This window comes from Hippoglossus hippoglossus, chromosome 13 (assembly GCF_009819705.1).
Source record: "Hippoglossus hippoglossus isolate fHipHip1 chromosome 13, fHipHip1.pri, whole genome shotgun sequence".
NCBI classification, from domain to species: Eukaryota; Metazoa; Chordata; class Actinopteri; order Pleuronectiformes; family Pleuronectidae; genus Hippoglossus; species Hippoglossus hippoglossus.
This window is the reverse complement of record NC_047163.1, coordinates 26,337,474-26,481,652: the sequence shown is the minus strand read 5'-3', so window position 1 is coordinate 26,481,652 and position 144,179 is coordinate 26,337,474. Positions and strand designations below refer to the sequence as shown.

Genomic DNA, 144,179 nt, shown 5'->3' with positions numbered 1-144,179 from the left:
TTGATATTTGACAATTTATATAACTGTGCTTGAATCTGGCTCACGTTGTGTTTTTGTGTTTGTCTGATTTGAATATGCACAGCAGGATGACTCATCTGGCTGCTGACGCTTCGTGAGGAGGAAACAGCAGAAACAATCAGACCACTGTGGCTGTTTATGAAAATCCAAATGAAATTGGCCGGACCTTTAGCACGTATGGAAATTCAAAACGGGGAGCCAATGACAGGGGGGAGGGGCTTTGAACAGATCTGACTGAGATTTGTAGCATTACACAGATATTTGCACTTAATGCAGTGGGCTACTACAGTAAATAGAACAAATAGATGATTTGTATGATTCAATTAATGTTTGAACAAACCTCAATATAACCTATAAACATATTTCATTAAATACATATATAAAATAAGAAATATAAATATTCTGTCATTTTAGATAATCCTTATCCCATTGATATTTGTTGAAGTGTTATTTTTTCTGGTAAATTTGGTTTTAATTAGTTATCTGATGCTATAAAAACTAGTTGAAATGTCACGATTGGCAGCTGAGACTGACTTACGATTGGTCGACTGGACTTCGCTACTGCGGCTCCCCTGATCGCCACTGTGTAAACTCTGGTTCCCAGTGTGCATGATGGTAGCATTCATATCCAGGATATTTTGGCTTCAGTTCTAGATTAGTGTGAGGAAGTGAAGATGTGTCCTCCATCTTTATGTACCATCTATGTTCCTGACCTTTCCCCCCACACTGGAGTAACACATTTAGCTACTTTTGTTGTGTTACATATTACTGTTCATTACCAAGTAATAGCCTAGATACAGATGTGCATACCTCATTTTAATTTGGGCAACTCTATTGTACACTCTTGTGCTGGAACTGGATTTCATTTGAATGTAACTGTCTGTGGTGATTCATTTGCAGCCATTTTGCTGATTGTTGACTCTGTAGTTTTTTTCACATGTAGAAAATATTGTCAGCGACAGAGCTTCCTGGTCAGATGCTGTATCTCTGACTCAGATACAGGTCAGAGGCTGTCGCGGGTGCTCCTCATGATTACAGTTTAAATTATGTGATGAGAATGCAGCAGTGAATTGTTACCCAGCATCAATATGTAAATTCAGTGTTTGTTTTGTGAGCCAGCTCCTGTTGGCTAAAGCAACCACAGAGAAGAATGTCTTTATGTTGTGTGCAGACGACAGAGCAGCTATGAGACTGTCTCTTCCCTTTGATGCAAACCTTACAAGCCAGCCTGGCTAATACATACAACCTTGTTACAATAAATAATCTATAGTTGTGCCTTTTGCACTGCATGTGTTTGTTTGCAGCAGCAGCAGCATGTTTTTTTTTTTAAATTACTTTGGCATTTTTGCTGCTGGAGCCAACAGGAGCTAACTGGCTAAATTTGTTCTCAGTTGTTGAGCTAGCCACCTGGAGAGGGTGTGAACGGGGACATATCTGATATTATGAAATAAAAAGACACATCCTTAATATAAAACTGCCACTAAAACAGATTCAAAAAGATCAAATCAGATGCAAAAGGCAGAATTTTTTGCATATTTTTAATGATTTCACAAAGTATTTGATAATTACACATTTATTTATGTCTTATTGAACATTTTGTGTCTCCATATCAGATTGTACCATCTTATGACTGCATACTAAATAATGTACATTTATCTAAACCTTTATACAACAAAATGTCTCATGGTTTCTAAAAGACAAAATGTTGTTGTTCACCTCTTATTCACTATCTGCTTCATCGGTGATGTCACAACACATACAGCAACATGGCGTTATCACAGTAATGGTACAATGGAGCATGAGCTTCCTTCTCTGACATCTTTCTCATCTCTCTCTTCCCTCTTGCTTTTCTTGCCTAAGGCAGCTAATGAGATCCAGAAAAAGAGACGAGTAAAAATAAAAACAGATGAAGAGAAGTTTTCTGAAGAGATTTTTTTTAAGAGCGAGCACATTTTTCTCTTATTCCCCCAGTTAAGCATCTTAAAGCATCAGCATCTATTCTCATATTACTGCTGCCAAGTTACACCATTAGGGTCCCTGACTTTTGTTTGAGCAATATTAAACAGCCTGCCACACTCGGTTGCTTACGAAATACAGAATGTTGCGTGTTGCCTCGTGTTGCTGTTTCATGGTCCTGAGCTTTGATGTTGCTGTTTTTGAATCCGCCTCCATCTTAAAGTCACAGAGCAGCTGTTGTGTTGTGGGCACATTAGAGAATATTTGATGTTTACTTCCTTCTGAAAGACAAAAATAAACCTGCCCCTCCCTGCTCTGCTACCTCCCCCCCCCCCCCCCCCCCCCCCCCAGCATCTCGAAGAAACAGCCTCTTTCTGCTGTGACACATCAGCAAACAGCAGGGATACTTGTAATGGAGCAGGGGGTCTCAACAGGAGGTTTCTGAAATATATTGTATTGCTGTTTAACATTCATACAGAAGAAGAAGAGACAGAGAGGATACGCCCTGGTAACGCAGGGAATGCGGACTGTTGTGCAGGGATGAAGCCAAAGCTCCAGTTTGAGCTCCCTGGTTTCATGGTCTATTTGCGGTGGATTCACCCTCAGGTCCGGGGCCACAGTGGATACCAATTAGACAGATACCAGGGGAACCCACCATATACCTACTGACACTGGAAAAACATCTGTGGACCCGGGGCATACGTTGATGAAACTGTGACAGAAATAGATTCTGCGAAGGATCTGAAGTTGCACTTCTATATTCTATAATTCAACATTTTATGAAAGCTTAGAAGAGAATTCATGGGAAATGAAACTTTTTGTCTACTAAATAAATGCATCATCAAATGGATTTTCAGTTAGTTTAGAATAGCCACTTCTCCCCATTGCAATATTTATTTATCATATTTATATTACCACCTACTACATATTTATTTATTTACCATATTTATCCCACTCCCTGCTTATCCCCCCGCCCTCACTGCCCTGCAAAGTTGATATGATTAATATTATTTGTCACTACTTACTACGTACTGTCAGTACTTATCTGTCAGTCATTTTACTACTAATGTATGCACCCTTATTACCTCGACTTCTGTTTTGCTAATTATTTATTTATTTTATACTATTTTTATATTTATATATTTCCTTATAAAATATGTATAACAGGCAGAATTTGATTTGAGGATGATATATCACTTCGGTCTTCACCGGTCTGGACTAGAACGTTTGAGAAAATAACAATTGTTTTCTCTTTTTTTTTTTCTTTTGCACATTTGGGTTACTTCCTGTTTTCCCTTTGTTGGCCTTATGTCTCCTTTCAGATCTCTGTCTGCATTCCCGCTCCCTGCTGATCGAATGTCCCACCCTCATTAGTTTCCCCTGCTTGACTCAGAGTGCAGACACAGTCAGAGATGTGGTGAATAGATTAAAGGGTTTTATAGTAACAGGTTAGCATTGATAAGCAGAACCAGGCGGGTAAAGGGGGACAACTTGGCTTGAAGATGGCGGGGCAACATGGAGTAATATCCATTTAGCTGTTTGAGCATTTGTCCAAACAGTGATTGTTGATTGGCAGATCGTTGCTGTTGCTAGTGTATCTGTCCGTCGGAGATTTTTCCACCACTTCAATTTTTTTCATTTTTACTTTTTTGTCATTGCATAGAATGTTCATGACATTCAATCTGATGTCACACAGTTTTCCTTTCACGTGAATTTGTCTTGAGGTATTCAGTACAAACACTTGAGCAAAGCATCTAAACCTTCCTATGGTGGAAAGCCATGAAACAGCTGCACTGTTGGAACCGCTTCCCAAAAAGAACAACAACCAAGACTTCAATCTCATTTTCACCCCGGCTGTATTCTTGGATTCTACCTTCCAATTTCAGCTTTTTTGCACTTTGTAACCTGCACCCACAACAGCTTTCCTTTTTCATTCCACTTGCCTTAAATTTGCCTTGGATCTGGCATTTGTTGCTTCTGGCTATTGATTCTCCTCTTGAGCTCCCACTGCACAGATAAAAACTAACTTGATGTACTGATGCAATAAAGTGCAGGAATCTCCTTTTGCTGATGTTGTCCCCTCCAGCTCACCTGCCAAAAGTACTCAGCGTGCAAATATTTGTTAACATGCTTATCTTTTAAAACCAATCTTGGTTGACAGCAGACACACACAGACAATTTCTTAAATAAAGATATAATGAAAACTGAGCTAAAGCTAATTATCATGCAAAAACATATGTAAAAGTATCAACTCTGTTAAAACTTGTAGAGCTCAAACTCTATCTGTTAGAGATTTGTGATAACAAAGATCTGCAAAGATGAGAACACAGACCACATCAGCCTCAGCTTACACACTCTCTTACAAGCAAAGCACATCTGGATGTGTTGTCTCATGAAAGCCAGACATATCTCTCATGTGGCGCAGTCCTTTGACTCTCCCTAGGGCCCCCTCTAGAAATGCTAATAAGCAGTCTTTATGATGTTATGGGCAATTTAAATTATAAATAAAATATAGCCTGAGATAGAATTAGAAATGATAGTTTTTACATATAATTGTGAGCACACTTAATGAATTATGACTACTTTATTTTTTTATTATCTATTCCCTTTCTGGTTTTACATTTTTAGTTATAGGACATCCCCAAAATAATAGAAATGTTTGATACAATACGTCCTTGATTTCAGACAGAAGTAGAACAAATAGTCCGGCCTCTTGTTTCTTGTCGTTGACCATTGATTTGTGGGGCTGAAATGAGCCTCAGCCAGCGAGTTCATCTAACATGAGCTACATGAGCTGTTTGAAAAGGCCTCTCTGACAGAATATTAAATGTTTTCAGCTGAGTCATTTTAAAATGAGGATACTGGGAAGTGAGAACACTTTGAGAATAAGTGAGAATACTGGAATGGATGACCCAAATATGGCTAAATATGGCTTCATGACTACATACACATCATATTAAAAGGCTAAAGCTGGGAAATGATAGAGAACATGGACATGAAGAAGCTGAATTGTTCTTGCATTGCAGTGTACAGCTAGTTGGTCTGAGTAATATAATGTGAATAAGAATTCAACTGACTTTAACTCTAATCACATCTAATAAAAGATTCATGGAAAACGTGACACTCGTTATAATTCTGATATGAACTCAGTATCAACTTGTATTTGGTCTTTTTGATTTTAATGTCTCTGTGCCGGTGACAGCCAGTGGCCAGAGGCACTATATTTTCAGATTGTCCATCCGTACGCTTCTTGTGAACATGATATCTTAAGAACGCCTTGAGGGAATCCCTTTACATTTGGTTCGAATATTCAATTTAACTCAAAGTTGAACTTATTAGATTTTGGTGTCTGGTGGACAAAGGTCAAGATCATAGTGACCTTATGTTACTGGGAATGGGATATATCAGGACTGCCCATAGGGAATATTATTACATCTGGCACATTTCGTTTGGACTCATGAATTGACCTGATAAGAATATGGTGATCAAAGGTCAAACTTCACTGTGACCTCCCAAAGTACATTTTCTAAACGCGATATCCCCAGGAAATCCTTGTCTGTCCGTCTGTCCCATTCTTGTGAGCGTGATGTCTCAAGAACGTGAGAAAATGCTTTTAAATTTGGTACGAACATTCACTTGGACTCAAGGAATACCTGATTTGATCATTAGCCTTTGGTAGCCAATCGTCAAAGGTCAGGATGGCCTCAAAAACACTCCGCTTGAATGTGATATCTCAGAACCGCCTTGGACTCAAAGATGAATAGATTATATTTCAGTGGTGGTCAAAGGTCACAGCTACCTAATATGAATCAGGGGGAAAAAATGGCGACTATTGCTTTGGTTGGTACATTGTCCTGCATTGTCTTCGGCTCGGGAAATAAAAAAGCTTCCCTCAGAGCAACTGCATTTACCTGACAAAGGTCGAACGCCGCCTCCAGTAAACATAGAGACTGCTGCTAATCCTGCAGCCGACAGGTGGGCTTTCCCACATGCAAGACTCAAATCTTTTGCCAATATTTTTCCCTTCAGGTGTTGCTTTTTACTCCCCCAACCTCAACCTCCAGAGGTACATCAAGTGGGCGACAAATCTATCTGACATCTTACAGCTGCCACAGAAATGTCAGGTGTTTGAGTTTGAGTTCTCTGGGAGTGACAGTTAATATCCGTGTCTGTGACCCCAGGATAATGGATGGAGTGTGGGACTGCTCTCGCCCCCACTGAGCTCCAGCAAACTATCACTGAAAGTCAGGAGCTTCCCAGAAAACCACAATATCTCCAATAATATTCAATAGTTTGACATCAATATATATTTAGGGGGTGAACATAATAACATGACTCTATATACATGTATGTAAACAATATCCCACAACAAATACCTTCATGGGTAACTGTGTGTTTAATGAATCAGAGAGGACGTAGTGGTCGTTGTTTCAGTTCAGTCAGGAAACTGTCATGTGAGGGTTTATTTGAATGTTTAGATCGAAGCATGACATCAGATTTTTTATCCAAGGGTTGCATCACAGCCTTGCTTTGCTTTTATACGTATTCCATATTAAAAACTACTATGGGATTTTACCTGATATAAAAGGGTAAGAATCACCTCACCTGTTGAGGATGAATATGTACCTGCAATACTATACTATAGCCCACATATGATTTATTTAAAATATATACATAAGACAACTGTATGAACTCCACGTATCCTAAAACCGTAAAAGCCTGAATATTTGAATAGGCAGTCCTCTGCAGCTTTCATTTCAACTGAGGTTTACCAGTGTTACAGTCGTCCCTCTCGATTTGGCTTCAACCAACAAGCTGCCACAGCATGTTACGTTCACATCTGTCACGCTGCCTGTTCAGAGGTCTCAGTCTAAACGTTGCACTCAGGCTGCATCCACCTGACACTTTGATTAGTGGTCACATGTTGAGGCTGATCAGAAGCTGATAGAATGCTACATGTTACACTTGTGTAGAAACTCTGATTGCACTTGATATGCTCTAAAGTTTACAGTAGATAACCTAAAATTATAATCATAATTATCTGTTTAATACCAGTGTTGGGACATGTTTTCTTTTTACACTTCATATGATCTAAAATATACAGCAAAGACAATAACCAGTCCAATATTGTTTTTTTTGGGGGGGGGGTTCCCATTTTGTAAAGCTACCTAAAATATATCAAGGGTGGAATATCATTTATTTAATTAAATATTGATTAAATACACATGAAGTTTATATAAAGTTATATAAAAAAGAGTTCCATGTTATAGCACTGTATGTATAGGGAATTTCAGTGTTTTTATACATGTAAATATCCTTCTTTGAACATTAAATAGCCAAAACAACACACAATTAATCATAAAGTTAAACCTCTAAACTTTATTTTAAATTTAGAAAATTTAAGTATTTTTGCAAGTTACTTTGTGTTATTCTATAGGTTTTGCCCCCTCTCGATATTTTCAGTCTCAGTTATGCTTTTTAAATCTTCTATATATTACCACCAAGCTACTTCATTTGGAAGTGATTGACATGCAAACAGGAGTCTGGCTTTTCAACTTCTCCTTCCAACACTCGCAGATGATCAATTCAGGAAACAGACAGACCCATTTCAATTACCCATAAAGCCATGAGTCATTCTGACCAAAGACTGTGCAGATGATTTCACCGATTCGTCCCGGCTTTCAGGGTGGGAATATGATTGATTGAAATCCAATTTCACATTTAGTCTTTGTGGATCATATTTCAAAGCTTTTCCTTTACGCAGACCTGCACCCTCTCCATGATGGTGAGCAATGACGAATCGCTCCTTTAATTGCTGGTTAAACTCGGCCTGAGTCTAGCGGTTGCTAAGTGCCCAGAGAGAGACAGGAAGCAGCATCAGGACTGCAGCTGTCTGCTGCATGATTCTTCCAGCGGGTTACGGGAGGGAGGGGGAGAGCACAAGGGAGGGAGGGGCATGTGGAAGTGCAGCCAGGATGACTCATAGGTCAGGTCTGCTTGAGAGAATGAGAAAGTGTATGTGTGTGAACCTTTGTGTGAAAGCACATTTCATCATTTGCACATCATGCAAAGATGTGCCTGTGTGTACATTTCTTTAAAGGGAGATCAGAAGTATTCAGGTCCCTCCATCCTCCACTCTGTGTCTGCACTCTTTGATTCATTACTACAGTTTTACAACCCTGATTATAAAAATACATCAAAGTGATGGTTCACTTCATTTACTTTCTCATCTCAAGCAGGAGGAGTCGGCATCACTGTTGTGCTCGAGGATATATCAGCAAAACATGATGCTATTTAGAGGAGACCTTTTGCTTATAAAACAGTCTCTGTGCTATTACTGACTGCCCCGGTTCCCCTGCATTAAAGCGGCACACTGCATTTTACAAGAGTCCTGTAGTAAACGTTAGGACAGGGGCAAATCTGATTTGGTTCCAGGGCTCTGTGTGCAACAGTGAGTGATTTATTCCTTTAATTCAACAGCCCTTTTATTTTCTCTGAACAAATCAATCTTTTTACACAAACAATGAGTACAATGACTATGTTTAATGTTAAAGGTGTCATTTGCAGTGATGGGTGATCACCCGTCTTTGCAGTGTCGGTCAGATCTATGGATTGTTTCAACATCCCTTATCTTGTTTACTGTTCTGTTTTGATTCAGTGCCTGCTCTGCTACTGTGTGAAAGTCAGTTCACACACTTGCCGTTTGCAGGAAACGATTTCACAGTGACGATTCCAGAGACTTTCACAGAAACTCGTGAGATTCAATCGGGTAGCATTGAGTCAAAAAGTACATCTAAGAGAGAGAATGGAACAGGATGTCTGACTGGTCCGTCAGATAGTGGGATGCATTTGCAGCTTGACGTAGCCGGGAGGACTTGAACAGTGACAGACACACAGACGGACAGACACACACTCAGATCAACAGGCTGCAATTCTGGAAGAAAACAAGGAATATAACCACATCAGTGACTTCTTATAAAAAGTTGACCACTCTGAGATTGCAACTTTGATGTGAAACAGACACATACTGAACATCAAAGAAATGAATGTCTCATCAATACATGTTACTGACGTGACCTCTTCCCTGGAGTCCCTATGCCTTATCGTCCGCAGATCCATCGTGGATAATGATGGTGGATCGCGAGATCGTGATCATCATGGCGGATCCTGTATCTAGCTGGCTGATTGTGATAATAATGGCGGATCCTGTTGGCATCTGATAGTGGTGGTGGACCACGATCGAGGTGACAGCTGATGGTGGATCCTGATGGCGGCAGTGGATCATGACTGTGGACTATAGTGGCATCCGATCGTGATGGTGGGTCATGATCGTGGTGGCTGCTGACCGTGGACTATGATTACAACAAGACTGCTTGATATCTAATATTTCTACTCAGATACTCTACCATTACTGATAATAATCCATCAATTCATTTACTTTCCATTATGCTACAAACTGTTTATTCTAATCAATGCTGTAAATACTCTTATTTTTCTGATGATCTCCATTACACGGGGCATCTGTTGCACCTCTGTCCGTCCTGGGAGAGGGATCCCTCACATGTGGCTCTCTCTGAGGTTTCTATCTTCTTTTCCCCCTGTTAAAATGTTTTTTTTTGTAGTTTTTCCTTACTCTTGTTGAGGGTTAAGGGCAGAGGATGTGACACTTTGTTAAAGCCCTATGAGGCAAATTGTGATTTGTGAATATGGGCTATACAAATAAAATTTGATTGATTGATAAACACACTAATACAGCACGCTGTTATAAGCTTTCAATGGATTACTGTCTTCTCTCTTTTTGTTCCTCTAATCTTTCTCCTCAGGATATTTGAACAATCATGAAATCCTTCAGCCAACAAACCCCCCCCTGGCAGACCAACACATCAGTTATTTCCTGGTTGTGAGATTCTCCACACATTGCATTCTCTCTTCCTTGTCACACGTCAGACGGCTGCAGGGCACACACAGTTGAAATCCTCAGTCGTTAACGCTCTTTATTAGCTGCTTTCAACGTTTAATCTCACGTCTCCCTCACACCAAACAACACCACTGACAGAACTCAGAGGCTTTCGTGCAGGGAGTTCATATCGGAGGTGTGTAAACGGAGGTTTATTGTGAATTCATTTTGCCCTCTTGGCAAAAGAGAATGAGAATTTCGGTGCCATGTTGTGTTGATGAGGCCCACACAAAGCATTTGATTACTGCGAGAGAGAAATGACTGCAATTATCTAAGTCACCGGTGAGAGAGGGAGAGAAACTGTGAGGGGAAAAGTGCAAGAGGTTAATGTGTGTTTGTGTTTGCCTTCTGTGTAAATACTTGATTTTGTTACCTCTTGAAGACAAGTTTTCCAGCATAAATATTGACCCTGTCAGTACCAGTCAGCGTTGCCAGATGGGAAATGTTGAAGTATCATACCAGAAACTTAAAATTATCGTATTTTGAGGTATATGTATGCAACCAGAGTAGGTATGAGATCCTCAATACTAATGTTTCGAGGGTGTATTGAGATTCTGAAGTGATTTATTGTACAGAAACAATCCTTTTCAAGGCACAAGGCTCTAATTTGGAAACATGAGACAGGGAGGACTTGTGTTAAGCTCACGAGATACGAGTCACAGCTTCATGAAGTCACCACGCGACGGCCACGTTCATCATCACAACATGATTTGTTGGAAAGACGTCACGTGAGAAGAGATTCGTAGATGGGGACCATAGCCCTCCCTCTCCCCCTCTTAGAGTTAAAATGTGAATTGTGGTTTGGTTAAGGTTAGGGTTAGGCATGAGTTTGTCATGGTTAAGGTTCAGCAAATAGTAATTATGGTTAAGGTCAGAGTAAGTCACCTGGAAATAAATGTAAGTCAATATGTTCTCTGAATTCATGGGGATGTGTGTGTGCATGTGTGTGTGTGCCAGCCAATGACGGAACATTCATCCATCTCCGTGGATACCAACTTTCCACCTAAGTGAAGTGGAATTATTTGATGATGATGAGATCCTGGAGATGATATATGATGATACATCCGCAGCTGTGTGTGTGTGTGTGTGTGTGTGTGTGTGTGTGTGTGTGTGTGTGTGTGTGTGTGTGTGTGTGTGTGTGTCTGTGTGTGTGTGTGTGTGTGTGTGTGTGTGTGTGTGTGTGTGTGTGTGTGTGTGTGTGTTATAAGCTATCCTTATTAGGAATTTGCATTGACTTACACCAAAACTAGCCAAAATAAAAATAAAAAACACTAATCTTAAAACATGTTCTCACTAAATAAATGATTTTCATCATGGGGACTAACGGTTTGTCACGATAAGGAAGAAATGTCAATGTCTGTTCTTACAACATAATATTCATTACAGTGATTTATAATTTTTCATAAAATCTGAATATTCACAACCATGTTCCTGAACTTATCAACATATATAATGAGACATTTAGGACAGAAACCATTACATATTGTAATATAATTAAAAACATTAACAGTCACTGCTTTCTGTCCTTCCACTTCAACTGCGTTTACCACTTGATTGTCAAAATGAAATCTCACCTATTGATTTCCCTTAACTCTTAAATGTTTCTACTGTTGACTATCCTGTGAGTGAGGAGATGAAAAGAGGACATTGTCCGTTCTCATTACGGAAGAAGACACAATGAACACAGCAGCACAGTCTCATTCACACCCTGAATGACAGCTAACAGAAGGACCAAGGTCCACCAATGCCCTCGGATGGTCTGTGCACATTTTCAATCCAGATTTTGGCAACATGGCTAATGTAATTTTTATATAAACTCTGCTTTTAACTTTGCTTTAGTCTGAGGGGAGATGTTTTATGATCACAGTCTCCGTGCACTTATATATGTATATGAGCTACAGGGGTTCAGATGTTTAATTAACTACAATACAGAGGCTATAATTTTGCCTTATCTCCATCTGATCTGATAGTAGGTCATCTCCATTAAAAGTCCACATTACAGTGCTTTTCCATCCCTATAATATAGTTCACAGAGTTGACTATAGTCGCTGACTTTCTCTGTGCATGTGAGTGGGGTTTATCTGAGCTGAATGCCGCCCTCAGCTGAGAATCCGAGGATACGTGGGTTTCCTGAGATGTACTTTCAGGGTGCAACAGTTGTATGGGGCGCTGTCACGGCTTCAGTCCGCTCACTGCCCGGACACAGTGATTCTCCATCCAAAATCTCTTTTCAGAGCCAAAGAGTCGCCCACAGAAGACTTCAAAGATGGGTTGAAAGGATCACTAAAAGATTTATTTTTCCTGACTGTCCTTGTGGTATACTACCACGTGGATAGTGTCACTTCTGAGACTACAACACAATAGAGATGAATAGACAGAAGTTGCTATAGAAAATAACTAATAAATAAAAGAGACTATTTCTTCTTCTGAAGTTATAAAAAGAAGAAAACACTTGCATAGCATGCAGTCTTACATATTCAACTTGTACATTGTTGCATTTTTAAGTATCATACGTTTTAAGTTTTACGTCGCTTTCACACCTGCTTAGTTTGATCCAGACCTAAACTTTAGTTTATCCTAAACCAAAATAACAGGTGTGAAGGTTTTCTTGGACTAATGTCCCAAACAATGGACCAAAATTCAGTGCGACCAAAGGAGGTTGTCTCAGTTATTATGTTTGAACGATAAGGACCTTCATTTTGTCGGTAGTAATACCAGAGTGATATTACAGGGGCAACAAAATTAACATGGCGAAGGGGTTGATTTATTTTATCTATTCAAGTGGAAAGATCTACTCTTTTCCACAGCATTAAATTCAAAAAAGTTATCAAATACAATATCTGAATTGACAACATGCTGACTGACGCACGCCCGTCTACAAGACATGGGAGACTTTGTCCATTACACCACAGGATCTTCAGATCATGACGTCTGTGAGTCCTTCTAAAGGGCAAAATATGTTGTCATCTCATCTGGAGAATTTAAAGCCCCATCCAGAGTGGAGCAGTTCTCCACTGCATGACAGAGTTGCACTGGAACATGTAGTTAAAAAAAGAGAGTGAAAGGATATTATCAGAGATTTCAGCTGCTTAGAACAATGGTCAGAAGCTTTCTTTAACCACAGCAGTGCCACATCAGAAGATTCCCAGCCGTGTGGTTGTGGGAGGCAGCAGATCACTGTAGACTCGAGGACTTGTTGCTCCTCCTCTGATTCTCTTTTTGCTTTTCCACTTTAATTAAGCTCCTCTCAGGAGACAGGGAGGTATCGAGCAAAGCTGTGTTTCCATGCAAGTCGTGTTGTGTTCGCCTCCGAAGCACAAACACCACACACAACATTGCTGGGCCTGATACATGTTTCTGTCCATATGGATGAAGCCAGCCATTTGGAGAATTGGCTGGAGACTGAGACTGACGTAGCAGCCCACACAAACAGCTGCATGTGGGTTCGACTCATACAGATGTTTGATTACCCTTCATTATATTTGATTCTTCATTGAAATTCTGCTTTTTCAACAATCGTGTTTTTGTGCTATAATATTGTGACTGCTGATGTTGAACCTGGTCCCCTCCTCTCCTGAACTTCTCTGGCCTTCCCTTTTTTGGTTCCATGTCTGGTTTTGCCTCTTTACTATCGTCCACAATTTGTTGGGCATCACGGCTGGCAGGAGTTAGAGGGTCGGTGGCCTGATCCCAGATCCTCCAGTCCGCATTTGTAAGTGTCCAAGATAGTGAACTGAACCCTGATGGCTTGGTCAACAGTGTGTGAATGGTGTGATATAAGCACTGCTTATAAAAGCACTGCATAAATGGCTAGGTGAATGTGACTTGTACTGTCAAGCACTGTGTAAGTACAGTCCATTCACGATTTGTAGCTATATGATCTCACATCGGTTCACACATCCTTCCATAGATTCCTCAAGCTGGAAAACTGGGATCACAACATTTAGTTATGTATGAAAGGTCACATGACTTAAAACTAGATTAAAAACTAGGTCTTTGCAAGAATTGTGATGCCCATATATATATATATATATATATATATATATATATATAAAAACACATCTAACACATCTGACTACAGTAAGATTAAATACATGCAACAAAGTCTCATTTCTCATGCAGATATGAAAAAGAATGAATAGTGGGGATGATTGTTTCGAACCAACACCTAGAAAGCTGCAAACTTCCAAATCACAAGTAATGAGTTTAGTCTTCTGTAGAATTCTTCTCAAGTTGAGGTGACGATGCTTCTGCAAGACTAACAACATACAGAAAGAACAAAACTTTAATTAAGTTTAATGAATATGTGTTTGAATGATTCCTCCACCCGCCTTTGTTCATTAGTATAAATAACTGCTCTGCACATCAACAGCCTGTCAGCACTCAGCCACCATACTTACTGTTGTTATGCAGTTATAACATCAGCAGCTCACTGTTAAAGGCTGCGTGCTGCCTGCCTACTGCTAATGAGGCAGTAGATACTCTCACTTAAAATGTGTGCTGATGAGAAAAACACAGAGTTTATTGAAGTATGGCCTAAACTCACTTTTTAAGAGTCCCCTCTGTAGGATAGATTGTGTGTTTTAAATTTCAATAATAAAGAGGAAATTCTCCAAGACATGAGTGTGATTTTCCTCGGTGAGTCAATCACCTCTTCTTGTGAGAAAAACACCTCTGTGACTCTTAAATAAATGTCTCATTTACAATTGGGAGGTGTGGAGTTTAAAAAAAGGCATTACTGAAACATATCAAAATGTAAGATCCAGCGTTTTTAAAGACTAACAGTCAGGATGCATTTGCCTGCGCAGTTCCAACTTCAGATTGTCTCTTTAATGTCTGCGGTGGTAATTGATTCGTAGAGTTATGTGGTTCATAATTGTATGGTTTCATTATTTATGTTTTTTTTACTATTTTTATCATAATTTATTTTATTCTATTCAGTTTTATTAAACTTTAGTGTTGATCATTCATTTTATTTTATATCTTATTATGTATTGCTTTATTTACCTTTTACTGAAAATGTATTTAATGTAGTACTTTGTAATTTGTTATTGTGGTTTTTGGTGCTTAATTTTATCTTTAAATCAGACATATTTTATCTTTTTTATTTGAATGTGTTTTATTATCTCAACTTCCTTTCAGAGTCTCTAAATCCAAATGTTTAACTAATTTCTAATTATTTCTAACATCCTATGTTTTGTCAATCACCTGTAAAGAACTTTGAAGAGCATTTAATTAGTTTGAGAGGTGCTGTATGAATAAAGTTTGATTGATATAATAAGTAGACAAGACAAAGGCAGACACAAAGGATGCAAACAAAATCCATATCAAGCTTTTCTCTTTGAATTTGCAAATGTTAATGTAAATTTTAGTACCTCCATCAAAAGTGCATTTTAAGGCTTGAAAGAAAACGGTAGCTGCATGGTACGCTACCACATTCTCAACTAAAGCTTTGGATAACAGATCATTTGGACAAAACAAGACTCAACTCAAGTTCTGCTTACTTTTTTTCACACCTTCTTCAAAGATATAATTATCATTTTCTTAAGCTCCTGATGAAGTCCTGACAACAGCTGAAGTCTTCACAGCTGCAGAAAGTTCACATCAACAGACTAATCTCCATGACAACTGAGCAGATGATGAACATATGACACTGTTGCCAACCTTGGAAAAAACTATTATGGTAATACCTTGAGTTTTTAAAATGTTTTACCCAAGAACGTACTTTTATTTTTAGTATTTTCAGTATTTTCTTTTAAAAGTTTGACTTTTGGCAAAGATAAGATATATTTGCTCCTGCATGGCCCAAGTGTTTTGGGCACATTCAACTTTATTCAATTAAGCCACAAAGGAGGCTCCTGAATTTAACCACCTGATAATAAGTAATAATATTCCTTTGCCAAACAGGTTTGCAGTGGTATAACATTTTCAAGCTCATATAAATGCTAATCACTCCTGAAATAATACGATTATTTTGTGTGTCACTCATTATCTAGTTTTATTAAATTGTCATCCCATGCAAATTGAAATTCTAGCTTATAATTAGTTAGACCACATGACAGTTAATACGCAATTACCATATTTGTGCTGCAGACTTAAATACAGACGAGGTGTGATTTAGAAAGTGATGGACGGAGCTGTCGCAGCATTGCAGAGGTATCAGAGGAATTTAATCCCTCCACAGGGGACACATTTCTCACATGTATCAGCTGTCGGCCCCAGTACCACAGTGACGCACTTACACATGTGACACACTATACCAGCAGCCACATGCACGGCCTGATCTCCGTTCAGCCACGCAGACGGCAGACCAGAATAAGGATGAACTGTTTTTGTCCTACTTGAAGCGGTCTTGCATTGGCATACGGTTGTCACGGTAACAAGCCTCCAGAGGACAGCTCCTTGAGTGTGTAATTAACCAGTGTGGCTCAATATGCCGCTCATTAGACAGGTATGTTTAACAGACAGCAGAATTTACCATGAAAAGCAAAAGACAAAACATGTGGCCCTCGTTGGTCCGGTGAGCTTTTTCTTCAGCTCGACCGTAAACTCCTAACTGTGCTCATTAGTGGTGATCCAAGCAAATCTGGCAGGAAGGAGCGAATGCCTGCCACTGACTTATTGAAGCTTCACACGTGGCCCCTACAAAGCTGGGACCAAGTATTTTCAAACCTGGGTCCGACTTGCTATGTGTGTCTTGATGTCACATGTGTGGTCATGTCCACACACCCTCAATATTTAGTCCGACTCTTTAATAAAAGGAACGGCTCATGCAGCAGGTGTCGTTATATTTCAAGGGAGACGTGACATGGTGTAAGTGCATCTCCATTTTTAAGCCTAAACAATTCTGACATTACACGGAATAGTTCATCATTGTACTTATAATCCTTTTTGCTAGGAGTTAGATTAATGCGGGAAACCGTAACCTCTCAAAATATAGTATGTTCATAACATTAGTAATCAGTGATAATCAAAAATGCTGCTTCAAAACAAGCTGGCAACCATGTTTGAAACTTGTCCCTGTAAAGCTGATATGGCAGCAAAAAAAAAAATCCTTTTTAACATTCCCAGTAGATACAGAACAGCATTATAATCAACAAACTTTATTCTCATATTTTCTCTACTTTAATCTCTGTTTTGGCCTCCACCAACTCCTTGGAAAAATGTCTAGATCCTCTGCTGATAAATGTTCCATTAAATGTTCACCAGGCAGTGTTGGACAGGTAGTGCATTGTGGACAAGGTTGATGAGAAGAGTTAGACTGAACCAAAACAGAAAAACAAAACGATGAGCTGAAAAACACTAAAATGCTCCATAGAGTGAATGGGATTTGAAGGTAGAGTGATAATTCTCTGAGGAGTGTCACTACATGCAAAACCTTTAAAAAACAATCTTCTTATATACAGTGTAGTCTTGATCATTTATTTAAAAATTATTGAGAGTTGGAAAAACCTTACATCCAATTTTTTATGCTCACAGACTAAATGATATGGAAATTTAAATAAAACAATATTAAGCAGAACCCACGTAAAGCAGATAAACTCTAAATTCACAGTGACAGTTTCTACTGAACCTCTTGCAGTATTATTCAGTATTTTGGCCACTGACTCATAGTGGTGATCCCTCCAGACCAGCAGTGCAGATTTAAATTAGCCTTTGGCTTATGTTTCCATAGTAACAATCATTAGTAAAAGATTGACCCTTGGCTGCTGGTTCTGTGCAGAAAAGAAAGGCTACCCACACTGTGAAAGATGCACATTTAATTTGTGGACAGGCAAACATTCAAGCCTATCTGCATTTGCTTTTGTTGGTGTTGACACGTGTGCGCGTGCATTTTTTTTACAAGGGACTGTTAACAGAAGCTGACAGAATGACAGTTTATTTAAGGAGCTCGAGGTCAGCACGCAATCCAATAATAGTTGTGCTACAGGCTCAAAAGGAAAAGCTGGACACCTCTCGTTCTTGAGACGAAAACTCATCTGCCAAGTTTAAGTGTTTTAGCAGCTGGGGACTCCTGCAGGTTGTGTGAGATGGTTGATCTGATCTGCTCAGGAACATTATACCAACACAAAGTAATGAGAAACTTTCGGAGATTCTTCACTGTCTCTGAAATGACGACGCTCAAAGCTGCCTTGACAACACCAGAGAAAGTTTAGGTTCATGTAATAAGCTCAACAACAGCGCCTGATACATTTCCATCATGGTGGTACCTCTGCTTACCAGTGCACATCTACAGTGTGTTCCACATCCAAGTCAATGGAGAAGATTGAATCAAAAATGCAAGACCATGACCATGACTACGATGAGACAGCTGCTATAGATAAGATTTCCAAAAATAGCAAAAGAGAATTAAAATTATATGAAACTATGAATTTAAAGCACAATACCATTCATGTAACTGTGCTCCAACATTATCATGGAATCAATTGGCTGTCAGTATTCTTGAGTCTGTCAGTCAGGCTGACTGTGATTTAACAGAATAAAGTCCTGCTAGGAGCCTGAGTGACGCAGGCCTGCTACATTGCCGTAATTGTTTTGACTTTGTTTTATAATGTGCTCGATCACCATGACCCAGAAAAGGTCTGGTAATTCATCGCGGCCAATGCAGGCCTGCATATCAACTGGAAATCAATCACTTTGATTAGATAGACTGATTCAGACACCCAGCTTCACGCTGTGAAGGCTGTTGGAGAATGTTTAGTGACATGTATGTTTTTTTCTAGGTTAATCTTGATACAGTTGTTTTTTATTAGAAGCTGCGAGGATATACAAAGCAATACTTCAATGTTTCATGAAACACGTCTCAAACAAATTTAGCTTCAAGGACATTACGTAAAGTAAGAGTATTTCCCTATGAAAGACATTAATTCAGAAAACACAAATATTAGGGGGAAAGCCTTTAAAGCTGCATTAGTTGATTGTTTTGGCCACTAGGGGGCAGTAAAACGACCTGTAAACACAATAATGACATATTATTACCTTATTATAAGTTGTTCATTACATGACTCGACAGTCAACTCTCCCTGACTGCCAACATTACTGCAACAACCCGTTCCTGTAGATACATGCTGCACAACATCAGGAGAATACGTCCCCTTCTCACTCAGAAGGCGGTGCAGGTTCTGGTCCAGGCTCTGGTCATCTCTCGCCTAGACTACTGCAACTCCCTCCTGGCAGGTCTACCTGCTAGTGCCATCCGACCTCTGCAGCTCATCCAGAATGCAGCAGCTCGACTGGTCTTTAACCTAAATTCACTCACACTACTCCACTCCTCTGCTCCCTTCACTGGTTACCAGTGGCTGCCCGCATCCGTTTCAAAACATTAGTACTTGCGTACCGTGCTGCGAACAGATCGGGTCCAGTCTACATCCAGGACATGGTCAAACGTTACACCCCAGCCTGTTCACTCCGCTCTGCATCTGCCAATCGGCTTGTTGCTCCCTCACTGCGAGCTAACCACTCAACAAAATCACCACTGTTTGCTGTCCTAGCTCCTAAATGGTGGAACGAGCTCCCCAATGACATCAGGACAGCAGAAAGTTTACACATCTTCCGCCGCAAACTAAAAACAAATTAAAAATTAAAATCTTTAGTTTAAACCAAAAATTTAGTAGCACTTAAATGGCACTTACTTATAGCACGTTGTAGTTTGGCTTTCTTGAAGAAAATTGTACTTTCTTGACTTTTGTTGTTCTGGGTTTGTACCCTCATGGTTGAATGCACTTATTGTAAGTCGCTTTGGATAAAAGCCTTTTTTGGTCTAGACCCTCTGACTTTCTAGTTTAGTCTGAATCAAAGCCACAAAGCCAGAGTCAGGTGTGCATTTTCCGTGGATTCCAACATAGCGCATTTGATCTGTTCGTGCAGCCTCAAGGCAGCAGTATTTATTTTCAACCACCTGGGGGCAGCCTGATAACATCGACACAGAAGAAGATTTGCATTATATAGAATAATGTTTCTGTTGACCTGACAACTGTAAATGCTATATTTAGTCTCCCTTTAGCTCAGTTTTCATCTCCACTAACTGCTTAGAAAGAAGTCTGGGTCCTTAGTGGCTAACTTTGGCTCTGCTTGGTTCTGTGCAGAGAGTGTACAGAGGGCTTATACGAGATGCTGGAGTGGGGTTTGATGAGTCAGAAAACCAACACACTGAGCTCAAAGGGCCTTCGTAGAATTCAGAACTGCAAACTTGACTCATAATTCCCTGTGTGTTCATCATTGTGTGTGACCACTTTCACACTGATCAATGGTAATGTGAAAACATTTCTCCAAATATTTTTCACCTGAATATTATTGATAATGATATTTTTATAGAATCTGATGGAAAATATTCCCATTGACAACCAGTGCAGTGTTTATGGATTAATTCTTGTTATGAAAATAAGTTTAATGAGGAGACAGCAGAGAAAGAAAGCAGTGGTAAGAATGGACCAGGAAGAGAGATAGATTTTAGAAATGACTCATCTCCAGGCTCATTAATGGAGCGTGTGTGTGTGTTCTTGTACTTATACCTTTGTGAGGACCATTTTATTTTTGGAAAAGGAGGACATTTTGGCCAGTCCTCAAAGGGCTGTTTGAGAGTTAAGACTTGTTAAGGTTAAAATTAGGTTTGGGTTAGGGTAAGGGTCAGGCATTTAGTTTGGATGGTTAAGGTTAGGGTAAGGGGTTAGGGAATGTATTATGCCAATGAGTTTTCTCACCAAGACAGAAGTGTGTGCCTGTGTGTGAGAGAGGCCTGAGGCAGGACACTGGCCTTACTATTGACTCCCACAGGAGGACACTAATGACAAACATCCTGCTTCATGGTGCAGTAGATGCTCTATGCATCACATCTGCTTCTTATTCTCACCCTGCTTACTCTTACTCACTCTTTCTCCTGAGAAAAACTCTGCATCTCAACCAAACACACGCATGCACACACATTGGTTATTAAAAAAATAAAAAGGACAAGCTTGCAGATATGTATCCTGCTCGTTGCTACAGACACAGCAGTGCACCCCCCTCGACTTCCTGGCTGATAATAAACGAATGGTTTGCTGTATGAGTGCGTGAGTGTTTTTGCTGAACATTAATTATTCAGTGGGGTGTTTATGTTGTAAAGGAAGTAAGATTTAGAATGCTTCAACAAGTCTGCATCTGTGTCAAGCCACCCAGAAGATAGACGCACAGTAACACTAAAAACACAGCCTTTAGTTCCCTAAGCCCTCCACTGAAAGTGTTTAACCTTGTGAACACGTCCAAATGTGTTTTTATGTGAAAATCTGTCATGAATGAAATACGTAGTCAACTTAATTCATTCATTCACCTTGGAACTGCAGTGAGCCCATGACAATATCATACCCCTTTTCCATCAGGATGGTTCAGGGGCCGCTTTGGAGCCAGTCCCTCATCTTGAAGCAGTTCTTTGTGTTTTGACGGCCAAAATGATAGCTCTCGGCCAGAAATACTGGTTTGACTCTGGCACTTGGTCTAGAAGAAATAACTGCTTTACGCCAGGTTTGCTAAGTTCGCAACGTCCGAGCTAACTTAGCCAACAGAGTTAATATATTCTGCAAGTTGAATTAGCTAAATTTGCTCAGTTAGCAACGTCAGAGCTAACTTAGCAAACTTAAGTAATGTATTCTGCAAGTTAAATTAGCTACGTTAGCAACATTACAGTGAACATAGCCATCGTATTCTGCAATCTAAATTAGCTAACGTGAGAGCTAACTTAGCAAACGGAGCTAATGTATTCTGCAAGTTAAATTAGCTAAGTTTGCTAAGTTAGCTACTTTAAAGCTGGTGATTGGGACCAATCTGAAATATACACAATATTAAATGTTGTATAACATAGTCAAGATGACGACTCATACTAGAAAGCAATATATTAAATACTTTAACATTCTGATACATTGACCTGTAGGTAATTGTACAATTCACCCATCTTATTCTCTGTCTTTGAAGCTGCTTGTAGCTTCAAACATTTGCCTGAATTATTCTTTCATTACCTGCTGCTATTACAGGAGCTGTAGCATAACAGAAAACAAGCAGAGGTGTTGCTGATCAGCAGGCAACCAAGACCCTTCATTCACCTATGGGAGCTGTTACCCTGTCAATGCATGCACAATGCGTCATGCAATCTATGTTTGTGTTCCCTCGGGCCATTATCGCTGCCTGTGTTGTGTGGCGAGCTGTCATTGCAGTGACTTGTTTAGCCGAGAGCCTGCAGGCTGCTGATGTTTGAGTGTGAATGTGTGTGTGTGTGTGTGTGTGTGTGTGTGTGGCTTTCCCTCGTTTCCCCCCTCAGTCTTCAGACATGAGAAGAGGAAGCTTCACTGAATCATTGCTGTTGTCTGCTATGTCAAATACGAACATGATCATGTGTTATGTTGGGTCTGATGGGTCTTGAAATCAAGTCTACGATCGACCAGGGGGTCTTTTGTATGGCCTTAAATCCCTGCACCAAAAAACATATTACTGGTAAGGGATAAAAACCTGATTTGTCACCAAAGGTTTAGGTGTTTCAAGTTTTAAACATTATACGGGAAACTGGGACATAGCCTGCTGTCTGCAAGAAAAACTGAGTTAGAGACCCAAAGGTTTAGCTGAGGATATGCACACAAAAGAGGAGCTATGGTGCATTAGTGGCACTGATCTAGTTATAATCTTCCATTAATTTAATGTTGCCTATGTCTAAAAGCAACATGATGATAATAGACTTACCGATTTCATCTCTTTCATCTTCCTCGTGTGGAAGAAGCAGAGCCTGTAACCATTACAACACTGCCCCCCAAAGCTGGTTTATCATAGTACAGCAAAAAAATAGAGAAACTACAGCTTGTCTTAATTCAAAAGCATCTTTTTTTTTATATCTGAAAACACTACAAATATTCCATCTTAAATTAAACCATACAGAGTGACAAATACAAACCATATGTACAGTGCATTTCTTCCATCAAGTAAACCTACATCATCGACTGTGTATGAACTGCTTGTTCGTTATGAAGCCACAACAAACAAACACTTTAGTTCAATCTTTCAAGTGGGTTCCAGGTACATTTCAATACTCGAGACCACGTTGGCAAGAGCGAGTCAAGTTCAGCCCAAACAGCCAAAAAAACAAAAAAGCAACAGTCTCCCACTCAGTCCCCTGCAGGGTGAGTCATCCGACCAAACCAGTGAGGTGCTTCTCCTCAGTGTGGCGTCAGGAGGGTGGAGGGGCTCCAGCAGGGAGGGGTCCCCACCAAAATGAGGCATAGTCTTATTGTGCAATAATAACATGTTTGATATGACTGGATATAGTTAAGGTTGATTCTAAAAGATCATTAATTATTCTGTACAGTTTATTTTTTAGATTCATATTTAGCACTCTTATTATTGTAGATTTGTAATGATGTCGTTTTTTGAGTACACGTCATTTGACTGTTTTGACTTTGTGATGAAGCATTTAGCATTTTTTTCTCTCCTCACCTATTTAACATGTGTGATGACCTGAGCTGCTGCACCCGACCACCCATGCAGGGATAAATAAAGTACTGACTGAAGTGAATTATTACTTTCACTATGTATTGAGTGAGATATGAGTTATACATTATCCCAACATAAAGCATATAAAAAAGACCAGTGTAGTTGTTAGTTGTTTAAGATTTAAAACACTTCTCACTGGCCACCCTTGTGTGACTTTGTCCAGGCCTGAGGCCAGATCATGATGTTATTGATCAAAGTTTTTATTGCAGAATAGATGATTTCTGGTTGGGTTGTTTTGGGGGAAGACGCCTCACAGCCTCCTGATCTTCTCTCCAGCTGATTTTTCTCCTCTTGTTTGGATGGACCACGCGCCGTCTCTCAGGGAGTTCAGCCTGAGTCGTCCCCTCTTTTGTCCGAGCCTCCCTTCGTTTTCTCCTCTGGTTCCTCCGCTGTGCCGCTGTCCGACTCCTCCTCTATGGCGAAGCGCGTGTCCGCGGAGGAGCACAGGGAGCTGACGCTACTCTGCTCCGTGAACAGCGCGCACGCCAGCGGAGAGGGCAGCGCGTCCTCGCACTGCAGGTGTCCGAAGTGGTTGCCGTGGTTACTGCAGAAGGGCAGGGACACGTGCACGGAGCGCAGTCCCGACGCGGCGGGGACGGGGAAGGTGAGGCTGTGCTTCTTCGGCAGCGCGCCCCACTCCCGCTGCTCCTCCTCGTGCACGAGGCGCGTGAAGATGTTGATCCTCCTCTTCTCGCGCCGCTTGGAGCGGAAGTACCCGAGCATGATGCCGCAGAGGAAGACCCCGTAGAAACACATGACGATCAGGATGTACAGGTACGCGTTCCCGCCGCTCTTGTCCGCCTGGGAGATGGCGCTGCTCTGCGTCTGCAGGGGGGGCGCTGTGGAGTTTTCTGGATGGTCCATTTTGTTAGGTGCAAACTTCGTGGATGGTTTTAAAGTTGCGCTGAAAAAGATACAGAGGCACATCCATTAGTATGAGGACTTTGGTTCACTTTTACGCACGCTTTACGCACAAGGACATAATTCCAATTTTGTGTGTTTTTCGTTATTTACAAAGTGCTGAAATATCATAAAAACACACGTGTACAGTCACTATACATCAGCAGCTGTGACATCACGTACGTTAGACTTTTCAGCCTTCATTTGTAGATGATGATGACATTTATCCACTGGCGGCAAAATGAGAAAAACGCACAAATATTGATAAACAGTGTTGATCAGTCCACCAGAAAATTGTATTCAACACACACACACACACACACACGCACACGCACACGCGCACACACACACACACACACACACACACACACACACACACACAGAGTTCAGGACTTGTTGGTAATTTTAAAATTCAATTTAGGAAGGAGAGAATAAAGTTAGAAAAAAGAAAAATTACTCAAATAAACAACTTCGTATTTTTAACATATACGATTATATTATTTATATAATTTTCGTATCTTATGTCGTAATTTAGTGTTTTTGTACTCTTCATATTAAAGGGAAATACTTCCCAGTGGTTTAAAAAAGTTACTAAAAGTCTTCCCAAAACACATGAGTCTATACAAGCTAAATCCAATAGTCTATAAACAACAGTAATGTTGTGATGTGTCAACTCACCAAAGTGAGGAGCAAGTCTCTGGTTCAGCTTCTTTCTTCTTGCAGCTCTTCTGGAGTTTGGCAGCACTAACAAATGGATCAAGTTATTTATACAGAGACCCTGGATCGTCATCACGAGTCACGTGACGGGGACTGATTGTAAGATGAGTCCTGTAGCTGTGGAAGCCCCGAAGGAACTCATGTTAAAAAATGAAATCATATAAAGAAACATCACTGACACCTCTGGGGGATTCTTAATAAAAAAACAACTAATTACATAGGTATGTTTAACAGTAACTTTTTAAAGAAGTATTACATAATTTCTAGAGTCCAACAGAAAAATGTTTTGTGGGGATGCGATGGAGAAATACATTTGACAAAGAAAAACAATTTAGAATCTGATCATAGAAAGTGATTTAAAATGTTTTAGGATGCTTGTGCACACATAGGACCAGTCTCCATCAAGCCTCTGCATGTCATTTAATATCTTCTCTCCTCATCTCATCACACAGGATTTTTCAATTTCCTTGCAAATTAACCTAAAACCTATGAATCAAATCATGATGGACAGACTACAATCAAGAAAAAACCGATTTATTTTCTGACAACCACTGCACACAACACCAGTGTGATGCAGAGAGAGAGGCAGGTTTACCATAATTCCAAGAGGAAAACTGCATCTGTACCAGTAAATATTCTGACCATTTACTGTAGGTCTGCAGAACAGCCAGAGCCTTTACAGAAGGATAGTGCCAACACAACAATGCACACATAAGTTAATGTATTCATGCATAATGCAAAAGTATAAAGTAAAAATACTTGTTCCCCTGTTACTGAAATGTTTTAATACAAAATTAGACTCAATGTGTTGGCAGCATTTTACTGTTGGGTCTGCTTGATTTATGTATTACTTTATGTACATTATGATAGTTCAGGGTAGAGTGGTGGTAGAGTGACTGATGGGAGAGGAAATAAAAAAAATTCTACTACACAAACCTGTGTTTTTCTGCAATCTTTGCTTTTGTTGTGTATTTTGTGTGATAAAGATGGAAGGATAATTTTTGTGATAACAACTCAGACATGACAAGTGGCTCCAGCCAGGCACTAACAAACAGGCTGGGCACTAGTCTTTAATCATTTGCTGTATAAGTATAGTGGAGTTTAAAATTACAATATCTCCCTCTGAAATGTAGTCAAGCTGAATATATAATGTTTAATGAGTATTTCAAGTACTTAAACCGGCAATAACTGATTTTTCACACACAGTGGAAACAGTCCAGTCGGCAGGGTGAACAGCAAACAGATGCTAACACATATAGCAGCTATGGAGCAACATTATCCTTCTGTTAATATCAATTCTTTGTGTTTATTATGAAATTTATAAATATATTAAATTTTGCTTCAAACGAAGGTTAAGTTACAGAAAGGCAACAGAATCGGGGACTGCAGCGCTGCGATTTTGACGGTCTTAATGTGTGAGTCAAGAAGCGGACCAGGGCACCACTCCTTAATTTAGTTGTTTCTGGCCACGTGGTGATAGTCAAATATTCCATATATCTGTCACTATACCAAATGCTCCACTTTGTTCACCAGCTAGTCACCGTTTTTTACTTATTTTCCACTGCAGCAAAATTATGTGTTAAAGCGCAGATTATGGAAACAAAGGTTTTTAAAACAGTGATGCTTCACACTCTTAGTGAGCGTGTATGGCAGCTAGCAGCTAGTTAGCATAGCCATGCAGTGTGCAACCTATGGATTGTATAAAAATAAGATGTAGCCGTGGTGGCTCTGGTTTAACAGCACCGTGGTGAGCAGCTGACACACCAACGTGGGTTCACAGTGTTTGTGTTTTCTAAAAGACGTCACCGTGTGGAGAAGAGGTGAAAATTAGAATGTCGACCTGGGTGTCATGTTTACATCACTGGAGCCGTGGGACTTTATTAATGTTGTGATGGTCTGGTGTGATTAGGAGGAACTCGCATGCACAAGCATGAGCACGCTCCTGGACCAACAACTCACACAGGAGGCCAGTAAACCACTATATTCTTATAGAGAAAATATAGTGGGGGTTCAGTGTCTTATTGCTTTACATTACGTAATTAAATTAGGCTATTGATTCAATTAAAGTGTTGATTTTTTTTTTTTTTTCACCATATGAATAGCACTTTCATATAATATCATCTCCAAATGACTGATTTAATTCAATAGTCTGACTGAACTGCACCCTTTCCACCAGACAGCCGAGGACAAGTATTATTCACACCTCAAAACTGTAATGAGTGGTGAGCATCAGTGGTTAAATTGAATTAGGTTCCAATCAGTCATTGTTATTGAATCAGTGAAGGCTGATTTCACTCTTAAGCTGGTGATCAGACATGAATGAATGTCATCATCGGTCTGCCTTCACATCTGAATACTAAATGTGATCAACACTTTGTGTTTCACTCATTTGACTCAGTGACTGTGGCAGAAATATAAAACAATGAAATACTCGTGCGTGTAGACCAAACACAATCTTTATTTACTTCATTTGAGTATTTTACAAAAGCAAAATTACAAATAAATAGTTGGATGCACTTATGTTACAAGGCAGGTTCTCGATACAGAGAGCGAGTGAAACTTCAAAATGGTCCACGGTCATGAAGTTAAAATAAAGGAGGGACTTGTGTTTCCTCTGCTGATCGCTGCTCAATATACTACACATGTAGCATATGTACAGCTAAAGAAAAACTTCAAATTAAAAGTCAGTAAGGAATTAGAAAAGCGTAACACAGAATCAAAAGAAAAGGCAACAGTACATTATGAGGGATGACTTAAAGGTCCAGTGTGTAAGATTTAGGTGAAAAGGATTTATTGGCAGAAAATGAATATAAATAATCCTAGTGAGGTTCTCACTAGTGTGTGTTCACCTAAATTGTAGGTATTGTTGTTTTCTTTACCCTTGAATGGGCCCTGTGTATTTAATTACTTTATATTTACATCTGGAGCGGGCCTTCTCTATGGAGGCCGCCATGTTTTTTTTTTGTACAGTAGTCCAAAATGGACAAACTTAACACATGAAGGCTGCCACAGGTTCTCCTTCGTGTTTGGAAGGGGAGGGTGAGGTGAGGGGTATTCAGCTGCAACATGCACCTCCACCACTAGATGTCACTAAATTCTACATACTGAACCTTTAAATAGCTAACAAAGCTTTAAACCGGTGATGACAGTTCTGCAAAACAAATGTTAGCATTACACACATCGACATGTAAAAGTGTGATCATTTCCCAGCTGATGCACCCATGTTCACTGAGAAAGTTTTTACACCGTATCTGTAATCAACTGCCTCACTTGGGACAGAAATGATACATTTTCATATTGCACTATGATTTATCAAAGATGACAATGATTACACAATAATTTCATCTGTGTATTCTTGTGCACACAAACCTGTGCAGCTCATAGAAAAGTATACTCTTTCATTGTAGGAAAACTCCGTAGACTAAACAACTTCTTTGTTTCTTTTCTTTTGAAAATCAGCCCATAAGGTGCAATTTTGTAATTTTCCTAAAAAAGGAGCAACAGCTACATTGATAATAATGAAAAATAAAAACTGCAGTGTTTTACCAACTTGCTCTCATTGCACTCAAATGACTTTTGTGCTTTTGGTATCAAGATGTGCTGATGTTAGAGACGTCCCACGAGTGTGGGAGTCAAAGTCTGGCTGCGGGTGGCAGACAAAATAAACCACAGAAAACAAAATGTGTTTAAAAATAAAAAAAATAATGAAAAAAATAATAATAATCAAGAGTTAACCGTCTCCTAACCTGCAGGAAAGACTAAAAGAAAGAGTGGAGAAGGTTTATGAAAAAAAGGAAACATTTTGAGACCAATCGAGTGTCATGGACGAGCACAAAGTGACAACGTAACAGTCCTGCCTGACCGACCTGAGGTTCTGCTGCGGCTCTCAGGAAGGAGTTCAACAGACGACATCAGCTCACACATGATCTGTTTCATAACTGACATCTGGAACAATAAGATCTCCACACAGAGGTCACACACCTGGATTTAAAATAAGGGGAAAAGCAGCAGCGGACAGGGATTCTTTTTCTTTTTCAGCCTGCTTTTAAGTTGCAAATTCAAATAAGTGCACAGTAAAGGGGGAAACTGCAACCTCCAACCCTTATCCTTCTTTCTTTAGATCTAAAGAACATTAAGATTTAGCACGGATTAAGGTCACTGTGGCTCTTTTACTGGTGGAGTAGGGAGCAGAGGGGAGAAGTGAGAGAGCAGTGGAAGTTTTTCTCAGTCAAGTGTTGGTCTATGCTTTGAGAATCAACAACGATGTGCCATCATTTCCCACCATACATTCTCTCAATGTCATCCTGGTAGTGTGTTTTCAGCTCCTTGCGTTTGAGTTTGAATGCGTCAGTTACTAATCCAGTCTCAGGAGTCCAAGGTTCTGGACTCAGACAGATCTTGCGAGGAATCTCAAAGCGCTCGAGCTGGGCTGCAACAGGAGAAAATGGAACATCAATACAAATGGAGATGAAATATTGGACGGTTCTAAGAACTTCAAGTTGTCGTTTCAGCTTGTATCTCAACCTCTGATCAAGTCTTTGAGCCCTACTTACCAGTGAGAGCAGCCTCAGTGATGACCTTGAGGACCAGCTCCTCCATGGCCTTGCTGTTGCACAGCTCCTCCCGAGATCCTCGGATACCATACTGGTCAGCCAGAGCCAGCAAGTGCTTCTGATTGGGCACCACAAAGCCAATCACATATGTCTCATCACTGCAGAGCGGGAAGGGGAGAGGGGACGAGATGTCAAACACAGTCTTTATAAAGACACAATGGTCTCCAGCAAGTGAAAGTTAAGCCGAATTTGGTGATTGAGCACAAACACATGTGCAAATACATGTGATACAGAGAAGGAACCGTCAATCCTTCACCAAGTGAGACACTAACCCTTATAAAGGAAAAGCAAACACATGCCTGAACAGTGAGAACAACTCACAACCTCTACATTTTTTAAAAACAGTATGTGTTGCACTATGACACTGAACCAAATAAACATTTCAGGCTGAACAAATATGTTGAGATTCTGAGTCAGAAAGTTCAAGCACCTTTGGTTTTCAGGGTGAACTGCTTACTGAGGTACCAAGTAGGGTAGAGGGCAGCATCAGTTTGAAAACCAGTTATAATGTTAACATCTTACTATCATGCACGGTATCTCTGTCTGTGTGCATGTAAAGTATGTATTCACCTTTCTCCATCTACCTCAACTTGGCAGATGCTGAGAGCCAACGGAAATGCAGTGGTCCAATTGGACACAATATAGAGCAATTTGGTGTGAAAGCTCTGCACATTAAAAAGGTTTTATCACAACTGATATATCACGATTATCAACATGGGGAATGTGCTTCTGGTGGTAGTCACTTAATAGATATTTCTGCACGGCTGCTGATTCGGATATGAAAATTCACGGTTAAATCTGTCGGCTTTGTCCCAAAGGCAAAGATTTTATATTTGAAATAATAGGCAGGATAAAGTGATAAAGATAATGGCTGATGTTTTTTTGGCCATTAGAGGACAGAGGAAAACCAAGTTGATATAATGTATTAGAAAACAGTTAGCTGGATACTGACTGTTAAAGTTTTTAGCTTAACTCTTAGGCTTTAGTGAACATGCTGAATGCATTTACACTTCAAAAAAACATTTGCAAAGCAGATTTGTAAGTTTTTTTATATTTACAGCAGCCTGTCTTTCCTGACTTTGTTGGAGTGAAATATAATGGAGGGAATCAACCTTTACTGTTATGAGAAATGGTTCGTTCTTGTCACAGGACTGTGTTTAGGTTTTTGTTTTGAACTGTTTCAATGTCAGTTATTCTCTGCTCTACGTGCAGCCCTGTAGCTCATACGATGTCTGTCAAATGAAATAATTTTCTGACAAACATTTCAAGGCTGATTCATGGTCCTACATAACATCTGACACTTCACTAGAAGCCCTGCAGCTTGGTAAAACTGATTATACAGCAGTAGCCTTGGCACTAAGCTAGTCCCGGTTTTGTTGTGAATGGCCACAGGCTGTTGATTGATGAAAGTAGTGAGAGTAAATTCAAAAATTCTGAAGTGTCCTTGGGCAAAGATACTGAACACCAAGTTGCTCTCTGATGGCTGTGCTAACAGTGTATGAATGGCAGGTGATAGTTCTATGTATAGATGCGCTGTATGAATGTGTGGGGGATGTGACTACTGTAAAGCGCTTTGAGTGGTTGATAAGACCAGATAAGTGCGATACGAATACAGGCCATTTACCATTTAAAACATTTTGCCTGCTTCTTCCAACAGTCCAGAGACATGCAGGTTAGATTAATTGACGACTCGAAAAAGCCAGTATCTGTGGAAGGTTGTGTGTCTCTGTATGTCAGCCTTGTTATTCACTGACGGCTTGTGCAGGGTGTATCCTGCCTCTCGCCCAATGACAGCTGGGATTTGATCCCTGCGACCCTCAAAGGATGTGCAGTAAAGCTAATGAATGAATGAGCACAACAACTTGCTAAAAGAGGCTAAAATGCTTAGCAGCGCTGCAGTTGAGTTGGATGATAATTCTGTGCGAGTTTGTCACAAGTGTCTCTTTCCAAACCACTTGTAGTTGTTTTTGTTCTGACTGTAAGAATATGATTGAGAGCAGTTATAACATTCAGTACATAATGAGAAGAGGCTAAACTACAGCTACTTACAGTGGGTTTTCTTTTTTCATCCAGGTGAACACAAACGAGCATGAGCAGCATAGTTATTAAAAATGTCCAACACTTTCTTACAGCTGGATTTCAGGATGTGGATAATAAAATAAAATAAAATAAATATTATGATTTATTTATAATCTGTGCACTAACACTGACACACCTGTTGGCATAGGCACAGATGTTGTCGACCAGAGGACAGTTCTTCAACATGGCCTCCACCTTCCCCAAGGAGACGTACTCTCCTGCCTGCAGCTTCACCAAGTCTTTTTTACGATCTGGAAACACAACAGAGACACCTACTTGTAACAACATGTGTATGTACAAGTGCACGCATACAAGTGTGGATATGTGTGTCTATCTTTGAAAGAAGGAAGAAAGCTGGGGAATTGGGGGGTGGGGGGGGGGCGGGGGAGTTGAGCGTTGTGGCTGAACTGAAGTAAAACAGCAGTGTGGAGTAATTCTGGGAAGTAAAGTAAAAGGTTTCCTGCCAGACTGATGGATGGAAACAGAGAGGTTGTCTGGATGAAATCCAGGAATGTGAGGCCCAATGTTGAAAAATGTGACATCAAAATTTCCTCAAATTGATTATCTGCGCCCATCAAACCATGTGTTCATAATCCACACAACCACGTATCTAACAATTTATCCATTGGACTTTCCTCACCTATTATCTTGAGGCACCCATCTTTGTGAAACTCTCCGATGTCTCCTGTGCAGAACCACCGCTGACCGCTCTCGTCTACAAAGAAGTCCTGGTTTTTATCCTCGCTCTTGTAGTATCCCATGGTTACGTTTGGTCCACCGATCAGAATCTCTCCTCGAGGATGTGGCTTGTCTGTACTATGGTAACAACCTGAAAGCAGGGGGTTAACGTCACGTGGATGCAATGCAAATAAAATAAAACTCTGCAAAATAATATATATGTTTGTAGATAAAAACGTGACAGCGTGTTTACTCTAAATTCTGTTTCTACTCTGCAAGCAATAAACTCAGCTTGATAAGCATCCAGATTTAACAGAGTGTAATAAAAATGAGTTATGATCTCAAAGATGGAAGTTGTGCAGGAGTGGAGAGAAAAGTGGTATGTTTTCCTTACAAGGTTATGAAGAGGCTACATGATCACTCCTGAAATACTCATGGTCTAACTGACCTGGCCAATGTGGAAACGAATGGTTTAAGTGTTTGCATGAAAATGACAAATAAGAAAGAAAAGCAACAAGGACTGAATATGTTTCTGTTTGACACTCTGTATTTCATCATATTTCTGTGTGTGTGAGTGTGATGAAGTGTGTGTAGCTGGGAGGGGCCCAGTGCCACTCACCCTCCACCCAGTCTTTGAGCTTTATCTCACAGCAAACCAGCGGCCCTCCCACTCTCCCAGTGCTGTAATCCCACACTGAAACAGACAACACACACACCCACACAGGATCAGGGAGCACGCTAGCATCAAGGCATGACATCCATTACCATAGCAACATGACCTCACTTGTTCCCTCGCCATGGAAACCCCATCCCAAAGGAGTATCCACAAAACAGTGTTTTCCTGCCTCATCTGACTGCAGTGGAGAGCAGGGCAGCAGGCCACTCTGTTGGTTTAGTCTGCCTGGGAAACGCTGGGAGGATTTCTCAAATGTGTCGGTAATGAAAGCCAGTGGATCAGCTGCATAGTTCAAAACAGATGACTGGGACAGCTATGCTCAGCAGTGATACTGTATGAGCGGCATTTTTTATGCACACTGTCAAAAGATAATAAAAATGATTTCCCTGTTTCAGAGAAACTTGACGGAACACCTGCATTTTGTGAGGGTGACCTTCTAGTGTTATTTTGCATAACAACAAGGGCATTTTCACAACAGGCTAAAAACCTGATGCTAACTGGATCCTCAGTGTACAATGACTTGTTGTCCGTGTTGATTTTTCCAAACTGCATCCTTCTTTCAAAACAGTTCGCCTACTCCCCTCTCTGTTTACTACAACCCACACACAATCTATATTCTCGTTATTTCCCTCCCTTCCATTTTCCCCTGCTGTAAAATACCCTCCTCCATGTCCTACAGTTTTTATCTCTGCTCACAGGATGTGTAAACAGCATTATTTTCCACTTAAATCCTCATAAAATCCATCCAGTAATAGCTGAAATGTGGTGGACCGACTAACTTAAATTCTAACACTGATTTTATCTTGAACAAGGACATAAACACGGGACATCAACACAATTGGCCTTTTTTAAATTACAAAACTCCAGCACATGTGAACTCACTTTACATCCTCTGGGCCTCGTCTACTGGCATTTTTTTTATCTTTTTCTCGAGGAAAAGCTAAATCAGTCACATTGTCTTGTCGTCCAGTGAGTTTCAATAAAAACTTTGACCTTTTCACTTTACTATCGAAACAAAAAGGTCAACTCAAAGAAACAGAGTTCTGTGTGAAATTTAATGAGATATTTAATATAGTTTCTCGAAGCCGTCTACAATTCAGAGAACCAAAGTTATGTTCTGAAATAAGCAGTATTCTGACAATGTGTACTGATATCTTGAGTAACAGGAAGTACAGCAGTGTTTAAACCTTGGATTTGATAGATAGACATTATATTATTTATTTGTGTTTTGCTGGATTATTATTGTTGATTATTGTTGCCTATTGATTTGATTACTGAAAGTCAATTGGTGTTAGTTGTACTACTATATGCATATATATATATTTCTGCTTACGTTCGCTGATGGTTCCAGCGCCGCATGTCTCCGTCAGGCCATATCCCTGACCCACTGGGCAGCACAGACACACATTCATGAAGCGCTGTGTGGCTGCGGAGAGCGGCGCTCCTCCTGATAGCAACACCCGCGTCTGACCTCCCAGCAGAGAGCGAACTTTCCTGAACACGAACCTGGATGGACAAATTGATAGACGAGGGAGGATGATATGTGCATTTGAAGAATAAAAAAAACTGATCTTTGACTGGTTTAAGAACCTCTATGACTTTTACAAACTCTCGAAAGGCTCTCTCTGCACCTGTATCATCTCTCTACGTACTTGTCACATAGAGGTGTGCTGTATCCTTCACTGAGCTTCTCCAGCTTGTAGTTGTACGCCAGAATGAAGAGTGTTCGCTGGATACAGTTCATCTCCTCGACCTTGGTCATCACACTTTTATAGATGCGATCCATGATCTCCTGGACTCGGGAAGGGGGACAGGGACGGAGGTGAGATACAGAGAAAGATACACGTGAAGAGATACGTATGTACTGAGATGAGAATGAATAAAAATAGAAAACTATAAAAAAAAAAAAAAAACACAAAAGGCAAGACTAATGCAGAGGAAGATAAGATGAGAAAGAGGGATGAAGAGATTAATTGTAAATGCAAAAAAAAAAGAAAAAGTGACAGTCTGACAACATATGATAATAAATTTGGTCAGTGATGTTTTGGATCTGTCGAGTGAAGAGTTTGAGAGATAAAAGGTCCTGCAGGGACATCGCCATTGTGACACTTTTGAATGTCTTTGAACCCAAACAATTTTTACTGTGGGGATATTAAAGATTTGTAAGGGTAACTACAGGAAACTGAGATTTCTGTTAGTCTGTAGTCCCAGCTCTGAAAGGAATTTCGATTCCATTTTTTAACGTCTTGTGTGCCTGATATAAATATTTAAAAGGGATCAGAGTTCATAAAGAACAGAATGTTTCAAGAACAGAACAAGCACATCGTAAAATCACGAGTCCAACATGTCCATACAACCAGTCCAGAGGAACAAATTAGTACAATGTGAAGCACATGCATTGGGTTGCATAACAGTGTAACATCCCCCAATGGATTAATCACAACAAGTGACATACAAAACCAGAGGAAAGCTAAAGGAATCCACAAAAGTGAAACTCTGGGTCGGTTAAATAAATAATAATAAACAAAACAAAACATGCAAAAACAGAAGAGAAGTCTCTAATCAGTAAAAAAAAAGCCACCATATATCTCTAGTTCAGTAGTTCTCAAACTTTTGCACTTCAAAGACCCCTTAACTGACTCAAACTGGACCCCATTTGACAAGTTTTTTTTATTTTTTCCATGTTTTATTACAGGAAGTGTATGAAATTCAGGAGCAAAATTGTCAAACATTCTGTCAGTGTGTTAAGTTTGGATGAAGATATAGTGAAAATAAATGATCCCCCTTTTTGCCCTGGACCCCACCAGCTCTTGAAAATGGCAAAAATTGCCAACTGTTTAAACATTAAGCAAAAAATCTACCAAAACAGCCACATTAGCATTCAAGTCTAACTCTGTTTTGGCATCAAACTTAAAGAAATATTGAACTCTTTTGTAGTGAAATGATAGAAACCACTTAACTGGCTCTGGTTAATGCTGGACGTGCAATACAGTGGGTTCATCTGAGCTTTGTTGCTTTACATGTAGGCTGGTGAATGTGAGTGACAGTCAACTAAAAGAGACTAAAAGTTGGCCAACATCTATGTATGATGGGCAGGGGATAATATGAAGGGACCTTATAAAAGTGTTAACATAGTGTTTGCAGGTTTGAGTGAGAATTTGGCTCAGCTTTCCAAGTCAGAGATACACTTGATGAAATGGGCTGAGCTGGTGATAGGAAGAGGATGGTGCTGCAGACCAGGACTGTCAATCAAAGCAGTTGGTATTATTTTGTACCCTCTCAGGTTTCCTTCTGCCAAAGGAACATAAGTGAAGACAACTGAAACCCGCATGTCGAGAACACTTCATCTTCCAAAGCAGAGTTGGACTCGGTTTAATGAACAAGGCACAAAGAACTAAAACCAATAAAAACCAGCTGGTCCCTGAGGGTGTGGGTGTGTGTGTGTGTAACTAATGCAGTGAGAGAGGAAGTCGAAACAGGATTCATGCACCAGCCAGTTGTCATATCACAGCAAACAATTTGTATGTGTGTTAGTGTGCGTGTGTACTGTGTGTCGTGGGGATAACCACATGGGGCTTTCTCACGTTCTGTTTACAGCTGTGAATGGTTCCAGACACTGGGGGCCTCTGACCTTTACAATATGACCACTGGGAGATGGTGGAGACTGGCTGATGTACACTCTTTCTAACTTGGGCAATGGAATTATAATGTCATTTAAAATGTCTTTATTGTAATAGTTGAAATTTCTCCATTTTCTTTCTCTTTGATTCAAAGGAGGAAATATTGTCAAGAGAGACTTTTCAGGATCTCACATTTATATGAGGCTTGAGTTTGAAAAAGTTACACATGATATATATGTGATAAAGCTTGAGTATAGTTACGATTATAGCTTTATTCAGAAAGCCCATTATGATGGAACTAAATGCTTAATGTAGTTCCATACCAGCTACTGTAAATTAGCAGCATGCAAAAAGTAGAACTACTTCTTATTATTGTAATTACTCATTGGCGTATGGTAAAATAAAGTGATATGAAGTGTAGAAAGGTTGTTTAATTGCAGCCAGCTAACTAAATAGCAATAGCTGACTATCTACTGTACATCACATTAAAAGGTACATGGTATATGGTGAACTTTTAGCAAACAGTTAAATAATGAATTACACATACTGCACATGCATTTTAGGCTGAATTAACTTTTTAAAGGATGACTTATTTGTATGATAATATTAATTATAGCAGCTGTAATCGTTTTTATTTTTGAGGGAAATCCATCCAAATATGTTGATGGCTGCTTGGAAACCCTACGAGATGAAATTCTTGGAAACATGCTGACGACAGATTTTCACTTTCAGCACTACATGCCCCGCTTTTTGTTTCCTTAAACTGTAAACTCCCTCTAAAACTAATAAAGCATTTAAGCAGAGTGTAACACCCGCTCTGCTCTTTCACTGACAAAATAAATACTCGCTATGTTAGGTTTTGAGTAAAGCCCTTTCTGGCGTCATTACTGCTGAAGTTGATTAATCTCTAAAATATACCTTAAAAATAAGCAGGACTGGCCAACCTCAAATGTGCCACTTAAGCCCCTGGGTGTTTAACAATTGTAAGAGATAAAAACACCATTGGGAGCTGGAAGGAGTCAGTCCAGAGACAGATGTCGTACTCAACAGCTGGACTATGAACTAAGAGAATACATCTATCCTGCTCTCAATCGGGGCCAAACTCATGCTGCCAGCTATTTTTGAAAAAACAAACTGAAGAAAGAGTGACTCAAGCAGGGATAACGCAAATGCGAACAGCTTCTCAGACATCACTGACATACCGGAACAGCTGCCATCAGAGTGGGCTGCAGGACGCTGGTGTCTCCCTTGCTTCCTTTCTTGATCTTTGTTGACTTTGTGTGGGAAAAAAAAAACAATATCACAATAATGGTATCACAAGCCAAATTTGTAGCTTTGCATCTAAACTAGACATGCACTTTCCACTGGTTCTTGCTCATCATTGTATTACGAGCAATAAAAGGAATGCATTGATTTAGAAAACATGATTTTATTTGCTGGTGTTCCCCAAGAAGACAGGCAGCATTTACAAAGTGTGTAGGATTTGGAATGGTACAGTGAGTGGTAAAGTGCCAAATATATTGCAGTCATTCTATGGTTAGATCTACAATCCACCAAACAGAGTATATGTACACTTTATGGATATTTAATGCCATAAGGAAGTTTTTATATTTAAATTTTTTACAATACAACATGCAGTGAGAACTACAGTGTTAAAGTATACATACAGTGCTGGGTATCATTTGACCTTTTTCAGCACTGGGGCCAATGCAATACTTTTAGTACCAATACCAAAATATAACATGTTTTTGTAGTTTTCTACAAAACACTTTTTTCCATTAATATAAACAAAATAAGCTACATCTCTCAATCATATCAGCATTTAGTCCCGTCTTAAAGTAATGGTTTAATACTTTGGGAAATATGCTTGATAAATGTTATGTCTCTATAATATATATGTAGCTGGAGCTAATTAGATTAGCTTGGCATAGAGACATAAACAGGGGTGACAGCTAGCATGACACCAGCCTTACCTCTAACACTCACAAACTGTCATGTTATATGTAGATACTTGTACTGGCCAAGAAAAAATCTGGTACTGTATAATAAGCAATGTAAAAAAGGCATGTTGACATTTTTATACCTTAGTTTTTTGCAGGGTTTCAGCAAAATAAATGCTCATTCCTGAGCTTTAGAGATACTAATAGGTGGATTTCTTTACTTTTGGACAGAGACAGGCTAACCGTTTCCAGGCTTTATGCTAAATTAAGCTAACAAGTTGCTGGCTTCAGCTACATACAGTATTAACTGTACAGTATAGACTGTATATAAATATGGACGACATGTCTCCATTTCTTTTCATTGCACACAAACTAAACGGAAATACCCAGAATACAGGTGCTGCCATCTTGCTTTTGACATCATTTGGAGCCAGAGTCTGCGCAGTAGTGAGCATGAAGTGGAGCTGAAGTAGCGAGGTCCTGCTGATATTTTTGCCCGACCAATCATGAGTCAGTCTCTCAAAGTTTTTATAGCATTAATTTTGTAATTAACCAAACTTTCCAGAAAAATGAGAACTCGAATATGCATCAGTGACAGAAACCATCTATGAGAAAAATGTATTTGACGTGTACTTTTTTTACAAATTTGGTCCATGTCCTTTCAACTAACATGGAGGTGAAGTTTATAATGATCTATACTACAGCCAGACACCAGGGGGCAATCAGGGTGATTTGGTTCAAGTCGTCCATCTTTATATACAGTCTATTGTGAACAGACCAAAATAAGCAAAGTTATGGTTTGACACAGCTTTACTTCATCTCTGCATCCCCAAATCTACAAACACAATGTAGTTGATTCACCAAAAGTAATGAGACAAGAAGAAGAAAAGGGTTCATGAATGTATTGTGTACTTTAAATTTAACATGATGTGAACAGTGCTGCTGTAGTGTTACTTTACCTGGTCGGCAAGAGTCTGAGGTGAGGAGTAGCCGATCCTACAGCCATGAGAAATACATACGAGCTCTGCGCTGAGCTCCAGAACATGGGCAAGAGGCAGGTAGCCAATGTAGGTGTCTTCCTCACTGTAAACAGCATAACAGCCATTAAAGTAGCCTGTGCCATCTAACTCAAGCGTTAACTCCATGTGTGTTGATCAAGCTGAATAAATGTAGTTCATACATATACGATCTGCTGTATAATCAGTTTTATACTAACTTTTCTGAGCTTGGGAATCATAAATCTTTAGAAAATAAATTCTGTGCATCAGAGAGATCATCTTTAAAAAAAACAGATCCATATTTTTCTTTTGCTTGGACTTAACTATGATCTACTGGCCACATGTTTATGTTAACACAAGTACTTCTGGATCCTCCAAATATGAGAGACACACATTTCATATAAGATGTTTGAAATTCAAGGCACACGTGCTGAGGAGGTTTACACAACCGTATTACTTAATACACACAGGAAAGCCATTATTTTTAATAAGACGTCTGATTGTGATGATAACATCCACAGCCCCTCCGAACTCCATACTTCTGACAGGATGGGAGGCAGTCCCATCCTCCCAGTCTTTTCCTGCACTCTGACTCAGCTCCCTCTCCTCTCACCCCTTCCTCATTCCCCAGTGACAAGGGTCGTTTTTTTAATTTTTATGTAAATACTTCTGCTGTATGATGGCGCTGAACTGGCTGACTACTACTTGTGCACGTGCTCAGTGGACACGGAAGCCCTGAACAAGAAGTAAGCAAAGAAGAGCATTTGGCATTTTGTCCTTAAACAAACTCCTATCACACAATCTCAAAGCCAACAGCATACATCCAGTGACAGTTGAGATTAGCCAAAGGGGAGAGACAGCAGATAAGAGGAAGTTAATGTCGTCATTGTGCTGATATAATGCAATTTACACAGCTTGTCTGTTCTTGAGATACTGAGGAGACTGTCAGGGATACCCTGCTCAAAAGACATAAAAATGCACTTGTGTATAATTATGGTAATAACAGCACCACTAGCAATCACTACCTCCAAACAGCACACCCCCCATTCAAAGCTTCTGGGACACAATTATTCGCTAAACGAAAACATACCTCCTTCACGTCTGTATGCTAAATTTAAAGCTATACAGCCAACATAAAGTCAGCCATAGCTAAACTGTAACTAAAACCAAAGTGTAAACTGGACAAGTTGTGATTCAAAGTTTAAGTCAGGAACAATCTGATCAAAGAATAAGTACACGAGGTTAGAAACAAGATGCTGTTACCTTTGACAAGGAAGTTGTGTTTTCGTCTGCGTTTGTTTGTTAGCAGGATTACGCAAAAACTCCTTCACCGATTTCCATGAAACATTTATTTTCACTTTCTTTTATATTGTGGGATAATCTGTTTTCAACATTTTCGTTGATGCAAGTGTGTGCAATTTGGATGCAGATCCAAATAAAAATCTCTATGTAGTTTTTTAATTTTGGTTTAATTGGGGACTGTTGGGCCTTGGCGGAGTATGCGCTGTAGTGGGTGCCATTACCTCCACCAAGGAGGTTAAGTTTTCATCTTCATTCGTCTGGTAGTTAGCTGGATTGCACAAATTGGACCTTTGCAGAGGTCTTCTATTGCTATTCTAGTTGGAAATGTGCTTCATGCAAACAGTCTCACTATAAAAGTAGGAATAAGTAGTCAAACGTTCTTCGTACACATAACATGACATAAAGTGTGACACACAACATGCTTCATGGTCCCTACCACAGATTAGGTATGACTTCTGCCATCCCTGTGATCCCAGCGATAATGTTGCTATGGGAGATCATGACGCCCTTCGGTCTGCCCGTGGATCCGCTGGTGTACATGATGACTGCAATGTCTGAAGGCAGCGGCTGCTTACGCTCACGTGCGGCTGTGATGTGAAAAAAGAGACAACACACAGGACATGTGAGCTGAATATGACAGAACTGCTTTTAACATGACTGTGATTTTTGTAATCTGTTGTTTTTATATATAAACTGACTGCACTATCACCAACATACAGGTTCCTTATAAGAACTTTGCATTAACTTCATTGTGAACAACCTAAACAAAACCTTATCCCTAACATTGACCAGGACCAATTCATACCTAACCCTAACATTAACCAAACAATTTACATCTTACCCCTAACCTTAACCTCAGAAATGACATTTTGCCTAAAACAGTTTATACCATGTATCCATGCTTATACACTGGTTATACATACATAGAATTTAATAAAATATAGGAGCAACAGGACGGCATGGTGGTGGTCTTTCTTTGCATGTCTGTGTGGGTTTTCTCTAGGTACTGCAGCTTCCTCCACAGTCCAAAGACATGCAGATTAGGGTTAAGTTAATTGGAGACTCTAAATTGACCGTAAGTGTGAATGTAGACGGTTGTTTGTCTCTGTATGTCAGAGTGGACCCCACCTGTCGCTCAATGTCAGCTGGGATTGGACTTTTCAAGAACTACACACAGAAAACTGAATATTTGGGACCACTGTAATCGGTAATCCAGGCCTGGTTGTCAGCTTAGTTTGTCTGTGTGTGTTTGTTTTCTATGGACTTCCCACATGATTCCCATGTGATTTTGTCACATTGTGCCAAAATCATCTCTTATATTGTATCCCTGTTTGTTTTTAAAAACCCTAATGCGAGACTAAAAGGCAGTTAGTCCAAGTTCAGACATACTTTAGCAATGTGAGAAAAAATACAGCCCTCTCATTCATTTGAATTGAACCAGTTCCATTCAATTGCAGATGGTTGAAAAATTGCTGAACACTTGACATGAAGTAGCTTCATGAGTAAGAGTGTAGGAAGTTCAAACGCCAACACTCCAGCATCAAAGTGGGTGTGAAAGTTTAACCATAACCTGCTGTGTCACTGCAATTACTCCATTCAAATAATTGAGAGGGCTGTGTTTTTTTACACAGGTAAAGTCAATTTTAACATGGGCTACAGTATATGAGAATAATAAGGCTACATCGTTTCGTTAGAAAACACATCAACTCTAGTACGGATACAAGGAGTCTGCACTACTCCGGAGTTTTAAAGCTGCTAAAACATGGAAGTTCAATGCTGGACCCGTTTTAGTTTTAAAAACTCTGGTGCAGCGTTTTAGTCTGTACAGGCAGAAACAGAGATGTTTAGAAACCATGATGGAGAGATTCACAGCCGCTTGCTGATTGGAGCTTTTCAGTCACTACGTAGCCTTCACTGATTAGTCAGGCTCCTATCACATGACCGCATTCTGAAAGAAACGACCGCCATTTGCCTCGGCTACCAGTGTAGAACGGAGCATGGACGATTGTTGCCGAGCCTGTCATCTTTGCTAACAGCTGTTATTAAACTCTGCATTTTACAATGAGAGGATAAAGTTGGTCTTATCACCAACTGTGAGCAGCACTGTGGTGGGTTACATTGTTCCCAGAATTCCTGTGGCTGTTATAGCATGAAGTATCTAATGACCAAGTCAGGTTTTGTGAAAAAAAAAAAAGCACAACTAGGAGACACTTGAAACAATATACAGTAACTATAGATCAGAGAGCACAGAGCAATGAGTCCCCTGTCCTCTGATGTAGGACTCCTACTGTCTGAATAAATAAGTAAAGTTCCAAACAGTTTAAAGGAGGAAACAAAACCAGTTGGTGGTTTGCTAGTCTAGCAGCAGTGTACCCCTCATGTGGGGGGGATGAGTCTTCTCTTGTTTTTCCACTCGGTTTAGCATCGTGTGGAGCAAAAGCAGAACTAAGACGTCTGAGCACAGCAGGCCACCAAACAGAGGATGAAGGGAGCCATGAAGAAGAGGACAGGACTGTAAATGACATTAGAGTCACAAGGGGAGGGCCTCACTTCTTTCTCTTTCCTCTTCCTCGGATACTAGGCGTGTAGGAGTGTGTTCTTTGAGAGCTGATGTCATGTGAAGTTAACAGTATTATGTGTAAACATGACCCTCCCCTATATCCCCCTGCTCCATCCTCCCTTCCTAGACCTACTTCCTTCCCTCTTTATCTGCACATGAAACTGCCAACTTCTCTTGTTTTGGGTCAGTCGGTTCAAGGGGCGAGGATAATAAAAGACAAGAGGGGGATCCATCCAATGCACTGAGTGAATAAGCATCGTATTAACCTTAATCTAACACAGATGTTAGTGCTTCCACATTCACATGACCTAATGGCACTGATACCAATCTGCCCCAACCTCCGACCCTGAGAGGAACCAAACCATGACCATCCCATTTAGAGTGGGGCTAGATGCTCTGAGTGGAGCAGATTGGACATGGAGGGTATTGTGCATTTTATGGCTAAGGCAAGTTTATTTTCAGACCTGAAGGCTTTTCAGATTTGACCTCTGACTAGGCAAAAGGTGAATAAATGAATTAATCAAATTTCCTGTATTTGCAGTAATAAATGTGTTATAAACCAATTATGATTTCATTATACGCTCTTATTTCACATAAAACCAAAATGTCACCTCATCTCCTAACCCAACCTACAATGCCCGTATCAGTTTAGTATTCTCATGGATGAGCTTTCCAATCCTACGCCACTCCTGATCAAAGGGAAGTGGTTTTGCACTTGCAGCTCACAGTGCCCCCCTGCTTGAAGCCACAATGGATAAGCTCAGAGTATCTCTGTGAGCCTTCTGGAGGGGTGATCCATGGTGGCTTTTATCCTGCTGCTTCCTTCATTTACCCTCAATCAGAAGAGCCTGGCAGCTCAGGGCTGTCAGTCAGAATAGAAACAACGAATTGTGGCTAAGGTTTCAAAAGTTGTAGCTATCATTACACCTAGAAATAAACATAACCCCACTTCATGCTCCAAGCAGAAATTTATTATGAGGCTGATGCAGCTAGCAGAAAATAAGCATCTTCATTATAAAACAAATGCAATTTGAACAAACCTATTCATGATTATAATAGAGCATGAAAGGGGCAAAAGGTCAGATACAAGTTGTCTCCATGTCTGAAATAAAAACCTTTGGGTATGTAGATTACATGCTAAAACCTTTATGCTGTAGTCATAAAAGGGATTTTCCTAACTGCTGCTTTAACTATGAAACACATGGATGAAGCATAAAACAGTCAGGAGGGGTTTGAAGGTCAGACTGGTACATTTTTTAAACGAGTGTTTCTCTCAGGTTTCTGAGTGAGTTTCATTTTTTGCTGCTTTGGCTTCGAACCTTTCAATGAAAATGGTTACGAGGAACTTGTCTAGAAGCAATATCTTAAAGGTCATAATTAACTTGGGATCATTTTTCATTTGCCTCACATCAATTCAATAGTTTTTTCCTGTAGAGAAATACCTATATTGTTTCTCTATATTGTTTAAGAATAGAAAATACAATAGCAATAAACACAGGATGCTATGCCAATACAGATTGTAGCTTTAATCTATCATCATGCACAGCACAATCACAATAATTTAAATAACTTGTACAAATCAGAGCCAATAGTGCGATATCCTGACTCTTTGTCCCTAGTATGATAATCTGGATTCTGCACGGCACACAAACAGTCCACCTTAAATTTAACAACAACCTGCCTATCTCGTCAGACTTTGGTGATCTCAATATTCTCAACCTAACTGCTCTTAATCCATCAACCACCACATTATTCTCATCCTTTTTAAATCCTACCTCAAAACTACTGTCTTCAAAATAAAAGCCACAGTTCATCAGCATCTACAACTGCCCCTCCCTCACCACTCCACTGTCCCAAGGTGTCCCCCAGGGCTCAATAGCGGGTCCTCTACTGTTCAGTCTCTACATGCTAACCCTCTGGTAACACCTTCTCTCGTCATGGTTTCCGTTTCCATAACTATATCAATGATGTCCAGTTTATCAACCAAATCCAATGTAACAGGAACTCTGCTCCCTAAATTGAATTATATCGAGGACGCAAGCCAACATCCCTGATAAACATCACTAGGGTTATTTTCCAAGACTTTAGAAAGTGCCTCCAGAGCCACAGAAAACATCATACAACCATTTTGTATTCATTGCTCATGAGAATTTAAATGAAGTTAATATTTATATAATTGGTGAAATGTCTCTCCATATTATAAACACATTTTAAATGTAAGTATCTTCAATATTCCTTCACTTTAAGTCAAATAACTTAGTTTGACCTTCTGGAATTTATGATGGAAAAACCATATCATTTAGGACGTTATGAGACACTGAACGCAATTCAATTGTTTTAGGCGGGTTAGAAGCAACAATGTGTTGGTGAAGTTTCAAAACAATACCAAAGTATAGTAGTAGCTCTACAGGTATGAACTACACTATCCATAAAAACAAGTAAAATTAAGCTGGTTTTTTTTGTGACCAAATAAAAGTAAAACACAAAAACAAACTTACCATTCTCAGGCCTGGCCCCCAGCTCCTGAACGGCAGCCATGTTGTGGACAGTGATGCCACGTGGATAGCCGGGCCATGAGGTTGGTGCGTCATCCACCACAATGATATGCTGCAGCCTTGGAACTTCAATTAGGATATCCTGACACACACAAACGCACACATAAATGTGAGCACAAAGACGAGGAGCTTAAAAGCAAAAAAGTGTTGTGTGTACATTAGGATGAAAACCAGGTTCCATCTTTGACAGGTAACCAGAAATCCCATGTGCATCATCTTCATCAGTATTTGGTCTAGAGGCCGGGGTGTGTAAGAGTGAACAGAGGAGCTGTGTTTATGCAACTTTGATAAAAGGGAAGATGAAATGCCAGAGCACCATTTGTCTTCAGCGATTGAACTTGTCTAAAACAGGCCTTAACACACAGCAAGACCGCTTTGCTTTATTTATTTATCTCTGTGGACTCACACTGCTCCTCTCCTCCTCACTAACCAGTACTGGACTAATGTTTTGGATTCTTTCAGATGATAATAGTGGCCTGGAAGATGTTTTAATATTATTTTTCTATAGAGGACGTGTGTCAAAGTCTGGAACTACTGGCAGACTTTTGACCGTGATGTACTGGAAGGTAAAACATCCATAACTTAGTTTACTTTTATTATTTGCAGGGTAGTGTGGTGTATTGACCTTTATAGACCGAGGTCAAAGGAAATACTGTATCTCTCAAAATGTAACCTTCTGTAGAGCTGTGGTTTAAGTTGTATTGGACTTCTTATATCAGATTTGGACCATTTGTAAACCTGATATACAGCTGACTGAGCTGTTTAATACGGGGCTACAAAGACCAATAAATACCATTCATCACTGCTTGATACTATTGGTCTTATTTGCCTGTTACCACAAAACAGCTGAAGTGTCCGTGCACAGTAGCTCATAATAAATCCGTGGGAGGACTGGGAAATGCCAAAGGTTTCAGCAGATGACCCAGAGTAGCTGCTCCCTCTGTGAAGGCCACAGACTCAAGTGGAGTGTTTCTCTATACAGTAAGTAGTGATCCTCACTTACTATCCACACATACGCATCTACACACATGTCCCATTTCTGCTCAGTCTAGAGGGTGATGACTACTAAGCAGGCATCCTGTAGATGACTCAACACACTAAAAGGAATATTATACATCATATATAATTACATGTCCTATAATAACATTTCCTGTTATTACATTTTCAGCACAACATAAACATGATTGTGTTCTCACCTTGAGTCGAGTTTCCAGGAGCTCCCTGCTGGTGATGATGTGTGTGACCTCAGTCTCATTCAAGCCATGAGCGATGGCTGGACCTCCCAGTGTGGAGTAAAGGGTGGCCACTGCAACACACACATAAAAATACTATTATCAAAATATAAAGACAGAACGTGGCAGCTCCTGTTGTTTGGAATGTACAGGGGGTATGTACCTAGAAGATAACCCTTAGAAAGACTGGACAAATGACAGTGATTTAATGATACAGAATTTAAGATGTTCTCGTCTATGATTGCTCTGTTGAAGGAGGTAATAGATTACTCATTCAATCATTTTAATCAAATCAGGCAGATGAAACTTTTTTGATATTATTATGATTCTGCTGTGATATTTCAATTAAAGTATTTCAACTGGAGCTTCGTTCAGTAACTCAAACTTTGTAAATTAAAATAAACACTTTGACTTTAAGGCTTGAAGATGCAGACTGGGAGAGAGTAATACAGTGCTGTATCCCTGCGGTAAATAGACCCTAGCTAAAATGTTTTTATTTTTGATGTTTGAGTGTTGACTGGATTTTGAAACTGTTCTTTGTTGTGGTGAAGTGTTGAAAACCTTTAGCTACCATGTGCAGGAGCTGCTGAGATATATATATATCTATATAGAGAGAGAGAGTCATCATATAGACAGTTACAGATGTGTAAAGATGAATGTACATGCAATCTGTATACATTGCTCAGCATTTCTGGTTTTGCTCCCACAATGATGACATCATCAGGCACCTCCAGAGGCCTTAGCTCAGCCTCCAAGCCAATGAGACACAAGCTCTCACTGCCATAATCACTCTATTGGGGATATAAACAGTACTGGTGTGGTCCGTCAGACATGTAATTGCACATGTCTGACGGACCACTTTTATTTGCACTTATAAATAAGTAGTTAGAGCTATTAAGTTTGTGTTTTCATTCTTTTTTTAATCAGCTATTGACCAGTCAGTGTCTTTCACATCTGATGTGATGGATTGATTACACTGTATATCATTAACTCATTTAATTGCAGATTATTTAACAACATCTAACAGTGATAATTAGCATGACATTCCAAAACTACAGGCATTAATCTATTGTTAATAAGAGCTTCCGCTCTTCTCATTTCAGGCTTCCCACAAGATTCTGAAACCTGGCTCTAGTGATTTGCGGCAGCTGAGCAACATGAGTATTTGTGGGGTCCAACACTGTTGATGAGTAATGAGGTTTGTCTCTTCATCAGCGCTCTAGCTCATCCCTATGGTTCTGGATGAGGTTGAGGTCAGGGTTTAGTGCAGATCATTCAAGTGCTTTCCAGGATCTGGCTGAGTGCTCAGAGCAGTGTGGAGTATAGGGGCATAGAGCCATTGCAGATGACCAGGGGGGGAATTAGGGAGTGAAACTAAGCTGAATAAATATGATTCATATGGGAAACAAACAAACAAGACTGTTCTGATGCTATCATGTTGACCTTTACTTTACTAAAAATCATTATTGATGACTGACAGTTTTTTTTTTGCCTCTGAATGGGCGCCATGAGAACCAATGGAGGCACATGTCATTTTGTCATGTTGAAACAGGAAACAGCCTTCCACAAATTGTTTTACAAGACTTGCAATGCACGGGATAAGAGCATTTTGTAGTTTGTATGTAATAAATGTTAAAACAGCTCATAAATCTAAAAAAGAGAAGCATACACGGTGTAGATTCCCTTTGTTCAGCTGGTGATTGTAGTGATTGCAGTATGAGGACTCACATCCTGCACATGACGATGACTGACTGAGCCTTGACGTACAAACAAAGACATTAATTAATGAGCGTTGAGCTGAATCAGGCAGATACTCATGCGTGTGTGTGTGTGTGCGTGCGTGAGCACCAGAAGTAAACTCAAACTATGAAGGGACAGGAAGAGAAATGGGTGAGAGTGGAAGAGAAGGACAGAAAGGTGACACAGGGGAAACAACAGTAGAGACACGGTGGGAGAGAAAGAAATAGAGGGAAATGGGAAAATCTGAAGAGCACATGGCTCTAACCCTGTGTCGCTGCACTGCATCTGACTCAGGAGTTTATGGGACAGGGCTTAGTGACATCTCCTTTTTGCGTCATGGAGCTCAAATACTTCCTGCTCTGCTACTGTGTGAGTGTGTGTGAACGAGGGCCGTGACACCTCCAGTCGTGAGATCTAAACACAGATTGGGTTCAAGCTTTAAACACACACGCACACACACACACACACACACACACACACGTCCATATTTTAATACAGAAAACTGAGCAAATATCCAGGCTCCATTCTGTCAAACCAAAAGATTTGTGTGAACTTCAGCCTTGCGTCATTCTGCATTTTTCAGTCAATCAAATAGGATCTTTAAAAGGGTCCCAGGAGGAAACTTTGCTTGACTACAGGGAGGAATGTGTAACCCCATCAACTGACAGGCTGACATGACAACAGCCTTATTTTAGAGAATGTAAGCTGCTGGTTATTAAACTCATATGTTGCAGAAAACTCATGATGACACATCATGAGCACAGTTTCCCTTTTGACAGTGAGCCAGTATACAGTGAATATACAATCTCTGCACACTAACGCAGAAACACACACGCACACACACACCAAGTGTTCGAGTTCACTGGGGGCCCTTGGCTGACTCCTTGAAGCCTCTGTCAACATCAGATGCTCACGTAGACTCTCTCACCCCTCTTCTGACGCCATCACCCCTCACTGCTCTCCCTCTCTTTCCTCCCCTCTGTCTTTTCCTCCATCACTCCTTTCAACCTTTAGCTCCTCTCACCCCCCCCCATGTGTTATCTGCCGCCCTGGGCTTTCCACTGTCCCACTGTTTGCGTCTGCATGAGAGAGAGAGAGAGAGAGAGAGAGAGAGAGAGAGAGAGAGAGAGAGCTGCTTTATAAGGATGCTTCATAGGGTTGTGCTTACGTATTTCCAAAGCATGACAGTTTAATGGAGCATAAACTGAAGCACGCTGAGAAAATGAGGGGTTCTTCAAGGACAATCAAAAAGATTTAATGAACATAAAGTACTTTTGTGGATGCTCATAAAGAAAGTACGTATCAAAGAGCAAGACAGCATGGACTCCCAGAGCTGCTGCTCACATTAACATCACAAACATTTAAAAAAATTGATTTTTAAACTACTTTTGCCGAGTAGGTTATGTTTTCATCTGTGTTTGTTTGCTTGTTTTTCAGCATGATTACATGAAGCGTGTGAAATCTGGAGCAGATACAAATAAAAATCCAGATCTATTTAATTTAAATGTAGATTCATGAGGGTACTGTTGGGCCTTGGAGGAGATATGTGTTCTATGATGTTCTAATGTATTAGTAATTATGCTGTTTAACTGTCACAATTCTAACTAGAAGCTCACTCGGAGTGCACATATGTCCGTCAAGGCTAACGCCCTGTCTTGCAACTTTAAAGAAAAAAAAATCCAGGATCCGCCCCCTTAATCAAATCCCCTCCAAAAGTTTATGGGTTCATCTCTGGCCCAGACACCACCCCTCTACATAGTGGAAAATCGGTTCAGTCATTTCTGTGTAATCCTGATGCAGACAGAAGAACAGACAGACAGCAATGGAAACATAAACCTTCAGTAACTCCTGTGCTAATGTTAAGTTGAGTCATATGGATGTTTTCACCTGAGGAAACCAAAAACTATTTGGGGGGCTGATGAGTTCATTACATTGGATTCATTACAGCCAATGTAAGTGACTTCACTGTATAAAATAAAAATGTACTGTGCATATCAGTGCTTCCATCACAAGAAAATAAAACGGATGTAAAAACAGAGTGATTGAGGAGAAATGGGACACTTATATAACCACGAGGCAGAAGGGACAAAGTGACCTTCTTCTGTCTCAGCTGGGTCCGGCATGTTACAAGCTGTCCCCACGCACACAATAACACGCACGCACGCACCCACGCACGCACACACAAAATAAATATGCCTAATTCAGACACATTTGGAAGATGCTCAGTAAGAAACAATAAACCGAAGAAAACAAAAGCAAGTCAGTATAACTGAAAGTACGGGTTAAGGTCAAAGTGCAGATGTACTTATTTTCTGTTACCTCATGATACCCATGCACACTAAAATACATCTTCTGCATGCATTTGCCACTGTCTCATCTCCTGCAGGGTCATCTGCACAGACTACTGAGAACGTTTGTGCATTAAATCCAACTAGAAACAAAGCAGAACGAAAATGTTTCAAGTTCAAATATCTCAAGACTAAACAGATGTTCCAGAACAAAGGTTGTGTTTTTCAGAATGTGTGTATATATGTGTGCAGTGAAGCAGATGTGGCCTTTTTTCCATTATTTCATCACATGAAGGTTTTCTTCTGGCTGGATGGGAAATGTCTGAAACCAGATTTGGTTGATGAACCATGTGATAGGAAAAACTTTCATTTCGTTTTTAATCAATTAGTTGATTAATTGTCTAGTGGATCGACAGAAAATGTATCACTAACTACTCTGATAACAATTTTGTTGTGAAATATAATTGAATGTGTGGAAACGCTCCTTTTCTCTGTTTTATTTTATTATAAATAAATCTCAGAAGAAGGTTTTTCAATACAATTAGTCAATCAATCAATCAATCAATCAATCAATAATGAAAATCGGAAAATTCAAACAATAATGAAAATAATTGCTAGTTGCAACCTTAATTTAATTATAGTCAGTAGTGTTTGGGTCTGTGGGACCTATTTTCAATGTTTAATAAAAGGAAAATTATTAATTGATTAGTGATTTTCTCAAACTCAGACTCATTGGCCTTGGCTCATTTTCTGGGAAGAACATAAGATAGAACATATTTTCAATGACCGCACACTGTACACCCCCCTACACATTTACTGTATATTACATATGTGGTGTGAGTCCACTGGACCCAAGTGTTGAAATTGTAGGTGCTATGTACCTTCACTCTGTCTGGGCCTGCTGTTTGAGCTTGTGTGCGCGTGTGTTTGTTTTTGTGTTAGTGTCAGGGTTAGTGTATATGGTTTTTTTTTTGTGTGTGTGTTAGTGTGTGTGTGTCTTTGTGCACCTGCTAATCCGGCACAAGGTTGCACCATTGTTACGTTTCAAGCACCTACACCTCTGTGCTCCCACATTCCCACACATTTTACCCACATTATTAGCAAAGAGCACTGTCTCTTAGGCTCAGATGACAGATTTGAAGCAAGCGGTCGCCTAAAAGAGACAAATCTGTGCCAAAATCACAGCAAAATGATTGTATACACAGTTTAATGGAGAAAACAAACACCCACACACAAAGTGGTCAACACTTCAACAAATCAACAGGGACACAACAGATGTAGATGGTAAAATGATGGCAAAGTAACACAGCTTAATTTCATACTCACAGAACTCCTGGACTTACATGGGAAGTTGTACATGAAGCAGGCCTCGGCAGCGATGAGCCACTCTGCTCGCGTCTCGCAGAAGATGGCGATGTTGCTTTTCGGCCGCTGACCCAGCGATGCCAGGCCGCTGCCCAGCTGGGACGCTGCTGTGAGGGCCTCGTGGTAGGAGCGCCAGGTGTACTCACCAAGAACCACCTGCAGGGGGGGAGAGTGAGAGGTAGGAGTACAGTAGAATTATTTTTTGTGTTGGAGCAAAAATGAACTGTGGGATTAAAAAAATACAAGTAGATATAAGCAGCAAGGAAAGACACATGCTACAGTCAGTACAATTAAAAGCTCAATACCCAGTATTTCACTATTAGTGAAACAGAAAGGACATTTGAGGACTTCCCTTAAATTCTACTATTGTGAGTTGGTGGGTACTTTTGACCACAGGAGTTCAGTTCACTGTATTAAATCACCACAGTCACATGTTGGGCCTGTTTCATATAAAAAAAGTCACGGGAAAGTGAGCCACAGTTCACTGTTCTAAACAGAGCTACTTCCTCTTCTGAAGATAAACACAGGCCTCTGGAAATACTCTTCACTGTGCACTCACACACTGATGACACTGAACGGCCACAGACGTGTCAGAGCTCGCTGTACACGTAATAGTGAGGTTACACTGACTCCTAATGGTAAACAAATGGAAGTGCACACAGGCACAGAAATGCACACAGTAACGATGACTGTACAGAGCTGAAACAGCTAAGACGTGTTCTCTTGCAGCAATCAGAGTTTCAACAGTGGGATTAAATGATTAGAGGAACTAGGCTGTTGAGATTAGCAGAGTGAACGTTGGCTAACTCCCGATTGCACAGGCACCATGAGTATTAGCAAATACACAAAAACATTCCCCACAAAGTGTTTTACTTTCTCAACAAAACAGACTGAATTTCACTCTCTCTCTCCTTCAGACTTTGCTCTCTCCCCTTGTCCCCTCTCAACATTTGTAAGGTCAATGGAATCCAGGGCGTAGGAAAAGACTAACAAACTGTCAGCAGAAGCATTAACAATGACTAACAATTTCACTGGAGGTTAGGAAGTCTAGACAGCAGGTGATACAAATTTGAGGGATGAGATATTGCAGGGGTAAAAAAATTGAATATCTTTTAGTTTGTTACCATTGGGCTGAGAGCTGCAGACAGGTCAGATTTCATTGAATATTGACTGTACACTACTATTGACATACAGTCTTGATTTTGGTCTTTTGATTGGATTTGTTTGAACTAATAAATATATACTATTGTCACTATTCCTTTAAGTCCTTTAAGACCCATCAAGCCACATGGGAAGAGTTCTATGCTTAATATGAAGTTACCTGTTTCACTCTTTATGCTAAGCTAAGCTAATTGGCTGCATGGCTGTAGCTTTATATTACATGAACCTATGTGAGAGTGGTGTCAATTTCACCACTCTTTGATCTGACGTTCAATATGAAAACAAGTGTATTTCCTATTCCTTTAAAACACTCCTAATGTTGTGTTTAACTAAAAAAAATTCTCTACACTATATTTTTTATTTATGTCCTTGCTGTTTGCTATTATGCTGACAACTATAGAAAAATATAGCTTTTTTTACCTTCTTGAACAGCTTCCCATTGCTCTGTTCCTCGTCCTCCTCACTGATCACCACCCTCGCCCCGAGACAGTCTCTGTGGGGGAACCTCGTGGCTGCGAACTCAAACATCTTATCCAGGGTGTCCACTCCCGGGTGCAGCGACGTCGCCAGTGTCTTGGTGGCACTCAGCGCCCTGTAGGGTCCCTCGGGACATCCCAGCACAGAGAGGGCCTTCGCTCTCTTGGCTCGCTCCTCCTCTGAGCCGCAGAACCCTGCCTCTGGCACCGAGACCCAGCTGACGAGGCAGCATGGCAGGAAGGTGATGAAGGTGTAGATCCACACCATAAGGTGGAAGAGGAGCAGCAGCAAGGGGTTCAGTTCCTCCTTCAGTTTCATCTCGGTGAAGCTGCGATGACTTGGGAGAGCAGTGGGAAGAGAGTGAGGTCGAGGATGAGCTGTGAGAAAACTCCTGCTGTTGCAGTCAGTCCTTCTTTTCTTCTGCTCCCTTCACTTTCTTCTTTCTTTTGGAGATGTACACTGTTGTTATAAAACGCCCAAAGGACCAGCCCTGGAAAATAAATGGCGTTAATCTGGCATTAGAGTAGCAACTGATATTTTATTTCTTTTTTCTGTTAAACTAGTTTCAAAATGAGATTATTCCCATGCTTACAATGATCCAGAGCTTTTGCAGCCTTGTCGCCAAAAGAAAATCAACTCATAGAGAAACTGAAACACACCAACGAGTCACATGTGCTCCAGCACCTCACGAAAAGCAGAACAGAGGTTTTGTTCCTGGCAAACACAAAATAGGCTCTGGGCTTCAAATGTTCCCAGTGCATGAAGAAGTGGTCAACGTGAAAAGATTTTGCAAAGGACAGAAAAATACGGGGGGAACAGAGACAAGGAAACAAAGAAAAAATGAGATTGAGAGAGATAACGGGGGAGAAATTTAAAAAGAAGAAATGTAACTACCAGACGTAAACGACACTGAGAGTGTAAGAGGGTGTGAAAGTGGTTTCTGAATGAGCACGTGAGAGTGTGTGAGACAGGCTACAAGCCACTAGTCAGAAGAAGATAGCCAAAGCAGATAAGTACAAAGGAAAGAACAAGCTGTAGCTCAAGTAGTGGGTCACACTGTACCCATTAAACCCCATGATGTAAGATTTACAGAGTGTGTAATAAGTTTGACTGTCACACATTTAACTAAACTGAGTAAAAAGCATGTGCATCACATGTGTGTGTTTTTTTAAAAGTCATATAACATCCTAGTTTCGATGGTCAACCCCACTGTATCTCTGGACGCACACAGACACACATTCACTACGAACGAGTGGGTTGGTGATGGAGGCTGTAGGTGCTGGCAGAGAGTGGGAGCTGTCCAGAGTCCTGAACTGACATCACTTCTAAGGTCGTCTCATCATCCTGATCAACAGGTTACCTAATACCACAATTGACATTGTCATTATACTGGTGTGTTGTCAATATGGCTTTGGGAAACTTTAGTAAACTACTGTCCATCCATTCATACTGTTCAGGCTTTGAGGGTCATAGGGGGATCTGGAGCCTATACACCAGCTGACAATGGGCGAGAGGTGAGGTACACCCTGGACCGGCCGCCCGGCGTATCACAGGACCAACATACAGAGACAAACAACCATTCACTCTCACACTTACAGTAAATTTAAGTCTCCAATTAACCTAACCCTAATCTGCATGTCTTCTACTGTCACCCATGTGACTATGCTATAATTTTCCACGGCCTAACCTGATCTTGAGAGTTCACTTTTAAAGTTGAACTAGTGAAGTTTGACAAAACTTTATCAACTCAAGGTTCATTAACAAGCTTTTTCCACCTATCTCCGCAAAAAGTTGACGAAGACCACGCCATGTGCTTTAAAGGTCCGACAAAACATACTTAGTAGACCATGAATTAAGAGTATTCTCATATATATATGTGTAAATCTATGCCTACGTGTAAATCTATGCCTACCTCTGGGCCAATCTGATAAAAATAAAATAATACATAATAAATAAATAAATAGTTAATCTGACTGCACATTCATCTGACTGCACATTCATACCAACTTTCTGTAATTGACAGTTTCCAATGTCTGGTGTTGTGCAGTAATTGTGTGCACATAAGTGACTAATACTTCCTGTGCTATCGCAATTTGACACCAGCATTAACGTCTGGTTAATTACTTCACTGGTTGTTGTTACAGCTATTCTCAGTTCTGAATTGGAGTATAAAGTGTACACTGTATTAAAATGATTTGCTTTGGATTATAATTTCTTTCTATTTTTATTTCGACAAATAAGTTTAAGTAGCAACTAAACCAAATCCTCTCCCTCATTGAAAAACCCTGAAACAATCCTCTCACAAAATGCTGCTCATATATAACCTCAGATCTGAGATAAGCTCAGCAGTGAAGAAAAGTAACAGTATAAAACACACATTAACTGAGTAGACTATGATATTTAGACAATTAATTTATTGAAAGTTGTTAAAATTTGATGCTTTGCCAGAACTAAAAAGTCAAATAAATCAAATAAATATTCTTTCAAAGCTGGTTTCTGTCATTTTAGGTATAGCTCTTATCACACTGATGTTTGTTCAAGTGTTCATTTTTACAGTACCTTTGGTTTTGATTAGTTATTTGATGTCCTAAAAACGAGTTGAAATGCCATTGACAGCTGTCAAGCGTGTGTCTGTCAGCAGGACCTCGCCACCGTGGCTCCATCCCCCAAATATTAAACTGTGCGGACTCTGGCTCCAAATACCCAAGATGGCAGCATTCTTCTATGGAGTATTTTGGCTTCACTTCCTGAGAGGAAGTGGAGACGTGTCGTCCATCTTTATTTAAAGTGTATGGTACCAACCCATTAGAGAAGCTTGAAAGTAATTATGATCATTAATGATTTAGTTATGCATCTTTTGGCTATGATTACTGAGCAAAACTGCAAAAGCGCATCTCTTAAGATTGAGAGAGCTGGACTCACCACTGAAAGACTACTTTAAGGACCCTGTAATGAGGTCCTTGAGGTGCCATTTGAACCCAAAGTGTCAGAAATAAGCCTTATGCATGTTAATATTCCTATTGTTCATCAAACGTCTTTGCAATTTAGCAAGAAAAAAAAAAAAAGAGCATGTAAACACATACACATTCTGTCAAAAGGCCCCTAAACGATCTATTTTCGCAGCAGTAATTTATTATTTAGAGGAGAAAGAGGCTCAGCTTGCTCCCCTGAAGCACCACATCCTTCCCCTTGTCAAAATTGTCCACTGAACCCACCGCCCTCCAAAATACACTCATCCGTCAAGTGTCCCTTTGAGACTCATAAATAAATGAAGGACTTAACCAGCAGACTACCATCTGTTCCCTGTGGGATGTTGACTCCATTCTTTACAGCGCCATTGTTCTACCTGGTTTCTCGTTACTCACCAAGGAAGCCTTGCGTCATCACAGGACACTACAGCTTATCAAAAAACATACACAAAGGTGGAACTGATAATGCACCTCGTCACATTATATCATCCAGTGTTTGCTGGTTACCTTGACTGTCTCTTGTACACCCACATTTTTTTAGCAGACATCAAGGTCGATGAAATAGAGGCCACAAAGGATCAGTGGGTTCAACCGGAGTAAAAAAAACCTCTCAGACTAGAGGATAAGAATTCACAGAGCAGGACGATGGCAGACTGTAACTTCTTCCACTGTGGTTTTATGAAGATGACTTAGGTCAGCTGTAAAATTATATAAATATATCTAGTAGGCTGCATGCAAGGCTGGAACAGCTTTAATTAAAGAAAATACACCTACAATTTAATTTCCATCATCTTTTGCCAAGCACAAAACAAGCATCTGACCTTTAAAGGGGACATCGCATGCCCATTTTACCACAAGTTGATATGGTTCCTTGGGGTCTTAATGAAATGTCTGTAACATACTTTGGTCAAAATACCACAAGGATCATTTAAAACAGCACCCTTTTTACCCTGTCTAAAACAGCCCTCCACAGAGTGACCTGTTTTGAGTGCCTGTTCCTTTAAATGCTAATGAGCCAGCTCCCCCCTCCCCCCCATGATTTTAAACGATATAAATTACATATTTTATATGATATACATTATCAAATATGCATCCCATACTTTGTATTCCCCTTCTGTTGTCCTGGAGTTTTAATTTTCCCAATCACATAATTAAATGTCCCCCTCTGCCCATCCACTACAAGCACACAAGCAGACAGACAGAGAGAGAAAGAGAGGGGTGGGGGGGCTATGAAGACCATCATTTACCCCCGAACCCCGACATTCAACGGGTACAACAACAAGCGGAGAAAGCAGAATCGCGGGCTGACCTTATATATACAGTCTATGGGGCTGACCAGCGGAGAAATGCACGTCCCGTGTGAACAGCCAGGCGGCTGCGTGCTGGAGAACGGTGCTGCGCGGCGCGGCGCTTCCGCATCCAGTGTAAACCCGGCGTAACGAGTGTGGGGGGGCGGGGGGGATGAGGTGGGGGGTGGGCCAAGGCCATGTAGGGAGACTTCCAATGTATTGTTACGACACAATACACAGGAAGCTCATTCCAGTCACTCAAGCATGACGTTTCTGACTTAGAGGAACCATAACAAAACACGCAAGTGTTTTTTTCCAGAGTTTTGGGGTTGGTAGACATGCCAGATACCCACATTAACGTGTAGAAGCACTAACAAAGTGGAATTTTCATGATATGTCCCCTTTAAGTAAAAAAAAATGAAAATAAGTTTTCTTGACAAACTCGCTCATTGTATAAACCATCCTTTACTTGTAAACAGCCACATCCCTTAAACTCCATTCCCAGTGGCTGACGTTTGTGTCTTGAAATGACAAAACCATATGTTTAAGTACAATGACATTAAGATGAATGGAAACTTATAAACTGATTATTTTCATTATTAATGATTTTTGTGTATAAAATGACAGAAAATAACTAAGTATACCCATCACAATGTGCCAATACGTAAACTGATGTCTTCAGATCGTCTGCTTGGTTTGACCAGCGATCACAAAGCAAAAGATACTAAAGAGATATTGCTTAAATGTGCTTTTTGAGCTGTAAACTAAAATATATGACTCTTCTTTCATGAAATGTATTAAAGTTAGTTTTCGTATCACATTTATTACCAAATTTATAAAATAATCTACATTTATGGGTTGAATATGGCTCAGTACGCCACCCAGTGTTTCAACCATCTTGAACCTTTCAGGGGCCAATGCTTAAGTAGAGTGAACCGTTTGGAAGTTCTCTACAAAATGACATTTATATACTGTATATTTGAAACAGTTAACACCCCCTAATCACCAAACCACCTCATCGTCTACCATTCAAAGACGTCCCCATCCTCTGCTGTCCCTCACACACACACACACACACACACACACACACACACACACACACACACACACACACACACACACACACACACACACACACACACACACACACACACACACACACACACACACACACACACACACACACACACACACACACACACACACACACACACACACACACACACACACACACACACACTGTTTGAACCGCTCACTGAGACAGCCATCTCTGCCGGTGGTTCGCTGGGCTCTGGACCACCTCACTCCTCATACACAGTTTAGCCACAGCTGTTTCGGCACCAGCCGCCTGTGCTGGTGGTTCAAACGGCTCGGGGTGACCATGGCCTTAAACAACAGGAAACTCTGGAGGTGACGAGCTGTCTACTTTATATGACTAATCTGATGAAGCACTGTGTTCAAAAGGCATTTTTTGAAATTATATGGGGAAGCACATCAGCCTAAAGTGAAATTACACTTTATAATTATGACTCTATGATTTAAACCAGAGAAAAGCAACATAAGCCATGTTTCAACTCCAGGAACTTTTCCCCAGAACAAGGAACCTTTGCAGGAATTAAAATAGTGAAGGACCAGGATCTAAAATAAAATTTCTCAATATTCGGGGGGAAGTACCTCTGAGAAGTTCAGGAACTTTGGAGGTGGGTCTTGAAGAGACCCATTACTGAATTGGTTGGGGCATTTTTATACACTCAATATTTGTTTTAATCTAGAGCAATGAATCAATTGTTTAAGAGAGCAACACCAGGCCCTACTCAGTATTTTTGCTGAGGACGACATTATAATCTCATAATCTCACTTTTGAGAAGCTAGAACAAGAGAATTATTGCTTTTTGAACAATTGATTGTATATAAAATAAATAATTCAATTTTATTTTTATAGCGCCAAATCATATTACACACTAACTCTAGGCACGTTAGGTCGAGACCTTAAAAGTTATACAGAAAACCAACAGTTCCCGCAATGAGCAGCACTTTGGCGACTGTGGAGAGAAAAAAACTCCCTCATTAACTGGAAGAAACCTCTAGAACCAGACTCCATGTGGGCAGCCATCTGCCTCGACCAGTATAATGATGAACTAAGTGTTATGAAAGCTACTGTGCCGTGCCAGGTACTAGTGGTCAGATTACACAGGGGCAGATAAGGAGATGTAGCCACAGAAGGGAGGGACCCTCAACTAGAAAAGTTAGAATAATGGGAATGTCTGCTGAACACCTTTTTGTATGCATGAGTGCAGGCAAAGATCCTAACCTGCATCTGTGTGAGTAGCATATCATTCAAAAATCTATATGCATGACTTACTGTGCTGATCAGCCATTAACCAACCATGACAAGCAGGCTGGGGCTCTCTGAAAGGTCAAACCACACAAAACATGATTAACAAGGGCCAACACCTTCCGGTCCCAGCAAAAGGTCGAGACCCTAATTTGCACCACAGCAGCACACAGGCGAGCCCCGACTTTAATCTCTTCACTTAAAGAACAAGAAGCATTTAGCCGCAATGTGCAAACTGGTAGTGGCTTAATGGGTGGCTTTATGCAATGAGTAGGCGCTTTGCAGGCAGCCTCCACCCACTGGATTAAATGGAGTAATATTGTGGCATGGTCTACGTAGCAGTGGGGTGAGCAGGCTCATGTGTGTGTGTGCGTGTGTCTGTGTGCATGAGGGAATCATTGCTTCCTCAAGAGATTGTGTCAATGGGGTCTTTTGTGAGTCAACGTCATTGTGCTTTCACCCACTCGGCTAAGCAGGCGGGCTGAAGTCTTGCAGAAGCTTCAACGTGGCCATTGTGGTGAAACGACGCACCAACACACCACAGGGTCAGATTGTGTGTGTGTATGTGTGTGTGTGTGTTTGTGTGAGTGAAAGGAGGTGCATGTGATGCGTTTGTACGTAGGGGTAGGGCGTGTGGGTGCAGAACAATTTTGCACACATGAAGTGCATTTGCCCGTTTTAAATAATGACATAATCAAACGCTTGCGAAACAACTAATAAAAGTTTTAATTGTGATTTCACTGAGCGCAAAAGCACAAAACACAATTGGTCGGATTATGTGGCTCAGACTGCAGCTTTTCTCTGCTTCTGTGTGTGTGTGTGCATGGTGATGCCGGTCCCCAAACTAATCCTCTCTCTACTGTATGCCTCTGAAATTGATCTAAAATTGTTCCTAGAGTAGCTTACAATCTTTCAACTGCATCTGATTAACTGTGATTGTCTTCATCACAGGTGGAATGAGAAAAGGTTGACATTTTCAAACAGATTGGGATATTAAAAAATGATTGACCTCAGATTTGTTTTTATAACACCGTAATAATGCAGACTTGTGCGCCTCGCTCCGACGTCTGAGACATGTGGCTTCCAGGGAGGAGGAGGAGTGCTTGTGTGTTTTCTGAGCACATCGTACAATCCCTGCATGGTGTGACCTGATAACCACTGCCACAGGCCAGCTCACTTCAGCTGAGTAAACAGAGGCCAACAGCCAGAGGTTCGAAATGTGGGCGAGGATTACTGTGAGGTGACACAGATTGTCACTTGTGGCCTTTGATTCAAATGCATGCTGCAAAGATTTTCACCTAATTTTTCATTGTATAAATGTGTATAGGCAAGAAATGAGAAAAGGTTTATAATATATTAACTTAATGAATCAATCAATGAGTATTCGTCATTGTCAGTGTTACAAGTATCATTGGTATTGCTCCTTAGTAAATCTCAGGAGTAAGAGAACAAAGAATGAGTTAAATGAATTAAGGATTTAAATGGTCTCAGCAGTGAGCCACAGATGTTCTCACTACAACATCCCAGTCAGTCTGACTGATGTCAAACCAGCAGTAATGTCAATACAAGTTCCGGTACTGAATTTCAAAATAAAACAGTTAAAATTCACATTTTAAAATGTTTTCATCATTGCAACCATACTGTCATTGATACTAACAACAAAACACTGAGTAAGGAACTGATCATCAAATGTGATTACAACACTTCGTCTAAAACACATCAGGTTTTATCAGCAGCTGTTAAATGTGACTTTTAACACGATGTCACTAGAACAGGTGACAGATTCAAAACAGGCCCATTTACCTGAAGGCAATTTAACATGAATTTATTTTGTACGCACATATTTACCGGAAGAGTCTTGCTGCACTTTGGTTGAGTTAACTACATTATCAAGTTACTGTATCGCGCCAGATTCGGATTCATCCAGAAAAAAAGTCAACCATTTCAATTTTTGTATAGAATTCCCCCCCGGTACCTCCACTGCGGTCTCCACTGTCCACCCCGGGCAGCTTGACGTGAGCGCAGCATCCGCGCACATCTGGGCGGCAGAACCCAAACACGCGTCGGTAAAACGGCACCGGAGCGAAGTGAAAACTCACCGGTGGAAGGTCCCCGGCTCCCGGCTCTGTGTCTGTGTGTCAGCGGGTGATCCAGCTCTCAGCTGCGGGGGGGACGACAGCCACAGCCCGGTGTGTGGCAGCTCTGTGTGCGGCGGCGGCGGCAGCAGCGTCTCTCCGGCATTAATACAACAACAAGCTCTTAATTTGTCGCCGGTGCCGCGTTTCCTCCGCTGCCCGAGTCCGGAAGTGATTGAGCAGAGTGTGTGTGTGTGTGTGTGGGGGGGGGGGGGGTTGTCATTCCCCGCGTTATGATTGGACTCGCGGAGGTGGCGCGTGCAAGGGGCCGGGCCCAAACAATGAGAGCAGGGCAAGAGGTGACTGTGGGTTACTGACGGTCAGACACACACACGCACACACACACACACACACACACGCACACACACACGCATTCAGGATGTCTGATTATTGGCCAAGCAGAGTTCAAATTTCACAATCACAGCTGGATTTATTTGAACATTTCTGCAGTGCAATGATGGGGATTATTGATGAGAAGAAGAAGAAGAAGAAGAAGAAGAAGAAGAAGAAGAAGAAGAAGAAGAAGAAGAAGAAGATTTAGATTTATTGTCATTCCAAAACATGAGGTACATGAGACGGAACGAAACTAAGTACTGAGGTCCCGGTATGAGTATGAGGCCGGCTGCAGTTGGGAATTTTTTTTTTATGTGGCATCAAGACCTGCAGCCTCCTGCCAGAGGGAAGTGACTGTGTCCAGGTTGGGTTGGGTCGGCCACAATCTTACCTGCACGCCTCAGAGTCCTGGAAGCATACAAGTCCTGGAGTGAAGGCAAGTTGCAGTCTATCACCTTCTCGGCACAGTGAAACACTGTGGTCTGTTCTTGTCCTTGGCAGTGGCAGCATCACACCATACAGTGATGGAGGAGGTGAGGATTGGCTCAATGATTGTGGTGTAGAAGTTTACCATCATAGTCTTTGTCAGGTTGACCTTCTTCAGCTGCCGCAGGAAGTACATCCTCTGCTGGGCTTTTTTTTCCACTTCAGGTCCTTGGGGATGATGTTACCCAGGAAGCGTAATGACTCCACAGTGTCCACTGGGGAGTCACACAAGTTAATCTGGGTGGGTGGGGCTTGACTCTTCCTGAACTCTACAGTCAGCTCCTTCAATGAATTGGGAGCATTGAACTTCAAGTTGATGTCCCTGCACCAGGTCACTAGATGGTCAACCTTTCTCACGGGATGCTCTTGGTCTTCAGGCTAACAGCTCTTATAATAATTCAAACAAATTATGAATAAGTACTTGGATTAATAGTTTGTTTTCAGGTGCACATGCACAGTTGACCCTCCTGACTACAGATGTCCATCTTTATCAGTAACTTCCACATTCATTTCAGGACATCAACTCACTCACTGCAAATTCTGGGCACAAAATATTGATGATGTGTGATGATGATGATGTTAATCAGTTTTGTATCAATGTTTAAAGTATTTGTACAAAAGATAATAATAGTAGGATTTGTGAGTAAGTATATTGTATATCTAAGCAATCTAGTTGTAGTCCGAAACCATGTTTCGCTGCCTCCAAGATCCACCATCACGATCCACAATGTGGCTGCAGCCACTATCCTGGATTTGAAACGATAAAGCAAAAGGACTCAGGGGAAGAAGTCAAGTCAATAACACTTATTGATAAGACATTAATGTGATTAAGAGGAAGAGGAGGAAAGAGAAGTTCTGTTTGTCTTGTGTCCCTCGTCAATCTAGACCCAGAACTAAGGGCAGGTCCAAGACAATCCTGAACCTGCTCTAACTATAAGCTTCATCTAAAAGGAAGGTTTGAAGTGGACTCTTAAACATAGGGAAGGTGTCTGCCTCCTGAACTGAAAGTGGGAGATGCTTATCTGATATACTAATATGTGTCATGCCCTGTGAATATAAAGTGTTTTTTATGTCGACTTTTAAAGAAAGCACTGAGCTGTGAAAGTGTGTGTAGCTCAGTGTGATGACTCACTCTGCAGTGTCATACAGTGGAATGGTGAAGTATTACAGAAAGACAGGCAGAGCCGGTTCACTGACAAAGTAAGTATTGGAAACACCACTGCAGGATCAACATCAGAAAATTAAATTGGATGCATTTATATTTGTATGAATGCTGATTAATGTTCATTGTCCCTTTTTATATAAAGAATTAAAATTCAAGGTCTAATCTACAATATCAGCAATGACACCTGAATTGAACTGAACACATAAAGTGATATGATGTCCTATAATGACACCTGTGGTTTTCAAAGTTTCAAGACATTCTGATGCCTACTTTTTCTATCACTTTCTTTATTTCTGGAGCCTATTAATTGTTTTTAAAAGTTATTTTTAAAAGTTATGCTATTTGTGTGCTCATCAAATTAACTTAAATTAAATGTTAAAATGAATATTGCATTTACACCTAATTTGAGATCGAATTTATGATATTATTCGCAAAATTAATGACACTGTATCCACAAATGTTTGTTACTGCTTTTCAGTCAGGCACCGCCCAGACAGCTGCTCCCGGCTGGCGGGGTCCTTTTCCACTGGTCTGTGGAGGATTAGCTGCCAACATGCCGACTGTCGGAGTGAAAAGGGATCTCCTCTTCAAAGCTTTGGGCAGAACATACAGTTAGTCATATTTTATACATTTTCAAACTGTGGACAAACTGTCTGTATATTTATTAAATGTCCAAGTGGCTCTTAAAGACAGAGGAAGTCAGAGGAATGGCTGGACTCGTTGCCTGGTAGTTAGCACCGCAGCAGCTAACTCAAACTAGCTGGATCTGGATTTACTGTGTCTGCACTGAATGAAATATATAGTTTAATGGGAATTCACCCCAATTATTAATTTAGACATTCGTACAATTTGTGAGGAGAATGAAATAGTGACTGTAGACTCTCTACAAACGGTAGTGACGTGTGTTAATGGGATGAGAACGTGATTGCATCATTTCCTTGGCTCCTGTCATTTAAATGTGAGCTGAGCAGCTACGGGAAAATAAAAGTAACTCTGAGTATGTAACGTTATATACCTGTTTTTATTAATGGCTGTTTCCTTTTGTTTTAGCTGATGAGGAGTTTGACGAGCTGTGTTTTGAGTTTGGACTGGAGCTGGATGAAATTGTGAGTAAATGACTTCAAGTGGTTTCCTGATACAAATAAGTGGAAACTTTTGACCTTGCTCATGGTGTACGTTTTATTTTTCTCTGTGTAACTATTTAATTAAGTGAGTAAGAGTCTGAATACGACACAAACATAATTTCATCATGTCACATAATCTTCAAGAAAACACATTTTAATGATGTAGCCCTATTTGAGGAGCTCAACCATGAATTAAATATTCACATACAGTTGTGTTCACAGGTAATACTCACAAACATGCATGGACACACGCACACACACACACACACACACGACAAGGTAACTTTAAAAGATGGTTTCCTTACAGTTTATGAATGCTGGATGGATTTGCAGTTCCTCCTTTGCTGCAGAGTTCTTACATTGTTGCTGTAATGATATTTCAGACCTCAGAGAAGGAGATATTAATCCGAGAGCAGGGTGACTCCAAGGCTTCTGGAGCTTCTGACATCATCCTGTACAAGATCGATGTGCCCGCTAACCGCTATGACCTGCTGTGTCTGGAGGGGCTGGTCCGTGGTCTGCAGGTCTTCAAGAACAAGTCAGTAGATTTCTGCTTGTTATTTTGGGTTATGCCTCCTTAAATATATATAAATGATGGAAGATGGGTATTATTTAGATAACAATTTAGGAGTATCGTTTGATTACCACAAAACATTTTCTTCCACGGTTGAAGTCTTATTTTAGCTGTGTTGCCTGTGTATTTATTCTCCATTGTCTTTGTGTGGTGTATGTAGAGTCACTGTTAAAAGATTGATTTTGTGTCACAGGCTGGAGGCACCTCGCTACAGACGTGTCAGCCCAGTCAGCGGCGAGCGTCAGAAGCTGATCATCACTAAGGAGGTGGGTGGAATGATTCAAAATGTTAAGTAACAGTTTGTGGCCTAAAGTTAAGATTGGTTAAGGTTACAAATCAAATACACTAGTGTTTTACTATGGTGGTCAATTAGTTTGTTCTTCTATTTCTGAGCAGACAGCAGAAGTGAGACCCCATGCTGTGGCAGCAGTGTTGAGGAACATCACCTTCACCCAGCAACGCTATGACAGCTTCATTGAGCTGCAGGACAAACTCCATCAAAACATCTGCAGGTCAGACCACATGAACGTTACATTACGTTTGAAAACGAATCACTGTTTACTACGTTTACACCTGGCATCCACATGATTGGTGTTTTCAAGCTCCAAATAACGGTGAACTTTGGAAATGCTATGGATCCAGTTTTAGTTTGAAAGCTCAAAACAATTACACAGCTGATTGGTTCTTATTCGTTTCTGTTGACTGAATCCATTCATTTGTTTTAAATAGGTCAATTCTTGTTGTTATTCATTTAGAACTGGAAGATGCACAGCTTCATACTGTAGAGTCCTGGCATTTAGTTAAATACACAAAGCTACTTTTGTTCGTTGTCATACCAGAAATCTGACTTGACAGCTCCACAGCAAAATTTACAGTCCTTAGTTTCTATTTATATAGTTTGCTCAGTGCTAAACTATGACCCACGTAAGAATAAGTATCGCTGTCCCATTTCCCTTATTATATAGTCAGTTTGTCACAGGTTTCTTTTTTACGGCTATCCACTCCAAACAAAGCTCATTCTCCTTAAACAGTCTATGTGAATACTATTATAGACACGCTTTCAGACATGCACTGAAGTCCTGAAAATCTCCTTAAATCCTCTGCAGGGGCTGTAGGGGAGAACGCAAATATCATAGCGAGAGGCTTTGGACTTTCTCCAGAGTTTCCTCTGCTAGCCTCCAAGTAAAATGTCTGGATAATGTTCAAATAAGCCCTTGTGAGAAAACAGCAGTAGGATTCCCTGCTAGCGAGTGGGCGTGTTGATAAAGTTTCTAACACGCGACGGATGCAAAACTGAAAAAAAACTAAAAGAATATAAATATCGCAGGATGAAAAAGTGGTGCCATACACGAAGACAAAGCTGATGAAGATGTCAGGAGAACTTATGGGGATAAGACCTGATGCTGCTGTGGATGTGCTGTAAACAAAAAATGTTACCTTGTATCCAAATAAGTGTTGATGCAGGTTTATTGTATATTCGTTAATGTTAGCTCTTTGTATTTTTCACTTCATTCTTACACATTTCTAACACATAAATCTCAAGAGTTATTGCGGTACACTGATATCACAATGTACATAAATTCAATGTATTCAGCCAATAATTCTATCAATAATGTTTTGTGAAGGAAGAGGAGCCTGGTGGCGATCGGGACTCATGACCTGGACACCATCTCTGGTCCTTTCACATACACAGCCAAACCCCCTGGAGACATCTGCTTCAAACCTCTGAACCAGACCAAAGAGTTCACGGCCACTCAGCTCATGAGCCTCTACAAGGTACACAGCTAGTTCACTGGACATTGGTCAGATGAGCATCTTTTCTTTCTTTTTGTTGCTAACACTGTGTTGTTCTCCTGGTGCATACAGACAGACAGCCACTTGAGGCATTACCTTCACATTGTTGAAGACAAGCCTGCGTACCCTGTCATCTACGACAGCAACGGCACCGTCCTCTCCATGCCTCCCATCATCAATGGTGAGTGTTCTCATTTCTGCTCCTGTTACCACAATGTATTACAGACAGTGTGCTTGGAATCACAACATTCAAAGTCTAGGTTAAATGCCGCTTTATGTGATTCTGAGAAGCAAATAAACAACGAACAAATTATTAAATTTTTTTGACACAGAGTTAAATATATAGAATATATAGAGAGCCAACATTTGAGAAAGCGATAAAATAAAAATAATCAAATGCTTTCTGTCATTAATTTTCCAGGAGACCATTCAAAAATCAGCCTCAAGACAAAGAACGTCTTCATCGAGTGCACAGCCACAGATGTGACCAAGGTAAAACTGAGGGGAAAACAGCAACAAAAACAAGTTTTGTCACTGATGTGACAAGAACCTGACATTAATCTGACCTTGCTCTCCAGGCCAAGATTGTCTTGGACATGATGGTGACCATGTTCAGCGAGTATTGTTCACAGCCTTTCACGTAAGTCACTCCTCTGTCTCAAATACAAGCATCTCTGACAAAAACTGGGATTCATTGTCTGTACTTTAAAGGTGCAAGATGACACAATCTTGACTTTTAAATCTGCTGAGGGTAGAAAATTATAATGTGCTGGGGTTTGAAAAGTCCAAGCTTTTACATTTGAGGCCGCTCTCTACACAGTGATGTCACAGAACAGTTTCTTTATAGCTGTTGAATGCAACTGCTGGACCTCATTTACAGGCTTTGTTTTTCACTCCATTATTTTACTCTTTTTTTAAAAAAAAACTTTTATCTCCTTCTCTTTCAGGGTGGAGGAGGCTGAGGTGGTCTACCCAGATGGCAAGACCTGCATATACCCAGTACTGTATTCACTTCAATCATATTGATTGTATCCTGTCTTTTAAAACATTGACTGAAATACTTCTCTTGTCTTCTGACGCTCTTCTACTGTTTCCTTGTCTGTACTTCAGGAGCTGGCGTACAGGACGGAGAAGTTGTCCAGCGAGTTCATCAACCGCAAAGTTGGCATCAAGTGAGTTATGTGGATGTACTAAGTATAATACTTGAGATACTAGATATACTAGTTTGGAAAGTACCTGCTGGTAAATGTTTAAGATGCTTTTCAGTTTTATTTTTGTAAATTTCTGCATTTCTGAGCAAAGTCTGTGACTTACTGGTGTTAACAGGCACTGCCTAACAAGACCTGGTAGAGGAGCCTTAACTTTGTAAAGTTGATGAAGCTCAGTATTAAATAGGCCTCTGCAGTACCAATACTAAATACAACTTAAACAAAATCCACAGTGTTCAGTCAACAGACAGTGAGACAGTGTTAATAAAAATTGTAACACAGTGATTCCCATTAATCACATAGACTGTTGTCCTGAATGCGTCTGATACAGATCTGTCTGTGGCTCACAGCAGACCAGCTGCACTGAGCTGAATTCATCTCTGTATTTACATAAAACTTAGCGATGCAGCAGGTTGTTTCTGTGCTTTAGAACAAAATGAAAAGTACATTGAGTGTCTTTGCTTCACTGCTTTGTGTTTAGCGATCCCTCTCTTCATTCAGTCTATAGGTGTCTCTACCACTGCTGCTCTCTCTCTCTCCTCTTTGTCAGGGAAGTGACAGTCGTTAAAAGTGTGTGAACATTTCACGTTAAAATCTCAAAGAAAACCTGTGTAAAGCTGATTTAACATGAAACGGCAGCACAACATCACTGTGGCAGGGTGTTTTTAACTTTCCTCCAGTAAACCGAGAGAAGAAGCAGACGCCTCCCAACATGTTTTCATTCCACCGTGGTGATGTGGTGCTCTTCATTGTGAAATCAGATTTACACAGTTTGCAGCTAACGGTCTTCTTGAAGACTTGTTCTCACACTTTTGACGACTTGTCTCCACTGTATCATTAGCGGCGTTAGTCTCCGCCATTTTTCAAACGTTTACTCCTGAGTGGAGAAGGCATTGTCACGTGAGCGACACAAGGCACGGGATTGGCTGGTTTACTGCCCCCCCCTCAGGAGACCCTGCCACAGTGTGTGCCATGTAACAGGCAGTTAGTCAGTGCCAAATACCTGCCAAAGTAATCCTGAATAATCTTAATGCTACCAGTTGAGTCAGAGCGTCCCCAATCTCGAATTGGAGTTTCAGGGGTAAACAGCGTTACAGTCAAATCCAATACAGAGGCTCCTCCTCTGGAGCCGCGTTCACGTTCCCTGCACACACTGCACATAAGCTCCAGCCCAAGGGTGCGCGGGGTGCACGGTAGCATTGCTTCTTCCAGTAGCAGACATTAAGGCTAAAAACATGGTGTAAGTATGCTGTTTCGAGTCAAATATGAATGTCGGGGCTTCAGGATACTTGAGGAGCAGTATGGAGGCACTTTATTTTTACGTTTGAAGACATGGTCACCTGTGACTTCAATTGTATTGGATTTGGCTGCAACTGTGTTTAACCCTGAAATCCCTGAATTCCTTTAACACTGTGCCCTTGCCACAATTTATTTATTTCCTGTAATTAGAAAACATTCACTTATTGTACACTTCATAAAATTCTAGTTTGAAACAGCTATCTGCTCATTGGCTGCTTGCTGTGTTTGTGTCCTCAGTAACACAATAAATCTTACTTCTTAAGAATACTGTTAATTTGTTCTCCTCCTGACAGTGAATCAACTGAGAAAATCGCCCAGCTGCTGACCAGGATGTGCCTCCGCTCCCATGCTACAGGTGTTGGTGATGAGATGGAGGTCGAGATCCCACCAACACGCTCAGATGTCATCCATGCTTGTGATATCATGGAAGACGCTGCCATCGCCTACGGTTTCAACAACATCACCTACACCACACCACGCACCTACACCATAGCCAACCAGGTACCTGGGTTTTCTTCTGCATGTTTGCTGTGTGTCTCATGAAATATGTTGTGTGTGCTTATGTGTTTTTCTTCATATTGTTCATAGTTCCCACTGAATAAACTGACAGAACTGTTGAGACAGGACCTGGCAGCTGCTGGATTCACAGAGGCCCTCAACTTTGCCCTGGTAAGAGAGAGACACAAATACTCAGACATACAAACACTGTTTTTTTTTCCTAGAAAAATGTTCCATGGAATGTGTCACCTCTCTCTTCCTCTAGTGTTCTCAAGAAGATATAGCAGACAAGCTTGGTAAGAAGATTTCAGAAACCAAGGCTGTGCAAATCTCAAACCCCAAGACAACAGATTTCCAGGTAAAGAAGAAAACATTGATTCTGTGAATAAAACTAGACGGCTTGAGAGGGTAGAGGAAGTAAAGTGGTACATTTACCCCTAGAGTGTTTGGAAATCCCCCTTTTAATCTTACTTCAGTTGAGGTTCAGTTGACATTTGGGTCAGTTAATCTATTTCTTTTTAGGAGTATTTGTGTCAAGATTAATTTTGATCTAAAAGGTTGAATTAGATTTTTCTTCAGACAAGGTTAAAGGTCATAAGCAAAATATTCTCTTTGCTTCTCGAGGATAAATAATTTATTGTTCCTGTTGCACTTACAGGACTAGTGTTGCATTACATGCTGTATGCTCAGTGGACACCATAATGTAGCTCTGTGACATCTGAAAAGTCAGCTTGCTGATGATAACATTTTACAGAAGTAAAACTAATCTTTAGCCAAAGCTCAAACTAGCGAACTAGTTTTCACTTCAGTGTTCACCGGAACACATATGAGCACAGAATCGAGAAAATAAAAAACTCTCAATAATAAATGGTTTGATGTGTAAAAATAAGAAAAGTTGGGGTAAGAAAGCTAGAAACTCACGGAGGAATGCTTTGAAAAATTATACCAGCCAGAGACATTGATCAATGCTTCTGTGCTCAGAAATTGTAGTGTTATTGTTCCAGAAGGGGGCACTCTTCTCCTCTCTAACAGACTATACTAATTTTTTCAACTGAACCTTGGTATTTCTCCACCAGGTGGCGCGCACCACCCTGCTTCCAGGGCTTCTGAAAACCATAGCTGCCAACAGGAAGATGCCCCTTCCCCTCAAACTGTTTGAGATATCTGATGTGGTGATGAAGGATGAGAGCAAAGGTATGTGTTCATATTTATTCGACCTGTGTATGTGTGTGAGAGGCTGTGTACAGACTCTGGCTGCAAATTTCCTTGGGGAAAAAAGGTAAATTGAGAATCTATCAGTGTGTGAAGTGGTGGAAGAAGTCATTTTGTCTTCCACAACACGTACACACTGTCTAACACAACAATAAAACACATTTTTAAACCCAAAGCTGATATATGATGGTCAATATTCATCATTGCAGTTGCAGTGCAAAAATATTCAAGTATCCATTTTTTTAGATTTACACACGAGGAGGGTTAAACTCTCTGATGGAATAGTTTGTTTTATGATTCAATTTTAATGTCAGGAACCTGAACAAGTTTCTTATTATAGTATTTAGTATTTTAGAAAAGACTTATTATAGACAACCTATTTTTCTCCAAATATAAAACAAAAAAACTAATATCATTTGTGTTCATATCAGAAGTTGAATGACACTTGGCGACAGATGTATTTTTTAATAAAAACCCAGTATTGACTTGATGTATCAAGTCATTGATTTATTCCTGTTTTTAATGTTCCTCACTCTCCCTCCCCCTCATCCTGCCAACCAGATGTTGGAGCGAGAAACAGCCGGCGTCTCTGTGCTGTTTACTACAATAAGAGCCCGGGCTTCGAGGTGATCCACGGCCTGCTAGACCGAACCATGCAACTGCTGGAGGTGAAGCCTGCCCGCGACAAGGGCTACCACATCCAGGCTGCAGACGGTAAGAGTGCTGGGTAGACGGGGAGGGGGATGGAAACTAACAATCAGGACTATAGCAATGTACTTAAGCGCTAGCTTTGGTGGTGAGTATCTTAAGACTGGATTTAATCCCGGGGACAGATTTTAGCCCCTGGGATATAGAAGATGTTTATGGACAAGCTGGTGAAAAAAATAAATCTGGGTCACACAAGGTTAAAAGGCAGGTTTTACTTAGATTATGTAAATCCAGTCCATGACGAGCAGTAACGGCATTGTTTTTTTTCCAGGACGTTGTGTTCCATGTTTAATTGAGGCAGCAGTTTCCATTTTTATTCCACTTAGAATGAACCCAAATCATGGGTGGGCAGTTAAGATTGGTTCTACACTCAAGACAGTCGAAGAATTTTATATACAAGAGCAGCTGCCTGCGCTGTGTAAAACTAAAACTTGTCCAGATATTCCAATCAAACGTGCTTGTCGTCGTTGATTATATTTTCAATTAATCAAAAGAAGCTTGACACATTTGTTGTTTGACTGACAGAAAGGCAATTTGGTTTCATCTTTCTGATGATGTGAGATTAGTGATCAGAAGGTTCGATTTGATCCGCAGACTGTCTGTGTGCTTTTTGACTTGGGTCGCAGAGATCTGGCCAAAAATTATATTGAAATAAAATATTAATATCAGTTGATGTCTATAATTATCACGATAAACGTCACATTATTTCCTTTAACTTTAAAGACTCGTTATTGCTCCTGAGTTAAGATTGTGGTTTTAGATGCTTCCTTATTGGTAGTGTTTCCCACCGGATTGATTCAGTATGTGGTGATAATACGGGTGTATCACTCAGCACCTGAGCGACGACAGGCACACAGACTAAAGAGTGAAGAGAAGTTCTCGCGTGTGGGTTTGCTCTTTTACGCAAAGAGCTGCAGCTAAAACTATTAGATCTAAATGTCTGCGTGGACGGCAAAAACATTATGGAGAATAGCATTAAAAGTAATCAACAGAGTAAAACACTCACTTGGAGATCTCTGTAAGTGTTTGGTTTATTATGAAACTTTGGAATATTAGGATATGATTGGCAGCCACAGTTTAGATAATTAATAGGAAACACTTTTTAACGGCAAAACATTTTACTAATCTGATCAATTATGTGGTGTACCTCCTCAGTGTACTTGTACAATACATGTACATTACAGCCCTAATTTGGCTCCTGTTTTCCTAAAGAGACTCTCATACATCATCTGAGTTTTAGATAACTCACCTTCCTCTTTCAGTTTTTCTCTCCATCCTTTCTACCTCACCACCCATGTCTTGTTCTCTTCTCCCACTTGGCTTGCATGCTTCAAGGTCACACTGCAGGATGTCTGCTCGGGCTCTGCTGGCCTGTTCAGACTGCAAATCAATGGGCTCAAGTATCAGTGAATGAGAGTGGAGAGGGGGGGGGATGAAGTCAGACAGAAGAACAGAGGAAGGGATGTGCAGACTAGAGAGTCCAAAAAAAAGAGGTGGGGGGGGTCAGGTGAGAGACAGAGAGATGGCTAGAGGCATAAGCAAGTCTGCGATGTGGGGGGGTGCAGGGGCATCACATCACCCACTGCAGCGCTGAGCAGCAAGACAGAATGGCACATACAACACCCACCCACGGGTGCTTAGACTGTCCATCTGACAGGCACACACACACTTACAAGGGAGCTGAAATGGACATGCTCTCAATGTGCGCTCTAATGCACAATGCACTGGACACACACACACACACACACACACACACACACACACACACACACACACACACACACACACACACACACACACTCACCAACTCAGTTCATTTCCTCTCCTGTTTTCCCCTCCACACTGTATGCACCATTAGCCTATCTCCCCCACATATGTCAGCATGTCCTTAACCCCATTACAAGGTCATGACCCAATCTAAGAGCTCACCTGACACACACACCCTCAGGATGTGTCCATATGACTAACTCACCATCACAGACAGGGTGAGTGGCTGAGGGAATACATGTCAGCTGAGTTTCCTCCACTCAGCAGGGGCAAGGATGAAATAACGAGTTAGACGTTCAGAAGTGGAGGAAAAAAGCCACTTAAGAGACATATGCCTGTGTTTCACTTAACAACTGTGTCCAATGCAGTGCCCGGGTCCATACATCCTTTGTTAGGTTGTTCTATGAATAATAGAAGGTTAGTACCAATGTTCAGGGTTTGAGGTTTCGATTTGCTATGTTCATTTAAACCTGCAACAACTGACTTTGCCACTTGGGGGCAGTTTAAAGAAGTTGTGAACAGTTGTTTTAGGTATATATGTATTGTATATATGCTAAGTATATATATTGAACTTGTTAGCAAACCATTGCAGATTTACAATGTTAAACTGAAAAGCATCATTATTAATTTAAGGTTGTGTTTCTGCACACCTGTCCTGTTTACCTGTTTACGCTGTGTCTGTCTACAGTGTTTTGTCGAGCAGGTAGTGTACAGTTGGCTTTTAAAGCTTTTTTGCTACAAACGCCTGACTGCAGTGGCTTAAAATGGTACAATGCTATCTCCACCCCTTTGTCTGGAGCCATGCTAAGATTTAATGGGTCCATGTCCAATCCTTCAATAGTTTAGTGGAAATCCATTCTGTAGTTTTTGTGTAATCCTGCTAACATCCAACAAGTGGAAGCTCCCACAAATGTTTTAATTACCTCCCAGGGAACATGTTGGGTACAGCTGGGAAACCTTCAACTGGTGTGGACATTTCTTGTCTCCTGGTTGTCTTTGCTTCTGTGCAGCACCTTGTGCTGATCAAGTTTGGATGTGTGTGCTTTCGTTTACCTTCAAAACAAATAAACACACAAACCAACCAATAAACAGACGGGGGGGGGAGGAACAAAACCTCTTTGGCAAAAATTGCTGTAAATCTGATGGGAGCAGCAAGTTTCAGGGGATATTGACCCGTTTAATGAAATCTTCACTTTGTCATTTACTTGTTATTTTAAACAAATTTAAAACAATTGCCTTCAGAGATGAATTTCTTTTGAATTTGTAGAACTTTCTTTTAAGTACGTAAAAATTACATTTTGAGTCAACAGTGTAAGAAGCACGAGCAGTTATGAGTTTAAGTGAATGGAATCAAAGAACAGTTCATTATTACCCAAACTGACACTGGGGAATCATTAGCAGTGTTTTGGTTTACCTCCAGATGAAGTGGTTTTGATAGGCCGACTAAACTGTTGTTCAATGACAGGTCTGTTGATATTTAACTTTTTTTCTTATTGTCAAGAAATGAAAAGATCAAAACCAGGTATTGTCTGTGTCAAAGCCTGATACAGCTTATTCCAAAAACTATTGAAAACACAATAGTCCCATTAAGTGCACCATTTATTCCTGTTTGAGTCGAACAGGAATAAACTGGAAAAGCACTTGGAGAGCAACACTCGTGCTGCATGCAGTCTTAAATATTCAATATGTGCTATGATATTAAAATTTATCAGAAGTTTCTACTTTTATTCACAGGTGAATTTTATTATTGTACAATGTACGACAACATTATTGAATATTATAACTTACTGTATATAAGAGTGATGCAGGCCAGTAAAATAATAATTAATTGATAATGCCACTGTAACATGAGACCTGATAAGCAGAATATATTTATATTGTGGGCATATGTTTTGTGCAGCTAGTGATATCAATGATGCACAGGAACATGTGCAAATATTTATTAGCAGAATCAATACCTGAAATACAGATGAATTTAAGTGTGTATGTTTGTGTATGTGCTTTCAGTGTATTTCCTATGCATTAGCATTAAGCTAGAACTTTGACCTTGATCTTTGATGGATACAAAAAAAAAAAAAGAATCATGCAGCTCATGACCCCACTCCCGAGCAACTCGCCAAGCTTAATCCAAATTGTATTAAAATGATGAAGACAGACAGATGTCACCAATCACAGTACACCCACGTGCTACTGTGTAGTGTGGGTGTAATATATGTGTTATGTATAATATAATAACGATTATATTATATTATACATAACGCTATATATTGTTGAGGTGATGTAAAAAAGATAATGGACATATCTTCACAAGATATGAATGGACAGATGAGCTGACACATTATTACACAATACTGTATATATTACACAGAATTGGCCACTTTATCACTATATTCCATTTACATGTAATGAGATCAGATTCATTCGAACCGGCACCAAATTTCACCTGTTCATAAATATTAGAACTTAACATATGCCCTGTTTCTTTATTTTTTTTTTCAAAAAGTCTTGGAATTATTTCTGAAACATGCAATATTAAAGAGTTTAAAAATAAGTTCTTTCTTGACACATAACAATCCTTCCACCAAGTTTGATAGTAATCCATCCTGAAGTTTTGTGTGATGCTGCTAACTAAGAGACAATGAAAACATAGCCTCCTTGGCAGATGTAAAACAGACAGTATTTCTGATAGATTATAGTGTGTGTATATATATATAAATACTCTCTCATATCAGCTTTTCAAACGATAGTAAACTTAATATCTTAAGTTCTGTATTGTTGCTTGAACAAATCTAGAGAGTTTATGACATCACTTTAGGCTTTGATGGTCATCCTGAAAAACTACAGAATAATTTGTAGATGAAATGGAGTGAAACGGAATTTAGAAGTACCTCTATTTCAGTATTAAAACCCATCCCAATCATCCTATAGAGCCACTTCCTGTGTGTTCAGCAGTCTCTTACACAGAGTGAGGCATTATTTAGAATTCTCTGTACAGTGGTCAGCAAAAATGATTTCATTATCAACCAATTATATTGGTTATCTGATGTAACTGTCCATCTCTGCCTTCCGCTGAAAACTCAGCTGAAAGTTGGAGGAGAGTGGGCGGAAACTGGCCTGGCTCAAGTGTACGATTTTCATTGACTGATTGGTTATTTAAGAGGGCTATTTATAGTGTTGCCATGGCATCCCGCTCATGGTACAAGTAGATGACGTGTGAACCGACGCAAGTACATTTCACTGATTTAATACACTGAACAGACACACAACAGGCAACTGAAGTGAATGTTAGTTTCCTCCTCTCTCTCGCACACACACACACACACACACACACACACACACACACACACACACAGGGAGAGAGAAAAAGCTCAGTCCATGTGTTTTGTAAGCCTTCATCCATAGTGATGAGTGAACATCTAAGCAGTGGGCTCTGGAAGCCATTAGCAAGGCAGCGTGGGAAGAAGCAGTGCACGATGGGAGAAAGCCACGTCCCTGCGTGTGGGGCTGTTGTCATGCCAACCCTTGTATCTTGTTCAGTCTCTGACAAGTCCGTCTTTCTGTCTGTTTGCATGTCTGCATGTTTGGACAAAGTGAGCGAACGCCTCTCACACGGGCAAGAGTGGGTTCATCTCAGTATCGATGGAGGCTTTTTATTCCATCTGGATTTAAGTGACCTTTGGTCCTGACAAACTTACACACACACAGGACCATCAGATGTTAATCAGGAGGAGAAATGTGTACTTTAGTGTGTGTGGAGGTAACTGAGAGAGAAAATCCAATTATGGTCAAATGGCCTCTGTTGGCAGTTTCCTCAGAGTAATGACCTGTGACATTTTCACATAAACAGTCTATGTTTTACTGTTCTGTCAATTGTTGATATTAAAAAATACTTATCAGCCTCATAACCACTCCATCAAATTGTATTCTTACTTCTGGAAGATAGCTTTAGCTTTTCTGTGGGAAAGACTATGGATACCTCCTCTCTACCTGTAGTTTGTGAGATAATGTGGCGTTTCAGGGTTCTTCTCTACTAGGTTACTTCACCTTATCTTCTGTTATGAGGAAGCGCAAGAAATTCTGGGACTCTGACAATCCTTTAAATCTTTCATATTTGAATTTAACTCATTATTGTCTTTTAAAGTTTTATATTGAAACTACTCCAGAAATTGCTGTTAGGATTATACCATATTGTTTTGTTGTCTACAGCTGAAAGCGATTTAAATACAGAGGTCCAAAAACATGTGACCAGGAGAGTACATACACTGCAATGCAATCAATGTACTACTTTAAATTGGATTAAACCATGTAGAAAACAAAGCTGGATATATGTGAAATGGTGTCTTCCCAGATTTCTATAGGAATAATTTCTCCTCTATCCTGTTTTCTTTTAGATTCCACTTTTTTCCCCGGTCGCTGTGCAGAGATCTTTGTCCATGGAAAGAGTGTCGGCCGCCTCGGAGTTCTCCACCCAGACGTCATCAACCGCTTCGAGCTGACCATGCCCTGCTCTGCCCTGGAGATGGACGTCGAGCCCTTCCTGTGATTTCACCTTCCTTAACTTAAGCCCTTAATCCCTAAATGCATGTAAATGTATATTCTCAGAAAGCAATGAGATCAATTGGGAGAATATAAGAGGCTTGAAAGTTGTTTAACAGATATCACGTGTTTGGTTTGTTTGCCTGCAGTGTGATATGGTCTCTAAACTAAAGGGCCCATGTGTGGAGCCATTGTGTTTTTTGATATGTCAGTAACACGGCTGTTTCTACTAAAGTCAGAAGAATTAAAAATTAACAAGACTCCTTTGTGTTTGTGATGTGAATGGTGTGCATCTGTGTTTGGGCCTGTACATGCATGCTTGCTCTTAATTTAGTTTACTTGTGCCTTGGGGGTTAGTGCATGATAATTAAACCCAGTGACTCATTACCTGTTGCCTTGGTTCTTCCAGTGGCCACACTGCTGAAACCCTCCTCACACACGACGTCCCCATGCAGGAAGTCATCGAGCACAAGTTCCCCACGCAAAATGAATCCCGGCAGGCACCGGCTTCCTGCCCAACATCTACAAAAACTGTGTTTGGTGACATGAGCACACCAGCTGGTCTTAAAGCTCTTGATGATTTTCTAGCAGACAAAAGCTACATGGAAGGCTTTTCAGCATCTCAAGCCGACGTGGCGATGTTTGATGCCATCCCTTCTGCTCCCTCAACGACCCTCTGCCACCTCCTGCGCTGGTACAAGCACATCCAGTCCTTCCGGAGAGAAAGAGATAGCCTCCCGTCAGCAAAGTGTCAGTTTGTCCTCCCAGCTTCAGCCTCGACAAACGCCCCTAGTGATGAAGATGACGACGATATTGACCTATTTGGCTCGGACGACGAGGCAGACAGCGCAGAGGCGTCGAGAATCAAGGAGCAGCGTCTCGCAGAGTACGCTGCCAAGAAGTCCAAGAAGCCAGCTCTAGTCGCCAAGTCCTCCATCCTGCTTGACGTCAAGCCCTGGGACGACGAGACGGACATGGCCAAGCTGGAGGAGTGCGTCCGCAGCGTCAGCATGGACGGACTGCTTTGGGGGCAGTCCAAGCTTGTCCCGGTGGGCTACGGCATCAAGAAGCTCCAGATAGGATGCGTAGTGGAGGATGACAAAGTGGGTACAGATCTGCTGGAGGAAGCCATTACCGCTTTTGAGGACTATGTTCAGTCTATGGACGTGGCTGCTTTCAATAAGATCTGAATCATGCACAGAGTAAATTCACTGAGTGGAACCATCTGAGGTTTTCTGGTCGTAGCTTGAGACATAGGTGATGCTGTATCGAACACAATGTTCAGTGGCTATCTTTGTAACCGGTAAATAACCAAAGCTCAGGTCCTGCATTTAAAGAAAACTATTGATCCTTGGTACAAAAGATTCTTGCCTCAAACATCAAATAAAACCATTCTAATGAATGATTTTTTTTTTTTGTCTTTTATGTTGTGCTGTTTTTTTTCTATGAGGTAAAAAGTTCAGATACCTACATATCCATTTTATCTGTAGCTGCTTTAGTGTCAACTCAAAGGCAGATTTCGGAGCCAGTAAATTCCCATATGAAAGAGAGCAGTGCGGCTAATAAGCAGTCTTGTAAATGAGGTCTGACAGGTGCTTCAGCATTCCTTCAGACTACTGTTGTAAAGGCAGGTTAACTCTTTCATTCCGGTCCAGCCAGTCCTGAACAGTAACCAGGCCAACATGGTGTAACAGATGACATGTTCCAACATGCCAAGCCATATGCTTTAAAGCAAAAAGACTGATAGTAGCCATTGAAGTGAAGTCGCAGAGTTTCAGGTGAACTGGTTTCGATCTGCCCGGTATGAGCTTCAGAGGCTTGTGAAACACATGACAGTCAACCTGGCTATGGAATTTATTTTACATGTTTATGCACTGAAATAGACAACACCGCAGTTAAAAGCTCTACGAGCCTCGACTACAATTCAAACACTGAGAATCCAGTCGTAAAAATGTTATTGCTCCATGAGAAAAACTTTATTTGCTTTCAGCTCAGTTACAGGTCAGTCACAGGCACAACGTTGTGAATCATTCCCAGCGAGAACTGTTTCTGAAATTGTTACCATGTAAACAAAAGATCATCTGATACACATTGAAATAAATATGAGGTACATTTTTGTCATTGCAAATTCAGAACATTATCAGTCTCCTGTAAGCAGGTCAAAACAGCCCCAGCAGAATGAAGAGTCTATTGACCAATATACAATGAACAAGTCCAACAACCGTATATGTAGCAAACTTATACGGCACTTCAATTTCTCTCCTCCTCCTGGCACTTTCATCACTTCTTGGCACTCTGTACCATGAATATAACACCCGCAGACTCAGTGCTTTCACTATCTGTCGTGTTCCCACTAGTGCCACAATTCCTACCAGGCAGCGGGCTACGCTTACTGTCAGTGCATGAGCTGTCAGTGTGGGTAGAGGTACAGGTAAATCACCTTGGGGCTCAAAAGTCTGCCCGAGCTGCTCATTCACCCAGTATCCCACTGAGGATCCAGCCGCGACCCCTAGGATGGTGGTGGTATCTCCGCGCGTGGTGCTGTAGTGGTCCAGCTCTGGGTATGTGTAGCTGAGAAAGAGGGGCAGTGCCAACGCCACGATGGGGGAGATGCAGCTGGTGAGTTGAAAGTGGTCGAAGGTTTCCCAGAAAGGATAGGTGAATAACATGAGGACGGCAGAGATTAAAGCGCCACAGATCACATCCTGAAAGCAGAATAAAGACAATAGTTCACATTTTGTGCATTTGTTTTCTTATTGGATAAGAAAATCGATACCAGTCTCATGTCTGTTCATTAAATAAGTCTTAGATAAAGTAGAAACTGGGAGAAACTGTGGAGTGTCAGGAGAAACAAACCCTGTTAGCAGCGCCTTTAGAGCTCACTCATTAACAGATTAAGTCTCTTTTGTTTAATTTGTAAAAGAAAAGAAGGTGTAAGAAATGACAGGTTGTAATTTTCAGGAGGTGCAGCAGTGACCTCACCATGTCGTCAGCTGCTTTCACACATGCACTGGACTCAGATATTTTCTTGCAATTTTTCGTACATGACAAAGCAAATGTCCGAGTCAGTTGCTTTGAACATTTTCTGGAAATGTTCCTGTCAGCCCCCTCGTCAAGTGTCTGGAAAATGTCCAAGTGGGCCTATGTGAGAACACAGCAGGAACATGTCTGAGGAATTCACAGCGAGTGAGTGGACGTGTTGATGTCTCTAATGTGCGACTGACGCAGAAAAATAATACAAATATCTAAAAAAAACTATACGCGCCAACAAAAATGTCAACTTGGAGGGACAACAAGATTCGAGAGCTTTTGGTGATAAGGGCCGGTGTCGAAAACATGATTTCCACAGTGGAATTTATGCGTTACTTCTCACCTGGTGCATGCTCTGCCCAGATGCCAATCCCTCGCCTGAATGTTCCAGACATGTTCTCGCCTGGCCTGGATTATCTCCTGCTGCGTTCTTCACATGTGAAAGGCAAACTCCAGAAAAATGTTTGGATCCAATTTTCCGAACATTTTCCGCAGCTCATGTCTGAAAACAGCTTTGTCACGGGGAGGGGGAGGTTACTGCACCCAGCCATGGCACTGCCCCCTACGTTTCAATTTGTTTCACTGATTTGTCATCTTTATGGATGACACATTATTATTATTGAACCTTACAGGGTCCTGTTAAGTTTATTTAGTTACCTTCAGTTAGGGCCAGGGTAGTTTTCAGTCTTTATGCTAAGCTAAGCTAACCAGCTGCTGTAGGGTTACATTTAACAGACTTGTGCTTCAAGTACAAAGTTTTTTGAAATGTAAGCAAATATAACTACTTGGAAACACTATGCCAGCCTGGCAGATTTGATAAATGAGTACACAACTGATGAATAAGTAACAGTCTCTTAATGTGGCATCGAGATTTTCCAATGAAAAGCAGGTGACTTAAAGTGTCGGCTGAATTTAGAGTCTCAGCCAGACAGTTTAACCAGACATAGATATGAATAATGAATCCTGCATTGAGCTTGAATATTTTATGCTGTAGAATTTGTGTGTGTGTGTGTAGGGGGACTAGCTCACCAAAATTGAGTGCATGCCAGTATAGAGGCGGCTCAGACACACCAAGGACGACAGCGTCACTGCAATCAGCAAACCCACCTCGAACTGGAACTGAACCGCAATAAAAGATAAAAGATTAAACCTGTGAAAGAAGAATGTCGTGTGTCACATGCAACTTCCCATTCCTCAGTGCAGGCACAAAAACAGTTGTCGTGCTCTACTTCTTTAAAACCTCTTTCCTCTCAGCCATCCATTTGTCACTGTAGACATGGAACTCCTCTTTCTGCCACTTGTCCTTTCTGGTTGACGTACTGCCCGCCATCCAGTCACTTGGCTCCTTTAGTTCTCCACTGTCTCCATCCTCTGTCCCCTCCTTCCTTTACCTATAGCGGCAGGTTTTGTTCCCCCCTCCATTTCAATAACAGTGAGAAGAGAGGCCTTGTGTATTCATTCACCTCCTCCACCCTCCCCTCCTGTGCTCCCCTCCTCTCCTCCTCTCTGCCTTTTTTCCTGTGTCTTTTCCTGTCTTTTGCAGCTGGAAGCCTATTCACTGGTAGTTCATGAAGAGAGGTTTTTTTATGAATGGCCACAAAGGATGCCAGGGACAGGAGGGGGGTCACGCTGTGATTGACTGTCATGACCTCCGACCTGCTCTGGGATCAGGGCGAGTTGCCCTGAGGCCTTGTGTCTATTCAGGAGTCTCTGCAACAGCCTGCTACTCATTTATAGCTATACATGCTCTTTTCTCTCAGAGGAATCCTTGAGGAATTTCAGGCCACAGTTAAGTGCTCTACTGTACATGGATGTCTCAGGGTTCTTGAGGTGATTTCTCTGACCTTGAGAGCAGGAATGTAAGAACCCGACCGAGTGCTGGCTGACACGGTCTGACCACAAATCAGTCTGACAGCTGTAGAGACCGTAAACTACCAACTGATGGACCCAGCATTTACTGATGGACCCAGCATTCACTCAGGTTCTTCGTTACAACACGGGGTGTGATTAAGACAGCCCATGATTGAGCCACTGAGTGTTTTATAGACTTGGCAGTAGAGCGGGGGAGATAAAGACGGGAAGAGTCAGGAGGAGGAGGGAGGTAGTGACGTGGACTGACAGTCATTGACTCAGTCGAGTCCATCAGAGGACCAAACAGCAGCTCGACGGGTGTGGCTGATGGTGACTGATGGTGACTTCTGGCCCCGCCCCTGCCTGCCCATTGTGCGACAGCTCAGTCAGGACCCACTGATGGACAGCGGGGCCACTCCCTTCATCCCACTCAGCTACCAGTGAGCAAGACGCCGTCCACAGGCTCCCAGCGCCTCATATTTAACCTCATTCAACTCTGACTTGTGAGAAGCTTCCCATTAGGAGCGACTAAATTAACACCTACTGGGCCGTGCTTATCTTAAAGGAATCCATAAAATTCAATGGAAATTTAATGGCACTGCCTCGTGTCACATTTACAGTTGGTGTATACGTCCTTACTCTAATGAGGTGGATGGAGATCATTTGCAGTCAGCTATGGTGGTAATAGCAGTTTTCATAGTGATGAGCAGTGACTATTACAGCTTCAGTAATGATGTCACAGATACTATCATGACATGTTTCAACAGTAATTCCAATCACCACCTGGAAATGACTGATGCTCGTTACACATCAGGCTTCTGTGCATCAAAGTATTAGATCGTCCACTGTTATTGCTGTGTAAAATCATGGCAAATATCACAGGATAGTAATTGTTTTTTCTCTACTCACTCACAGAGGAGATAATATGTTTAGATTTCTTAAAGTAAGACAAAATAAACCAAATTATTTAACAATGTGAGCATAGAGGTTATTTTTTAACCTCTTTGAAGAGTATGTCTGATAACACAAGACCAACAACCGATAGCAGCACTAGCTTCTCTGACGCTCTGTGTGCTGCAGTACAGCGCTTTAAGCTACATCCTAATATCACTATCCCAACAGGGTTAACGATGACAATGGCTGTGTCCGAAAACCCTCACTAATCACTACATAGTCCACTACATAGTGAATTCACCGTTTTGTACAGCTGTCTGAAAGTTTAGTGAAGTTTTGTATACACTTTTTAATGGACACATTGTATCCCACAGTGCAGTTCCATTTGCTTATGACTGTGAGATGCAGTTGAAAGCACAGACAACCTTATTCAAGCATAGCTTATTTGGCCACACATTATAGCTCACAACAGACAAGTCCACTGTGGAACTGGTTGACTGTGTTAAATCACAGATTTCAGCGATGCCCACCTGTATCCTTGCTGGGGCGCTCAGTAAAATGGTAAAGGAGATGGAAGTGGCAGCCATGGCGTGAGTGGAGGGCAGCCCGTACTCTGCGTCAACACGTGTCTCCAGCTTAACCACAGGGGGTGAATGAGGGCGAGGCAGCTTCAGCACATCCTTCATCACCTGGCCGACATACATCACCAACTGAAAGAGAGGTTCGAATACATGTGTCTCAGAAAAAGGGTCTCAACAAATATCTAATATAGAGGTCTATATCACATTTTATACAGTGTGTGTGTTTTGCAACTTACAATATTGTAGGATGACAAAAGGAGGATAATAAGGAAAAGATCAAAATAAATCACTTGGGAGTGGACAAAGTTAGACATGCTGCTACTTCAATCGGCAATAACAGAAAACCTGGAGGTATTTTATGAACGTTCTTGAAGGATGGAATATCTACATCATGGCCAGTCACAGAGGAGAAGGCTTTTACAGAGTTTGGTTCTGACATATTGTGAATTAATGTTAACTTGTTAAAGCAACCACATGTGAAATCCGTGCCGAGCGGGTGTGTGTTTCCCTGCTGGGTTCGGATCCAGCGTTTCTCGGTTCTGCATGAGTCTGGGTTCCAGCTTTCAAATGAGGGATGGGTCCGGGTGAGTTCAGGTAGAACATTTCCAGTTTTTTTCAGGTTCAGGCACAAATCTTTGGACCTGTGAAGAACTCTAATCTCATATATATTCAGTTGCCATTTTTATTCTAATATTGTGCATTGGTTATATCTGTCACTCTTACATTGAATTAATAGAAATTCTACAGTTTTAGCAGATTTCAAACTCCTGAGGATGAAATAGTCTTATTTTCTAAAGTGCTTTTCATGAGAGACTACTGTCTCTGTCTGTTCCATGTGAATCTTTATTTAGCAGTTGAAATGTGATTCAATACAAAAAAACCTACAGAGTGAGTGCTGCAGTGTGCTGGCAAGAAAAGGCGAAATCCGAGATGGAGGAAGATGATAATAAAATTATGAGAAGATGAAATAAAATCCTGATTAGGCTATGCTCTAAAAGTAACCACACTCTCATAAATAAGTAATACCCCTTCCAACTCCACAAAGGAAAAAGGAAAGAGAGGAGGACAAATGTGTTCAAAAGATGGAGACCCACCCTGGGATAAAGTGCGGATGTTGCAGTCGTGCAGTAACAAAATCTATTGTAAGAAACTGATAATTGAAGAGGGCAGGATTTGCTGACACAGCGTCTTCGGAGGGTGGAGTGAGACAGAGGGTACTTGACATAATGACAGTTAGTGCAAGGTGTGTGTGTGTGGTAATGATGTATAGGTATTGGTGTGCATATGTGTGTGTGTGTGTGTGTGTGTGTGTGTGTGTGTGTGTGTGTGTGTGTGTGTGTGTGTGTGTGTGTGTGTGTGTGTGTGTGTGTGTGTGTCTGTGTGCGTTTGCCTGCCAAATGTGCTGCCTATTCTCTTTCATGAGATCCCCAGCGGCCGTCGGAGGGGCAGCCTGCTCCAGCTCCAGTTTTATTTAAAGCTCTGCCTTGTATATTTAATGAATGGCTGTCTTCACAAGGAGCAGGGAGGCAGTGCAGCGAGAGGGAGCAGGACACTAATGTGTGTGTTTAAAGGACAGACTAGAGAGGCTGTTATTACCATCTCCACTGACACTGTAATCAGAAGATGCCTGTTACCATGGAAAATAAGATATAAAAGTACATCTACTGACCCGCTATTAGTGCAGCAACTTGTAGAGACGCAGAGGGAAGCAGATAGAGAGGGAAGCGACAGGGACAGAGATGGTAATTAAAATAGGTAAATATGTGGACACCAGAACATTGCTCAGGCCAGTCAAGTTCTTGGACATCAAATTGGGGAAACAATTTCTTTATGGACCCGGCTTTATGCACAGGGACAGCGTCATGTTGAAAAAGGAAAGGACCTTTACCTAAATGTTGCATAAAATGCCTGATATATTGTATGTTGTAGCATTAAGATTTCCCTTGAGGAAGCAGACCTTTTGGAAAAGCAGAGGTGCTTGTTTGATGAGAAAGTTGGATCAGGCCCAAGGGAAACAGTTCACCTTGCTTCCATTCAAATATACATCTAATATCACAGGTAGGCTACATCATAAATACAGTACATTGTATGTTGTTACATTTGCATGCAAACAAAAATGTAACAAGACTTCAGCCACGTTAGTGCCTCTCGTGCAGATGTAGATTGACAAAGTGATGCTTTGAGCTAAATGCTGGTGTCAGCATGCTAAATGTTCATCATGACAATGCAAACATGCTCATATTTAGAGGGAATAGTGTCAAGCTTACCATCAGTGTTAGTATGCTACCATTAGCTAATTAGCACTAAACACAACAGCAGATGGGAATATCAACAGGTCTTAACTGAGCAATTTCTAGTTTTGATTAAGTTGGTTAGAAACATCCATTTTGATTTTAGAGAAACTGGTGTAACTACTTAAGGACAGCAGTTCCGTGTTCTTTACCTTTTTATCAGTGCTAAACTGTAGATAACCTGGTGACTTTCAGGACGTAGTTACAGCACAAACCACAAATTGGCATTTTGGGTAGGACAAAACTCAGTCCAGTGGGCTATAGCCTATGGTTTATGATGAATTTATCCTAAACTTTCCAACGTTGTCTTACTATTTCCAAAAGCTAAACCTTTCGTCTCATTCTTCCCTTGTTCACTGGTCATGTCTGAATGTAAATGTCACTATTCCAATATCTGTATCTACCTACAGTGTAGACGCACGAGTGCCCACACTGAATAATTGGTACCAACTAAACAATAAACAGAGGACAATGGCAAGCCCATTTAGCGCAGTCTATTAATACAAAAAGCCCTACAGTGTACACATCATGCACTGCAAACCCCCCCCCCCGCCCGTCATACAATGAATCTGCCTGCCAGCTCGAATTATATGATACCCCTCCCCTCCCCTCCCCCGGACTGCACCATCAACACAAACATCATATTCAACCGTATTCAGCTGCCTCCAGTGAAGCCATCACGACAGTGTTTCACTGGAGTCTTTGTACAAATCATCAAAGGGCTGACCCAGGGACAGTGTGGTCACATTAAGGGAAGAGTTGAAGACAGGTCAGCACACACACACACAACCACACACACGTTGTCATTGGTCACTTTTGAGGACATTACATTGAATTCATTCTTTGGAGATGTACATTACCATATATAACCACAACCACTACTTTCCTGAACCTTTAACTGTCAAATGGCCATTTAAATATGAATTTGTTGGACCCCCCCCACACCCTTACACACACACACACTGTAGTAGCAGCAGAAGTGTACGCGTCTTCTCATGAATGAGTGTATTGATGGCGGCCAGAGCAGCTTTGGACCTTGATCTGTCAACATGTGGATCAGAGTGAGTGAAGTGTGTGAGATTGTGGGTGTAGTGAAGAGAGGCTATTGCACAGGTTACTGTTTGAATAGAGAAAACAAAAGATGTTAGTTTTGGACTACAGTGACATGACTAATAGCTGATTTAAGACCAACACACCCATGGCCACTGAGATGGGTACAAGAGCATTTACTATTCAAATAACATGGACACTGGATGGGAAAACGACAACTCCTACAGTCTGAACTATAGCAAACAGCACTTGCCGCTTTGCAGAGGATGTAAAATAGTGAATACAAATTTGAAGTGCACAAAACACTAGCATTTCTGAAAATGACACATTTGAATGTAATAAAGTTCTGCTTGTAAAGCCATTACAAGTTTAACTTTACTCAAGTTTAACTCCAGCAGCAAATCATGGAGCTTGATTTGATCAACAGGCATTTTGGGAGTCAAGCTGCTACCCACCCTCTTAAACTGAGAAGTATTTTCTGTAGGTACAGCATGTTACAGTTTCACCATAATATGACTGACGAGCCAATAAGCCATATCCCCACAGCATGGCTACTCCAGTTTACAGAGATAGACTCAATAAAGCAGTAGAATCTCTTGTTGTCCTGGCTCCAGTTTTAAAGTTGAGCTCAGTCATTGCTGATCTGCTGAAAAGGCAATTCTCTTGTGCTCTTTTATGAACTTGTTTCTGCTTTGTACGGTGTGCTTTGCCGAGTATGCTTTCATTTTTTCTCTTTAGACAATAATTCACCCACTGCCATTGCTTTCTTAATCATTTTCCTTCTGGCTATAGTAAATCTATTTGAACTTCTGGAATGAGACTAAACACTGTTCACAGTGTGTAGTATGGAGTTGGGACACAGCTTCAAACGATGACGTTCGCCTAGTTATCTGGTGTGGGCGTTCTACCTAGAAAATAATTGAGGCGACTGTTTTGATGAAGGCCGGGGGCTGCTGTGTATTGGCCTTAAGACTTCAATGAGCCAGTGGCTCTGTAAGTCTGTACATTGAACTGGTACAGCTTGGTGCCAAAGGTTAACAGCAGCAAGCACACATGTTCATAGTGGCAATGTTTAAGGGGAGAATTCCAGTATTTGTTTTTATAAATGTGGATGTGTAAATGAATGGTACCTACAAAAACATTTGGTCCAGCAGATCGCCTCCACAGGCAGCCTTGACTAAGACCTAGAATACAAATTTGAGCCTTGACATTGTAGCCACTGCCGCTGTGGAGAGGACTGATTCCAAAAGTGTTTTTAAGGACCATTAATTTACACACCCACATTTCAAAATCACAAGGCCCAGGTTGAAAAATACCAGAATTTCCCTTCAACATTCAGATTCTTAGCAGGTATAATGTTAACCAGGTTTGTCATCTTAGTCAAACATTTGCTAAACAGTAATAAACAGTGCAGTACAACTGAGGCTGGTGGGAACGGTGCAGATATTTGGTCACAAAACAAAATGTAAATTTTGACCTGATGTTGACGCTAGATGAAAGATTAATAGAGTAAAATGACTACAATACATCCTGAGGTGAACATGAATGCATGCACCAAATTTTATGGCCAACGATCCAAATAATTATCAATCTGCTGGTGGTGCTACAAGTAAAGTTTGGGGATCACCAAAGTGACTGTAGGATTCATCCCCTGAGGAACATGAATGTCTATACTAACTCTCCTGACAATCCATCCAACAGTTGCTCAGCCATATCAGTTAGGGTCAAAGCAGTGGGCTAACGGACCAGCATATTTAGCCACGCTGCTCCAGTAGCTAAATATAAGTACAAATTTTATTTATTTATTCCATAGTACTGCACCTCCAGAGTTTTTTATTGTTTCTATTTTTTGAGAGGGCACTCTTTTGGACTTCTAGCTCTTGATTTATTAATGAGATCCCTTTTGTTGTAAAAGAAAATTGTGGTTATTATTCCTGTAACAACTGTTCGGACCACTGTCTACTTGTAATAACATGACAGAGTTCCTCTCAGTGAACAGAAGTCTCATGATTCCCACAGTCCTTTCTGATGTCCAGCTGTCAGCATTGAGGGCTGATCCAGGACTGCCTGAGGCCGTCTAGTTAAAAAAGTTCTGTCGTCTGAGAATAAAGTGACTTCCTGTCATTGACTGTGACCTTTCCCTGCCATTAGTGATTACTTCATACAAATCAGGACAAAATACCCATCTTCTCGACTGCAGTGGAAAATCTCCATAACCATACTGTATGTTAGTGTGAGCCCTTTGTGTCATTGTGCTAAAGTCCAACTTGAGATTTTAGATATTACAAACAGCACAGGAGGTGGATGATTTGCATAATACAGCACTATAGTTACACCATACAACACTGCTATGTAATTCATGACCATATGGTTAATGACAACCATTGTTTTGTAAGTCAAACAAAGTCACCCTGCAAGTAAAGACAACACAGAGTAGTGAAGGACACATATGTGTGTTATTGCATGTACTTGTTATGTGCGTGTGTGTGTGTGTGTTATTCATAGGCCTCTAATGTGTTTGCTCCCGCATACAAGTCTTAATTTGCATGGATGCACTTCAATCGTTGGCGTGAGGAGCAGCCAGTCTGTGTGTGTGTGTGTGAGAGACAGAGAGAGAGTTAGACAGACTAGTGTCCTCCATGAACCTTAAATAACTCCACCAGCACAATGGCAGGGTGCTGTTAGAAGCTCGAAGTGCGGGGTGATGCGCCCCGAGGGCTGACAGACCAAATGGTCGGTCCGGGGAGAGAAAGCTCCGAGCGCTGATGGGGCCAATAAAACACTCTACTGGTAGACTAGGGGGAGGAGAACACAGAGTAAAGCTGGTAATGTCTAACTAGAGGGAGGGCAATGAGCGTGTTTAGCAGGCGAGGTGGGGAGCGCGAGCATGTGTGCATGTGTGTGTATTGGCGTTTGTGAGTGTTTGAAAGGAGTTCACACAGAGGCCTGGTGCAGCCGGGATGCCAGAAGAAGGGGATCTTTTCCCCTGGGGGGCCAAACAAGGGGTTCAGACACAGGGCACCCACCAAGGGCTCGGGGCAGGGACACAAAGGCCACAAAAACACACTGCCCATCACACACTCTGCAGGAGTGAGGGTATATGGCTGTCTGTGTCCGGCTGCGTCACCACAAGTGTCAAATACTCTCCTTCTGGGATCACTTTTGACATGTTTTAAGGCTCCCTTGACATAAAGTGCTGGATTCTGTCAGACTAAACATCTAAAGGGGAGATCTTAGCACTCGTTTTCCACTGATGTATCCTCCTGTGTGGCCTCAAACCATGTCAGGGACCCTTGGTCAGGCCAGTCCCAGTCAATGGCCCCCAAGCCTGGGGATATATGTGCATGTTGGTGTCAGAGACAGGCCAGTGCTGACGATGAAAGGGAGGTTGAAAGGTGAAAAGAGGGAAACAGAACAACAGAGAGAAGAGAGGTGGCATTGTGAGGGAGACGGACATCAGACAGAAGTGTAACGTTTCTTACATGGTAAGGTGGTCTGACTGACATCTTCAGCACACACACACACACACACACACACACACACACACACACACACACACACACACACACACACACACACACACACACACAGAGTATCTGTCTATCTTACAGTCCAAATGTTGATGAGGCGTCGGCACAGGAATGGGTCCAAGTTCCAGTGTATGCAGGGCAGACAGGTGATGTAGAAGATTTCATGACCCAGGGCTGATGAGAACAGGAATAGGAAGTGCAGCAGCCAGTTCCTCACCTCATACTGAGGCCTGCTGCAGCTCTGCACACAATAAACACCCAGTGATAAAACAAAATGTGATGGAGCCAGGTGCCTGAAGATGGTGCCTGGAATGAAAGATTATATTTCCTGGCCAGACTGCAGTCTGTTGGCTTCACCTTTTGTTTCCAGCTCCCACAAGAGACAGGACAGATTTAATCTCAAATTAAATTTTGAGGTTAAACCCTCTGCTGCTTTAACTTCAAAATTAAAGCCCTAGAGATTTCCTGACTTTTAGTCTCTAATATGGGTCAAGCTCCAAACAAAGTACCACACTACATTTCCCAGAATGCAAACCGGTTAGCATCTTTCAACACCCCTGCCCATTCCTCTACTTCTTTTAAATTCCAGATCTAAAAAATAATAGACTCAAAGCCATTTGCTCCTAACATTGAAGAATATTCCACACCTACTACATCTCAATTAACAAATTTAAAATAAATTGTAGATAGACATATGTAAAACTATGTCAAGTACTTGCAAGTACTCAATTGACATTAACATGAACAATATTGCTAAATAAATATAATAACTTTATTTGTATAGCACTTAACTAAACAAGGTTTAAGGGCAAATAAATGAATGAACTAAAACAAAAGGTAGTCAATTCAGTTGAATTTTGAGCACCGAATCATAATGTTAAGGTTGAGACCTTAAAATGTATAGAGAAACTCAACAGTTCCCCCATAAACAACCAGGAAGTGACCTGGCTGCATATTTACTTTGTCTTTTAACAGACAGAGGAATGTAAACACTCTATGCAGATGAGGATCTGGCGGTTGACAGTCACCCAGACAAACGAGAAAAGCCAGTCACTGTTTGGTTTACAATCACAAACTGTCTCAGTACGCCATATAGCTGAGTAAAACTAACGTACGTTCATCTAGTCAGCCTGTTGTGTCTGTGTGGACACTTTGATTCTATTTCCAGTTTACAGGGTTACGGTTCAATACACTTACGCCAACGCCACATCCGTTCTCCATGTATTTGTATTCGGACTTGTTATCCTGGTGGTCCCATGTTCCCTGCACCTGCCCACATGGTTTGTTGTCGGCGTGGGCCGGAGCGCGCGTCCTCCCCCGGCTGTCACGCGCGGCTTCCACGAGGAAGAGTCCGCAGAGTCTCTGGAACCGGGCCACGGGCTCGGGGCCGTTGAGGTAAGTCAGGAGCTCCAGCATGTCAGGTGAACCACACACACCCTCATACACACAGAGGCTCAGGGGCGAGTAGGGGTGGGTATTCTGAACGGGAGAACAGGTCATGCAGATTTCTGCCCCAGGCAGGCACGCGGGCGGGCGGGCGGGCAGGCAGGGCGCATCCCAGGGGGGCAGAGCTGCGCACAGGTGCGGCCGCTGCGCGCCACAGGTAACGACACGCAGGGGCGGAGCTAATGACTGGTAGGGTTTGGTGCGACCTTGACTCTGAGATGGTTATCATAACCGTCTTTGAAGAGGAAGACATTTATTGCATATGCCAGTTGGACACAATAAGGTAATAAGTAAGGTATCCTAGAAACAAAGGTAATAAAAACAAGTGGGTTGTTATTATGTAATGATAATTTACTTATTAATTCCAAAAACTGTCTGTCTGTCTGTCTGTCTGTCTGTCTGTCTGTCTGTCTGTATGTATGTACAAATAAAGTTAATATTTATGTATGTATATGTATGTGGAACGCACATCACGCAAACTGTTCATCTTATTGGCTTCACACCCGGCATGTGTATTGTTAATGGGCAGAGGAAGTGCAGTACCAAGTTTGGTGTGATTCGGACACGTGATACATTCAATATTGATAAAAATGGAATAAAGAGGCGACCAGCAAGTGTGGTAGCAGAAAGTGGGGACGGGGAAGTGTACCTTCAGTCTGCGGACAGAGTTTAACACCTCTTCTTCTATGTCCTCACCAGGGGTTGTGAACTGGTGGCCTGCAGTCAATAATATATGTCCTGCCAGATTATTTTGATAATCTCATTATTTCTTTTTATTTTACCATAGCAGACTGACACAGACAATTCACGGGTGGTGCAGAGGCTGATCTCCGTCATACCAACAACTTTCATAGAATCACTTTCTCTTTAGCGATTTGTCTTCAAAGTAAAAGTACATTGGTTTTGTTGCTGCAATGCTTTATACAGAGCTGAATTACAGAGCTTTTATCATGAAACGTTATGAACTGAGGTCTGAAGATTGTCCATTGGTTAACAGAACTCTGAAATAGCCGACACGCAATATATGAAACAACAACAGCAGTTCAGTAAATCATGAATGAAGTAAATTTAATTTCTATTTATGAAAAACATTGACTATAAAATGTTCATTCCAGATAAACTAGGCAGGATGAACACAAAGTTTTCTAACTTCACTCTGCACCATCTATAAAAAGCAAAGTCCAGCACACACACAATTAAGTATATTTACAGTATATTGTAGAACTATTTGAGGAGGACTCACTAATGACGAGGAATAATTCTGGCATACCTCCAGAGCTTTAACACCGGACAAGCAAGCAGGCAAGTTTAGAATGGGATCTGCAATAATAATGTAATAACGCCTATACAAAATCAGTTCAGTGAACCAAAACTAGCCTGAAATGTCCGTTATGTTGTTCAACATGAGATATAACTCATATAACTGATAGTAAAAAGTGAAATAAACTGCAGCTTTTGTCTGTAGGAGTAATATATTTTACACAAAAACCCTGAATGTCCCTTTTTGTTAATAGTTTTCATCTTTACCTCATAGCCCTCTGATCCTGAGCCCTCCAGGCCAAGACCCAGCTGTGCTAAAATAAACAACCGCTGTGATGGGTCTGTATGTGAAACAACTTAAAATACCCCTGTCTTTAAGTCCCCTGCCCTTCATTCAGACTACTTCTTGATGATTCAAATACGGAGTATTGCGTATTGAGCCAAAATACCACTAGACTTTACTGCACTGTTCACGTATTATATCAGGAAGGACCCTTATCTCAGAGGGGGGTCTACTTATCAGGAAATAGGACCTACATTAACAACCTGAACAACTTCTGACCACTTACTTGATATTGTGGGTGCACCTGCAGCACCCACCTCAGTCAGACACCAAGTTTCATTATCTTAATGCTGCTCTTGACACCACAGACCCAAACAGAAATGACCTGGGACCTGTTATTAGGCTATATGTGTTGGTCACTGTGGTAAAAACCCATAAAGGGACTAAAGGGAAGTTGACTTAAACTTTATGCGAATAGCTCACTCTCAACTAAAGCATTAGCTTCAAACAAGATCCTGTCTTCAAATCCTATGACCTAAAATTAAGAGTTTTAAGAATAGAATATGCTACGAAGTTAATCAAATATAGGCTGTAAGAGATCAAACAGTTGAAATTAAGTTTAATCATTATGACTGAAATCATATGACCCATTTTATGCTTCTAAGAACAAATCATGTGACAGCAGTTAACACTGTACGCAATAGTTTATGTGCAGACTTTGAAGTTGAGTCGACTGCACCCATATAGTGTAATGATAAACAACATGGGTTAGTATAAAATAATATACAAAAAGGTGTATGTCATGTAAGTAATGAGTTACTTAGGTGTCTTCTATCTCTTTCTCCTTTATTACATTAGTATAAACTCTGACATTGTCTTTATTATTGCAAGAATATTACTTCAAACATGAGTTATAATAAATCCTTATTGAACAAACTGTGCCTTTTGTTGAGTTTTACAAAATTAGATCAACCTAAAGGCTGCATTCATATGGGTAGGGGATTGTTTACTCCCCCTGCTCTTTGCAATGTGTACCAAAAACAAGTGTTCTTGGAATTTTTTTGTTTTACTGTTTTTACTATTTTACTGTAAATGCTGCTATAGTACTATATCTGCTGCTATTCTTGTTGCTATTTTACTTATCCTGTGGATGAACATTACTTTCCATGAAGTATTCACTTCTCAATCTATTTTTGCACTATTCTGGTTGCACTGTTGATACCCTACCTGTGATTTCCGACTGGGTACTATGTTGTATACTTATTTCACTTAATATTATGTAGTACTTAATATGTCACTTGGGTACTTATATGTTTTGTCTATTTATGTTTACACTGGGGATTAGAGAGATTTCAATCCCGTTTGTGTCCTGTACATAATTGACCAAAACGTTGACTTTGAAATACTATTTTTATGCTTTTGTACTAACTTTTCCCACAAATACCTGCACCTTTGCACACTTCCTGTTTCCATATTGCTCTTGCTCTTGTTCTTATATTTTTTAAGTATCTATCTATCTATCTATCTATCTATCTATCTATCTATCTATCTATCTGTCTGTCTGTCTGTCTGTCTGTCTGTCTGTCTGTCTGTCTGTCTATCTATCCAACTACATCTATCTATCTATCTATCTATCTATCTATCTATCTATCTATCTATCTATCTATCTATCTATCTGTCTGTCTGTCTGTCTGTCTGTCTGTCTGTCTGTCTGTCTCTCCGTCTGTCTGTCTGTCTGTCTCTCCGTCTGTCTGTCTGTCTGTCTGTCTGTCTGTCTGTCTGTCTGTCTGTCTGTCTGTCTGTCTGTCTATCTATCCAACTACATCTATCTATCTATCTACCGTATCTATCTATTTATCATCTATCTATCTAACTATCTATCTATACAACTAAACATATATCTATACAACTATACATCTATCTATCTATACATCTATATATGTATACAACTATACATCTATGTATACAACTGTACATCCATCCATCTATCTATCTATACATCTATAAAACTATCTGTCTGTCTATCTATCTATCTATCTATACATCTATCTATACATCTATCTATGTATACAACTATACATCTATCTCTATCCATCTATAGAGCTCCATGGTGGTTGTACATCAGACCAGAATCCCTTAGAGCAGTGAGCTAGTTGTAAATGCAGTGTTTTCCTTTAACTGCTCTTCTCTTTTTTATTGATGAAATGATAACTGTCAGTGCTCCTGTCTGTTCCTCACAATGGAGGCCGGTGTCTGTGTGTGTTTGCAAAGTCTGGACCTGGTCTGGACAGTGTGAGTTCACATGCGTTTTGTTTGGGACAGGAAACAGTGAATTGACGCCCCCGGTTGACCAAATTAGCGCATCCTATTGTCTGCCATGATTCTCTCTGTACGTAATTGTGAACGAGCATAGTTGTCATAGCTGCTTCGTGCATGTACACACCCAGAGCGCTGAAACAACAGCCCCCCCCCCCCCCCCCCCCCCCCCCATTCTCTCTCCCTCCCTCCCTGTGCTTGGATGGATGAGCCTCTCGCATCGGAGTCACCACCATTACATCATCTATTCCCACACAGCCTCACACCGTGTGAGGGCTATTTTTGTTGATATTTCACCGGGATCCCGAGCATTTACACGCAGTAGCTGCAGCGGACGGCCCTGCTCCTCGTGGTGTGAATGACGCTGGATTATGAGGAGACATCATCCTCACCATCATCATCATCCTCATCATCCTCAGCAGCAGCAGCAGCAGCAGCAGCACTATAGTGTCTGATGGGGCTTCGATGAGCAGGGGGAGAGGAGGAGAGACGCGCACCGTCATCAGCATCTGTCCGCCAGCTCCCTTTGTGCTCACCGGAGAATGTGAATGGCGAAAGATGACATGGCAGAGGTAGAGCTGGCACCGAGCGGAGCGGAGCCCCCCGGCCAGGCCTCCTCGGCGTTTCCCTACGAGGAGTACGAGTGCAAGATCTGCTACAATTACTTCGACCTTGACCGCCGGGCCCCGAAGATCCTGGAGTGCCTGCACACGTTCTGCGAGGAGTGTCTGAACACGCTGCACCTCCGGGAGGAGCGGCCATGGCGCATCAGCTGCCCCGTCTGTCGCCACCGCACCCCGGTGCCGGACTACCGGATACAGAACCTGCCCAACAACACAAAGGTGACGGAGGATTTCCCGCTGTACATCGACTCGGACCCGCTGCCTCAGGACGCCCTGCCGCCGTACCCTCCGCCGCTGCACCCGGCCCTCGTCGCGCTCCGCCGGGAGGAGGCGTCGGGGGCGTCCTGCACCAGCCAGGCGACGCCGTCCACCACCGTGTCCACCGCCACGACCCTCTCCCAGGACTCGGTGCGCTACGACAGCTGCCAGAGCTGCAAGCGGGTGGCGCTGACCACCGGCTGCGTGTGCGTGATCTTCTCCTTTCTGTCCATGCTGGTGTTGCTCTTCATGGGCCTGATCTTCGTGCACAGCCACAGCATCCCCCCCTCGCCGGCGGGACCCATTTGCTTGTCGGTGGCCAGCATCCTGGCGATGTTCTCGGTGGTCGTCACATGGCTCATCTGCTGGCTCAAATACAGACCGGACCATGAGACTGGCCGCTCGTCCGCCACCAGTAACTCCCGGAGAAACGCCTGACAGACTGTGGATGGAGGTTGTTGTGCTGTGGCTGTGTGATCATGTACATAATATACTGACAACTGATGCTCCTGCTCCCTTTACTTTTCTAGGAACAAATCTCGTCCAGAATGGCCTTGAATCAGTATAGCAAACACCCAAAGGCCTTCATGTTGTTTGGAGCTATAGGCCGACATGATCCTTGATAATCTCTAAGTTATATGCACTTCAATTTGCAGTGGGCCCAGTTGACTGATGGGCATCTCGATGAGTGAACTCAAGGCTTAGATTTGATGACTGAATGTGAAGTGCTCATTTCCAGGGTTTGACACTCTCCCCTCCCCATCCTGCTAAATTATATGCATATCCCCCTATGCCACTCCCAGTATGATAACTGTCCATGACGATTTCACTCTTATATCTCAACAAAGCACTATTGTGTTGTAAAGATATTTGACAATGTTCACTTCTGAGTTTTCAGGAGAGTGTTGTTGTTTTGTTTTTTCCAGAGACTTGTGTGTTTTTGTGAAAAAGCCTCTGAAATGTTGCAAAGAATCCATAATCCCAACTGTAAATAGTCCACAGAGAAGTGGTGAGCGGTACTGGATAGGTGTGACCAGCCTTTCTCCAAGACCTTCCTAATCCTTGTGCTTTAATTTACCTAACAGAATGGCACTGTTTCCATTGTGATGATGAAAACTGCACCTCCTCCAGCAAGGGGACACTGAAGGATAGCTTGTGATTTTGAACTTGTGTTTTGCGCATGTTAGGCTACTGGAAGGTCAAGGCCTTTTGTTTTTCCTTGTCTTGTTTGAAATGGAAGGGACAGTGCGTGTCCCGACTCCTGTGCCTCACCACCTCATTGCTGAATGAAGCAAAACTTCACTGTTATCACGATCAAACTCACGCTCGGGCCTCCCACCACTGACAGCACCCAGCTGAGGCGTCGGCAGGGATTTCCTCCTCCTGTCACATTATGTAGGCCACACATTGGTTGTGGAAAACAGGGTTTCCAACGCAAAGCGACTTTTTATACTTTGAAAAAAAATGTGTTGTTGCTTTTTTTTTTTGCACCTGGCTTTGAAGAAGATACAAATAGATGTGTGTCTAAACAGGTAAAAGAATAAGGTATAAATCCACTTTCAGCTACTTCCAACTTCCAACTCACTCCTCTGCTTCCTTCAGGGCCACATGTGACGATTAATTGATATGTATTTACAGGTCGGACAACATGATTATTAGAAACTATCAGCAGTCATTATTACCTCTGGCCACATGTACTGTGGCAGATTAGTGGTACCTTACTGTAGTGGCCACAGGCAAGTCCTTCATTAACACGATGCAAATATTGAACTTAACTAAACTAGATCTTAATATAATGAGGTTTATATGGATTTTTTTTTCTCTCAGGCAGGTTTGTCCAAAAATACTGATCTAACTTTTCAGGGGAATTAACTTCAGACAAATCAATGCAATCCAAAAAAAGCTAAAACCCAAGGGCCTATAGTGAGTTGGCTTCTATATTACTGTGAATTGGTGGTAAATTGTGTGTGTCCTGCTACAGTCTATTTAATGTATTTATACTGGATTCTTATTGGGCATAAAGTGATACCTTACTTTTGGTGTGGTGTCAGGACCCCCATTATCGACAAGTGTGTGTCCGAGGAGCAAGTGAATCCCACTCACAGTCCTTCCTCACAGCATTTAATGAAGAATCCGGGTAGGATTCAGACACCAAAGTGCTCTCAGACGAGCACTCGCCCTTGCACACTCGTGGTATCGCTGTACCTCATTGCACAGGGGGGGAAATAAACAGTTCAAAATGATTCCCTAACCCTAACCCTAACCCCAACCCTCATCCCCACTCCAAGTCTGATTCTCATGCTTGCTTCAATCATCCCGCTCAACCTTTCTCCCACTCAACTTCTAAACGATGCACTTTCCCCCCTTATTTGACACGAGTAACGGGGTACACCTTTGACTAATGTCAGCATATTGTATTTACTTCAGAGGACCTAGACAATGTCGTTGGTTTTTATGAGAATCCGTGGTTGTTGTTAAAAGTACCAAATGTATTTACACAGAGAACTGTTCTTTATGTGCTGTTTTACATTCATAAACACATTTCAGTAATAAAGAAAACATGAACACCCACAGCTGTCATTAGTTCTCTTGTTACAACAGAGCTTCACAGCTGCAAGAAAATCCTGTGAACACGGCTGTATTTTATCATGCTCGCTCTTACATAATGACTGGTAATAAATTGAATATGGTCCAACTTGACACAGTTTGCATCCTGCTGTGCATCAAATATGCCCCCTACTGGAAGACAGATGATGCTACATGCCCTATGTTCAAAAAAGAGGGGAAATCCCAGCCCTCAGTGTCAGCTGGCATACATTTCTCATGCATGTCTACTTATGTAAACGTCTGGTGGCTAAAGCCTGATTAAAAGTAAATAGATTTTTCATTAAGGGCTGGATGCTGATGAGCTGTTAATATTACAGACTGAGATTTGTCATATGTGTTTATATGGTCTAATAAAGCCCCCATTTAGTTTATATAAATTAGGCCATTCAGCATTAAGATTTGTTCCCCCTCGTACACAAACAAAATAGATAAAGATCAGTGTTGGCCATTCACCGTCTAATCACTGGTATACTGAATAGGCCCTATACACACACTTTACATTAATAAGCCACACAGTGTCTTTTCTCAGATAATATTTTACCTCCCAGCTCAGTGTTCATATATTCTCAGCACCATGTAAATACGCCTGTGCTCGCTGACTGGTCACTTCATTGTGGCAGCACAACACTCAGGCCTATTGTATCAAAGCCTTGCTGTATTTTTCAATTAGCCACAGTTACACTGATTACTCGGAAAGAGTTGGAGGCGATGTGAGTTTGCAAACGAGCCATGACAACAAACAGAGTCAGACGACTTGTTTTTGTAAAGGATGCTATCAGCCAATGGATTTCAATGACTCTCATTAGCCATAAAGGTCTGTGTATATAACTGATAAAAATATATAGCCTGATGTAGCATTAAGTCAGGCTTACTCCTCTTATAACTTATGTTTGTCACTTCTATTGTATTGCTACAGAACATGTTATCCACATGGCCTATATTCTGTTTGGGGTGAAAATTATAATAATGTTAAAGAATTTTAAACATTTGAATTGTTTAAATTGTGCCTAACCGAATATGTCTGCCTTTATAAAAAAAAAAAGGTGCATTTTAGCATTAAATGAAATGAACAATTGTTTTTTTGGTTTAATAAAATGTAAAATAAAATGAGTACAATTAGGTCACTGGATAAACATAAAGTGTTTCATAAAAAAATACAAGCATTAGTATAAATATGTGAGTTCACTGTGATTCACAATCTTAGTTCTTTGTCTCTTTCTTAATTACATCTTACCTTAAAAGTCCTCTTTTCAGTGGGGGGAGTTTTGAGAGGTTTTACTTAAGTAGAAATAAGTACAACAGTATAAAAGCATTCCAATGTAAGTGCATTAAAATGCCCCTGAAGTAAAATGTTGAAAGCATTAAAAAGATGAAAAGAAAATCGTAAACTTCTGGCCCATAGCTGTTAAATCCACAAATAAAGTGCAGTAAAAAAGTACAATAATTCCCAATGTATAGACTCTCACCCTTATTTGAACGCTTACTTTTGTATTAATTATTACGCTGAATATGACGCACTGGGAACTAATTGATTTGACAAATACGTGTTTATGAATGGCCTCCACGCAGAGCATGTGATGCAACTTAATTTATTTCTCATCAAGCGAGATTTCTGACTTTGAATTTCATCCCCCGGTAATGGATTGGACACGGAGATTCAGTGTCGCGTTTAAAGAGAGGGCCGCAGTATGCATCATGCCTCCCTCTCTCTCTCTGTTTTTCATTTGCCCCCTCTCTGTAATATCCAGTTTCAGCATAAGATCACTGACACTCCCAAATCGTCACGTTCGTCTGCGTAAAAGACTGATGTTTGTTCTCCCACTTTGGAGTAAGTCAGTACAAATGTGAGAAAGAAATCAATACAACCAACAGCATTTATACTCTAACTTAAGAAAGTTATTATTTTTGAGTAACACTTTTGAACGCATACACCCACAAGAGGCCGGTTGTGTTAACTGCATATAGAATCCTGCTGCCCACCACTCATTCGATGACATGATTGTGATTTAGGGCACAAGTGATTATCCAGCATTCCTCCAAGAACTCCTCCAAGTTTCTGAGTTTGATTTACAAATGTAAAAATCGGTCAGAAACAAACTCACGTTTCCCCTCCCTTTGAAGCCGTGTTGTGGCAACGTGCGGGACTCACTCATGATAATAATCTTCACCCAGAGGATAATGACAAGCTCTTTAGCAGGTGAAAGACCCCCCGGGCGCCCTGCTTATTTTAAACCCAGCGTCCACCCATTGTCCGCGCGCGTTTTTGACGGCAAAGACAACATTTGAAGTGCGAGTTTTCCCTCTTTTTTTTATTACTATCAAAAGCCATTGGAAGAGGCGAATGTTAATTGAAAACTACTTCAGCCTGTGGGACATCTCTCCCCTGTGTAAATGAAGCTTAATGACAAGAGGAGGTGGGTGTCCTCCACTCCTCCTCCCTCCCATCGGGACACCGTTATGGCCCAGGTGAGCGGGCAGAGACATGAAAGAGGTGATCAGGTGCTGGGGGTCGCTTTTCACCTTCAGTTTTGCATTAGCCAGGCGAAGTTTTTTAGGGTTTTCTCTCCGTGCCGGCGCTGCGCACACTCTGACGCACGGACATACATTTGCGCATAAACCAATTTTCTGCGTGGGCCTCACATTTAATGATCGATCCGGATATTTACCACTTCGGTTAAACCGCTACAATGATTTCATATAGTTACATGAGGTTAATCCCCACCTGGGTGACATGAGGAGTAGGCCTAGGGTTGCCCTACTGCTGCTGTGCCATCATGTGTCCAAAATCAAGAATGAAATTCAATTAATAAGAGCCAAATCTGAATCAGGAGGTTTCGCAGAAAAATGTGGTTTTAAATTCAATTCAACAATCTCCTTCCTAAATGTTCGACTTTACTAATCTAATGTTGAAGAGACACTGGTGTTTCTTCGAGTAATCATGGTCAAGTCACCGATCCAAGGACGAAGGAAGGATACAAAACGCCTCACTCACGGATTATTAGAAGAACAACTCTTCATTGTGCGTTGACACTATTGATTATTGGACATTTGGAGATGAAAATACACCCTTGTCTCTATTGTGGCACAGGGCTAGACTGGCTTTACGGCCGCCCTGGCGTCGTATCCTGCTGTGGCGCATGTCCCCCTTCAGACTGCTGGTGCTCCCACTGAAAACCACAATAAATTCCTCGAGGTGCACACACTTTAGCACCATTTGTGTCATATATGAGGCCATGGGGCGGAAACAAATTAGGGGTCGTTGGCGATAGCATGCTTTTAACAGTTTGCTTTATGATTTTACGCACAGGCTGGTGACACAACTGACAAGAAAAGTATGCCATGGATCAATATTTATATTTTCTGTCATCAGTTAGAGGCGATACATTTTTTGATAAATTATAGATTACTGTACTGTTATTTATTAAACTTGGTTTATTTAGCAAAATCGACGAAAGCAAACATTTAAAATCTGAAACAAAGCATGTACTAGTGCTAGTGATATATCGTGTGTCTATGTGCAATTATGACCGAATATGAATAGATTGTTAGATTGCAGTTATCATTTAATTTAGTCGAAGAAAGTAAATAATTGTTTTTGAAGCTCTGATTTTGGTGTCAAGTCACAGGCCCATAGATATAGATATAGATCCATACAGACGTTTCAGTGTAGTAAAAATATAATACAACAAAATAATCTTAATGTAATGCAATACAACACAGGAGTCTGAGAGTCTTTCTTTTTTTCTTATAATCACTTTGGTGCTGTATTGGATTAAAAAGCGCTTCTAATAGTTTGCTCACCTCATTCACATGTTTATTTAGCATTTGTCGTGCTGGATTAAATGATAATAAGAATTGAATAATAATATATTATACACATTTAGGTTGTCAGCAAATATGCAGAACTGATATGGTTTGTGTATTAATTCCACCATGTATTAATGTATGGTAAACAAATCAGAATAAAGGAGCGAGGAGATTCATTTAGGTGGAAACGCTCACACTCACAGTTTGCGTGTTTGGAAAATAGTTTGGTGACATATACATTAACCAAATGATTAAACCTCCTCCTGATTAAACCTCATATATTTCTTCACAGTGGTTCATTCAGCTCACGGTTGTAACAGTGGTGGGACAGAACAAGGTGGGACTCCTCAGCGGCTCCAAATGAATTCACGTCCCTGTCCCGTTCCCGTGCTAGCGGACCCGTGACAGCTTCCCTGATTGGACCAAAGTTTTCAGCCTCGGCCAATCCCCGCGCCAGACAGCGTGCCGGGTCCATCCGTGCAGCCAATCAGAGGCGTGAGCGCTGACTGGGGGAGAGAGAAGAGCCGAGCTGCTTGTGACTGTTTCTCCTCATTTGAACCGGTGTCAACAAACAACAACAACAGCCCCTCGTCCCTGCAGCGCCTCGACCACCACTAACCCTCATATTAACACCACTCAGATATCTGCTAAACGTCCAGGAATCCAACCTTTCTCCCACCGTCGTCACATCTGGACTCCTGGCCGTCCCGAGACGCTGGTGCTCGGCTGCAGCCCGGCTGCGGCGAACCTTCACCCAGGCTAACCGAGGCTAACCTGCAGGGAGACTTCTCAACGGGCCGAGGCGAGTTCCTATCTTCCTGCTGAGGAGCCGGTGCTTGGAGCAGCAGCCTCCCCGTCAGGAGGACACCCTCGCAGGGGTGGTGGAGGAGGTATGACTGCGTTGGCGGGGTCAATATCCATGATGATGCGACCCACGCTGGCTCAGAACTACCCCCGCAGCGGCTTCCCACTGGAAGGTAAAGCATCACACTGCCACGGGGAGCGGCTGGAGGTGCACACAGGACACTGGAGTGAGAATCACTTTTTACCACAGACTTTTCATCCAGTCTCATACTGCGTAAAAACACAGGCTTTATTAGTATATATATATTCTATATATATAGATTTATAGCAATTTATAGCAATTATCAAGAGTAAAATCTTAACTTGACTCTTTAGCTGACATATTTCATTATTTAGTCATAATTCTACTCACTATTATTGCATGTTTCATAATGAACTCATTGTCCATACTTTTGTTTTCTCTTTCACAACAATTTTAGTGTAGTTCAAGCAACTTTTAGCAAACTTTTCTGCAGCCTGTTTGCAATTATTATGCTATCAACAAAATGTTTTGTATTGTCAGAAATAATTTTACAATTTCCCTGGGATAGTTTTACAACTGTACATGTATTTCAAACAGTTTTAATGAGAAAATACTGATTGTCAGCCATTTTATGCAATATATATGAATGTTTGCATGTCAGTTGAAACTTTCTGGATCACAGTGGAGACATTGAGACGCTCTTATTATATTTTGATTTAAATGTATAGTGTCCACCCCACTGGGTCAAGGCCGAGTCAACCAGCTCGGGGGAGTGTTCATCAATGGCAGGCCTCTGCCGAACCACATCCGACATAAGATCGTGGAGATGGCCCACCACGGCATCAGGCCGTGCGTCATCTCCCGGCAGCTCCGGGTCTCCCACGGCTGCGTGTCCAAAATCCTGTGTCGGTACCAGGAGACGGGCTCCATCAGACCCGGGGCCATAGGAGGCAGCAAACCCAAGGTAAAGAGCCCGAGAGCGGGGCAGAGCCGCACAGGCTCCCGTAGACCAGGGATGATGAAGCTTTAACCCTCAAACCATCAGAGGCTATATTTTATTACCTATTATATTTTACTTTCATTCACCTTTTAATACAACCCTGTGTAGTGATACATATATAACAGCAACCTGTTGAAATTAGTCATAACACTCTGTTTGCATTGTGCCCCAAGGGCCCCATCGAAGTGAATAAACAGTGTAACTTTTCTGACCCTTGAAGCAGGGAACAACACCGGACGTGGACAAGAGAATCGAAGATTACAAGCGGGAAAACCCGGGTATGTTTAGCTGGGAGATTCGGGATAAATTACTGAAGGATGGGATATGTGACCGCAACAACGTGCCTTCAGGTAAAAAGGGCAGAAATGACTGGATATTCACATTATTATTATTATTATTATTATTATTATTATTATTATTATTATTATTTTACGACTTAATACTTCAAATAAAAGTAATATCAGACCAAGTCATTTAAAAAACATTTAAGTGCTGAAAAACTTTCTTTCCCTTCAAACATTCTGACAAATTTCTTTCAGTATTTCAATTTGTTGAGGTTTTTAATTGTTTATATATTTAATGTTCTGTCAGTTTGTGGATATCATTGATATTACATATTTATATTGATATCATTCTTACCACATTTGCCCACTTTTTGACTTTCACAGTGAGCTCAATCAGTCGCATCATGCGGAGTAAATTTGGGGTTAAAGGCGATGAGGAGGAGGATGAGGATGAGATCGAGAGGAAGGAGTTGGAGGACCACGACCGCAGGGCCAAACACAGCATTGAAGGCATCCTGGGAGACAGATGTGAGTGAAAACTCTTCAGGTCGTTGTTGACGCTGAATAAGTAGAAGTAGAAAAAGAAAGTTGTCTGTTAACTCTAACTGGAGTTCTCTTCTTTTCATGCCCATGACCTCAAAGTGTGTAGACACACACGCTAGAGCCCTGTTTGATCAGATCTCTTCTCAGCGAGTCCATGTGATTTTTATTTAGTGTCCAATGCTAAAGTGTCTGTGCTGTGGGAAGCACCGGTGAAGTGAGAATTTAACAGCCGTTCTGTCCATGTATAATCTGCAGCTGGTGTGGTTTCCAGTGGATTAAATTATAGAGCAATACAATCCCATTTTGCAGAAACAGGAGGGATCAATACAACGCACCTCCAACCTGTTGAATGCTTTTGAGCTGAGTTTAAAGTGGAGAAGCTTTTATTTGATAGTACAAACCAGGAGTATGTGAAGTTTTAGCGTGCTGTAAACTTGTTTGATGGGGGTGGAGAGTGTGTGTCGTCCTTTGTTAGGAATTCTTTATCGACCATATCTCTCCCGCTAATGCTTTTCCCATGAGGCCATACCGTAAATCAAACAGCAGGTGATGACCCTGCATGTGCGGGAAAAGTGTGTGTGTGTGTGTGTGTGTGTGTGTGTGTGTGTGTGTGTGTGTGTGTGTGTGTGTGTGTGTGTGATGTGTGTGTTCAGCGGTCTTGTAAAAGCTGTTTGGATGAACAATCATGTTACTTTAAGTGTGGACATAAGGATGCACGTATATATTTTAAAAGCTATATTATTCTCCCGAATAAGCAAATTGCAGAGATAAGGCGTTGTAAATGCTTCCTCTAATATTTAAGTGTAATGCCTTAATGAATTATAGAAACATAGTTCACATTACTCTGAGCCAGTTGGTTGGACATTATTTTTATGCAACAAATCGATTTTTATTAGTGTCTCAAACGGCAGTGTGCACTATAAAACATCGACCACCTGTACAAGCCACGTTATTCGGTCTCCCATTCAGCCTGTGCATCCGGAAACCAAGGGGAATTATTTTAAATGACTTAGATAAGTTGCCTTTAATGCAATTTAGATTATATTTCGAGTGGATTTAAACAAAGAGGAATATAATGATACATTCTGATGTGATTTGAAACAAATGTCACTGTTTCATTTATATTTAAATTTTAGAACAAATATTTTTCTTGCCAACAAAAAAATATGGTAATTTTGCAGTGTAGGCGCAAGCAAAACGTTTTATTTTATTTTCGGTGTAAACTGTATGAGGTGTCAGAGGCCAGAGAATAATAACATTACATATTCTCCTCACAGACAGTAGCTATAAGTGGAGATGTGGACTCATCGCTCTGCAGCTACATTAAAGCTCTAATTAGCCCGTTTTAATGTAATTTCCTCATTTTTAACCTACGTCATTAGAGTGGAAATCTGTCCTGCTGGTACTTTCCAAATTATTACAGCTTCCTCAACGGGCACATACATCTTCTCTTAAACAAACACGAACAAGCTGTGGCCTCATCAGAGAGTTTGGCATCAGATAATAAACTGACAACGACACCGTTTTAGTCGATTAAACCAATTTAAATGTTTTTACTTTTTACCCGAGAAAACGTCATTATTCTTAATAACTCGTAGTGTCGGTGTGTGACAGGCAGCCAAATAATTCCAGGGAAAAACACTGGAGGGGATGGAGGTTGGGACCGTTCAGGCTGGAGATGTTAGAAAGAAAATTTAGAAAAGTAAAATAAACGTTTTATAGTTTAAAACTTGCTGCATGGCCAATTAATAAGACAGCACTGCGTGTCCAACACTGGCACCACAGTATAAACACACGCACAAATGAAATATTCAAATGTGTTCCACCGCTTTCCTTTCACTTTTTAAAAGAGTTTAAGCAGGGAAATGTCAACATGCGTCCCAGGCTCCTCTGTGACACTGTCTCCATCTCTGCGTCCGTGAAAGAGCGCAGGAGAGACAAAGGACAAAATGTCCCCCAGATGAGTTGATCAAACATTTGTTCAACGGTTTCCATCTCCGGACAAAGACACGCCTCGCGCGCACAACGGGACGCTCACGGATGAACTTGGGAGACAAAAGCGCGTGAGTCCATTTGGGGCTCACGCTTGGGCTGCGCGCGGACAAAAGGCCAGCTTGGAAACAGCTTTGGCCGCCGCGAAAAGAAGAAGGAGAAGAAGAAGGCAACCTGTTTATAATTCAGTCCGAGGGGAGGGGAGAGAAGGGCAGAGGAGAGCTCCGCCACAGAAAAGCCCGACAAAACACATTATGAGGGCCGCAATGAAGGATGAATTATTCAGGGAGCGGTCCGGCACGGCACGGTTAAGAGGGCCAGTCCATGCAGCACAGAAAATGGCCGTTTTCACCTACAAAATGTTCCCCTTTTGGGGTCGCCCAAAGAACGCGACTGCCATTCACGGTGACAATGGAGGCCTCTGAAATCCATTCACGCAGCGCTGAGGGATGCGCGCTCGCAACCCAAACTTGCGCACACGCGGCTGTGCAGGCTGCGCAATGAAAGTGCTCACCTCGGATTTAAGATGTGCCATTTTTTAAAGTAACAAACTGTGTGGCGGGGTGATGGAGAGTGCGCACGTGCGTTTGTTAAGAAAAGGGAGTACAAAATGACACAGAACTAACATATAAGTCCATAAGAAACATTTTAGGTCGCCAACATAAGATAAAACTTGTGTAATAGTTTATAATAATAATAAGACGTGACACTGCAAAGTTACACGCTCATTTGCAGTGTTTATTTGGTTTTCCTGACGTCAGAAACCTGTGCGTAATTTTCTATCTCCAGCGCTATAAAATGGAAAAATCAACAAAGTTGGAATGAGTGGCATTTGATTGAGTTTGGTGGCTGTGTTTGTCATAATATTCAGACTGTAATTGGTCAATGAGACTAAGTGGATGACGAATAGCACCATGCCATCTCCAGCCTCCAACTCATGCGCCACGATTCTTTGATGAGGGCCGGCCCGTGCCCCCGCGGACATTAATAATGTCTTCTAAATGATGTCGATATTGTGCTATGTCACATTTAGCTAATGACGGAGGGAGTGTATTACAGAGTGTTTGCGGTGAATAGGGACCAATGTTCTCCCCGGAGAGCCCCGGTCTGGCCCGGAGCGCATGCTTCACAATGGGGGCCCCGGCCACCCGTCCTGCGCTGCGCACAGCTCCGAACAGCCGTCCCCTCCCGCTCCTCCTCCTCCAACTCTTGCTCCCCCAAATCTCTTCAAGCAGATTAAATCGACTCTTTTATTTCATCTCACTTTCATCTGGAGAGCAACACCGCCCCTCTCCCTCTGTTTCCTATTCTTCCTCTCTGTTTCTCTCAGCCTGCGGCGCACTACTCGTTTAATATCTGGGCTGCGTCATCCGGAGCGCACAAAGGAAAGTCAGTGCTGCTCCGCAAAGTTTCTAATTAAGTTCTTTATTAACCTTCTGCCTGGTTGATTAACAATATATTTGTGTTACAATTACAATATGTGAGGCCCATAAAAAAACCCATGTCTGGTCATTATTGGTATAGAAATAGTTTGAGCAGTTTTCACTGTCTGCTTTGGAACAAGGCATGTAACTTTTCAAAACAAGACATTTTAAGTCGATTTATCATGTCAACAAAAAAAATGTCACACCAAACTATCAAAATAACACCTTTAATTTGATTCTGTATTCGATTTGTAAGACAATATCAAACCAACATTTATTTGCCCTGATTTTCTATGACCTGTTGCTTATCCCTGATTGGTAGCAGCTTGTTTGAATGGTGGCTTTAGTGCATTAATATTTGCAGTTACATGGTCAGAGGTGAGAGTTAATTGGAATTGTAAAAAAAAGTCATGTGAACACAGAATGTTATTAATAATAAATATTGAATGACTTAAGTATTAATACAGTTGTAATCCAAGGCCTTATTTTTTGTAAATATAAATATAAACCAAACCACATTTTCTCCCAAATCCCTGTGCAATAAGTAAATATGAGTTAAAATCCATACTCATAAAAATACCCCACCCCTTCTTCTTCTCTTCTCCATTTTCTATCAAATATTTATGTATTTGGCAGTAATGTTAGCCCTCCAGGCCTGTTGCAGAGCTGTACCAAAATCCCAGCGTCATAGTAATTAACCCTGAAGACAAAGTTAATGATTAAAACAGTCACAGTGTCCCTGCCCTCTCCCCCTCCCACCTCCTGCCTCTCCCCTCTCCCTCCTCCATGCTCCACATTTTCACAGTGTATCTTTTAGGGTCCATACTTCGTTAGGTGAAATTAACCAGATAATACAGAGGAGCCTTGTTGAGGGCCGACACACACACGCATGCACACACACTCACGTTCACACTCACACACACACACGTACACACACATACACACACACATTCCATGCACTCTGCAATACAAACAGTCAAAGGGATAACTTTATTTGGTGAAAGGGGATCCTGGAAAGGGCTAATTGAATAAGCCCGGGATCTTTGAAAAAACCCTACCATGGTGAGCGCAGTCATCATGTCATAATTAGGTTTATTGAGGTGCATTCCTTCAATCTGCCTCCATTCTCCCGGCCTCATTGTATCCACGGCCCAGGCCAACGACTGGGGGACAAAAGGGAACCGTGAGCAGACAATACATGAAAGAGCCATAAAGATTTAGTTGGCTTTGTCGCAGAAACGGAGCAGGACTTTGTTTGTGTAAATAATGCGAGTGAATGAAGAACTTTGGGTCTCTCTGCCACTTGGGGTGAAGGATGGCGTGCTGCAAATGCAACATGTGGGCACACACTGGATGAGTGCCAGGCCCATGACGTAGGAGAGGAGAGGAGAGGAGAGGAGAGGAGAGGAGGAAAGAGGAGATGAGAGGAGGAAAGAGAGGATTGAGGGGAGAGGAGCGAGGGAGCAGAGGTGGAGGCAGAGAAGGTGAAGTGTGTGTTTGGTGTTTGCAGAGGCATTTGAGCTGAGGTTGACTTTTCACTTTGTACTTGAGCTGTTTGTAGTTGTGATCTGAACATCAGTGAAACGTCAACTTGCTCGACCGCTCACTGACAAAACCATTTCTACAAGATAAAAAAAATTGCAAGGGATATTTTACATGTTTTACAATTGCGTATAAGTATCTGTTTTTGCATATTAAATTAAAATCACAGAAGATGCTCCCCAACACACAGACTAAAACATTTAAAATATGATTTCAGCACGTAAAGCATAACTTTAGGTGATGAGTTAATTCATTGATTAGTTGATGGACATAAAAGTACATGTCAGCTATTTCAGTATCAGTTTGGTCATCCTCTGTTTCAGGCTCACTAATATGAGGATTTGGTGATTTTATCTGTCATCGTCTTTGGGTTTTCCAGTTTTGGTCAGACAGAACAAGACGGATGACATCACCTTGGACTAGAACATTTTATTTATGGATGTTTTTTACATTTTCTTGCATGCTAGAGACCAAAAAATTAACCAGATAATCAAGACAAAAATCAGCAGATAGACTGAGAATGAAAATAATTGTTAGTCGCAGCCTCAGTAATTTGCCAGTTGCTGTATCTGTCTCGTCAAATGTGACAAAGACGGAACCAATAAGGTCTCGATGGACCCTATAATAGCTATTGGCTATTACTGGCCTATAAACTGAGTGTCTGGTGAAGAGGGCTCTGTCTGTCCGTTGAAAGAATGAATGTATCACTCAGTGAGTCCCTGGGCACAAGGGCAAAGGGGGGCACGAGGGCCAAGTGGTGAGCACCAAATCACTCTCCTCTACCCTGGGGCTCTCTCCGTCTCTCTGTCCCTCTCGCCTCGTCCCGCACTCCTCCCTCTCCCGTGAGTTTTTTTCTAATAAGCCCATGCATGATGACTATTCAAGCATGAAAACATAGTTATCTGCAAATGAATGGCTGCTCTATGCTTCATTAAAGCCTCTTTTTCCTTTCACACTCTTATTGTGACCCTCTGATATCAATTCAAAGGGCAATTAATGAATGCACACCAACTTTGAAGTCAGGGTGATTTCTGAGTGGGAGGGGAGGGGGGTGCTTGTGTGTGCGTGTGTGCATGTGTGTATGGTGGTTGGAGGGGGCAGGGGGCAGGGGGTATTTGGGGTATTCCCCCCTTCAAGACCCCGAACTAGCGCCCCAGCCTTCACCCGTGATGGACTAGCCACATTGAGCTGCGAGCGAGCGAGCCCCAAAGACGGTTTGAAGGGAGTGAAAGAGTGAAAAGGCCCGCCGAAGGTCAAGTAGAATGGCTCGCCTTAGAATAAGGCCCCTCTTTATCTGCTGCAAGTATGCACAACAGCTGGGGGAGGGGGGGCAAGAGGGGAGAGAGGTTGTTTTTTAATGTGCATGAGTGTGTTTGTGTGTGTTTGTGAGAAAGTAAGAAAGAATGTGAGTGTGGGTGTGGGTGCTTTTTTCCTCTCGTACATTTGTGTGTTGGGGAGCGTGATTGTTTTTAATGTCTGTGTATGTCATTGTGTGCGTGTACTTGGGGTTAGGGTCGAGTGTCAAAGTTTGCCGAGGCCAGCCAGAGGCCAGTAAATGCAGCATCTACGCTGCTGATGGGGGACAGGCAGCTGTCAATCACCTGACTGATGAGGCCTGACTTTCTTTTAGAGCTTTGTTAACTAATTAGACGAGAAGGCGTTGTGTCGCACAAGGGAAAAGAGGCTTTAAATGTGTGTTGATGCCGTAGTCGTGCCATGATGTGCACACTCTCAGACAGGAAAGCATCAAGCAGGCGCAGAAATGGTGGCATCTCATAGATTAATGTTGTACACATAATTGTATTGGTCTTTGGGTTTTACAATGTCAGCTGTAAAATGCGGTGTGCGATGAGAGTCATCAGTTTTGCTCAGGTTCTTTGAATGAATGTACCACTCTGTAGAATTCAATCACAGGTATTTCCTTCTTCCAGTGGGGATTCACTGCCAAACCAGTTCCTTATTCATGTTTACCATCTGAAGGTTCAGGTAAAATCACTCCTCACTCATTCAAAATGAATGCAGCATTATACATAACATTACCGCTATTCTTAATGTTCCACTAAATCTTGTTATGTGTGCATCTTTGTAAATTGTGTAAGGTAAATTGCACCGGTTCAAATTCTTCACTGTTCAGGAACTTTGAGCGTGACTGTAATATTCAAAGGGTAGTACGTCACAGTGGTGTGCATATGGACTGTGGCAGATTAATAGCTGCTGTTGTTCGTAGAGGCAGCCTGACAGTGCCAGGGAGAGGATGAAGTCCTCAAACCTCCTCTCTGTCAAAAAAAAAGAGCTTCAGAATGACAGTGAACTTGTTCACAGCTCACCTTGTTGGATCTCAGCATGTTCCCTACTGACTGGAGCTGAGCTCGTCATTTTCCACTTTAAAAAGACAGAGAAAAAGAAGTGCAGGGTCACAGGGCCGCAGCGGGTCGCTGTCCCCCGGCGCTGCACAGGAAACAGGGTTAGAAACACATTTAGCTTTAAATGACAGGTACTCATTTCCCACTCCCCCCCCGGACACCCCTCACATTTACAACTTGTCATGTCATTTTTTTTGCACCATAACAAGGCAGTGATTAACGACAGTTTGCTCACACGTGGCAACGCACATCGGTTTTTTTTGTTTGTTATATTTTTACACTCACGTTCTAACAGACACACACACATATACACACACACATAACTCTGGCACACTCATTTACAGAACAGCTGTGAAGGTTGAAACTCCTTCTTAGCAAGTCAAGTGAGTTTGACTTGACACACACACTCACAAACACACACACACACATTCTCTTTCTTAACCCACCAGAAAGAGTCGCAGATGGGTCCATAAGCTGTCAGTAAAGCCATTATTCGGCCCAGCATCTGCCTGCCTTGACTTCTATATACTGTTTAATGCAGTCGGCCAGTCACTTAGTCCCCTGGCTCCTGAATAGGAGCAGCATGGTCGGCCCGCCCAAATAAATGCTGCGTTTGTCTCCTCTGCCTTTTGTTTTGTGTTTTTTGAGAGGGGTAGGTGGAGAGAGACTGAGGGCGGGGAGGGGGCAAATGTGTCAGAGGCTCAATTTACCCTCACTATTAACCAAAGCCTCAGAAGAGTTACTGGGATGTCCGAAGAGGGGTGTAAATAGTCCACATATGGTCAGTTAATTCCCCCAAGTCCCAAAATCCAAGTTTGACATATCCCCTTTCTCTCACTCTCTCTGGCTCTCACGCACACATGCATACATTCTCAATATGTACTGTCTCAGCGGACATATTTAAGCCTTTGTGTCCCCATCCAACTGCGCCCCCCCCCCCCCCCTTTGAATTAAAAAAAAATCAGCAATGCCAAAGTCTTTCCAACAGTCTGCTTCAGCTGAACCCTTCTCCTGGTTTTTCTCTTCCCTGGGATGGCGTTGCCCAGCGGGAGCCATTTTGGGCTTTCTTGGCTGCGGAGAGGTTGTTTTGGCTTGGAGTCCCATGCACTGTGTGCCTCTCAGGGCTTCAGTTTGGTTAAATTAAACAGTTTTCTTTTCTCCTCTTACCCTGCTTCCACCCACCCCCACCAACTGCTCGTCTCTTATTTTGTGGCTTAATGCTTTTCCGCTCCCGGGCCATCTTGCAGAGGCTGCTTTTTGTACTTAGATAATTTTACCCTTTTAAGGCTCATATTTTCTCATATTTCGATGAGCTGACAAGAGCCGGGACCACGTCTGCAGCCCCCCGCTACTTTAAGCTGAGGTGGAGCAAAAGTATACAGAGAGAAGTCAAGTGTTTATGGGGGCTATAAATACAGCGTTTTAAGATATAGCATGTATATACAGGCAGGGAGCGATATGGGTTAGAGTGGATAATTTGATTGGCCAAGGCTATTTGGCGGTGCCAAATCGATGTGATCAGATCTTAGGGATAGCGAGGCGATGACGGCAAACGGGGCACTCTGAAACCACAGGTTTACAAGGCTGAAAAAGATCCGGGAGGCAAGGGAAAGGTTTCTCCCCCATCTCTCCTCCTAATCCTGCTATTCTTTGTCTCAGTAAGATAGGTAATATACAGTATAACCTGATGCTGATTTGACTTTATGTATCATCATCACAAATATCATTTCGGAAAGTGTTGTGCATGTGTTTGTGCTTGACCACACTTAGAGGCATGTGAGCAAGTTAATGGATGCTACAGCGGAGATGCCTCAGGGCTGACAAGTTTGGTCACATGGGCTTGGAGGACTGCGGTCTTTGGGCGTGTGTATGTGTGTGTGTGTGTGTGTGTGTGTGTGTGTGTGTGTGTGTGTGTGTGTGTGTGTGTGTGTGTGTGTGTGTGTGTGTGTGTGTGTGTCTGTGTGTGTCTGTGTGTGTCTGTGTGTCTGTGTGTCTGTGCATGTTTATGAGCTCTTAAACTAAGCTGTGTGTAGTAGTTAACTTCACAGGAATAATTGGGTGGCAGCCTTCTCTGTTGACACAACTCTGACACCAAAACACCCCGCATGGAATCATATTTTATCGTTGCCACGTTGTTGATGTTTAATCAGACATGTGATGTGTACGGTAGTGGAATAAACTTTTTTTCTTTTGTAAAACAAAAAACTAAAGTATTCTTCAGTTCTAACTGACTGCTGGGAGTCGCAGGTATTTAACTTTTAGGGTCGTTAGCGGTCGTTGAGGTTACCTTACCACAATAAAAGTACTGAGAAAACTTTTATCTTTTCTTTTTTTAATATGCTTTTGTTCTTACAGCAATCCAATCAAACCAAGCTTTTCAATGTCCTCAACAGACACACTAAAACAGCAGGTCGCTCTGGTGACTTCAAATTTTAAATGTGTCAGAACAACTGTTACCCATAACCAAAAGGAAATATTTTTACCATCGGAAAGTCACGCTGAAAGTTTTATTTAGTGTGGAGATTACATGTAACATGTTGAATCCTATCCTTATTAGGTTGTGAAGTATGTTCAATGTGTTTAACAAAATTATTAAAAAGTAGATTAAAAATAAAAGGTTATGTTTGCAATGCAAATACTTATTTGCTTACCTACAAATTCTAAATATTCAGTTGAAATGACAACTTATCTGACTGATTGCTAGAATGATTGTTACAGAATATTACAAACAGGTATGTGGTGCTAAAAAGTCATAGAAATATTAAGAAAAGAAACAGACAGGTTTTAGAGTAAGTGAAGAAGAGAGTGAATATATCGTGAAGGACGCACTTCCCTTTCACCTCAACTAGTGTTCATGCATAAAGGGCGCACAAACTGTGATTATACTACGCCTCCGCCAACAACAACAACAAAAACACAGATGCCCAGACAGACTATCCCCATGGGTACATTTACATCCACAACAACAGCCCCGGTTGCCCCTCTCTACTGCCCTTCCCACCCCCTCAGGTGCTCTTACAGTTCCCTCTGGAGGAAGGGGGTGGTTTTTTGGGGGGAGGGGGGAGGAAGGGGGTAGAATGCCCCCCGGCTGTGCCCCCCATCTACCCCCCACCCCTCTCAGCCCTCTGCAGAACCTCTTTATGCCCCCCACCCCCTCCTCGGCTCCCCCATGGGGCAGGTGACAGCCCTCCACTGTGAAGGGCCGAGGGAGCCATGACGGATTCCACAGATGGAGCGTGGAAATCGCCGGCAAAGACCTCAGCTCTGTGGAGCAACAAAGAGCCGAGAGTCAGAGAGAGAAATATGGGTGGAAAAGAGAGGGATGGGGAGACAAAGAGCGGGTGAGGCAGGAGGAGGGAGGAGAGGGTGGTGCTTGTTTAAGGAGGGTGGTGTGACAAAGTGCAAAAAGTGTGTTTGTTGGGAAAAGTAACGAGTTGATAGTGTTAGAGGAGAAAATGTGCAAAGTCGGACGGCTTCCCCTGTTTTCTGAACGCTGGTAGCCACTTTTTTTATCACCTTATGTTTTAGATGTCCGCCACATGATTTGCAGTCTTGAAATAATCATGTTGCATTGACCGAGCCTCCCCACAGACATTGTTATCGTTTCATTCCATCATCTTATCTTGTTGTATCTCAACATCAAGAGATGTAGCGAAGTGGAGTGAAACAAATGAGCCCACTTGATTCCTCCATAAAGGATCTGATTCAGGATTTTATCACGACCAGACTCCCGAGACTTCGTAGGTGCCACTCTGTCGCTTCTTTTGAAAAGTTCTGGAAGCCCCGGTAGCAGTCATAACCAATAGGTAATTCCAAAGTGATTAAGGATTTTGCCGGCCGCTTCAGCTTTCCCAGGGCCCAAATCCCTGTGAAATGCTGAGGAACGTGCATGCTGCTAAAGTCGCAGGGGGAGAGAGTAAGCATTCCTCGCAGCCCTCCTCTATGCAGGAACTGGGGGGGGGGGGGGGGGGGGGGCTCCGAAAGGCCTCATCTCTTGTTTTTCAGCCATCCTGTCCAAAACTCCAAAGCCCTACACTCCACACCCCAAATTCCTTTTCACCTTCTGAAACATGAGCCAAATAAAACGTTTGTTATTTGAGTGTTGTCGCCCACAAAGGCTGATTGGTTTTGTCACTGCATGTTTTTTCACCAGTGATGAGGAAACAGTTTGTACAAAGTTCCAAAATCAGCTGATGAAAATGAAAATCAAAACCTCTATGGTCATTTTGCGTTTTGTGGTGTGTCTTAAATTCTAAACCCACACACAGGTTGCTTAAGAGCTCGCAATCTATGTGTGCAAAATTGCAAGATATTCAACAAAGGCTTAAGGCAACATCTCCATTTATCTCGCTCCCCCCTTTGAAAATATTTTACTTTTTGCCTTCCTCATGCTTGAATGTTTCTTTACCAATTTGCTCCTAATGCATGTTAAGTTGACTCCCACTGCTATGTGTTGCGAGGAGAAAATCGCTGAAGGGGGAGAGAGGATCAGTTTCACATGAGGGGCCCTGAGCTATTTGGATTCTCTTGTATTTTATTGTTGCTTCTGAGGGGGAACTAATACAGTGTTGCACACAAAACTTCCCCAATGCTGAGGGGGAATTAATTAAGTGTAACACAAAAAGTGGGGCGCTTTGGCCTTGGTGAACTTAGAAGGGAGCCAATGGAGTGTTTGAAGTAGTGAGTTAAAAACCGAACTGCTGGTTTATAGAACATAGAGCACAATAGTATTAATACTGATCCGAGACAGAGATGAAAAGTAAGAATACAAAAGCTGTCAGGGCCCATGACATCACCGAGGTTCAGTGAGGCTGAAGATCACACTTGATGAAGAGTCAGAAGTATATATTGTTATATTTCTTAAATTCAAGGTATTGATTCAGCTGGTGCTGGAAGATTAGGTGCTTAATAAAATAGTCAATCAACAGAAAGTCAATCAACAGCAATTTTTATAATGTCTAAATGTCGTGTTACAGCTTCTCAAATGTGAGGATTTGCAGTTATTTCTCAGTTTAATGTAATTGGAAATTTAATGAGTTAGGGGATTGAACTCTAACTTGAATCTGATGTTCCTTTTCTGCTGTTTTCTTACATTTTACAAATTAATCATCAATCAAATAGCTAACAATTGAGTAAAATGGTCATAATTGTTCAAAGATGAGATTTTGTATCCAAAGATACACACACAAACACACACACACACACACACACACACACACACACACACACACACACACACACACACACACACACACACACACACACACACACACACACACACACACACACACAGTCACTCAAAGAATGGCCCCTGGATCCAAATTAGCCTTTTGTGTGGCTTTTAGTCCACCAGTCCTCCTGTGGTGCCTTGGGAATCTTGTCCAGTGGGATTATTCCTTAGGCTTGGAATATTCCTCCTGAATGGAGGTCTGTTTGGCTACAAGACCATGAGGAAGACTGATGGTGCCCGGGTGTGTGTGTGTGTGTGTGTGTGTGTGTGTGTGTGTGTGTGTGTGTGTGTGTGTGTGTGTGTGTGTGTGTGTGTGTGTGTGTGTGTGTGTGAAGAAAGGGAAAAAAAGCCCCTTTCCGTAAGAGGGTTAGGTCAAAACAAAACAAATCAGCTGACATTTCACAATTATGCTGATTACTCAATATGATGCCTCCTTGTCTCCTTGTTAATTTACACTTAAGACCAGATTTGGGTTTATAGCATTGGTCTCTTATCTCTTTAACTTGATTCCAAAGGTCAGTGACACTACTGAAGATGTTGATTGGAAATACTCAAATAGTTTTTGAAAGCAACCTTCATCATTTGAGAGATGGACAGCGTCAACTTTTACCAAATGAAACATGTGACATCAGGAGGAAAACTTATCCGGACCCTGTCTGTCTTTTTCTTTCTCCCGCGTTGTAACAGCGAGTCACTCAGATGAGGGTTCGGACGTGGAGTCGGAGCCCGATCTGCCACTAAAGAGGAAGCAGCGGCGCAGTCGGACCACCTTCACCGCAGAGCAGCTGGAGGAGCTGGAGAGGGCCTTCGAGAGGACACACTACCCCGACATCTACACCAGGGAGGAGCTCGCCCAGAGGGCCAAACTCACAGAGGCCAGGGTGCAGGTACGAGAGGACACCTACATGAAGACTGTCGGTGTCACAGTCTGACACAATGTCAGATTTACAAGAACTCATGCTGACGCTTGTTGAACACAAGATCATTTTGATAAGATCAAGGGTCGTGATTATTACCTTAACCACAAAGAGAACCATGAAAAGTTAAATCATAAAAATAACACACACACAGACACACACACATACCTCTCATCCTCTGCTCCCAGGGGCCCAGTTGGGACTTTTCCTTTTTCTGATCTAGAGTCCAGTAAATTCTCCTCCACAGGCTCCATATGGGAAGTGTAAGCAAGCCCAGCATGAGCTCCATACCATATGGACACGGCATGTCACTCACACACTCAGTGCAACCAGCCATGACACACAATACACACACACTAACACACACACAACCTTTTCGCACATCACTGTCTTCAGCCTCACACCCAGATAGAACTGTGAGAGAACTTAGTAGTCAATCTTCCTGTGTGTGTGTGTGTGTGTGTGTGTGTGTATAGTCCAACGAGAATCACTTAACACACACTGATCAAACATCATCATTATCATGTTTTCTAGGTGTGGTTCAGCAACAGGCGGGCAAGATGGAGGAAGCAGGCAGGAGCCAATCAACTGATGGCATTTAATCACCTGATCCCAGGGGGTTTCCCGCCTTCAGCCATGTCCAGTATCCCTCCCTACCAGCTCTCTGACAGCCCCTACCCCCCCTCATCTATAGCACAAGGTAGGGCTCAGACTCAGTTCATTAATATTGTTAATGTTATTATCGTTGTTGAGGGTTCACATAAACAATTGTTTATATAAATCATATTTCTCTTTATGAGTTTGTGGAGAGAAATTGAAACAAAGCTTTGTTCATAGCTTGTTGACGATGCATTTTTTATTTTATACTGTTACTTTTCAAAAATGTTCCAAATTTGAATTTTGGTATAAAAAAAAATACCCCAGACAAACAAGTTCAATTGGATGGACACAAATTTCCAGTTTTTTTTCATTGTCAGGTTTTAGTGTCAGTTTCAGTTAATTGCGTTGAACCTGTGAATGTAAGCATGTTACAGAGTGAAGCTCTAAGTCTCTTTTATTATTTTAAATAAACATTTTTACACGTTTGCACTTTTTGAATTTCTTCCCTGAAATTAATATATTTAAATTACACAAATAATATTTTGACCCAAGTCATTTTTTTTATTACATTACCATTATTTCTTAAAATTGTAAATTTTGAGTCATTCTTTGACATAAATATAATGTAGAACACTCTTTTCCAACTTTCAACTGACGAACCTTGAAAGCGTTCTAATTTTACCCATGATGCCTTTGTTTGTGTCAGAGCCGCCCAGCACGGTGCATCGGCCCCAGCCTCTGCCTCCCTCCTCGGGCCACCAGGCCTCTGGACCCGGAGGACAGGGTGACGGAGGCTCTGCCTACTGCCTCGCCTCTGGACGCCACTCCTTCTCAGGCTACTCCGACAGCTATGTGGGCCCTGGAGGACCGGCCAATCCCATGAACCCCAGCTTAGGAAATGGCCTTTCTCCACAGGTGAGGCTACATATGTGTGTTTGAGGTTTTTTAAGTCACAAATCAAATGGGGATTTAGCTCATAAAGTATATGCTCCAATAATTAAATAAAAATAATTTTGTGTTGAGATTAAGAATCTTTTCCTTCGCAAATTTTAAGAAGAAGTCTGTTGAGACTGGGATTTTATCAAATTTACAAATAGTCTTAAAAAGCTTAATCCTTAAAAAGGTATATTTTAATTGACAACTTATATTCAATTGATATTGAAAAAACACAAAGTTAATTTGAGTCAAAGGATTTAAGTTTGTCAGAGCACCGATTAGGCAGGAAAAGATCTGTGTTTGACTGAACATGTCTCTGGAGACTATAGGACAGTTTGACATGCCACACCAGAGCTGGAGAGAATTTGGAAATGATTTCAAAGAATGAAGCCGTTTGATGTATGCAAGATTTATCTCATCAGTCACACAACTTCATAATATATCAGCTTTAAGATTTTAAACACGTGTTTAAATAATGTTTCTCCTCGGTGTAGAGAACATACATAAACACACTTATTGCTCACGGATTCATTGACTCGCCTACTTTACACCACAAACTCTGTCCACTCTTCAGTCACACGCTCCTCGGCAGAAGTGGAGGACGGCTTCACTCACTCTAGATGACTCTAGAAGGACGGAGGACAATTGAGCTTGTGACAAATGAGAAGTGAAAAGACAATTACAGACAATTATCTCGGCATGAAGTCCCAAGGTCTCCGCACCTAGACAGAGGGTAGCGCAGAGGAGACAGACGAGTTAGAGATCCTAACAGGCAGAAAATGAGATTTCAGCCTGCCACGGTCGGACAGTCACACTTGCGCGGATACACACATGCTCGCAGGTTCACACAATTACAGACACACACTCGCAGTGTAGATAATTGATCAACTCCATGACATTTTAAGGATCAGTTAAGGATTTTGCAACATCTTTTACACAAATATTACATGACATGGTTGAGCAGCATGGCTAAGTCCGCTTCAACCCTCTGTTTAGATTGGAAGATTGATTACTGTATTTTTTAATTATTTGAAATAAAGTAGAGATATGAGGTACTAAGGGAAATATTTGTTCATACTAGCTTTTAATTTTGTAATCCTTGGTTGTGTGAGTTTGGGGAAAAAGTGTGTGTTATCAGTGGATCTCACCAAACCTCTTGTCATGCTTTTGCTTTGGTTCAAAGGATAACCATCCTACTTGTTTTCGATCACACAGTGATATACTGCGTCATGCATATAACATATAACACTAAATGTATACACAGTCCATCCCACTCAACCCCGAGGGAAGCTTCTCTTGATTGAATTCTTAAAATGTTTGCCTCAACATTCCTCCATGTGAAAACAGAGGTTCTAATTTATTTGTATATATTTCATATGCCGGAGAAGGAATGTCCTGCCTTAGATGTTGCCCCCCCCCCTCTTCTGGTCCCGACATTCCCTGCTAACTCCTGGACGCTCTGATTTAGGCCGCTGGCAACGGCAGCGCTCCACTATGAAACACCCTTGATGGAGCCATCTCATGAGGCAGGGAGAGGCATAGGAGAGACAGAGGGATGATGGGTAGAAGAGGTTAAAGAGCAACAACACAAAAGTCACCCAACTCCAGTCCGTTGTCAGTTAACGGACTTGCTACTCGTGGCGTGTTTCAGCCTCGTGTTATCCCCGCTCTCTCTCGCTTTAGACCGAAACCTCCAAATGCAGGTTAATTTTTTAGGAAAATGTTACTTGGCATGGGAGGAAACACAGCTCCCTCTCCCAAATCAACACAGACTCCTCCATTCACCTCCCCTACTTGGGAAATGATTTAAGCAGGACCATGTGTGTATGTGGATGTAGAATAATATGTCACTTAGAGGGTCGAGAGGATCCAAAGAGCAGCGTACCTGCTTCTTATTAGTACAAATGGAGGAGCCTTGAGGCCTTTGCTCTGTTGGGAAGGAGGTGGGATATGATACATATTGAGGTGGCAGGTTATGTTAGAGTTACTCTCATAAGTAATAAAGCCAGTTTCAATTCCTTATTAATGGTTTCTGCTGAGCACTTTGATGAGCGATAGGTACATTCAGTGAGCGTTGAAGAGGGGGGGGTTGGTGGTATTGCGTCTGTTTTGAAACCACTTGAAACGCTTTGCCCCACGGCTGTTTCCATTCTCTTCTGGTTGAGGAATATTCACCCAAATTCGATTATCTGGTCGCTAATAAAGACCAGGTCAAGAGCTAACAGATTTCTCAAACTGCAAACCTATTCCGGGGCTGAACCAGACCAGAGCTCACACAAACCTTTTTCTCTCATGTTATCTATGTCGACATATCTCTGTCGGAGATAAGCTGTTATCTCGTGCCATGGGTTTTTGGAGCAGTGTCAAAAAGGAATTGTAGAATAAGTGGAGCAGTGGATCTGAGACAAATTGCTTAATTCTTCCTCTCTGGTGCTATCTCTGTCTGGGACAGGCTCGCTGGGAGCCTTTTGATGTCTGCGACTGAGGGATTTCCTATGTGTGTCTGAGTGCGTGTTTGTCTTGCTGTCTGATACACACTTCAGTGTTTGTTTTCGCTAAAAGTGACAGATTTAATATATGATAAGTCCTTGTCGGAAACTACAAACACAATAGAAAACACGTCTTCCACATGTGGTGCTCTATCTCTCTAGTCTTATCTGTAAAGAAAATGTTGTCCTTATTTACAGCCTGGTGTTGGGGTTGGGGACAATCACTGTAGTTACCAAACGTCCACATTGTGTTGGTGAAATTTACCCTGTATCTTATAATTTTGATGATGGAGCAAATTAATGGAAGGTGACCATTCCATTGTCGTCTGCTCATTTTCAGCACAAGTTGACTTATACCTAAACAGCAAAAAAAACACAACAACAATTTAATTTCTTCTTTCCCTTCCTCCTTCTCTCGTCAGGTGATGGGTCTGCTGAACCCAGGCGGCGTGCCACATCAGCCCCAAAGTGACTACGGCATCTCACCTCTGACGGGCGGCCTCGAGCCCCCTGCCGGCATGGCCGCCAGCTGCAGCCAGCGCATGGACCACATCAAGGGCCTGGAGGGTCTGACCAGCGTTCCGTCCATGTCCGCTCTGCCCTCCCTGCCCAGCTCCCAGTCCTATTGCCCCCCCTCCTACAGCTCACCGGGCTACACTGTCGACCACGTCGCGTCCTACCAGTATGGCCAGTACGGACAAAGTAAGGTCAATAGACTTCACCTTTTTATTCTCACCTTTTACCTCTACACCTGGACACTTGCATTAGCAAATTTAACTGCAACATACCTTGTATTTTTGAGAGTCACAGGGCTTAGAGATAATATGACCCAAAAAAACCACAAAGCCACATGATTTTTTTTCTAAAGATCTATGACCGTCAGGAATTTAAAAATCTTAACATTTTGCTTGTGCAAACCAATCTGCTTTTATTGTGGCCTTTCACCTATTTTCAGTAAAAGAGTTTAATTTGTTTATTTTTTTGATATGGAGATTGCTCATTAATCAAGTACTGTAAATGCGACACAGTTTACTGTATAAGTTCATTTTCATCTGTTGACCCTTGCCAGTTTTTACAAGGCAACCTGAAATTAAATAAAACAACCTATCTTTATATAATTCCAAATATCTAAGGATAATTCCTGTGAATTATAAATACCATCCAAACTAACCACCCAAAAAAACATGATTAAAACACTACACCCAATAAAAACAAGCCAATAACCCAGGATCGAAATACATTATAACAATCAAGTTATATATCAGTGCAACACTGCGATACAATACAAACCTACAGATACAGATGTAAACTTAATTACTTAAGATACAGTGGAATGATTACACTTTATAACCACATCTTAAGTTTGTATTTAAAGGTCCAGTGTACAAGATTTAGGTGAAAGGGATCTATAGGCAGAAATTCAATATAAAATAATCCTAGTGATGAATTGTTGATTTCTTTACCCTTGAATGTGTCCTTTATATTTAAATACTTTATATTTACATCAGGAGCGGGTCCTCTCTACGGAGGCTGCCATGTTTTTTACAGTAGCCCAAACTGGACAAACTAAACACCTTTTGAGTTTTTATGACAAGTGAAGGCTACCACAGGTTCTCTGTCATGTTTGGAAGGGGAGGGTGAGGTGAGGGGTATTCAGCTGCAACATGCAACTTCACCAGTAGATATCATTAAATTCAACACACTGAACCTTTAAAGGTTAGATAACTATTATTGTTTCTTAAACCAGCAGGTAAAATATTCTGATAGTTGGTATTTCTGGCTAACACGACTGTTTGCCCAAACTTCCTATGCATGTGCTGCACAACACAATCTCCCATGCCCTTGTTGCCCTACCACTACTGTCCCTCTGCATTATAAACTGACTCAGTGGGGGAGTCGCGAGGCCATGTAAAACCCTGAGGCAGGCAAATATTTAAAACGAATTATATCACATAGATTGTATTTTCTTACTATGTGACAGTGAGACGAGGAGGTCTGAACCAAATCAACCAATCTAGTATATGATTATCGGGCACTCTGTTAGTGTAGCAGTCCACGACCCTTTAACCTCAAATCTCTAGCTTCCAATGACTGGAGGTAAAAAGCAGCTGTACATGCAACATAGGTAGCTGCAGTACAACTTGTTAAACAGAGCCAACATTTGTCCAGGTCCAATCATGCAGTCTCAAGTGTTGGGGTTAATTGGGCAGATCTGATTCCACCTCTGAAGCAGTGGGGCCGATGCTGATACTGAACTCTGCGGTCAGGTATACTGTCGAGTCAGCTCCCATCAGGGTAACGTGTAGCTGCAGTGGTGTCTGATCGCCCTCCTCAGACTGTTTGCCCTCAGAGAATACTTTGCTGTCCAGCAGTGAGAGGCTCTTTTCACTTTACATTACTGTTACTTTAAGGGTTAAAATCAACTTCAAACAAATCTCTGTCTAACTTTGGAAGCAACATCGTTCTCTGGCCCGGCGTGATTACAGTGGCCACCGTTTCCAATTTTGGTCTGCAGGGGGTTGACCAATCAGGCTCATCCACTGACCTTGTGGCAACCTCGAGACAAGCGGGCCTTCAAAGAGCTTGGAAACGGTCCAGTGAGTCTGGCAGCGTGTAGCTCTGTGGGGCGGCAGGTATCAAGTGAATATCTAACTTAATATCCGAGAGCAGCAAATGTCTAATGAAATATCTCGGTCAAATATCTCAAAGTGGACAGAAAAAAAGAATTAGAGTGACACACATGAAAACCAACTAGCATGTGGCATTGTGCATGTACACGCAAAGGCTGAAAGGCAGCCACCGGGACAGCACATGCACTCAGCGTACACCTCCACAGCGGTACAAGACTGAGCAGTCCATCTTGATGTGATTAATCAGTGCGACTGGATAGCTGGTGTGCTGTTGGCTGTGGAGCAGCAGAGGAAAGGTCCTTTCTGGGGGTGGACGGATCCTAATAGCCTGTGGCAGGGCAGCTATTAGAAACAGGTGCTAGGACTGAGGTCAGCTGGGGAAGCAGCGCTGCTGCTCCAGGTTTCAGTGCAGAGTAAGAAACTGGTCCACACTGCTGCAGATTTTGATGTCATGTAGCTTTAACTGGACGGCCTCATAGAAATCACTAATGTTAATGAATAAAACACTTATTTGCAGTTTTTTAGGTAATGTCTGTGCTGCGAAGGAGACGAGTCACCTGTTAGTCAGTGTAGCCAATACCACAGGGTCTTTCTTTCTGATGTTTTTTTTACCTGTTCAGCCATGCTGGCAATTCCAGCTCCAGAAAGCAGGAACATAGAACACATCACTTATTGTGCATCAGAACATAAACCTAATAACTGGTCTCAGAAGAACATGGATTTTTGTAGCTTTTCTTCAAATTTGGTACAAATATTTACTTGGACTCAAGGATGAACTAAGTAGATTTTGGTAGTAAAAGGTCAAGGTCACGGTGACCCCACAAAGCACGTTTTTGCCTTGTGAAGGTGATGACTCTGGCAGCCGTGAAGGAATCCTTTCCATTTGGCAAAAACCTTCACTTAGACTCAAGGATTAACTCACTTGATTTCTTGAGGAGATGTCTTCAAATTTTTTACAAAAATTAACCTATGTTCAAAGATGACAGGATTACATTTTTGTGGTCAAAGGTCAAAAAGTCACATGACCTTGAGTTGTTTTGAACTCAATATGTCAGGAATGCCCAAAGGAAATTTCATTACATGTGGAACAAACAGTGGCCCAACGTTTTTTGCCTTGTGAATGTGATATCTCCGGAAAGCCTTGAGGGATTTCTTTCACATTTGGTAAAAACATTCACTTGAACTTGGATTTCATTTTGAGAACCAAAAATCAAAGGTCAAGGTCACAGTGACCTCACATCCCTGTGAATGTGATATATTTGGACTGCCAATAGGAGATTTCATTACATCTAGTACAATTCACCTGGACTCACTGATTAGATTTTGGTGGTCAAAGGTCAAGGACACGGTGGCCTCAGGAACATGTTTTTGATATCTCAAGACTGCTTAAGGGAATTTCTTCCACATTTAATCAGTTGTCACTTGGACTAAGGTTTCTAGATAAAGTGATTACGTTTCAGTGGTCAAAGGTCAAAGGTCACAGTGACCTTATATGAATCTGAAATATGTACACGGAAACTGCACTGGTTGGCTGAGGCATACAACCACAGTGTGGTAATTCTAGTTCAGCTTATGTGTTTTCCAAAAGACACAATAAAGTTTGTTTCTGAGTGAAATTTACACATTTTGCCCCTTAATTGTTTGGGAAAGGATTATATAACAGGTCATAAACCAGAGCTGAGGAAGCTCTTTCCTTTCAAGGGCCTTTTTAATTTGAATAACATCCTTAAACCGCAAGAGTCAATTTCATAAAGAGCTGCTCAGAGAGATGCAAATGTCAGTGTATGTCTCCTCAAAATGTGAAAATCCCCAGGAACTCGAGCAGAGGAAGTTTATTGTAGTTTTGGGTTTGTTGTTGCTTTACAGCTCAATGATTTCTTAATGTTTGTTGTCAGGCACATCAACTGGTTCCACCTTAAACAGCTTTACAAATATATTCAGTTCCTTTTATTTACTTTTCATGTCCTGAATCCTCTCGTCAAATGCCTGAAGGAGTTTTGCGAATTCAACATGCTCAGATGTTACTCTTTTGCAGAGTAGGGAAATGCATGCATGGCCTGCAAAGACAGAAACACCTCCTTTGTATCAGACTCGGCAGTCACCCGGTCCCCACATACAAAAATGGTTAGATGGGCAGGTCTGGATATGTCTTTTGTTTCATCACAGGCCAAAGAGAAAATTGGAAATATCTCCCAATGTCGCTTAGGTTTTTTCAGTATCTTGTGCCACATCAGTAATACTCAGTACTTTGTTTGGTTTATGCAGCTTCGCATAGGAGGAACTCCTTCACAAATTATCCTCCCGAATGAGGTTTCAGCCTCTTAGCTTTAAGCTCGCTTTCCGCAAAACTTGCCTGCGTTACATTGTCTCTGTCAGATTCTGGTCTTGTGAAAGCACACAAACATGCAAATGTCCTACGATCCACTTACAAACACAAATACAAACAAAGAACAAATGAAAATAAATGCATTGTGCTTCACAAACAAATACAGCAGCTTTTACACGTACGAAAAAGACACATAATATCACGTGTCTTTCCGATGTGATTGTGCTGAGGATCTTCTTACAAATATCCACCTCCACAACAGCAGGTGGCGCTATGAGTTGATTGAACATTCACTGCCAGCCACTGGTTGTGATATAATGCAGGATCTACTGTATATAAAGTAGTCTACATAGAATATGATACATGTACTCTATTCTACAGCATTAACAGGATAACATATTCTTCCAGTTTGTATTATCTCTGCCTTAATGCAGATTTAAACTTTTATTTACTTTGAGCGTCTTCACAGTTCTGTTCTCACGTCTCCCTCCATTGACCTTACACCCCAAACCACTGTTAGCACATGCTATGCTAACAATAGCCATATGTCCGTGGAATGGCACGCTAAAACACATGCACAGAATTTATTACAGCCATATATCTCTTTTATCATCCCTCCATCATTCCTTATTTTAAAAAACCCTTCACTGGTAATAATTTAACAAGTTTTTCATCCTTTGTTTTTACAGGTGCCCTTCCTTATCTGAGGCCTGAAATCACCTGATCAGAAGCTTCGGACATTTGTGTGTACAGCCATGGAAGCCGTGAAAAAATCTGGACCAAACTTTTTACTGCCATTTACCAAGACTATGTTCTCCACTGTTGGACTTTGCATGATTAATTCCCGGTGGAGAAATGGACAAAGAAAAAAAAGCAAAGAAGGGACCACAAGATGGAATATCAGACCAAAAACTGTTGATTGACTGTGAACTTTGCTGCATCAGTATAGTCGATGAGCAGCAGAGATGTCAGGGACCATCGACAGCGACCAAACTCCATCTGTGGACTGCAGGGGTCTTTGTAAGGACAGCAAACCTAAATCTATCGTCACAGACTGCCGACGCTCGAAGGAACATGTTTACATATCTTAGGGCCACATGAGTTCATATGAAATTCCACGTATCTCCGACTTAATCCCTGAATTGTATCTGCTGAAGGGCGAAAAGAAAAGGGCTTTGTTGATTTTATTGCATTTATTTGAGATCTCTGCATCCCACTCATGGAGATGAATTCCAGAGAGAAAGAAAACAAAAAAACAAATCTGTGGGTTTTATTGTATCTGAAACTCTAATGTACACCACATCTGTACTGCAGAGATAGAGTTCATTCAAACATTCCTCCTAACCCCCTCCCTCCCCCGCTGTCTCCCTCTCTCTCTCTCCTCTCTGTCCTTCTGTCTCATTGATGTTTCGGACGGTGAGACGAGGAATCCTGGGCCTTTTGTAGTTTTTAGAGCGGAGCTCGGAGAAGGTCAGGAGGTGACTTTAGGGAAAGTGACAGATGAGAGAGCAGTGGAGGGCGGTGGCGGAGAAGTGGCTGTAAAGGCGTGGGTGGGGGATAGGCAAGATCGATCACAAGGGTTGAAAAAAAAGAGAAAGAAAACCCTTTAAAGATCCTCTCCTGGTAAGAAAAAGCCCCCAGGTCACAAGTCACGACCGAGAGACACTTGAGAGACGGAGAGAGTTTAGACTAAAGACGGCCACTCTCCCAGCTGACTAGACGTGCAATATCATGTATCTCAGAGTCAACCTCACCATTAAAACAGTCAAACAAAAAATGTCTTACGAAACGGTTACTCTGGATCTAGTTTGTAACTCTGGAACAACACATGTGCCTTGGGAGGCTCTTGGGTCCAAAACAAATAGGAAACATTGTTAATGTTGCTGTAATTGTACACCGAGGGGACCACATTTGTGAGGACTTAAGCGTCATGAGGAAAAGAGCAAATTGAGGGAATAGCTATGTAAACAGAAAATGACCAGGAATGACAAAGCCAAAAAAGTATTTTTTAAATGTTTTGTGTTGCTCTGGACCTTTTTTGTTTCCATTTTGAAAAAAAGTTGGATGTAAAAAAAGAGTGTTCTGATGCATTGTGGACATATTTATCATCACAGACGTATTGTGTGTCAGCAGTGTCGTTCTCCACGTTGTACAAGTGACAAACAAACTTAATTCATCAAGTGCCTTCACGAGCGCTCTTGTTTTGTCTATGTTAGAGTGAAGCAGCCCTTTCATTTCTTTGATATATTTTTTGTATTATTTGACAAAGCGATGTGACATATGTCATGTGTACAAGCGCATTATCTCTACTATTTATAATAAAATCAAAATTCTGAAAATAGCTTTATTCACTTTATTCATAGTTTTATTCACTTTCCGTCGGCTGAGCGGTAATTGCAAAATGGAGCCTTTGTGTTTATTTTTGTGCCACGACTTGAGAAAAAGAAAGCAAGTGACTGTGATTCACTCTATAGAAGAATACAAGTGCTGTCGGAGACAAATATGTACTTTTGAAGGCGCTCATGTGAACCCTCTAACCAAAATAGGGGCCAGCCAAATGGGGATCACCAGACATTCGATTTGCCACTGAACACAACAGGCTTTCTCACGGATGGCTGTAAATGCTCAGACATCTGCATTGGTGTGTATTAATACCCCCGCTGGCCCCTGCTACTGTAACAAACTGACTTTTGTTTAACAACCTCTCAGATGAAGAGAACAGGCCTTAAAGCGTTTTGGACAAACAGCACACCCAGCCCCTCCAAAAACCTCTGCAACCCATCCACCCTGCACACACACACAGGGCCCCCTCTGTGTGTGTTTGTGCACCACATGCATTCATACATAATGTTCATGTTCACATATAGTGTTGTTTCTGTGTGTGTGTGTATGTGTGTGTGTGCTCATGCCGCCTGAGGGTATTAGGCCTAATTATAACTTTCTTCTGATTAATCGTGTCTGCTTGGAGGGGCGGCGCTGTGTGCAGCTAGTGTAGCCGGACCACACACTCTATAAATAAAGTCTAAGTCAATAACAACGTTTAGGATCACTCACAGTCTGTCAGCGCTGTTTGCTAAGCCTGAATAATTTAGCCAATGAGACGAGAGAGACAGAGACACACATGCCAACAAACACACACACACACACATACATATACACTGGAAAAGTACGAGCAATGGTGCTCTAATCACCTGCAGATACACACTCTGGCTTACACACCCTGCATGTTGCTTCACATGGGCACATGCACACTCACACACACACACACACACACACACACACACACACACACACACACACACACACTCTGTTTGCTTTCTTAATCAGTCCACACCATTAAAGATGAAGACAAATCACACCTGCAGAATTCCGAAGCCGAAACATTACTTTTATTAATGAACCCTCCTGTGCACTGAAAAGCCTATTGTTTCTCTAATACACCCCAGAGTGTAGTTACATGGAACTATTTTAATGGCATTTCATTCTGCCACATTATGACAAATTTTGGATTGTTGGACAGTTCAAGTGCCAACAGGTCTTTTTTGTCACTGCGTGCCCACACACACATGCACACGCACGTGCACGCACACGTACACATACGTGCACACACACGTATACGCATGTGCACGCACACGCACACGTACACGCACACGCACACCATGCACACAAACACACACACACATACACACACACACACACACTTTTAAACATACACCTTGTCGTTTTATACAGTCTTCAAATGTTTAATAGCAACCTATTGATCTGAATGCCCATACAATGGCACAAACACACATGTGCTAGCACACACACACACACACACACACACACACACACACACACACACACACACACACACACACACACACACACACACACCAACCAACCAACCAACCAACCAACCCTTATACTAACCTAAACCTAACCTCAAATTAACCTCTTCCCAACCTAAAGACATGTCTTCACCTTTAAGGGATAGTTCTCCGAAAAATGAAAATGCATTCATTATCTACTCACCACTATGCCGATGGAGGGGTGGGTGAAGGGTTTAAATCAACAGAGGGGTAAACAGTGTTGCAGCCAAAGTTACCCCTTCTTCAGACGTAATAAAACAACAGAAACGGCATCATTTACACCATGTTTTATGACTAAAAGTCCACTACTGGAAGTAGTTATGCTAGCAGATGTAGTAATGCGAACGCGCACCACGTGCGTGCCCTTGGGAGAGAGTGTGTGCGTTTTTTCCGGTGTGTCCGTCAGAACGTGAACGCAGCTCTGAGGAGGATATCAGATGATATTTAAGCTAAAAACATGGCGTAAATGACGCTTTTTCGAGTCGAATATGAATGTCGAGGCTTCCGGACACTTGGATGACACCAAACGAGCAGTATGGAGGCATGTTATGGTTTTTCTGTCGTTTTTTTACATCTGAAAAAGGGGTCCCATTTACTTCAATTGTATTGGATTTGGCTGCAACACTGTTTACCCCTGAAACTCCAAAAGTGTTTTGTGGACTTAAACACTTCACCCACCCCTCCATCAGCATAGTCGTGAGTAGATAATGAGTGAATTAAAATTTTTGGGGTGAACTATCCCTTTAAACATTATGGGGCCTTGATTTTTGTCCCCATAAGGAAGACAAGTCCCCATAACTGTGTAAACAGTTGTAGGTCCCCACAACAGGAGTCACACAAACACACACATACACAGACACACACACACTCACACACAGCAACACCATCTTTGTTTTTTTCGACACACATCGAAGGAAACATTCACAGCCTTTTACGACCATGTGATCTAGTAACTCACATCTTAGACAACCCCCTGGGTTAAAGAATTTGTTTTCTCTCAGTGTTGTGATCCAACATGACCTCAAGATCATGCCAGCAGCTGCTTCTGTCATTCTCACTATGTTTAATGTGTGTGCGTGTGTGAGTGTGTGTGTGTGTGTGTGTGTGTGTGTGTGTGTGTGTGTGTGTGTGTGTGTGTGTGTGTGTGTGCAAACTGATTATCTATGACTATACCATGTGTGCAGTGGCTCTTTGTTTTAGGTTCACGACAGCGAATAACCTAAAAATTGTTTTGTGGTCAGAGAGGAAGCCGCTGGCACACGGACACAGTGGAGAGCAAAGGTTTGAAATGTGATGACCAGCTGTTTGCATGTTCTCCCTGTGTCCGTGTGGCTTTACCACAGATGTTCTGCTTCCAAACACAGACTGGGTAGACTGGGTAAATTGGAACCAAAAATTCCATCTACATGGGAATGTGTGAGTTCTGAACAGGATGAGCAGTTCAGAGAATTGGTTGGATCGACATGTTAACTTTTGAAAAGACCCATTATCTCTATAGTAAACAACTGCAGGCATTATCAAGACTCAGTTTCTCAAAGTTTGGTAAAAAATTTGCAACATTTGGATGAAATCCAATCTTCAGTGGGTTTAAATTGATGTTTGGTTCTTTAATTTCTGTGATTGGACTTTGTCTTATTACCTTCTTCAAGGAGGTTATGTTTTCACCCCTGTCCAGTTGATTGTTTGTTGGTTGCTTGGTTTGTTTGTTTGCTTGTTTGTCAGCAGGATTAAGTGCTGAACGGATTTCCATGAAAGTTGGTGGAAGGATCAATCAATCAATCAAATTTTATTTGTATAGCCCATACTCACAAATCACAATTTGTCTCACAGGGCTTTAACAAGGTGTGACATTCTCTGCTCTTAACCCTCAACAAGAGTCAGGAAAAACTACAGGGTAAAAGAATGTAGAAACCTCAGAGAGAGCCACATGTGAGGGATCCCTCTCCCAGGACGGACAGAGGTGCAATAGATGCCACGTGTAAAGGAGAACATCAGCAAGATAAGGGTATTTGCAGCATTGATTAGAATAAACACTTTGTAGCATAACTGAAGGTCAATGAATTGATGGATTATTGTCAGTAATGGTCGAGTATCTGAGGAGAAATATTGTATATCAAGCAGTCTTGTTGTAATCATAGTCCACAGTCAGCAGCCACCACGATCATGATCCACCATCACGATCGGATGCCACCATAGTCCACAGTCATTGTCCACTGCCGCCATCAGGATCCACCATCAGCTGCCACCTCGATCGTGGTCCACCACCATTATCAGATGCCAACACGAAACAGGATCAGCCATTATTATTATACAGGATGGGACACGGGACAAGAAGGAACCATTACATGTTGGACAAAGGCATAGATGAAGGATTTTTCTTCAACATTGAGATGTGGTGTTTTGTTTTTGACATTTTCACCAATTTCCCGGGAAATATTTCATTGAAAAAACTGTTTTATTTCTAACACTGATATCAATGAGTGTAAGCAGGTTGGTGCAGCTTGATGGAGAATAAGGGAACTGCTGGGCCTTGGCAGAATATATGTTTTTTAAACATCTGCACACCACTGCTTCACGACATACTAAACATCATTGCACCATGTCGCTGCTGCACAGGAGGTAACCAGGTGGTAGGATGTGTCTCCTGTATACCCCGGCTTGCCATACAACCCCTGTACAGACATTTAACCTCTGACACTCCCCAGCGTTCACACACTCTGTCATCACAGGTCCTGGCTGCTGCTGACCTGAGCACTAACACATGCTGGGGCCAACTTAACCTCTGGACCCTCGGACAGAAAAACACATCGACAGTGAGGGAGGGCATCTGAGGGGGGGGGGGGGGGGGGGGGAGTGGCAGCGGAGGGAGGGAGGAGTGGGTTGGTGTGGGTGACAGAATAAGCCAAGAGGAGGGTGTGTGTTTGTGTGTGTGTGTGTGTGTGTGTGAGAGAGAGAGAGCGAGACAGCCACAGCCAACCGATGATACACTGTACTCTGACAAAACTGTAAATTGATACACCCACATTATCACAGTCGTTTGTCAAATATTCTGTCTGTCTTCTCCATCTTATCAACAAATCTTCTTCGTCATGTGAAAACCTTTATACATAGTCAACTAAATTTGGTGTCTCTTATGTTTTCACTTCAGTTTAACTGCTTCCTTTGAGTTGACGTTGAGTCTGGTGCATTGGAGAACATTTCAAAACCTACCTCCTAAAAAGGAACAAAGCATGCTGGTTATTTTAAAAACAACACAGTTTTACTCTTTCCTTATTTATATTTTTGTTGGGTCTTCTTCTTGTCTTTCTTTTAAAGACAGATCGATGAAGTATGATGAAGTATGATGAAACAAGTATCGGATAGGGTGATGAAGCCTTTTGACTTTGGTGATTCACTTTCCCTCTAGCGCAGGTCCCATTTGTGCTATATATCCAGTGAAATATCTCAACCATCATCTATGAGGCCGAATAAAATTGTGTAGACCTCTAATGTCACCAGAGGATGAATTCTAATAACTTAAGCTTTTCCTTTAGCGCCACCATGAGGCCAAGAATACTTTGGTTGATGATCAAATACATCAAACTAATGTGACACTCCATCAACCCCACTTGGACTTTCCTCAGAACTTAAGCTGCCTTAAGACTGAGCTCCGGATATTTCCCAGATAATTTTTGTGGGGCTGCGTGAGAATCCAAATGTCTGAGTCAGTTGCTCTTCTCATTTCTCAGAACTTCTCCTGTAAGACCTTGAGTAACATGTATGGAACATGTCAGAGTGAGCAAGTGAGTGGGTGTGCTGATGATGTTTCTGACAGACACAAAATTGAAAAACAAACATTATAAGACAAATATCTCAAAGAGGAGCCATAAACGTAAAAGATTCGGACAAAGATGTCAACTTGCAGGACAATGTCCTGCCTCCTGCATACGACACCAACCCAGAGACTCTGGACTCTTTCAGTCTTATTTCCTCTACTTCTACCTCCTACTGGAAGGATTCATATCTCCAGATTCCATCATATTTACTGTTCAGCAGTTCTCCCTGTGGGAATCAATGTTTCACTATGATTTATTGTGTTTATTTATTAGTTTTTAACTAAAAGAAGAACAAGGAGCAATATTGTTGCCACCAAAAGTTGTTTTCATCCTAATAAATCAAACAATGAAACACTTCTCCACTGTCCATCCACGTGTTCAATATGTTACTACATGGTCTACATGGTTTACTCTGGATCAACTGATTTTGGAGCTATTTTGGGGGCTGTGAATACAACTATCAGTCTTGAAGTTGATACGGCAACATTGTCACCTAACAGCTGATTGTTTAACACATCCAGTAAAAGCAGACAGAGCACATTGCCATTCATTTAGCCCATGTATGTGCATATCATCATCTTGATATTGCCCCCTCACAACAGTAAATTAGAGAACAAGTACATTTTCTAGTTAAACAACATGATTGTTGGGATAGGAAAGTGACAAAAGCACTGGTCATTGGCTCCAGCAAAGACCCTTGTGTGAGTGTTAGATAGAGACTGAATGGTGGGTGGATTTTAACATCTTTAAACTGTGACCATTCTGTAATCTTAACCATATGTTTATCATTGTTACCATGACAACAAAGTTCTTCTACCCATGATCTGATTGTTCCATAATTCTTACCCAAACCACTGTCACATCAAAACATCGTCAAAATTGGCAATTTATAACAGTTTATCTGTGACCTATTTACTGCTGCTGGCACGAGCAGTAAATAAAGAAACATTCTTCAGGGTTGAATTGAGGGTAAGGATCTATATAGACGTTTAGATTGTGAGGACTTATTGAACAGTGGAACAGTTGCTTGCTACGAACATCACAAGCAGTTAAAACAAAACAGTGAGCTGAAAGAAGCTAAAGCAGAGCTGACAGGTACTGCTCAGTAGGGAAATCAATTTCTATGTGATAACAACAACGAAGTAGCCATGTGATCCAGTGTTATAAACTAATCCTGCAGAGAGTTTGATGAGAAGATTTATACCAAATGTTTGCGCATTCATTCAAGCTACAGCCAGGGAAACACACAACCCCTTGCGCCCATTTGGACAGAGCCAGACAGGTTATTCCTCCTTCTTCCTAGTGTTTATGCTAAGCTAATCTAAGCCGCGGCTAGCTGTCGCTTCATAATGACCAGATGGACGTATGGATGGTATCAATCTTCTCCTTTAATCCTCAGCAAGACAGCAAGAAATGTTTATCATCCAAAATCAAACTATTCCTTTAATATTCAAATACCTCTTAGATGCTCAAAGTTCTGCTGTGGAATCTGCACATTTTTGTGTTTGGAACATACAGACGGACAGTTCAGAAGCAGTTCATGATTTAAGAATCATTTGGTTATTTTCTGAAGTGAATCTGATTCGTTTTCCCATTTCCATTTCCATCATGAAACCTTGCCCCTGTTGGAACTGATTGTGATGACTGTAGCTGACCACACGCTGGTGCTCTGTTCGGAGGACGAAACTACAAACAAACCTTTGACAGCTACGTCTCAAGCCAACGGGGTGTTGGCGTAAAAAGTTTGACACTGGGATGGCAGAGTTTGAGTGGAGTATCACTTTAAGGGTAAACCACTGCAGCCAGGAGGCTGTTTTGACAGCGGTGGAGCTGAGCAAAAAATACCCAACAGAGATGCACGACTGACCTGATTCTTTTTTTTTATGGAATCACATGATGAGAGAGAAATTATGTGAGGGAAGGAGAGCGAGAGTAGAGGATTACAGACAACAATATGTACAGTTTCTTTTTAAGTGTGTCAGTGGAGGCTACATAAAGTATGTGTGTTGGAGCTCGCATGTGTTTCTCTGCACAGACAAAAGACAACTGGCAGACAGTGACGCAGATCAGAGGTAAAGGGCTGGAGGAATGAAGTCAGACAGGAATTTATAGGAAATGACAGCCGGCAAAACAAGAGCAAAGTGACTCCATCAATATGAGCGCTGAGCCGTTGGCACTGTTTACTTCGTCCCAGAGAAAATCGCATGTCCCATATGTGTGTATGTGTGTGTATGGGGGTGGAGAAACTGTCAGAAGCTGGATGGGACAAGGGCCTCCTGTGTGCATCACCGCTCTCAACTCAGAGGAACAATGTTAATATCATGATACAAAAACATGCCACAAACCATTTTAATGCAGCCAGGCGATGCTATTGAGCATTGATTGCAGGCACAAACAGGAAAGCGCTGAAGACACTGGAAGTTAAAACACACGTCTTGGCAGGGTGTATTTCTGTCTAATCTCTCCTGACAGTCATCTGGACCAACATAGAGACATCTGTCGGCAAACCTCGCTCATGTGGATTTACTTCTGTCTCAGATGAGTTTACTCATGGCTCTGCAGCTTAAAGCCAAACACTGCAATAATGCTTATTCCTTTTTCTCTACTCCATCTCTAGCCGACGATAGACATTCAATACCTTGATCGTCTGCCTGTCATTTACTGTTAGTTAGTTTTTCCTGTGGAAAAAATTAAAAATAAAAATCTATTGCACACCACGAAGTGATGCAGTCTATGTTTGGGGTTTGTTGGGATTTACATGCAAATGCACTCTTATTGCAGCGGGTGCATTTAAAAAAAATATAAAACAAATTTTGGAAACTGGAATTGTAAGGTATTGGTCGGTATTCTGAAGGAGTAGTTTGGTTATTTAAATTGCAAATTAACATTTCTGCAAGGTGAAATGAGTAATTTAAAATGGTTCTTATGTTTGTACTCTGAATACTTGGCTAGTCAGCAGCCAGTTAGCTTAGCTTAGCTTAACATAAAGACTGGAAACAGTTGGCCTGGCTCTGTCCAAAAGCAAGTATCTGTCTATCTGAACCTAGATGGCTGTTTCCTCTTGTTTCTAGTCTTTTCTGCAGATTATTGCAATTTATTCATTAAAATGTATGACTTTACCTTACATAAAGGTAAATGTGCCAACTGCAAATGACCCAAAATACCACAAGAGTGTCCTCCTGCTGGTTCCCAAATAGCTTCCACCCTCATTGACACATTGAATACATCGATTCAGCACTACAAAATGCCAAACTCACGATAGTGGACTAGGTATTAGTGAATGATTTTGACCACAACCTAAGACATTACTCTAATTATGATATTTACATGAGTTGCTAATAGAATATTATGTTTCCTACTCCTTGTTGTCGAAAAATGCTGTGAAAACCTCAGCAGGATGTGATAATATGATTAGGACATATACATCTCTACATAATGTGACCACAGGTTAAATACTCCACGTGTCTTAATTCGATTTTTATTCCAAGTATGGCTTTATTCGAATTAAGGAAATCGGAGAATATTGTTTACATCTCGTTCAGACTATTGTTTTATTCAGATTATTGCTGGAATATTGTCCTTTGTCAATATCAGCATGTGTATAGTCTGCCTCACGCTCCACCTTCAATTCAGGGTCTCCCTAACCTGTTGCCACCCCCTAAGTGGCTCGTTCTGTCTCTTACTGTGTGTGTGTGTGCATGTGTGTGTGTGTGAGTGGAGGCAGGTGTGCTGGAGTTGGAGCTGAACCCAACCAGCTGCAACCTGTTCCAGAATCAAGACCTCTATAAATTCTCAGCCCTGCCGCCTCCACTTGTCCAGATTGTGAACTTGGATCATTATTGCTGCACGTTGAAGCCACATTTCTTACCAGTATTTACCTGTTCTCCATCACCCTTGTAATCCTGTCTGTTCTGACTCCAGCCTCTTTTCTGGTCAGCCCTGCTCCTCGGCCCTGGAGCCCCCCCTTGGATCCCAATCCAGACCCATGGGCACTAACTGCTGCTCCTGCCTCAGTTCCTGGTTCTCAACCACCAGCCTGCTCCTCATGAAGCTGTCCTACATTTTTACAATTTAAAATAATCTTGCTTACAGACAAACAAACAAAAACCAACCAACAGACAAAAGGACAATGATGTAAACAACCTCCTTGGTGGAGGTGATTAACTTTAAAGTTCTTGAGTCTGGGCACTGAAGAATTGCCTTTTGTTAATTTCAGATTTGAGATGGAGATTTTTTCTGCAGTTTTGTTAAAATTATTTAGAAATATTTGATAATTGTTTGAATTCAAATGTTCTATATGTTACATTTCTGTTACTATGATTAATAACACATACGTATGAAGAGTTGCAAAAAATTAAACATTTTAAGGAAGCAAACTTTAATAAAGGTTTAATGTTTTAACTTTAAAATTGAACTTGTTGAAGTATCTTCTAAAATTTCAATCACTTGGATTTGTTTTCATAGTTTGATTACCAGTTTCAGTTGTCTTTTCATTTGTTATTCTCAAAACAGTCTCAAGTCTGATGCCCCTGAGCTACATTATGAAATTGTTACTGTTTTTTCTCTCCTGCTGGCAGCCACACACACACCCACACCAGTGTCTGTCCAGACATATGACAATTGAGCTTTTCTGCCCGATGAGTGTGAGGGGGGATACCAGCCTCTTCATGACTTGACTGTTGTATTTTTATGAGCGAAAACCATGTGACTAATATGAGATGCATGTATAAAAATATGCACAACAAACCTCAATTATGTAACTGTCTTTGAATTAGAAAAACAAGTTTTTCTGGGAATTTTTCAGTGAAATGCAATGCATTAGGGAAAGATTATTATAATCTCACAAGTGAAAGATGAATTGGACATTTTGGTATAGCATGTGCTCCTGTGAGTGCATATCTGAGACTTTATGAGCGCCACATGGCTCCGGTTCGTGCAACAGAATCGCCTTCGGAGTTGCACGGCCAATGCAGTGAGGTTTGGCCGGGAGTCTGAGGACAAACTGGCAGCCCTGTATTTGTGGTTACGTCATGTTGGTGAGTGTGAAAGCTGAAAAGACAAGAGAAAGAAAGTGGGTGATTAAGATGCAGAGTGAATTAACAGGAAGAAAAAAGCAAAACCAACACACAGAGGGTAAAGTTGGTTGTAATTTACACACACATCCTTCCATCGGGGCGTGGTACTGAGAGTTTTCGGCATTTGAGGTAAAGTTTGTAATCCCTGAAGGAACGCAAGGGAAGAGGAAAAAGACAAAGATGGCTTTGCAGAATTACTCCCAGATCAAGAACAAGCAAACGGTTTCTTAAACAGATGGAACTAGACAGATGCAAATGATGGCCAACTTTTTCTGAAGGCTTCCTCTTACTCAGAAATGTAGCGTCTCTGCAGAGCTTGTCCGTCAGTGGGAGCGTGGTTGGAGCAGGGAGGTGTACGGAGTGTTTTTTGGAGCGTTACAGTATGGGATGTAAAACGGTGGTGGGATAGCAGCTGAGGCTGTCCAGCGACCATGAATCAGGCTGAGGCACCGTGAAGCAGCGGCCCTCATAGGAGCCAGATGGGCCCTTGGCTCAACACTGGCAGGGATGAAGGAACACACACACACACACACAAACACACACACACAGGCTGGATGGAACAAACAGGCTCTTATGTGCACTCAGAAATGCAGGCGAAGGAACTATGTGAACGGATACACCATTTTATATGAAACGGTTGAGACTTAAACACATACATGTAGAGCACATAGAAACAGACAATGTGAAAGAAACACACACACACAAAGTTGCATTGACTTTCAGATTTATTGTTAATGAT

General features: G+C 41.5%; 6 protein-coding genes across 19 annotated transcripts; 3 read left to right on the top strand and 3 right to left on the bottom strand.

Annotated features, from left to right (window-relative positions):
* Window positions 1-23,554: 23,554 nt before the first annotated feature.
* kcne4 (potassium voltage-gated channel, Isk-related family, member 4) lies at window positions 23,555-25,090 on the bottom strand. Its single transcript, XM_034604941.1, has 2 exons — window positions 25,016-25,090; window positions 23,555-24,341 (listed from the first exon to the last, which is right to left on the bottom strand). The coding sequence occupies exon 2, from the start codon at window positions 24,299-24,301 to the stop codon at window positions 23,765-23,767; it is 537 nt and encodes a 178-aa protein (XP_034460832.1). The 5' UTR covers window positions 24,302-24,341; window positions 25,016-25,090; the 3' UTR covers window positions 23,555-23,764.
* A 2,994-nt stretch (window positions 25,091-28,084) lies between these two features.
* On the bottom strand, window positions 28,085-63,245 carry acsl3a (acyl-CoA synthetase long chain family member 3a). Of its 3 annotated transcripts, none has more exons than XM_034605418.1 (15): window positions 63,031-63,245; window positions 54,282-54,828; window positions 52,679-52,856; window positions 47,272-47,381; window positions 46,019-46,157; window positions 41,397-41,547; window positions 39,620-39,743; window positions 37,923-37,994; window positions 34,753-34,892; window positions 34,434-34,606; window positions 33,044-33,118; window positions 32,387-32,575; window positions 31,883-31,997; window positions 29,608-29,765; window positions 28,085-29,483 (listed from the first exon to the last, which is right to left on the bottom strand). In XM_034605418.1, exons 2-15 carry the CDS (start codon window positions 54,654-54,656, stop codon window positions 29,326-29,328), a joined length of 2,157 nt encoding a protein of 718 aa, XP_034461309.1. In that variant the 5' UTR covers window positions 54,657-54,828; window positions 63,031-63,245; the 3' UTR covers window positions 28,085-29,325. The 3 variants fall into 3 exon arrangements, with proteins under 3 accessions (XP_034461309.1, XP_034461310.1, XP_034461311.1); XM_034605419.1 differs by having other exon boundaries at window positions 54,282-54,797; XM_034605420.1 differs by having other exon boundaries at window positions 54,282-54,781.
* Window positions 63,246-65,528: 2,283 nt separating this feature from the next.
* Window positions 65,529-81,171, top strand: farsb (phenylalanyl-tRNA synthetase subunit beta). The gene is made up of 18 exons (XM_034605417.1): window positions 65,529-65,661; window positions 66,101-66,156; window positions 66,558-66,712; window positions 66,942-67,014; window positions 67,145-67,260; window positions 68,374-68,524; window positions 68,615-68,723; window positions 68,964-69,034; window positions 69,121-69,182; window positions 69,490-69,541; window positions 69,653-69,714; window positions 71,343-71,550; window positions 71,638-71,718; window positions 71,813-71,905; window positions 72,624-72,741; window positions 73,321-73,473; window positions 79,626-79,773; window positions 80,180-81,171. Exons 1-18 carry the CDS (start codon window positions 65,604-65,606, stop codon window positions 80,958-80,960), a joined length of 2,547 nt encoding a protein of 848 aa, XP_034461308.1. The 5' UTR covers window positions 65,529-65,603; the 3' UTR covers window positions 80,961-81,171.
* A 557-nt stretch (window positions 81,172-81,728) lies between these two features.
* On the bottom strand, window positions 81,729-120,837 carry sgpp2 (sphingosine-1-phosphate phosphatase 2). 2 transcript variants are annotated; one of them, XM_034605435.1, is made up of 6 exons: window positions 120,819-120,837; window positions 94,195-94,423; window positions 93,077-93,238; window positions 86,076-86,255; window positions 83,830-83,919; window positions 81,729-82,475 (listed from the first exon to the last, which is right to left on the bottom strand). In XM_034605435.1, the coding sequence occupies exons 2-6, from the start codon at window positions 94,411-94,413 to the stop codon at window positions 81,930-81,932; spliced, it is 1,197 nt and encodes a 398-aa protein (XP_034461326.1). In that variant the 5' UTR covers window positions 94,414-94,423; window positions 120,819-120,837; the 3' UTR covers window positions 81,729-81,929. The 2 variants fall into 2 exon arrangements, with proteins under 2 accessions (XP_034461326.1, XP_034461325.1); XM_034605434.1 differs by lacking the exon at window positions 120,819-120,837 and having other exon boundaries at window positions 94,195-94,544.
* Window positions 98,483-101,754, top strand: LOC117773457 (E3 ubiquitin-protein ligase RNF182). The gene is made up of 2 exons (XM_034605436.1): window positions 98,483-100,649; window positions 100,690-101,754. The coding sequence occupies exon 1, from the start codon at window positions 98,851-98,853 to the stop codon at window positions 99,619-99,621; it is 771 nt and encodes a 256-aa protein (XP_034461327.1). The 5' UTR covers window positions 98,483-98,850; the 3' UTR covers window positions 99,622-100,649; window positions 100,690-101,754.
* Window positions 106,131-133,040, top strand: pax3b (paired box 3b). Of its 11 annotated transcripts, none has more exons than XM_034605426.1 (9): window positions 106,136-106,574; window positions 107,152-107,387; window positions 107,647-107,773; window positions 108,092-108,235; window positions 121,489-121,688; window positions 122,253-122,418; window positions 123,025-123,233; window positions 126,166-126,445; window positions 131,389-133,040. In XM_034605426.1, exons 1-9 carry the CDS (start codon window positions 106,490-106,492, stop codon window positions 131,421-131,423), a joined length of 1,482 nt encoding a protein of 493 aa, XP_034461317.1. In that variant the 5' UTR covers window positions 106,136-106,489; the 3' UTR covers window positions 131,424-133,040. The 11 variants fall into 11 exon arrangements, with proteins under 11 accessions (XP_034461323.1, XP_034461317.1, XP_034461321.1 ...); XM_034605430.1 differs by having other exon boundaries at window positions 107,644-107,701; XM_034605433.1 differs by having other exon boundaries at window positions 107,644-107,701; window positions 126,166-126,450.
* Window positions 133,041-144,179: the final 11,139 nt, after the last annotated feature.

What these genes read in the sequence shown, in the direction of transcription:
- kcne4 (XM_034604941.1), bottom strand. Translation starts at nt 24,301, where the DNA reads ATGGACCATCCAGAAAACTCCACAGCGCCCCCCCTGCAGACGCAGAGC.
- acsl3a (XM_034605418.1), bottom strand. Translation starts at nt 54,656, where the DNA reads ATGAAACTGAAGGAGGAACTGAACCCCTTGCTGCTGCTCCTCTTCCAC. An exon ending in GCTCAAAGACTGGGTGGAGG is followed by an intron (nt 32,576 to 33,043) that starts GTGAGTGGCACT and finishes CCCTGCTTTCAG; the next exon opens with GTTGTTACCATAGTACAGAC. An exon ending in TGGGTGCCTCAAGATAATAG is followed by an intron (nt 31,998 to 32,386) that starts GTGAGGAAAGTC and finishes TTGTGTTTCCAG; the next exon opens with ATCGTAAAAAAGACTTGGTG.
- farsb (XM_034605417.1), top strand. Translation starts at nt 65,604, where the DNA reads ATGCCGACTGTCGGAGTGAAAAGGGATCTCCTCTTCAAAGCTTTGGGC. An exon ending in GACTGGAGCTGGATGAAATT is followed by an intron (nt 66,157 to 66,557) that starts GTGAGTAAATGA and finishes ATGATATTTCAG; the next exon opens with ACCTCAGAGAAGGAGATATT. An exon ending in CTGCAGGTCTTCAAGAACAA is followed by an intron (nt 66,713 to 66,941) that starts GTCAGTAGATTT and finishes TTTGTGTCACAG; the next exon opens with GCTGGAGGCACCTCGCTACA.
- sgpp2 (XM_034605434.1), bottom strand. Translation starts at nt 94,497, where the DNA reads ATGACCTGTTCTCCCGTTCAGAATACCCACCCCTACTCGCCCCTGAGC. An exon ending in GCCTCATCAACATTTGGACT is followed by an intron (nt 86,256 to 93,076) that starts GTAAGATAGACA and finishes CCTCTCTTTCAG; the next exon opens with TTGGTGATGTATGTCGGCCA. An exon ending in GCGCCCCAGCAAGGATACAG is followed by an intron (nt 83,920 to 86,075) that starts GTGGGCATCGCT and finishes ATTGCGGTTCAG; the next exon opens with TTCCAGTTCGAGGTGGGTTT.
- LOC117773457 (XM_034605436.1), top strand. Translation starts at nt 98,851, where the DNA reads ATGGCGAAAGATGACATGGCAGAGGTAGAGCTGGCACCGAGCGGAGCG.
- pax3b (XM_034605422.1), top strand. Translation starts at nt 106,490, where the DNA reads ATGACTGCGTTGGCGGGGTCAATATCCATGATGATGCGACCCACGCTG. An exon ending in GGTGCACACAGGACACTGGA is followed by an intron (nt 106,629 to 107,151) that starts GTGAGAATCACT and finishes TTAAATGTATAG; the next exon opens with TGTCCACCCCACTGGGTCAA. An exon ending in CCGCAACAACGTGCCTTCAG is followed by an intron (nt 107,774 to 108,091) that starts GTAAAAAGGGCA and finishes TGACTTTCACAG; the next exon opens with TGAGCTCAATCAGTCGCATC.